This window comes from Setaria italica, chromosome III (assembly GCF_000263155.2).
Source record: "Setaria italica strain Yugu1 chromosome III, Setaria_italica_v2.0, whole genome shotgun sequence".
NCBI lineage: Eukaryota > Viridiplantae > Streptophyta > Magnoliopsida > Poales > Poaceae > Setaria > Setaria italica.
Window position 1 is genome coordinate 18,477,227 of NC_028452.1, and position 134,453 is coordinate 18,611,679.

Consider the following 134,453-nt stretch of genomic DNA (forward strand, 5'->3'; position numbering starts at 1 on the left):
TCCGCGTCATCTGAATCCAGCACCCAGCGAGAGCATGACACAAACTGCACGCAACGCCGAGTAGCGCCCAAAGGAGGAGAAAACATCATGACAGATGCACGCATCACACACACACACACACACACACACACACACACACACACACCGTTCTCAGCTCTCGCTCCCGGGAGGGAGAGAAATAATTGGTGATGGATAGCAGCAGGTGAGGCGGACGAGCTCGTGCCACCCAATCGCAACCGGTCATGATCATCTTGCCATCAGACGCTGCTATCCTGACGCGACCCGGCTCGTTGACGCATCCATCCGACTGGACTGCGCGCGCACAGCGATGTGCTGGCGCAATTCGTCCCTGTCTGCTGGCCGGAGCGCACGGAGATGCGTTTTTTCCCCTGCCCCCTACGGCTAACGACCCACCGGTACCTTGTTGCCACAAAAAAACGCCAACCAGGGATGAGCTCATGCCTAGGAGCCTAGCCTCTCCTAGGTGCGTACTAGATACCCTCGGCGCAGAAGAGGCATCGTCAAACAGTAAAGGTTTGCTGCAGCGTTGGTACAAATCTTGCAGTGCCAAGATCGAGTCTAGAGTAGACAGCAGTAATGTCATGGAGCCATGGATACGCCAACGCGGGTTCTGAAGCTCAGCAGTTGGTCTCTTGTGCATTGCACATGCATGCTCCGATCAAGGGCTGCTGGCACTATGAGAAATTAGAGGGGAGAGCTTTCTGAGCCTGTTCGCTTCAGTTTATTAGTCGACTGAAAAGCTGAAACGGTTAATTTGTTGTGAGAGGAAAATACTGTTTGTTAAGCTGGTTGAATAAGCTAAAGCGAACTGGTGGCTGATAAACTGGCTGAATAAGCTGAAGCGAACAGGCAATCTGTTCAGCTGTATTTGGTATCTGATGGTCGTCGCTCAAGACAGACACAGTACCTGAATGGTGAAGCAGCGTCTCGTGTTGCTATACATGCTCTCCCACATGGTGTGGGCCCGAATTTTGTTGTCATCTATCAGATCGATGCCTAAAACTATCAGCCTGTCAGGTATATATCCTCCTGTGTGTCTTTGTAATAACTTGTAGGCAGTTTGTCATTGACCATGGGATATTGGGATGGTTTTGGTTACTGCTTCATGTTTGCAAAAATACATCTTGTTTAATTTGACGTCACTGCTATACATCTTGTTTAATACGCATGATCAGACAAGCATCGGCTGCAACCATCTGATAAGCACGAGACGTTTACTTCTTGGTGACTAGGCAGGCAGCCGATGCTTGTCAGATCTGTTTCCGGACGCGATGAAGCTTTCGTCAGCAAACATCTGTAAGCGACACGCTGCAGCAGCAAAACCAGTAACCATGTGCAACAAATGCGATCCAATCCAGCCCACGAACTGTCACAGATAGGCTTGCGGCTACGGAGCCTCGGACGGAAAAATCTGCTCCAAGGAGTAGTGGCATGTCGCAGACTCGCTGTCATCCGAAAGCAGGCAACGCTGTTGTCTGTTGACACCACTTTCAGATACAGGCAATTCCACGGTGCACGCAACTCGTATATATGGACGAACTGTTACTAGTTAGCTAGTTGCAGCTGTGTCCATTCGTGCACGGGGGCTGATGGGCATGGAATGACTGAGAGCCCTGAATGGCTGAATCGATCAGATGGCAAGCGGCCAAGCGCATTGGCATCTGCCACAGCCAAGCGACAGACCTCGTGCAACCGCCCGCCGGCCGGCCCCGTCGACAAGAACGACGAATGCAGCAGCTGGACAATGAAGCAAATGGCTTCATCTTGGCATAATTCAGAGCAGGCGGATCACGACACACATCGGCCCGTGGCCCGTGCGCCTTGCAGAGAGAGCGAAATGATCCCGGGACGACTTCGTTTTCCACGAGCGGACGACAGCGCCCGTACGTGCGGACATGACGCCCATCTGGGGCGGTCTCGCTTGCTTCGAGCTGCTAGCCGTCCAAGAACAGGCACGGGAACAGCGGCCGCGACGGGAACCGGAAAACCGACGACATCCTCGACGTTTTCGCGCTCCCGGTCTCGGGATCGCGACCGGAACCGCATGCCTCTCGCCGGGTCCGAAGACTGTGACGGGTGACGCCTCGCCTTCGCCTTGCAGCTGCGCTGCTGCTCGGCGTCGTCGTCTACCAGCGGGACAACGTCTGGTGAGCGGTGATGGTACGGTACGAGGGGGGCGCTGTCCGCTAGCTGCCCCGCTGGGGGCGGCGACGACACCCGCAGTTGACCGCGGAACAGTGCAGGTGGGCTCGCCCGCCGGGCCGGCCGGAGGCATGCGCGCGCGCACCGGCCGCGCGATTCCGGACGTAGGACGTGGTACGCCGCCAACCGCAGCAGCTGCCGGGATCGGACGAGGGTGTCGCCGTCGCGCCGTACGGAGCCGGGCCGCGGGGTCCTGGCTCCTGAGGGGCTGCTGGTCCGGTTACCGTGCAGGGATTTTAGCTGAGGCACCAATTGCTCCCGGGCCGGCGTGTCTATGTGCCTGGCGGTTCCGGAGCATATTACGTATTTTTGCATGATTGGTTGTTTGCCACCAGGGGAAGCCACTGTTAGAAAAGAAGATGCCATCCAAAGTGCCATCAGTCTGCTGACTCGCATATGACATGTTGGAAACCTTTTACACTTCGTGCGGTAAACTTATTTTTTGAAGCCTTAATGCAATGCTCCTTAGGTCGTTTAAGTTTTTTCTTAAGTCAAATTTCTCCTACTTCAACCAAATTAATAAAAAAAATTGTAACATCACAATCCCAAATAAATACATTGTGAAGAAAATTTTTAAGATGGATTTAATAGAACTAACTTTTTTTTCGAATCACACAGTACAGACGCAGACGCTCACATACACACACCTACACTCGTCCCTACGAACATACGCATGTAACCCTACCCTGTAAGCACCTCCGAAAAACTGAGTTGGCAAATCCTCGAAATTGACGAAGTCACCATTAGCGTCTCGCTGTCGACGGGCACGTTGCCTACCACTGAAAGAATAGCGCCGGTTAAATCCTGAAAAATACGAGCATTAAAGTTGAGTCGAGAACTCGAACCCTGTTGGGCCGGTTCCACCGTACCACAAGGAGATGTTGTAGATGCAAGCTCAGTTCGAAATAGAACTAACTTGATGTTGTAGATATTATTGTATTTTTCTATAATTTTGGTTAGAGTTAGAGAAATTTGGCTTATGATTAAACTAAAAAACCTACATTTCGACACGGAAGGAGTAATGTACTAACATGTCTATATAATCAAATAAACTGGACCCTATACTTTCTCCCTTTGCAAATAAAAAACAATGGTTTAGTTATGGACATGATTTTAGATGTAGTATGAGTTTAAAGAAAAAAATAAAAAATGAACATATATACCCCTATTACTTAACATAATACAACCACTTCTCTTTTTATATGACTTAGAAAATGAAAGGAGGGAGTAGAAAATGAAATATGCAAAGGGGTTAGAGCCACTTTTGGAATATATATGGATGAAGTTCTCATACGAATTTTGATCTCTGTAACAGCAACTTCCACGTAACAGCATGCCGCATGCGCACATATACCAGGGGGTTCCTATCTAACTTCCACAAGCCAGATAGGAGCTATGACTTAGAAGCCCATCAAAAACCATCGTACAGCCCACCACGGCCTAACAGTCACACCATGATCCAATTTGTGCACGCCGTGACCTGCATGACAGCATCAGGAGAAGAGTGCATCACCGTATCAACCATGACCTGCAGCCTGTAAGACAGCAGCAGCAGGAGGCCAGTCAGTAGCACGCAAGAGGGTACATGCTTACAGGGTAGGCAACGTGCGATGTTATTTGTTACTTTTGCAAAAGATTTAGTGACTTCATATATTCAAAATATCAAACTAATATACTAAAATTTTTAAATATTAGATTCAACATTCTTTCAAACTAAACTCAACATTTTGAATAAGCTAGTTCAACATTTAATATGAAAAATATTGAAGTAGCATACTTAAAATGTTGAGATAAATCATCCAAAATGTTGTTTTTTAAAAAATAATAAAACATATTTATATTGGATCTCTTTATGTTACATTAATTCTCAGCAATCAAATGGATTCAAAAATGAACTTACGGGAGAAAAATTAATTTAAAGTTTGAAATCCAAAGGAAACACCCACCACCACCAACTAGCAACCGTGCTTGTCGGTCAACCTGCGCTATGCATGCATGCGGGTCTGCTCAAATCCCAATTGATGTGCGGTTGAGAAAGGTTGCACGGATCTCAAATATTGGAAGTCAAATAACTAAAAAAAACTACCGGAAGCCATATAGATTTCACGCATATACCACCCAGTGAGCGCCTTTAAGAGGTGGTGTTATAAGATTTTTTAAGATCGGCAAAGTCACCATAAGTACTTTGCTGTTAATCGACATATCGTTACCACTAAAGAAGCACCCTTAGTCAGAAAATCAAACTCGAGTGAAATTCCATCATAAGAAACCTACCAGAAGAAATACAACACCCTCTAAAATGACTGGACTGGCGCGGCCCAGGAGGCCAGGACTTCTAGGACATCGTGCGTAAGATGGATTTTTTTTAAGTAAATAAGAGCCTGTTTGGTTTCATATGATTATGAATAAGCAGTTTAAAATAAGTAAATAATTTGCTTATGAAATTAATCAACTCTTACTTATGGTGTTGCTTATTTTTAGCACATAAGCAACTTTTAGGTTGCTTATGGTTACTTACGGGGATTAAAAGGTGCATTTTACACCTCTGGCCCTCATTCAATGCACCCTACCTTTCTCTCCCCCCTCCCCCGTTACCACTCACCAGTCCCCTTCCTCCGCGCCACCCGCCGCCGCTCCCAGCCGCCGCCCACCCCCGCGCAGACCCGTCGCCGCTCCCGACCGCCGCCGGCTCTCGGGATCGGACGTGTGCTGGAAGAAGAAGGGTGGAGAGGGTAGCAACACAAGGGGCAAATATGACATTGTCCATCTCATAAGCAAGGGTTTCCAAACAGCTAGATTAAAAATAATCAACTAAGCAACTTTAAGCAACAGTTGCTTATAGCAACTCAAACCAAACAGGCCCCGCCCAGTCCATTATGCGAGACCACTTAAGAAAACACTTCCCGAGGCTCCATGGGCTCCACCCTGACATTCGCCGCCGGCCGGCCGCCGCCGCATCTGCCTCCTGCCGTGACCTCGTCATCTGGGTGCACGGAGCCTCCATTGTGTCCAGTCACGTCGTGCCGCCGCACACAGTATACCAGCTGAACGCCTGAACCGAAACCAACCAAACTCTTCATCTCCGAGCCATCTGCCCACACATCCATGATCCGTCATTAGTGAAGCAGAGCAGAGAAGCATGAAGCCACGAGCTCCGCTCCCATTTCTCCGCCGCACGAACGCAGCGACCTTCGCACCGACACAGTCCACGAAGTCGCTATCCACGTTCGCCTGCTCTGCCCCGCCGGATGACGGCGTCAATCTCCGCGACGCTCCCGGCGCCCGCAAGGCGTTCGACGAAATTTCCAGCCGGGACGCTGCGGCCGGCTCCGACCTTGCCCTCTTCGACTACGCCCGGCGGGGGCTGGTCCACCAGGCGCTGGACCACTTCGTCGATGTGCACCGCCGCCGCGGTGGGCGCGTCGGAGCCGCCGCGCTGTCGTGCGTCCTCAAGGCCTGCGGTTCGGTGCCAGATAGAGCTCTCGGGGAACAGCTGCACGGCCTGTGCGTCAGGTGCGGGCATGATCGGGGCGACGTCAGCGTAGGCACGTCGCTCGTCGACATGTACATGAAGTGCCGCGGCGTCAAGGACGGGAGGAAGGCGTTCGAGGGGATGCCTGAGAGGAACGTCGTCACGTGGACGTCGTTGCTCACTGGGTACATCCAAGCCGGAGCGCATTCGGATGTCATGGCGCTCTTCTTCAAGATGCGCGCCGAGGGGGTCTGGCCCAACCCGTTCACATTCGCGGGCGTTCTCTCTGCGGTGGCCAGCCAGGGAACAGTTGATCTTGGGCGGCGTGTGCATGCTCAATCAGTGAAGTTTGGATGCCGCTCGACTGTGTTTGTCTGCAATTCTCTGATGAACATGTATGCAAAGTGTGGACTGGTTGAAGAAGCCAAGGCTGTGTTTTGTGGGATGGAGACCAGGGACGTGGTGTCGTGGAACACATTGATGGCGGGCCTTTTGTTGAACAGACGCGAACTGGAAGCCCTCCAGCTGTTCCTTGATTCACGACCCAGTATCGCCAAGCTTAGACAGTCGACGTACTCAACATTGATGAAATTATGTGCACATCTCAAACAGCTTGGCTTGGCACGGCAACTCCACGGCAGTATTCTGAAACGTGGATTTCATTCAGATGGCAATGTAATGACAGCCCTCATGGATGTCTACAGCAAATGCGGTGAATTGGATAATTCTTTAAACATATTCTTGTTGATGCCAGGATCTCAGAATGTTGTGTCATGGACTGCTATGATTAATGGTTGCATTAAGAACGATGATATACCTCTTGCAGCTGCTCTTTTTAGCAAAATGAGAGAAGATGGCGTTGCTCCAAATGAGTTCACCTACTCGACAATGCTGATAGCATCAGTGGCCAGCTTGCCTCCCCAAATCCATGCCCAGGTGATCAAGACAAATTATCAGTGTTTGCCAACTGTTGGAACTGCACTTCTGCACTCTTACTCGAAGCTTTGCAGCACTCAAGAAGCCCTTTCTATATTCGAAATGATCGACCAGAAGGATGTTGTTGCGTGGTCTGCAATGTTGACTTGCTATGCCCAAGCTGGTGATTGCGATGGTGCCACAAATGTATTCATCAAGATGTCCATGCATGGCGTGAAGCCAAATGAGTTCACAATCTCTAGCGTCATTGACGCTTGTGCTAGTCCTACAGCTGGTGTTGACCTGGGTAGGCAGTTCCATGCTATTTCAATCAAACACAGATGCCAGGATGCAATCTGTGTCAGCAGTGCACTTATCAGCATGTATGCGAGGAAAGGGAGCATTGAGAGTGCTCAGAGTGTCTTTGAGAGGCAAACGAATAGAGATTTGGTGTCATGGAACTCAATGATGTCAGGGTATGCACAGCATGGTTATAGCCAAAAGGCCCTTGATATATTTCGGCAGATGGAAGCTGAGGGCATTGAGATGGATGGTGTCACATTCCTTGCAGTGATCATTGGATGCACTCATGCTGGTCTTGTTGAAGAAGGCTGGCAATACTTTAATTCGATGGTCAGAGACTATGGGATTACTCCAACCATGGAGCATTATGCATGCATGGTGGATCTCTATAGCCGTGCAGGCAAGCTGGATGAAACAATGAGCCTTATAAGAGACATGCCATTCCCAGCAGGTCCAATGGTATGGCGGACATTGCTAGGTGCTTGTAGAGTTCACAAGAATGTTGAGCTTGGAAAGTTGGCTGCAGAGAAGCTGCTATCACTCGAGCCTCTTGACTCAGCTACATACGTACTTCTCTCCAACATTTATTCGGCTGCCGGGAAGTGGAAAGAGAAGGATGAAGTGAGGAAGCTCATGGACACTAGAAAAGTGAAGAAAGAAGCTGGATGCAGCTGGATTCAGATCAAGAACAAAGTTCATTCCTTTATAGCTTCAGACAAGTCACATCCTTTATCAGAACAGATATATGCAAAGCTCAAGGCAATGACAGCTAGGTTGAAGAAGGAAGGTTATTGTCCTGACACAAGTTTTGTGCTTCATGAAACGGCAGAAGAGCAGAAAGAAGCCATGCTGGCTATGCACAGTGAGCGGCTAGCCCTCGCCTTTGGCTTGATTGCTACCCCACCAGGGACACCCCTTCAAATTGTCAAAAACCTGCGGGTGTGTGGGGACTGCCACACAGTAATGAAAATGGTCTCTGCAATTGAGGATAGGAAGATTATAATGCGAGATTGCAGCAGATTCCACCACTTCAGTTCAGGGATCTGCTCCTGTGGTGATTTCTGGTGAACAGAGTCAGAACAAAATGGCTGTGGATGCAATACTCCAGCGAATTGCCCTTTTGGACATCACTGGTAAGTTGACTCTTGAGAAATGGGTTGTCAGATTGCTACAAGCCTAGAAATGACATCTTGAGGCTTGTAGAGGCACAGGGCAAGAATACGGGTTTGTTGGAATTGCTACTGCATGTAGACATGGTTCAACAGGTGATTAGAGTTGCAATCTCGTTCCTCAGGGACTGCAAGTTGCAACAAGCATTCTACTTGATCTCACTGAAACACCACCAGAGATGGAGATATAAGCTTTCTTGCAACTTTTTTTGTTGTTAGATCTGAATGGGTACTCGAGTGACTCTGCAATCTGCTGTACTTGAACAGGGAACAACAATATTTTGAGACTTGAATTTGGAGCCACTTGAGTGGTGCCTTGATGGCAATATAGCAGAGACTGATGGAGCCTACTCAATAGGGACAGTGCTTTTCCATGAAAATTGCTGCACGGTCTCAGGAAACATGTTTGGCAAACAAGAGATTGGTAATCTCTTGAAAAAACACCTGTTCATTTGCAAGCATTTTGTAGAGAGATAGAATTGGGGGAAACACCACACACCCAATGGGGGGGGGGGTGACCTCTTATATATATAGCCAATGTGGCTTGGAGTACAAGAAACATCCTATACAAGGAATACTATAATTAGCCTAGCTATATACGGCTGTACTAGACATATATGTCTAACACCCGCCCGCAGTCGCAGTGGGAGAGTCTCGGACGCAAAGACTGGACTTAAACTCGTTGAAGAGCTGTACAGGCAAGCCTTTGGTCATGATATCCGCGAATTGGTGGGAAGACGGGACATGAAGCACGCGCACTTGTCCCAAGGCAACCTTCTCGCGGACGAAGTGAATGTCGATCTCGATATGCTTGGTGCGGCGATGATGAACGGGATTGGCGGCCATGTAGACAGCACTGACGTTGTCACAGTAGACGACCGTCGCAGAAGAAATCGAGACATGAAGTTCCTCAAGGAGCTGCCGCAACCAGCAACATTCAGCAACGGCGTGGGCCACGGCCCGGTATTCAGCCTCCGCGCTGGACCGAGAGACCGTGGTCTGTCGCTTGGAGGACCAAGAGATGAGATTGTCACCGAGGTAGACGCAGTAGCCCGAAGTGGAGCGCCGAGAGTCAGGGCAGCCCGCCCAATCCGCATCCGAGTATGCGGTGAGAGACTGAACAGGGCCGACGCCCAGGTGAAGACCGGAGGAAAGGGTGCCCTTCAAATAGCGCAAGATCCGCTTGAGCAAGGCCAGATGGGGCTCGCGCGGGTCATGCATGAAGAGGCACACCTGCTGAACCGCGTATGCCAGATCAGGGCGGGTCAGCGTGATGTACTGGAGAGCACCAGCGATGCTCCTGTACATGGAGGGGTCGGCGACCGGAGCACCATCGGTTTCGGAGATTTTGGCGTGAATGTCAACAGGAGTCGACGTGGAGTGACACTCAGCCATGCCTGCACGCTGAAGGAGCTCGATGGCGTACTGACGCTGGGATAAGAAGATCCCAGCGGAGGAGCGCTCAACGGAGATGTTGAGGAAGTGATGGAGATCCCCAAGATCCGTCATAGCGAACTCGGAGTGGAGCCGGTCGATGATGCGCTGAAGAAGAACTGGCGACGAGGCGGTGAGGATGATGTCGTCGACGTATAGGAGCAAATAGGCCAGGTCCCCACAGGGAGACATCTGAGACGGACGCAGTGAAACCGAGGCGGCGAATATACGTGGCGAACTGCTGGTACCAAGCACGCGGTGCCTGCTTCAGGCCGTAGAGAGAGCGCTGAAGGAGGCAAACATGGTCAGGAGCCGCTGGATCAACGAAGCCAGGCGGCTGCTGGCAGTAGACTGTCTCCTCAAGATGACCGTGAAGAAAAGCGTTCTTCACGTCCAGCTGTCGAATCGGCCAGGAGCGGGAAGCGGCGATGCTCAGAACAGCCCGAATAGTCGGTGGTTTGACCACCGGGCTGAAAGTCTCGTCGTAGTCGATGCCGTACTGCTGAGAGAAGCCGCGGACCACCCAGCGCGCCTTATGGCGAGCAAGAGTACCATCGGAGTGGTACTTATGCTTGAAGATCCACTTGCCGGAAACGACGTTGGCGTTAGGTGGCCGCGGGACAAGGCGCCAGGTGCCGTTGTCGATCAGCGCCTTGTACTCGTCAGCCATGGCCGCCCGCCAGTTGGGGTCTGCCAGCCCACTGCGGTAATTCGCCGGAATTGGCGAAGGAGTTGTAGTAGACAAGTTCCTGTAGAACACACGCTGGATCGTCCCGGTCTGCGTGCGCGTCGCCGGACGGGACGGTGCTGGAGCAGGGGCCGTAGCAGGTGCTATTGAAGGTGATGGCGCAGCAGGGGACTGGGGCACGCGAGTCGGCTGGCGCCTGCTGTAAACCCGAAGAGGCTGGACGGACCGGGAGGCGACCACTGGATCAGGCGCCGGCGTCGGTGGCGGAGCCTCCGACCCAGAGCTGATCGGAGCAGCAGGCCCGGCGTCGTCGATCGATCCTGACGGGGGCACAAGATCACACCCGCCCGGAGCAGTAGCGTCCGAAGCACTGGATGGGGGTACGGAACCACACCCACCAGAGGAGAAGGTGCCGGGTAGGGGCACAGGGCCAAGTCTACCAAGCGAGGAGCCGTCGAGGCTTGGTGGGGGCACTGGACCACGCCCACCAAGGGAAGGTTGCGGGGGCTCACGTAGAGCATCCGCGGGAGAGAAGCCACCAGCTGCATGATCAGTAAAACAAGGTGCAATATCCAAGTCGCGACCAAGAAGAAAATCAAAGGAACTGGCGGGAGTAGGGGAGTTACGGGCGAAAGGAAAACTGAGCTCATCAAAGATAACATGACGGGATATAACAATCCGGCGCGTGGAGAGGTCCAGGCAACGATACCCCTTGTGAGCAGAAGGATATCCTAAGAAGGCACAGGCGGTAGAACGTGGCGCAAGCTTATGCGGAGACGTGGCCTGTAGGTTAGGATAACAGAGACAGCCAAAGACGCGTAAGTGCTCATAGGATGGAGGGTTGTTGTACAAACGGGTGTACGGTACCTCATTGCGGATGGAGGAGGAGGGGCGTCGGTTAAGCAAGTATGTGGCAGTGTCGAGGGCCTCAGCCCAGTACTTGGGCGGCATGGACGCATGAAGAAGCAAGGTACGCACTGAGTTGTTGAGGGTACGAAGAACACGTTCAGCCTTACCATTTTGTGGTGAAGTGTAAGGACAGGAAAGATGAAAGACGATGCCGTGGGCAGTAAGGAGATGATCCATGGCATGGTTAACAAATTCAGTCCCATTATCAGCCTGGAAACATTTAATAGGAGAACTGAACTGTGTGCGAACGTAGGGAATAAAATCAGCAATGTGCTGACGAACTTCAGATTTGTGCTTGAGAGGAAACGTCCAGCTAAAATGAGTGAAGTCATCCAGTAAGACCAAGTAATAGGAATAGCCAGAAATACTAGTAACCGGGGATGTCCAGACATCACAATGAACTATCTCAAAAGGAGAAACAGTACGAGAAGTAGATGAGGTAAAAGGTAGACGAGCATGTTTGCCGAGCTGACAGGCATGACAAAGAGTGCGGTCTACTTTATTACAGGAAATCAACTTGTTCTTCTTGAGATTAGCTAAGGCTGCTGGACCGGGATGACCAAGGCGACGATGCCACACGGAGGACGAGGCTGCAAGGAGGGCGCTGGCAATGGACTGGGCGGCAGGCGAGAGAGTGTAGAGATCGCCCGAGCTATTGCAGCGAAGAATCACGCGCCCCGTCCCGGGTTCCTTGACAGAGAAACCAAAAGCGTCAAATTCGATTGAACCACCATTATCGCGGGTAAACTGACGAACAGATAGTAAATTACGAACAATGGAGGGGGCGACAAGGATGTTGTTCAGGATGAATTTAGCGGAATTAGTATCAAGAATCGAGGAGCCGCGTGTCGTGACAGGGAGACGTGCACCATTGCCTACTATGATCGAAGAATTAGCAACGGGAAGACGAGAGGTAAGTATACCTTTAGAAGAGTGCATATGTGTAGAGGCACCAGTATCCATCACCCAGGTGTCGCCTTGCAGCGACATTTGCTGCAGCGCCGCCATGAGACCCGCCGTGTCGAAGTACTGGGGGCCGCCAGGCTGCTGGTCACTCACCGCTGTGTGGGCCTGTGGGGCGGACCCAAGAAGACCTGGAGCGCCACGCTGCGGGCCACCCGCGCCACCACGCCATGCCGGTCCGCCTCCACCAGAGCTATGGCTGCCGCCGGCCGGTCCAGGCTGCTGGCCCCACGGATTGAAGCATATCCAGGGGCCAGTAGGGTTGGGCGCACGGGGCGGCGGCTGCTGCTGATGGCCACCGCCGCCCTTGCGGAAGTGGGACTTCTTGCGCTTCTGCTGGCCACCGCCGCCCTGCTGCTTCCCCTGCTGCTGCTGGACAAAGAATTGCTGAGGGGACGTCATGCAGGAGGGGCAGGAGGATGCACAGCCGGAGGACGGCGAGGAGGATGTGGAGGAGGCGTGGAGGGCAGTGGAATTGGCCAACTTGGCCTCCTCAGCCAGCCGCAGTTCCTTGAGCGCGAGCATATCAAGGGCGCCGGCGAAGTCCATGGTGGCGTCGCCGGCGATGATGTCGCAGGTGGTGCTGAAGCGGGGATTGGCGCCGCGAAGGAGGTTGAGCACCATGGTGGGGTCGTCAACAGGCCTGCCGACATCACGGAGGCGATCGGCCGCCTTCTTCATCTCTTGGCCGTAGGCCTCGACGGACAGATCGCCCTGAGACAGGGTCATGAAGGCCTGACTCAGGAAGATGGCGCGCGGCGCCTTGTTCGCCTCGAATCGGGCGGTGATGGCAGCCCAATGCTTGCGTGCCGTCGGGTCGGGAGTCATGATGAAGTCGTGGACGGCGTCGGAGATGGTGCTGTAGATCCAGGAACGGACACAGCAGTCCTCCTGCAGCCAAGCCGGCGTGAGGGGGTCGGGAGGCGCCGTTCCGTCGATGTGGGACAGCAGGCCGAAGGTGCCACACAGGGCGTCGAAGCAGGCCTTCCACTTGGAGAAGTTGTCCGCGCGGAGGTCGAGCTTCATAGGGACGTAGGACTGCACAGAGATCGTAGCGTAAGGAAGCGCCATGGGGAGAACGATCTGCGCAGTCGAGACGGCGTCGCCGAGGAGGGAAGAAAATCCGCCCGGATGAATCGGAGTCGCTGTCACCGGCGGAGGAGTCCACGTGGGTGACTGTGGACATGCAAGGGGCCGGCGCAACCGGAGGAGAGGAGAGGCGGCGCAGGATGGTGGTGCCGTGCCCTAGGTCAGGCGGCGGCGTGCCCTAGGTCGGGCGGCGGCGGGTGGTGGGTGGAGAGGCAGCGGAAGGGAAAGAACAGAATCAGAGATACCCCGGACTCGTGATACCATGTAGAGAGATAGAATTGGGGGAAACACCACACACCCAATGGGGGGGGTGACCTCTTATATATATAGCCAATGTGGCTTGGAGTACAAGAAACATCCTATACAAGGAATACTATAATTAGCCTAGCTATATACGGCTGTACTAGACATATATGTCTAACACATTTGGATCCATGTGGTCTGCCTATACTATCTACTTTCACCATTTCAGTTGTCTGGTAATAGGTTTTGTTTGTTCTTCCAATTGCAGGTGCTGAGTGCACTTCAGGTTTAGCATTGTACCCATTACCCAAACATATGTATTTAAGGCCCTCTCGGAAATAATTGAGTATATTCACCTTGAATATTTGTGCTGGTACATCGTGTTGATACAACATACTTACGTATATGGTACTTCCAGGACATTTCTCCAGCTTGTAAGACATTGCTATACACTTTTTAGTATTGAGCTTTTCTTTCCTTGGAGATTATTTTCATTGATCATCAATTATAGCATTGATATGCTGCCATTCTTTTATGGGTAGTCAAATTAAACCAGTGCCTCATAATATGCGATTCTCAACATAGTACCCTTTATCCTCTTGTACAAATCAAACTTTATAGCTTCCATAGGTTAAAGATATATACCATAAAATTAGATTGACTCTGTTTTTGTACTGAGCTGAACTAACAACAGTCTTTCGGCATTATATAGAGAACTAGAGACTGATATGTAGTATTGTTTCCCATTCCCATCTTAGCTTCATCTTCAGACTTTCACAGGTGCATACCAGCATCTTGAACAGAAATGCTGTCTTTAGTGTTCTGCACTTAATTTCGCGCAAAGATGTGCTGTTTTACAGGAAGGGCATATTTAGAATAATTTAATGCATTGGTTTATCTTGACCATTTCCATAACAGTGCCTATATGCAGGTGGATTTAAATTCATTAACTGAACACTTTATAGATATATTTCAGTGACCTTATAGACAATTGAAGATGGTTGCTTCTTATGCAGGTTTAATTTGATAGCTTAGATGGTCAATCAGGGAAAGTAGGTGCAAATGGCAAAATCTAGTCAGTGTTTATTTACTCTGTTTTTAACTGTTTCTGTGTCACTATTTCCACTTTCTAGTTTCAAACCGTTATATTTTAAAAATGTTCAGATATAAAAAAGGAAAAAAATGAAACCTTCATCATGCTCACATTTTAGTAATACAACAATTCTAAAATTAGAACCAAGTGAAAACCAGAACCTTCTAGTTTGCATACCCTCCATATCTATTCCAATACAGTATCTTTTTTTCTCGAACATGCAGGAGAGCTGCATATCATTTCATTAAGAAGAATAAAAGTACAAAGGGCAGAGAAAAGAAGATCGCTACCCTAGACACACAGGTGTATGCCTTTGTCTGTGCACGGTCGCCTGAGCTGAGCTGGGAATTAGCGGCTGCCACTGCAGACCTTAATGTATCCAGCTGTGCACTGGCAGCATTCTTGGAAGACATTGGCGTTGTTAGTTTCAATTGCTGCTTCATCTAAAGGCAAAAGTGGTTTGAGCTGTCTCTCAAGTCTGAAACTCTGAGCACATAATATATATCACAAGCATTCCTAGAGGAGTTTTAGTAACTAGTAAGTGAACACTGTAACCTCTCTTTATATCTTCCAACATATGTCACTGTTTCAATAGTACTTAGAAAAACTAGTTGTGATGGGTTTTGAAGGCCATAGTCAGGAAGCTACTTCTGGTACTATCTATTTTTCAATTTAATGTGAAAATATTTGCTGAACTGGTGTGCAAAAAAGTACTCCGCACATCCAAATTGTCTTTCCTGATTAAGATTATGACAGTTTTCCTTTACATGAATCAAGGGACATTATGCATAGCGGATCCCCTGTTGTCATATGTGATTTGGGGAGGCGACTTTGTAGTTTGTAGTTGTACATTGGGCCCCCTAGCAGATGTGAACTTCTTCCTTAAGTGCCCTTTCTTGGATGCCGGAATTTGAACCACTTCCTTCTGAATTATCCTCGCGCTGAAGTTGCTGATATTGGGCTGCTGCTTCTGTGCTTGCAGCTCTTTCATCGTCCAAAGAACTTTCACTTTATAGTTAACAGCAGGTTAATTTTGATAGGTTCTGTATATCTGCAAAATGATCTACGAAGATTTGTACAGACTTACTTCAATGAGTAGATGATCAAGCCAATGGCCACAACTCCAAATGCTAGATAGTACAGCCAGTTTATCTGTGGATCATGCCTAAAATATGTGAAATTATTGGCAATATCTTAATAATTTCGCACAAGTATTCTGGGTAAGAATTTTTCACCTGTTGACGATAGAATACAACTCGAATGGCAATTGCCCACATGTCAGATGTCAGGAGTGAAAGGTTGAATAATGTTGATCCACTATTCTGCAAAATGGCCGTCAGAATCAAGGCTAAAGTATTGTTGAACTGTGACATAACAATTAGAGGGCCATCTTCTGGCTGATACTAAAAATTGATAATATTGAAACAGCTTTGCTTTATTATTGTTTATTCAAATATCTGAAATGAAAAAACATTCGACATTTCCAACATATGGAAAACACCTTAAGAACATAGGGAGTAACTGTGTAGAACACTGAAAATGCCAATGCGTATACTGCAAACAGACCTATCTGGAAATGGAGAACAAAGAAGACCAAAGCTGGAGTGAGCTTCTAGTTAATCAATTCAGTCAGGTGTGTGGCAGACTGACAGATACAAGAGTTTCATGGTAAAATGTATTTTTCTTACCATTGTTAGAGATCAGGTAATGACTTCTAGGCTCTTCTTTTCAAATATATATCTAAGATTTATCAGGTTAAAGGTGACATGATTTTTTTCTAGAATAATAAATTTACCATATTTTATTCCAGAAACATTTGTGCCGAGAATTTAACTATGTAAGAATGAGAGCAAATCTGCAGATGGCTTTGCCAATGGATCATGCCAGTTTGCTCCACTGGCTGTAACAAGTAATCAACGGAGGGGATACACCTGAACTGTACTAACTAGCAACCCAAAGAATCCAAGCATCGCTACAACTTCAACTTGCTGGTCTTTCTTTTTGATGCAGTATTCCTGTGCATACAAGGAATACAAAGTGCTTCTTAGAAATATGGTTAAATATTGCTGATAGCAGCAGACATATAATCCATAACTAACCTCTCCAACATTGCTAAATGCATAACAAACTGTCCCAGCAATAACAAGAGCATCCCCCAGAAGTGGTATTTTTTCTTGGATCTGCATAAAGTTGATTTTTTTTTCATGCGATATTAAAATTCATCTACTTTTGTGGAAACTACGTAGATTTCAATGCATGATGCTCAAAAAGTCAAGTTGCATTCAATATTGGTTCAATTGCCATCATAGCTACCACTAAATTGGTATCCTGGATTGTTCATATGGCAATGGAGAATTGGAGACACTAAGAACAGTAGTACAACTACCATAAAATTTCCTGTGTAACCAACATTCAAATTTCCATGCTCTTGAAATGATTCCGGTATAGGAGATTCAGAAGTGCTAGCGCCCGGACGTCCGATAATTTTATTTTATCGGACGCTCCGTCGCAACATTGAAAAATAACTATCGAAACATCAAAAATCAACGCTTGCAACACCGAGGATTGCAACACCTTTATGTGCATGAAACATCCCGAATTGCTTCGTGCAACATTCAAAACAGACACATTGCAACAAAAAAAAATATCTCTTACAACATTACAACAACGAAAGAAGAAGAGACGAAACAAAGAAAACAACTATATGCAACATCATGAACAAGTTGGTGCAACACCCGATTGTTGGCAGGTCAGACTGTTGCAAAACAGATCCGGGGCGTTGGGTGCTCCCGGTTGGTTGAGGACGTCGGAGTTGGGGGAGGGGCGCCGCCAGGGTGGGGAACGAGGTTCCCGGAGTGGAGGAGTGCGCCGCCGCCGGGGTGGACGAGGAGGACGCCGTGGTGGGGGAGCGCGTCGCCGTTGGGGTGGGGGACGAGGCCACCGGGAACTTGCTGTGTGTGGAGAGAGAGAGAGCTGTTGGAGGACTATCTTGTTCGGTGAATAAGATCATGGGGATAAATATGTGAAGGGATAAGATTCACGTGGACGGTAAAGAGCCACGTCGCGTCCGATATTTTGCTGGCGTCGGACGTTAGGAGCTTAGCATTACCGTAGGAGATTTGTTCTTGGTACTGCCATTATGTTATAAGTAGTTACCTAATTACCTTGCTCATCTGTAGCTTTTGCATTTGAAAGGAGCACAAGTCCTGCCACACATGTCCCTGCCCCCACAAACTGCCAGAAAGAATATCTTGTGCCCAGAGCGTACCAGGTGAGTATGATGAGTACAATAGTCCAACAGTCCAGCAAAGTTACGCTGGTGATGTACGAGTATTGGTAGGCCTTGACAACAGCATCATAATTTTCAGGATGACAATATGTTTAGATGCTCATCTTCTGCATAGAAAAGCATCTCACTGAAAGTTATCGGTGGCATGGATTCTTTGTAAATGCTGTGATCCTTGTACTCAGTACTCACAAAGATAGTTCCCCTGTACATCGATGAAGGCCAGGGCCAGATACCAATACCAAGCAACCTGCAGGACGAGAGCACTTATAACGGTGAGAGCTATGAATTTAAGCAGCTTCCAAGGTTGATTCTTATGCAATTATGCTTACTTGCAGCTTCCGCCGTCGATACAGGACAATTGGCACATAAACTGAGATCAGCAAAAGGTACGTGAAGAAAGATTGCGTGAGTGGTGCATCAACTCCTGCATAGATATGTTTATGGGAACGAATTGATGCTCTCTATCGACATAATATTGGTTATGAAGGATTCCATCAAACAGAACCAGTAATTCAGCGTATACGGGGTCAGCCCGATGAGAAAATTGAGGAAATCGGGTACCAAGATTAGCAATTAGGGAGGAGCTGAAGCTTGACGCAGCCAAGGTGAAGGCGACAAGCTGGCCGAGGAGTAGCACGAGCAGCAGTCCCCATACATCCTTCCTCTTGACCTCCATGAACCTGAGCAGCGCTGGCCGCTGGGGATTCAGATGCAGAAGCAAGAGGTACAGACACTGTGTAGAACGACGAAGACGGAGCTGAAGAATGGGAGGTGGAGTGCAGGACTGGCAGATGCACGTGTCGCATCAATAAACTAACCCTGGTCAGGTCTGGATCTATCGTTATACAAGCCTCGTACTATCGCAATATCTGTTCGGTTGTGCCGTGTGCAGCTCGCAAGACTGCAGCAGGCCCTGAACTTTGTTCTGGTGTTGCTCGGCAACTGTTACGCATGCTGCAGAGTCATGATCGTTACACCTTCGGAGAACTAAATGCTGACGTGAAAGGCAGGTCGCAGGACAGAAAAAGGAGGGGACGTGATGCAGCAGCCATCAGGAATTCAGGAAAAATGCATCTATCGCTGTATGGTGAGAAGTTTGATGCTTTGTTTGTGGTGGGGCTGATATAATGAATGATGGACTGAAAAGAGTGCGGACAAAGACTTGGCAGCAGAACGTATACTGATACAATGAATGATAGAAAACCTTCGATTGCAGCATACTATGGCCTGGTTTGGTTCACTTGCTTAAATTTAAGCACCCGTCACATCGAATGTTTAGATCCTATGCTGTCCTCAATCTCTTCGAGTTCTATGTTCTCCAAATTTTTAAAGCGTGATGCTACTTGTAAGTCAACATTATGTAATCACCCGAAAGGATAATTTGAGTGTTTCTATCGGTTTCTGTTGCCGCGTATTATGAGCATGGAGGTTGGTGGGTGCCGCCATGGAAAATGGAGCGACGAGGTCGCATTAATGTCCCAATTCAATCGGTCGGTCTGGTAGTGTTGAGTTGAGTGTCTACCTATGTTGATGTCCCAATCCAACCGAACGAGTTTGTTTTGTTTCCATTTATTTTTTTGTACTTATTCGTTTCGAAAGAATAATTTGAGATATTTTTTTATTCCAGTGAAAAAACTGGGGAAGAGTGCAGGTAGGTAATCCCTTTCTTTTCTTATCTTTTTTTTTTGAAACGGGTGTATCCTTTTCTTCGTTTGCTCTTTTTTTGTCATAAGCATAGAATCTCTTTCCATTTCCACAATTCCTTCAATTTCTTGCTGAAAATGCTAGAAGAAGCTTTAGTCCGATTACAAAAAGGTTTTTGAGGCACCCTGATAACAAAAAAATGTTTTTCTGGACCTTTTGGTAAAATGGCTGGCTGTCTTTCTGGCGGAGATTTTCCACGCCAAACCTCCGAGTTCGGTTACATGTGGGTCGTGTAGCCCGTGTTGCGTCCCATACAATCTCACACTCAGCGGTCTGATGGTGCCTCGGTGGATGAGATGAGAGGATGCATCATGGCGACGGCCGACGGGGTTGTTCATCTGCTAGAGCGCGACGCCGCAGGCTAATGGAGCCTCGGTGGGGCGGTTCCCTATTTACTCAGGCTGGCGCGCACGACCTGTTCGACGGAATGACTCCGTGGTGAGTGGGCGTGTGTCTGCCTGGGCACAATAGCCTGAGCTGGCAAATAGGCATCGGCTACTTGACACTTCAAACGAGCGCAGACCGCAATTACCTGGAAGATACAGTGGTGTGTCAGGCTCAGTGACTGTTGCATCCGCTGGCAGAAGAGGCTAGTTGTTTCTGAAGTTTGAACACGAGCATTGTTGAAAGGGGACAAGGGGTACGCAATTACACTTCTTCCTTAATGATTAATACTTCTCTAATTGCCATGAGCTAGCAGTTCTCGGAAGAGTTGTGGTGAGTGATAGGTTATACTGGTACCTCTCTTTATATTTGCACGTATTTTGCTGTTCTGGTACACAAACAAACCAGCTGTGATGGGTCTTAGTCCAAAAGCACGTTTCAATCCCATGTATCTCTTTATATATAATACGAATTGTTTGCTGCACTGGCGTGTAGACAAAAAATATCTTTGATTCCTTTCCATGGCCTGCTTTTTTTGGTAGGTTTTGGATGGTGCTTTTTTTAGGTACTTCTACTTGTTACTCGACTAAAAATGTTGCTGTCTCAGTCGATTTCTGAGTGGTCAGGATGTTTCCATGATCATTTCCGAAGGCCAAGATGTTATCGGTTCAATGATGTAGTTGTTTTTGTTTTTCTTCTTCATTTTGTATTAGGGGGCCGGAAGTTCTTCTGTTTTGTTCATTTGTGTCAGTTTCAGCCCATGTTTATTTATAGTTCCTGTGTTTTGTTTTGGTGGGATTCGTTTGGTAATGCAGCAATGAAACGACCCCGGAAACAATCCCTTACCTTTCAAAAAAAAAGAATAAAAAGGATCCATTAAATGGGAGGTGAAATGTGGTTGTGGCATTTAGCAGAGGTTAACCCAGCGAAATCATGCCATTTTGTTGTGTTTCGAGGGGAGTGAGCGGGTTCTTTAGATTACAGATTGCATTACCGCAAACAATGTGTTTGGTTGTGTTCATGGATCTGGTAGAAAATGGCATCTGATGAATGTAGTGAACAAGCTTAAATTCTTCATAACTATGGGGAATAGTTGCCTTCTTGTAGATCCTTTACAACTTTCTGTACAGTTTTTTTTAACCCTTTTTAATATATTTACCACAGTAGGGGCCTCCCCTACTGTATATACCTAAAAAAAGGGGAATAGTTGCAAATTTACATTATGCACCGGCTATATTGTCCTCTAATGATAGAACAGGTTTTCTATTGTGGTCGAGGCGGTAATTTAGTGTGGTTAATTGTCTCCGAGAGTGTTTAGGTAGTTGATTGCAGTTCAATGAGTGCAATAGTCTCGAGGCTGATGGTTCTGAATTGCATCCTAGTGGACAAATCAGCTGTTTTGTTTTTAGAGGATTTAGTTGTGGTCCTTTGTATTTACTTTTAACTTAAATGGGTTTTGTTTCACCTTGCTTTTTTTTCTTTTTGAAGCTCACAAGAATACATGTCATGTTCTTGTTGGGGCTTAATTTTTGAACAGATTTGAAGTTTCAGTTTCTTGCGATGTTAATGGAAGCTTGTTGGTTTCTTTGACTCGCAAGTTGATTGTTATTGTTATTTGGTTCCTATTAATGGGGTTTTAGTTGGATATCTTTTACACGCTCTGGTTGGTTCTGCCCATATCCAACTGAAAGTGCCCCTTTTTTGCAGCCGTCTTGTTATTGTTTATGTGTCTTTGAAATCTGGCTGAAATTTTGTGTTCCCTCATCCAGATTTTCTCTTCTAGGCTTCATTACATAGCAGAACCCTATTGGATACAAGATATGAGTTATACGTATGGGAAAATTAGCCGAACAATATGTAGTCCCTTTTTTAATTGAGATAATAACATGTTGGCCTACAGATGAAGGGAGCAGCATTTTACTCCGGAGATCTATGTTACCATATTTTTGACTTGGGACAAATCTGTCTATTAACAGGAAGGACTCTTTGTACATTGACCACTAACAAATGTGAACTTCATTACGTGTCCTTTCTTGGCCGCCTTCATTAGACTCCCATCCTGTTGAATTATCCTCACTTTGAAGCTGTTGATATTGTGCTGCTGCTTCTGTACTTGCAGCTGTTTTATCGTCTGAAGAACTTTCACTTCATAGATTACAAGCAAATAAACTTGTTAGCTAGGCTTCTGCAACCAGGAGTAACATATTTGCAAAATGATCTAACGAAGGTTCAAACAAACTTACTTCAACGCGTAGATGATTAATCCAACAGCCACAATTGTGAATGCTAGATAGTACAACCAGTTTATCTGTGCATTGTATCTGAAGTATGTGAGCATATTTGATAATATCTTATAATCTGGGAGAAGTATTCTGGGTTAAAAAAAAGTTCACCTGCTGATGGTAGAATAGAACTCGAATGGCGACTGCCCACATGTCAGATGTTAGCAGTGAAAGGTTGAACAATGTTGCTCCACTCATCTGCAAAAAGGGCATAAGAAAAGAAAAGGCAAAACTATTGGACTTTGAAGTAACAATAAGAGGGCCTTTCTTCTGGCTGGTACTATGTAGTTAGCCAATTTTGTTAAAAACAGCTTTTCTTTATCCTTAGTTATTTAAATAACTCATGACCACTTGACAGGGCCTAAGTTTCTCTTGCTTCATACTTGTGCAGTTTATGTCATCCCTAACATGCAGGAGATCTTAACCTTAAGAACGAAAGGAGTAATTGTGTAGAACATGAAAATTGCCACTGCAAATCCTGCAAAGAGACTTATCTGGAAAAATATAAAAAAATACAAAAGCAGGAGTAAGTTTCCAATTAATAATTCGATAAGGTGTATGGCAGATAAAATAGTTTCATGGTAAAATGTAGTTTTCTTACCATTGTTGGAGACCATGCAACTGTTTCTAGGCTCTTCCTTTCAAATATAAGTCTGTAGTTTATTAGGTTAAAAATTAACATGGATATAGATCATATGGCTAGCAATTTTTGTTCCAGGAAAATACTGGTGCTAAGTTAACTTTGCAAAAAATAGAAAATTTATAATCGCATTCAATGGATCATTGGATCATGCCAGTTTGTTCTAATGGTCTGTAACATGAATATAGAAAATATAGTCAGCATTTTTTTCTTCCAGGAAAATTGTGGTGATAGTTTAACCTTTTTCGCGAGGATATAGCTAACCATTTAAAAGAGAGCTATTTATAGATGGTATTGCCAATGAACCGTGCCAGTTTTGCTATATTGGTCTATAACCTATAATGAATTTTGGAGGATACATCTGAACAATACTGATAAGCAACCCAAAGAGTCCAAGCATTGCGACAACTTCAACTCGATCTTTCTTCTTGACACAGTATTCCTACACATACAAGGAAAATGAAATGCCTATTAGAAATGTGAAACTATTGCTGATAACAGCAGATTCTCTCCTGTGTAGTTCGAGAAAAAAAATAACAGCAGATTCATGTAAGGCTAACTAACCTCCCCAACATTGCTAAACGCAAAGCAAACTGTCCCAGCAATAACAAGGGCATCCCCCAGAAGTGGTATTTTACTTGGGTCTGCAGAAAATTGAAGTTTCCATATGGTGTAAATATTCATGTAGCTCTGCTATGGAAACTAGAAAGTAGATTTCATCATTTATAAGAGATGTAAAACTCCACTTGCTTCTCTTCTTACATGATTGAGCAGTGATCCTGCTTTTCGCTAAAAAAGTTACCATGTAGATTAATTCATAAATTCATGTCTACACTAACACCTGTTTTATTGCCATCTTATTCTTAGCCACCACTAAAATTGCTATGCTGGATTTGTTCTACTAATACCATGAACGTTCCTATATAATTGAAATTCTAATTTCCTGTCTCATGAAATGATTATGTTGATGTTGTAGTTGAATTTTTAATTTGACTGTTAAGATGCTTGAAGTAGCTTACCTTGCTCCTTTGCTGATTGTGCATCTGAAAGGAGCACAAGGGCAAGCCCTGCCACACATGTCCCTGCCCCTAAAAACTGCCAGATAGAATACCTTGTGCCCAGAGCGTACCAGGTGAGTACGATGACCCATACAACAGTCCAACAATCCAACAAAGTTACACTGGTGATGTACGAGTATTGGTATGCCTTCACAACTACAGCATATTGTTTTTAGATGGTTATCAGCTGTAGCAAGAAGAATATCTCTGGACTCAGTGTAACTGAGTGGTGCCTGTACTCACCAAGATAGTTCCCCTGTACATCAATGAACGCCAGGGCTAGGTACCAGTACCAAGCTATCTGCAGAACAAGAGTAATCGAAACAGTGAGAGCTATGAATTGCAACAGTTTCCAGGGTTGACTCTTAGGCAGCCATGCTTACTTGCAGTTTCTGCCGTCGACGCAGGACGATTGGTACATAAACTAAGGTCAACAACAGATATGCGAAGAAAGACTGTGTGAGTGGTGCATCAACTCCTACAAGGACATTTTCATGGTAATGAACACATATTATCACTATACAGATAATAGTTATTAAAGTATTTCATCAAATACACTAATATTTTATATGTTTATACATCAGCCCAGTGAGAAAGATGAAAGATCGAGTACCAAGATTAGCAATGAGGGACGAGGTGAAGCTTGAGGCAGCCATGGAGAAGGCGACGAGCTGGCCGAGGAGCAGCACCAGCAGCAGGCCCCATACGTCCTTCCCCTTGAACTCCATGAGCCCGAGCTCAGAAGCCTCGGATCAGATCAGTTGCTGAAGCAAGATTTATATGCCGGCCAACAAAGAGGAAGACGGAGCAGAAGAGTGGAAGACTGGAAGGTGGAGTGCAGGACTGGCAGATGGACCTTGTGCAATAAACTAGCCAGCGGGTAGTTAGGGGGGCACCATGTGCCCGCTCAATTGATTTCTGCAAACGGTACGGGGTCGTCTGGATCTTGTCGTTAGCTCAGCGTGCTTGTCCCATCGGGATACCATACACGCCTCGTGCTCCACGGCCTGGAATACTCATTGCAAGTTTGCAACTTGCAAGTCGTCATCGTTGGTCATGTGCTCGGTACAGCTGATGACTGTTACAGCTTCTGAAAAGGAAACGCTGGCCTGAATATCAGAGCAGGATGAGAAAGAAGAGGATCTTTCTGATGCAGCAGCCGCCGGTCTGGATGGAGAAAACAGTGGATCTGATGCAGATACAGTTGCTGCTGCGTCCAAGCATGGAGAAAACGGTAGACCAGATTTCAACTACATGTGGACATGTATAGCAACAGGTAACCATATACGGAGTCAGTTTCGATATGAGCACTCAATACCTTTCCCCCATTGTGTTACTGTAGTCCAAATATTCATCGTTTGGAAATTCTGTTCGGACTTCGGAGAGTTGTTCTTTTTCACGAAATTGCCTGAGCACGTTTTTCAGTAGAGTGGTGTTCGGAAAGTTTTGTTTCACTAATAATCCCTACTAAATGTTAATAGTACTCCCTCCGTCCCAAATTACTATTTATTTTGATTTTTCTAGATTCATAACTTTTGCTATGCGCATGGATATATGTTATGTCTAGATACGTAGCAAAAGCTATGTACCTGAAAAAGTCTAATTTGGAATGGGAAGGGAAGTACTCAAAACATGGAAAATATACGGTTGATAGATCCAAATCTTCAAAAAGTGAAACACTAGCTCCTTTTCACGAGGTAATTTCTTCATCATCTTATATCATGGCACTCATCTTTTCTAATACACCAGCACCCCTGTCTTGTGGTGGGTACCAAATCCAGGAGCCAAATTGATGCTTGTGGTGGGTAACATTGATACGATGGATGGACATAATGGAGCACTGAAAAGGACCTTCATAGTTCATACTCGCACAGCAGAATGGAATATGCTCATGATGCAACTGGTGCTGTGGTTGTCATTTTTTCAATCCCATTTCTGCACTATCCTTTTTATTCCAACCTGCTTTTCTGTCAGAATAGTGACGAGTTCGATGCTTTGCATTTAACGAAATATAGTGCTATTTGTAAGAAGAAATTATGCAATCACGTCAGGACAATTTAGGACCTTATTTTTTATAAAGAAATGAAGGAACGATAATACCGAAAAACTCAAAAAGATTTGGTGTCCCTTTCATCCGTATTCTCATCTCTCGTGCTTATCTGGCTGGATGTACTTTCTACTGGCTCATAGGCATAGTTTTCTCAAGAAAATGGCTTATTTCCATTTCCCAAAAATTTTCATCAAGTTCATGATATAATGCCTTAAGCGGATGAAGCATCTTACTCTTGCTCCAGATTATGAAGATTCTTGACTAGCTTAATGGTTTAAATGAAAAGTGCCAGTCAAGTGGTGCCAGATTATGAAGCTCTACGGAAAATGGCAGAAACTCAGGTGGAGAGAGTACCTGGAGTTTAATTTACTTTCTTTTGCTATCTTGAATCTCTGTAACAGGCGGTCGAGGTGACTGTTTTATTGCCATCGGAGTCTTTCCTCTATTTTAATATAGCAGCAGCTACTAGCTTGTTTTAAAAAAAAGAGGTGGTTGTTTCTTAAATTCTGAAATTCCCTTAGTTCGGTTTCAGTACGAACGATAATTTAGTTTCAGTTCGGACGATTTCCCTTTCGGTCAGTTAGTTCCCGACCCTCAACTCCAACGGATCCTTTCTCCCTTTCGCATTCCACTTTTCAGCCATAAAGGGAAGAGGGGAAGATTGATTTTGTCACTGCCAAGTGGGTCCCACATTTTAGGTAAATAGAAAAGGGGAAAATTCTTGTTTCTTGGACTGGGCGTCGCTTGCCGCATCAAAAGCTAGAACGCACCAACGTATGGTGTCTTTGTGAATTTGCTGAGGGAAATGCGAGCAAATCCGTCAAGTCATTTCATAAAGTTAGGAAATGTGACAGAAGAGGAGGAACTGCTGCAGCATGTTGAAATTGTGAAAAGGGAATTCCCCTATAAGGCGGGAGGTTCAATCCGTTGGAGTTTGCTCTGAGTTGCTGGAGCAGTAGCGCTTTAGTTTGTGTTCCTGGTGTCAAACTTTTACGGATTTGTAATTTTTTTTTGAATATACGGATTTGTAATTTAGTTGCTTTCTAAGTAATGAAATCAGAGGCATACCCCTTAACGGAGAAAGCGGTGGTATGGATAAAAATTCCCCCTGATTAGCGAAAACAATACATGCATCAAGGAGAGAGAACGCAAGAGAGAATAGCACAATACATGCGATTCCGCAACGTATTACAGAGGTTAAAAGAAATCATGTGGAAACACTAGCAAAATATATCCAATTTAGGCGGTTCAGAAATCAGAACCAACCCGTACCTAGCCTTTGGTCTCATACAAGCATACAAGGCCGATTTGGCCGGTTTAGAACCAGAGCATGTCCAGGGCTAGATGGGAGGCAAGAAAGTCCAACAGAAGAGGCGGGCAACTGGGCAAGCAACGAAGCCTTTGGCCGCCGTTGGCCATGAATAGCAAAGGACAAGTGACAAGCCATGATAACGGCAAGGTGGGCGGCACAGAAGGAATTCGCATGACGTCTGCCGCGGTACCACAGGCCCGCCAAAATGGCTCTGTGGGACTGTGGCTTCCAGTTCACAAGCTCCAACGCGCGCACCTCCTGTTCGACGGAATGACGCCGTGGTGAGTGGCCGCACATTCTTTTTTGTTTTTACATAACAAGGAGGGGTTTTACCCTCTACTGGTTATATATTAATATGAAAAGTTTACAAGTCAAAGGAAAAAAAATTACAAGATGTTGTGATGCCATTGTGATTGTACAATTTTAAGGAAACATTTCTTCTTGGCCCTGTGGATAACCATGCCAACTCTTTGCAGAACTCCCTCTTGACTGCTTGTACTGAGAAAGGTTGTTGATTGGAGATTGTGCTGTTTCTTATAGTCCAGATACTTCAGGACATAAGGACAATTATTTCAATAAATAAAAGCTCTGATATCTGCTGCTTAAGGCCGCACGCTCTTTGTCTGTGTAGCTGGTCGCATGAACTGGGCTATCGGCTACCTTCCACTCAAGACCTCAGCATTTCCAATAGTGTACAGGCAGTGGTGCCTGGACTCTGGAGAAGACATTGGTGTGTTTACTTCAGTTGGTGTTGCAGTAGGTAGCATGGGCTATCATCTATCATTTCTCATGTCTGAAGACAGAGTCCAAGCGTTCTTGAAGAGAGTTGATGTAACTATCATCGTGGATGTATATACAGGTGCATCATTTGATCATCTGGGTGCAGGCTTCGCTTCTCTGGGGAAGTAGTCGGCAGACTGAACATAAGGTTAACGCTTTAACTTAATTTCGTTTTCCCCTTTAATTCATATCAGTTTCTACTTTTTTCTCATACACTCTTTGTGTGTAGATTTTCTTGCTACGAGACCATTTGATTCTCTTCCCTTTTAGGTTTACAGTTTAACATATATGTATGGGCTCCAGTAATTGATAACTCCGTTTCAGTCACAATCACTGAAACAAACTGATTGCTTTAAAGTGTAAACTCTGTATCCATTAAATGCTTTTAATATTGAAATTGCCAGCCTTTTATTTTGAACAGGACAGCTGTTCAAATAATGGTCTGATCGTTCTACTGAACTTTTTGCACATGCCCATTTACCTCTTAATTCGTAGGGCATGCCAAAAGCTTCTACAGTTATACTTTCCACAGCATTTTACAATAAGCCAATGTATACGTAGGATTCTGAGAGAGATTTTAATTACTTACTACCCCCTACATTACTCAGAAATATATTTTGTCTTGTTCATTGGAAGTCTTACCATTATCTTGATCAATGCTATTCTAATTACCATGGGAGTGGCAATTGTCAAAGTAATTTGGCACTGGGATTTCTCTCTATCTTTTCCCAAATTATTGCTATTCCACTGTTTTTCGGTCCAAAAGCTGTGATGGGTTCTTAAGTTCTTAGTTGAGGAATATTTTGCTTGAGACAAAACAGTACAAGAACGAAAGTTTGAGTACAATATAAAAAAATTGATTAACTTCTGCATCTAAATTGGCTTGATTGATTGAGATAATAACAGTGCTCAATTCATGTGTAGGCAAAACTGTTATTGATACTGTGCTGCTGCTTCTGTACTCGCTCCTTTGTCATCTGAAGAACTCTCACTTTGTAGATTACATGCAACTAGTTCTGTTAGGCTTCTGCAAGCATGAGTGACACATCTACAAATGATCTAGGAAGGTTTGAACAAACTTACTTCAATGAGTAGACGATTAATCCAATGGCCACAACTATGAATGCTATATAGTACAGCCATATCTGTGGGTTGCACCTAAGGTAAATGAGCTTATTGGGTAATGTCATAATCTGGCACAAGTATCTGGGTTCAGACATTTTCACCTTCTGATGGTAGAATAAAATTTGAATAGCGACTGCCCACATGTCAGATATCAAGAGTGAAAGGTTGAACAATGTTGACCCGCTCATCTGCAAAAAGGACATCAGAAAAAAGGCCAAGCTATTGTTGTACTGTGATTCAGTGAAACAACAAGAAGAGGGCCTTTCTTTTTAGCTGATACTTTGTTGTAGCCAGTATTATTGAGACATATTTTCTTTATTCTTTATTTATTCAAATAAATGGCAACCACTTGACAGGACCTAATTAAGAGCATGCCTAACATGTTGGAGATACTTAACTTTAAGAACAAAAGGTGTAACTGAGCAAAATGTAAAATTTCCCCCTGCAAATCCTGCAAACAGACTTATCTGTAAATAAAATAAAAGAAAAGGTGGGAGTGAATTTCCAGTTAATTAATTAAGGTGTATGGCAGATCTCCTGTCAAAACAAAAAAAGAAGGTATGCAACAGATAAAAGAGTTCCCTTTGTAAGAAGTACTTTCTTACCATAATTGATGATCAAGTAACCGCTTCTAGGCTCTTCCTTTCAAATAGAAATCTAAGGTTCATATGGTTAAAAGTAACATAAATATATTTTCAAAATTAGCAGTTTTGTTCCACAACATTTTGGTGATAATTCAACTATGTCAAAGAGAGACCAAATCCATAAATAGCATTGCCAATGAATCATATGCCAGTTTTTTTTACTAGTCTGTAACTATTAATGAATTATGAAGAGGGTACATCTGAACTACACTGAATAGCAACCCAAAGAGTCCAAGCATCGCAACAACTTCAATTCGATCTTTGGTCTGGACACAGTATTCCTGCACATACAAGGAAATAAGAATGCTTATTAAAAATAAGAGAAAATACCAGTTCAAAAAAAATGTGAGAAAATATTGTTGATATGCAATGCATAACTAACACGTCCGACATTATTAAATGCATAACTGCCCCAGCAGTAACAAGGGCACCCCCCCCCAGAAGTGGTATTTTACTGGGATCTGAAGAAAATCAAGACTTTTAAAACACGTTAACAATCATCTAACCTTGCTATGGAAATTGGAATGTAGATTTCAGTGCATGATTTTCATAAAGTCATGTTTACATTTGCATAGGCTCTTGGCATGTTAGATACTAACTTTTTTTTCAGGAAATGCTAACTCAATGTTATATCCTGGATTGTTCATCTGTCATGCTAACGTGAATTTTTCAATGTTACTCAAATTATATATAATTACTTCTTAAAATGATTCAGTATGTTTTTGAGGCTTTCTTATTTAACTGTTTTTTTGAACAAGTAACGGCAGGTGCTCTGCCCATTCATTATAGTAGAAAGCAGTTCAAATGTACATAGTTAGACCAACTGATCTAAAGAAGGGAATAAAAGGAAAATGAAGGAAAAAATTACAGAGATACTATTCTCCTTCTAGCAACATCGCCAGTTTATATGCAGCCAGGTCACTTCAGATGGCAGAGCAGAGGTCAGTAGGCGACAACGCTTTGTTGTCGGAAGACGCGACGGCAACGCTCTTTCCAGATGTTCCAGGCAGTGTAGATTGTCAGTTGCATATGCTCATCCTTTGTAGTTGTGCCTGCCTAGATCATCAGCTCCCACAAATGGAGTAGGCGCTGCACATGGATAGTGTGGGCAACTGAAAATGACTCCATTGGGCCATCAGTTGCCACACCTCTCTAGCATAGTTGCACTTGGCTGTCATATGGAGTTCTTATTTAACTGTCATGATGTTTTAATTTGTCACCTCCTTACCTTGCTCATCTGGAGATTTTGCATCTGAAAGGAGCGCAAGGGCAAGCTCCGCTACACATGCCCCGGCCCTGCACCCACAAACTGCCACAACCTTGTGCCGAGGGCGTACCGGGTGAGTACGACGACCCATATAACATTGAAACAATCCAGAAAGGTTATACTGGCAATGTATGAGTACTGGTATGCCTTCACAACTGCAACAAGATAATGTTTAGTTTAGTTGTTTATTTGAAATGGGCTCAGTATAACTGTATGGTGCCTGAACTCACCAAGGAGGCACCAGTCTCTTGGCGATAGCTCATGTTCATGTCATGAATGACAATACACAATACATGGTAGTGGGATTCTCCTTACAATGCCATGTTGTAGATGAGAACGTTGTTTATCATTAAAATAATAATGTCAATTATTTAAAAATAAATTTTAAATAATACGAGTATATATCAAATAAATCTAGGACTCGAATCCAGTGGCAGATTTTAGGCCTGTTTATTTGAGCTTCCTAGCAGCTTCTTAGCGTGAAAAGCTAAAAGCTCAAACAAATAGTGATCTTTTCATGTAGCTTTTGAAAAGCTGGAAGCTCAAAAGCTGAGTTTATATGGAAAGTTGAAAAGTTCAGTTTTATGAGTTTTTCGTAGATTTTTAAGCTCAAAACGTTAAACACATCTTCTACGAGCTAGTGTTGGCTTTTCATAAAAAAAATCAGCAGCGGCTTCTTAGAAAAGCTCAAAAGTTATAGCTCAAATAAACATGCTCTAAAGCTCAAATAAACATGCTCTAAAGATTGTCCCAGCGAGGACGAAAAGTAGCTAAATAGTTAGCGAAAAAATCATCACAGTTACCAGGGAGGATGCTCGCGGACCACCTGCTCTAACTGAGTTGTAACGTCACAGGGAGAGCAACGTGGTCAGTTAGGGCAGTTCCAATGGGACATTGATGATAGTTTCTATCCCTCTTAATTATTATACTAACTAAGCAATTTGTTGATGTGGCAGTAGATTTATTATGGAGAGAGAGAAACCATTTTTTTAGAGAGGAAACCAAGTCCTCACGTGCACCAATGAGCCAAGAAACCAGTGATTCAGCATTGGGGAGACCCAAGTAATTTCTTCTTAATTACTGCAGGATCCTTTGCGCTTGCACCGCTGCTACCCATCACTCGAGCTCCTTTACATGATGCACAGAGGATCTGGTACTAGATGGGAGAATGATTGGTTGGATTTTTATTTAGACTCTACATAAAAAAGTTGCATTGTGAAGGATGATTTCTTGATACAATATCCTAGACTATGGAAACTAGGTTGGTTTCTCCCATTGGAACTGCCCTTAGAGCAGAACTTGTTCGGAAGATCTAAAACGAACTTGGTGAGCAGCACAGCACTACGTGTAGGGGAGGCTGCAAAATGTGCCGCCGCCAGCAAGTTAGCTGGACGTCGAAGACATTTTTTTTTCAGGCAGCATTCCTGAGCCACATGTCCTCCGGGCTGTATCCATGTTAGCAACCCAATACAACAAATGTGCCCGGCCCGATCGATACACACGCCAACATAAACCCGCTAGCGAAGGGGCCCAACCGACCCAACTTGAGTTCGGGCGCACCACCACGGCACCGCCTGGCGCCCCGCCGCTCCCCGGCGTCTTCCAAAGCCGCTCGCGGACGCGGGTGTTCAAGCCAAAAGCAGCCTTTCCGTTCGTCGCCGCACGTCGTAGTCCGCCACCACTCCTGCCGTCGTGTTTGATCCGTTGGAGAGGGGAACCGGCCGGAAATCAGCCCGGCGGGCGCGGTCCGGTCCGATCCAGCTATCTGAACACGGAAGCTGCCGACGAGTCGTCGAACAACGGTGACCGCACCGCGCACCACCACCGGCGCCGGCTCCCGAGTTTGACGCTGCCCGCTGGTTCACGTCACCGCGCGCGCGCTCATTTCCATGGGTCGTCCACCCACACGCCACACATATGCCACCGCCGCGCACGGTATTGCGACCTCCACTCCGAAAAGAGGCTCGCCATCAGGCTAGAGCAGCCCACTTCTAGGTAGACGATCCCCCCCAGCTGCCCACCTTTTACATGCACACGCTAAACTAGCTAAACCCAGTGGCACTCGTATGTACATGGGGGCGTTCATGTCAAACGAGCTGACTGCATGCTGTTTTGTGGCATGGTGGTTAAATGCTTTTTTGACGAAGTCTATTTATAATGTGGCTACCTAGCTTGTTCTAAGTAAAGTGGTTAAAGTTGCACCTGTGACGACCGACGACTTGAATATCGCGCGCCTTGTCATGATGAAAGATTGGAAGTCCAAGTTCAAAATAGCTTGGATTTTTGGACGAGCTCCATCGAGCAAGGTGATCGATCGATCGGCGACTATGGCTATGGCAGATTAATTCAGTATTTTAGTGGGTCTGGTGTACCGTGTACGTACGACTTGCAACTATTCTTTGGATAAGTGGCATGGTGGTCAAAGGGCTACATAAATATGCTCTCCGCAATCCTACAAGCTAATAAGATGCACTGAGCCAGAAAAACTTTGCGCTGGCGGCTTGAGCTAGCATAAATGTCGTCTCTACTGGTGGGTGCTCAAACCGTTCTCTGCTGGCAAGCGACGTTAGCCACCCGCCAGGAATATATATTTTCCGATTCAATATATTATTTCCGGTGAATTATTTATTATTTTTATTTCCTACCAGTTTTTAGCCGTCAAATTGAAATATGTATCTCCAACCACATAACAACAAACTTGAATAATAAATAATTCACATTATTAAAAACTGCATCGTACATAATATATAATTCACATTATTAAAAATCCAACATTTGGAATAGAGCTGTTCTTTGCCACACTAATATTAAAACTACTACGCCCATCTACGAAGATTTGTGCACTCGTCCACCATCAACACGCCATCTTTATCAAAGAATGCTCCATCCTAATGACAAATCTCGCGTAGGATGAACCTCGCCATGCCCGTACAAATGTTGTCGATTTGTTTATCTTCGATCTTGCTATAGTTACTGTCGATGGTAGGCATCTACAGGTATATAGTAAATGAAGATTAGGATGTATTACCATTAGAAATTTAGCACATGGCAGTGTATAAGAGACTTACATCTTCAGGATTTGTCCGGTACCTCCTATTGTTTCTGATGAAACATGGCAGTGTATAAGAGACTTACATCTTCAGGATTCGTCCGGTACCTCCTATTGTTTCTGATGAACTCGCACATGTAATATCCGCATAGCACAGAGCCGGGAGGTTGCTTGTGGCACTGCAAACAAATAGAAAAATGATGAGTTATTATTAATTACAAGTCTACATTATACGAAAAAACCAAGTTTTTATGTTCTTATGAATCTATGATATATTATTTTCATAGCTTTAATCCTTTTTGGATTGTGGATCCCACCTTTTAGTATGTAAAGCTTGTACGCACTTTGAGGATATAAAGACAAGAGTTAATAATATAACTTAGATGCATAGAATATCAACATGCATTTAAGTACTACCAAGAAATATCTTAATTTTATAATGGCTATGAAATCCTTGTACCTATGAAGGTCATCTTCATCTAGACGCTTGTGAGATCTAGGTCGGCTTGGTTCGTACTCAAGTGGAGTAGAATACGATCCACAATTGTCGTCAAAATCTGAATCCTCCTCGGAGGATTCAAAATTGTTCTCATTATTATCCATCGCTCTTAATATGCAAAATTGTAATACTTGCAATTAAAAATTATTTATGTATTTATACATATCGATATCATCAATTTAAACATATATATTATTCATGAATTTATACATATCAATAAATTTTAATACACCAAACTTTTCCTATCACAGTTTATACATATTTATTATTCATGAATTTATACATATCAATAAATATTAGTACACCAAACTTTTCCTTATAAATATTTATTATTCATGAATTTATACATATCAATAAATATTTGTATACCAAACTTTTCCTATCACAATTTACACATATTTATTATTCATGGATTTATACATATCAATAAATATTGGTACACCAAACTTTTTCTATCACAATTTATAAATATTAGTACACCAAACCTTTTCGGCGAGGATGATGATGGGGATAGATCCCCAGTACCCGCAAGGAAGGAAGAAGTTGGACTCCTACTAGGACTCATACCGAGTACTCCTACAAGGACTCCTCCTTATAATCCGACTAGTTCTCTTACCCCCTGGAGTATATAAAGGAGGGCAGGAGTACCTAGATCAGCAGCTCACCTAAGCTCACAACGAAACAAGTACAACTCTATACAATCTACAAACAGGACGTAGGGTATTACGCGATCTAGCGGCCCGAAACTGTCTAAACCGTGTCCCTTGCGTCACCATCGACTCCTTGATTCTCGATGACACCCACTGCATAAAAGACCACCTAGGGTACCCCCTAGGCGGGTTGCTGGTCTAAAAACACCGACAGCTGGCGCGCCAGGTAGGGGAAGTCCCCGAGTTTCTCCGCACGAGATCGATGGCACCAGTCATCATCAAGCCGGCGTTCACTTTTCAAAGCGGGCGCAACCTTCGCCTTCAGCTCCTAGCTTTGCATTGCTGATGGTGCTGGATCCTTCCAACGCTGCATCATCAATGACTAGGAGAAGAAGTATCTCGATGAAAACTCTCTTCGACAAGAAGCAGAAGATCTTGTCGAGAAAATCAACAATTTCGATCTGTTCAAACACCGAGTTTGACTACAACTTGGACTCAACCACGGCTCGGATTAGTCCGCATGAGCTGGCAATCAAGTCACCACGCAGACCGACTACAACTCCAAGTCGTGTTCATTCGGACTCCGCAATGCAACCGCGGTCCGTCAAGCAATCCCTACTCGAAGTCCAATCCGGACTAGAGTCAGTTGACAACTCAGATACAACTATCCGGTGACAACTTCAATTAATCGTCTCGACTAGTTACTAGTCGAAGACAACTACTCCGACTACATCGTGACGCTCGCCGATGACTACTTCGACAGGTGGCTCGCCAGCGACTACTTCGACAGGCAACTCGTCGGCGACTACTTCGACTACTCGTCTCGACTAGAAAACTAGTCAGGGCAGACTTCGTACCATCGACAACTAGTCGGAATTGACTCCAACTAGCCGGGTTCACCAGCAACTGTCGCGGCTTCGTCGATGACAACTTCGACTCCCCATCTCGACTAGAAAACTAGTTGAGGGCGGGTCTCGCACCCTCGACAACTAGTCGGAATCAACTCCGACTAGTTGGCTTCATCAACGACTGCCACAGTTTTGTCAACAATTGTCCACGAATCAAGCTAAGTCTTTTTTCCAACTATTTTCCAGCTTGATTTCCTCTCGCGCACAACGCTCGCTCTACTCGTTGGAGGATAGCAAACTCTTGCGCACCACACGTGCTCTACTCGTCGAACTCTCACGCACAATACGCGCTCTACTCGCCGGAGGGCAGAAAACTCTTGCGCACAATCACGCTCTTTTTTTATCACAACAGCGACTACTCACATTTGTCTTCTCTTAAGGTCACTACTCTTCTCGTGCAGAATACGCCTTAACTCATGAAAGCCTCAGGCGCATCTGTCACGCCTAAGCCCATACGCGTATACGAGACAAAGATCTCACACACGCAGTGGCAACGGCTACCCGGAGACTGAGAGCCTAAGTGTAACAGGCTAACTACTTGGGAAGAATATGACCGAAACAAGAGCATGACACGCAACTTTTATATTGATCACTGAATAAATTTTAGCAGTTTCAATACCCTAAAAAATACTATATAATGTATGCATCTTTTCTTTCAGATCGAGCTTCGGCGATGACGCTAAGCGTACATCCGAAGGCACAAACTAGTTCCCAGGCTCGAGGGCTAAACGCCAATCACTACTCAGAATATCTCCAATAGCTCAGTTAGCTTCCAAGCTCGGGGGCTAAGTGCCAATAACTACTCGACGAGGCTCCTACGGCTCACCTAGCGCATAAGCTCGGGGGCTGGTCACCGCGAGATTACTCAGATGATGATCCGAGTGAAGATTCAAGATCCTTGAGTTGATTACTCAGTCAATTCAAGGCTCGGGGGCTGATAAGCTATACCCAAGATTTCTTTCAAGACGAAAAAAGAAGATTCAAGATTTTGACCCTCAGCCTGATTCTTCGATTCAACCTAAGGGTCGGGGGCTACTCCATATGGAGTGCAACTTTTGCTGCCCTCTATATATGAAGATTACAATATCAAGATGATCAAAGGCTTTGAGCACACCATAACCTCATGACAACCTTGAAAAACTTTGAAGATTTAGACGAAGTACTCGAAGAGCACCAAGACTACTCGCCGAATATCTTAAGACTACTCGAAGACTTGCTGCATTCGACTATGAAGCGCTCGGGGGCTTGACGGGGATAGATCCCCAGTACCCGTGAGGAAGGAAGAAGTCAGACTCCTACTAGGACTCGTACCGAGTACTCCTACTAGGACTCCTCCTTGTAATCCGACTAGTTCTCCTACCCCTTGGAGTATATAAAGGAGGGCAGGAGTACCTAGATCGGCAGCTCACCTAAGCTCACAACAAAACAAGTACAACTCAATACAATCTACACACAGGACGTAGGGTATTACGCGATCTAGCAGCCCGAACCTATCTAAATCGTGTCCCTTGCGTCACCATCGACTCCTTGATTCTCGACGACACCCACTGCATAAAAGACCACCTAGGGTACCCCCTAGGTGGGTTGCCAGTCTAAAAACACTAACAGATGAGGAGATGTGTTGAATGAGACCTAGCAACTTCAGCATAGGACTTCTTTTTTCTATGGACATGATTCCATCCGGCCTCTTGCATCTGATTCCAGAGCAGTTCTTCTCTCATGTAATCAGGGCCACCATTTCGCCAGAGAGTGAAAAAGATGGCAAACTCTTTGCAAACAAACTTAGCCATACGGTGGATCATGAGTCCAACATGTTTAGAGGCCACAGAAAAATGGAAACACCAAGCATCTTGATGAACAACTTGGAAATAAAGAATTGATCCACCAAGGAGCGACTGTAACACTAGAGCAGTAGAATCCGCGTTGATTCGGAGAGCCGAACAAGAGAAGGACGCAATCAAGAAGAAATCATCAGATGGGTGGCAGCAGGTGATGAGAGTACCCGGACCAAAACGGGAGATGGCCGCTTCATGGAAGGCCCGGCCGGGCTGGAAGTCTAGATCGGAGAGGCTCGACATGATGTTCAACCGGCGAATCAGCAAATGGCGCCATGGAGATCACCGGCAAGGGGAGTCGCCAGTGCAGTCGCCGCCAAGAGCCCCAGGAGAGTCGCCGTTGCCTCCTTTTTGAAAATTGTTCTCTCGAATCACTTTAGAATATTATTATAATGGTGGTGGATAATTTTTTTAGAAAATATAATAGACTAATGTCTATGATTATTAGAGTCTACAGTATTGATGCCCAGATATTTCTAATTTTATGAGAATTTTTAGGATTTATCTTTTTTCCTGCACATCTCATAAGAATTAATGCAAGTCTCCAACTGAATACAAAATAAGGGCACATAGCTAACAGTCAAAACTGTTAACTCTCTCTCTCTCTCTGCCTCTCTTATTTGTTAAATATTCTAACGCAAGACTTATATAAATATATACTTATTATCTTCATCCGATTATGATAGATTTTAGTTAGTAATTACTCTATAATGTTTTCATCCATATTTATAATATCTTTTTTCACTTTACATTGTAGATATACTCTTAATGTTTAGTAGACCCTAAATTTGAGCTATATTCTATATATTTATAAATGGTGACATGCATCATGCTTATATACCTAACTATTATTTTCTATACCAAGAGTGTAGGAAATAGATAATTAGAATTATATATTGGTGTGCCTTGGGGTATATTTTTAATAATGAAATGTGTGAGTAATTTAGATGCAAATTTAATGGGTTACTTTAAATTATTTTTTATAATGTTAGTGGTGGGCAATTTGGAAGCAAATTTAGGAGGGTTATTTTAAATTATTTTTTTATAATGGCATAAGTGGGTAATTTAGATGAAAATTAGGGGGTTACTTTAGTTTATTTTATATAATGATAGAGGTTGGCAATTTAGGGGTTACTTTAAGCTATTTTGATAATGGTAGAGGTGGGTAATTTTATAGAAAATATAATATATTATGTGGCTATGATAATTTGAGTCTACCGAAAAGATGGCTTGATGTTTTATTTTTTTTATAATTTCTAGGATTTCTCTGTTTCAAAAGGATCCTCCAATTAATAATAGTAAGATACATCCGCGTAAAGAGATCTTAGCTTGTGGACCCATAATGTCAATGATCGTAACCAGAAATCTACGTTGAGGGCCTAGAGTGCGCGTTTATGTGATGTACAAAAGTGAGGTTTTACCAAATTCTCGCCCAACCGGCCGGTTTCTGGCAAGGCACACGTTTAATTTTCTCGCAGCTAGCCAGCTAAGCCGCACTCGATTTGACTCTAAAAATCGCCACATTCCCAAAACCTAGTACTTCCCCCCTTGCGGCAAGCCAACCATGCCCCACAACCCGCAGCAGTAGTGAGCAACCACCGCCGGTGCTGTCGTGCTCTAGGCATCAACAGCGGATGCCCAGATTTTGCTGCTCCCGCCGTTCACACGCGGCCACGCGCTCCGCCTGGCGGCCTGGGGGCTTGCTGCTCACCTCGTGCGTGCGTCGACAAGCTGAGCCCTTCCAACCTCCAAAGGGCCGCGCGCCGCACGCCCGAAAAGGGCATCATATAAGGAGAGCAACACCAACGGCGCACCAAACCTCTCCATCTCCCCCTCTCCCGGCAAAAGCTCCCTCGTTTCTTCTCATTCCGGCCGTGACATGCACGCCTTGACATAGACGACTCCAGCGAGCCCTCTCGTTTCTTCTTCTCTACACACACCACACCAAACCCCGTCACACATAGACTCCTCCCCGCAAAGATATAAAGCAGCTAGCTAGCGCGCACTTCTGGCCGAGAGGCGGCATACCGTTCTTGATCTATGGTGTTGAGCGCTTGCGCGATAATGGAGGGCGCGGCGGCGGGTAGTTTCAGCGTGCCGTACTACGAGTGGCTCAAGCCGCGGTCGTCGTCGCCCCCGCTGCCGCCGTCGCCGTCGTCCTCCTCGTCGACGTCCTCGACGCTCTCAACGCCATCGGTCGACCGGTCCGCCGCCGATGATGACCATGGGCGCGATGCCATGATGTGCCTGCCGCTTCTTGGCAGGCTAGAAGGGAGGGCAACGACTCCTGATCGTGGCCAAAACCCTATCAAAGAGGAGCTGATGAGCAATATCTCTACCACCGGCACGCGGGGAGGGGCCGCCGGTGTTGACCTGAACATCGGCCTGCCGGCGATCGGTGGCTATAGCTCCGAAGAGGCGCCCATGGACGAGGAAGACGATGAGGAGGAGGAGGATTTTGAGGAGGAAGGGGAGAAGACAAGGACGCACGACAAGTGCAAGGAGGAGGAAGCGGGAGAGCGAGCGAACAGTGAGATGGCGGTGGAGTCCGTCGAGGGATCGGAGTCGGACTACCTGCGTGTGGGCGGGGAGGAGGGCATCAAGGGCTTCGTCGGCAGCCGCGGCCGGCGGTACTGGATCCCGACGCCGGCGCAGATACTCGTCGGCCCGGTGCAGTTCATCTGCCACGTCTGCAGCAAGACATTCAACAGATACAACAACATGCAGGTGACCCATCGATCTTTGTCTCATCTGACCGATCTCGTATAAATTTGGAGGCACGGCTTTCATTGCTTTCTCTCTTCCCTAGCTATTTCCTCTTCCGCGCAATCAGAATTCAGAATCAATTTCTGTGTTTTAAATTGCTGGGGATGCTTTTCAAGTACGCGTGCTACTACTTGACTTCGTTTAAATTAATCATTCCGTCAGTTAGCACTCTAAAAAACTTAGAACATGCGAGGTGGACATACGGCTTGTTATTTGATTGGTGCCTTGTAAAGTGTGAACTGAACAGAAGTCGCATTAGTCCAGCAGGCATGGCATACACAAATGTCCAGCACCTCTAACTCGGCCTCTTGCATGCACATGCTTTGCTAGCTACCAAGTGTTTCATGTGTACCCGCAAGGAATCAAATGGAAAGGGACGATGGAATTAACTGATTTAACCCCACAAGGCCACAATAACGCTGTGCCGACATGCTAAGCTTCAGTTCACACGCATTTCCCCTTCGTCTTCTCCAACATGATGACAAGGACAAACACGTTCTAGCTAATGTCGCGCAAGAACATATTCCTTGTTTACACTTCACGTCGAATTCTTTTAACACCTTTTACGTTGTTAATTTCTTTTCTGTATACGGAATCTCAACGCCGATGATGTTGGTTGATACATGCATGCATGCATGTTAATTCTCTCTCATTTTGCGTACGTACGTGCAGATGCACATGTGGGGCCACGGCCGCGAGTACCGCAAGGGCCCGGAGTCGCTCAAGGGCACCCAGGCGGCGACGCTGGCGCTCCTCAAGCTGCCGTGCTACTGCTGCGCGCCCGGGTGCCGCAACAACGTGGCGCACCCGCGCGCCCGCCCGCTCAAGGACTTCCGCACGCTGCAGACCCACTACAAGCGCAAGCACGGGGACAAGCACTTCGGCTGCCGCCGCTGCGGGAAGCCCTTCGCCGTCAAGGGCGACTGGCGCACGCACGAGAAGAACTGCGGCAAGCGCTGGTTCTGCGCCTGCGGCTCCGACTTCAAGCACAAGCGCTCCCTCAACGACCACGTCCGCTCCTTCGGCGGCGGCCACCTCCCTGTCGCGCCCGACCAGGCGGCGGCCGTTCCGCCGCTGCTCAAGCACAAGGAGCGGATCATACGCTTCGATCAGGCGGTTGTGGCGCCATGGAATGGAGCCCACGCCGCCCATGCATGACTACTGCAGGTTATTTAACAGCACGTATACGTAGAGGAGTAGAGTTACATCAATTGGAACAGGGTTATGCATCATACTACTCGGAGGCGGCGTACATAGACAATAAGACTACTCTGGAGATCGATCGAGGTTGCTTTGGAGGCTGTGAAGTAGATGAATTTTCTTCCGAAGGAGATGCGAGAGCTTCAGAGACTGGTATATACGGTTAATGTCTCTAGCTAGCTCAATTTGCAAGGGAGAAAATTTCTCAGCTTCACATGCCGATATGTAGGCAACCATGTACCAACACATATCATGCATGCATGATTTAATTTTATGAAATTTAGCACACATGTTAATTAATTAGTTTAACATCTCATGGGTTGAATATTCGGTGGTGTAACTCATAGGCAAACTTATCCTGTATTGGACTTGATTATACATGAATTTCTCATGCACAATTTACCTACCATCATCAATACCTTGGACAACTAAAATTATCATCAATTTAATAGCAAAAAATAAAAGTATATTACATAATTGGCCAGGAAAAGTGTCGTGAAACATTTTAATTAGTGATCAATTAGCTAGATAATTGTGACCCTTCGTGAAGGGGCTAACCCATTGAAGGGGCCACCTCCTGAAGGGACATCTGGCCCATTGGGCATGTCTTTTCACCATGTATAAATATGTAATTAGACCATTCATTCAATCCATGAAGAGAATCGCAGATTCATTTTTTCAGTCTCCTCTGTTCAGAACATGTTAGATGGACGAAGTAAGACATCACTACTGGAAAACTGAGCATTGGTCCTAGCCCTTAGCACCGGTTACTTTTTGGCCTGGTACTAATGTGAGCATTAGTACCGGGTCTAACGGCTAGTTTCCCAGGAGCCCCCGTGACCCCCTTTAGTACTGGTTGGGGGCTCCAACTGGTACTAAAGGTCACCCATTAGTATCGGGTGGTACTAATGTGCCTGAGGGCCTTTAGTACTGGGTGAAACCTCCACCCGGTACTAAAAGGCTCTCTCCGACTCCTCATCGCTCTCCCTTATCTCCCCACCCTACACCTTATCCTTATCTCCCACCTCCCTCTCCCTACCGACCACGTACTATCTCCCCCCCTCCCGGCCAGCACTATCTCTCCTACCTCTCTCCTTCCTCTCCTCTCACTGCCACCACCTCTCAGGGCTGCCACTGCGCCTCTCCTGGCCGTGCTGGAGCCACGTGCCGCCGGCCTCCAGGTCGTCGTTGGCCACGCGCCGTCGCTCTCCATGCCCCTGGCCGTGCTCCCCCAGCCTTCGAGACGCTGGGCGCACACCGACGGCCTCCACTCCGAAGGCCCGCACGCCCCCGCCTTTGGCGAGGAGCCGCCACCAGGTTGCTCGCGTGAGGGGCCGTTGTCTCTATCCCCACCGGGGATCGAGCCGGGGCGCTCGGAGGCCTAGAGGTGTGGTGGCCTGGAGGCGCGGCGGTTGGGCATGGCACGGCGGTGGAACGGCGTGTGACGTGGTAGAAAAGGAAAATGAACAAAAAAGAAAAGGAAAATAAAAAAGGCCTCGGCCACGCGTGATGTGGCAGACAATTTAGTACCGGTTGGGGACCAATCGGTACTAAAGGCTCCCCTTTAGTACCTGTTATTTCACCCGGTACTAAAGGATCCCATTTAGTACCGATATAGCAATACCGGTTGCACAACCGGTACTAAAGGAGGGTTTGGAACCGGTACTAAAGACGCATTCCCCAGCAGTGCATGCTAATGGTGGGATTGCATCATCCTACAGCAACAAGGAATGGCAATTGAGCCATTGAATTGAAGAGTAGGACGACATGGGAACGAAATGGTGCCAAAGGATACATATGGGATGTTGCATCAGCATCAAACCCTACAGCTTGAGTTCTTGGCATTAGCTAGGTGGTATAGCAAGACGTAGCTTGCAGATTGCTAGCTAGCATCGGAGAACTTCTATCTCTAGCGATAAGGAACATTAATCGGGTCATTAATTTAAAGAGTAATAAGGAAAACAAGAGTAAAGTGAGTGTGTGTGCGCGCGTTGGGGGGGGGGGGGGGGGTACTATGGTACTAGGGTTGAATTGTGTACCACTTGTATAGGCCTCCCGCTAGTTTATCCTGTATTTCATGATATACTAGGATGATTATACGTGAGCCTTAGCCACTACCAGCCCTTCGCCCTCTTTTTTCTATCCTTGGCGACTCACCAACAATATGGAGGAGCAAGATCACATTTCTTGTAGATCTACTAGTAGAATTCATTTACCCTCCAATAAAGATATAGTTTGCCAGGGTTCCCCGCTGTGGCCTGTCAGATTTTGTTCACCCACCGTTTCCCCGGCAATGGCTTCATCACGGTGTGGCGATTCCAATGAAGTGCATGGAAGGTTATGCAGGGTTAGAGAACTTCATCATCCCCTTTTGTGGGTTGTTGTTCGAAGTCACCGATGGTTTCATTGTCATTTGCCACTGATGTTTATACTAGATCCAATACATTTATGGAAGGTAATGCCAAATTTGATTATTTACTTCTTTTGGCAAGGAACTATGTTTGTTACGAGTCTCATATGTGTCTTATAATAGTCGATTTTGATGATAATCTGATATGCTTCATTAATCTATCGCGGGTTGAGGTTGAGGCAATGAACGATGGAGGAGATGATATGGTTGCATTTGCCTTTATAATTTTTATACTTTCCAATAAAGATGTCTATGTTGTTTGTGTGTGCGTGTGGGTGGGTGGGTGGCTGGGGAGGGGGGGTAGGTAAATGTAATTAGAATCGTCTATATTCATAAACCCACTCACCGATGCCTGTTTGATCTAGATTGAACGGTGGTTAAGAAGATAACTACGGACTATGCAAGATTTGCAGTTGCTACATTCAGTTAGGCTTTTTTTATGACATGCATGTGTGAACAGAGACCGTACTAACATGAGTAGGGTTAGCATACCTACAGCTTGTTGCTTAATTAATACTAAGCACAATCAACTGATTAGTTGCTAGCTGCTCCACAACCGCTATTAGAATAGCATCATAAAAAAAAACGCACAAAATCTGAATGGAAACTGCAGATCAGGGGTGGTTGTGTAGAATCTTAACTTGTTTGTTTAAGTAAGTTTATACATGTAGTAGGACCCTGGGCTAATTGGCTAGGTGCAGGAGGGAATGTATCTACTAGCAGCTACTTTATTTTCCCTCTCCCTTCCCGTTGGCGCGCACGCTTGTATATTAACGAATAAACTAGTTGCAAGTTTTTCAACGTTGGCAAAGGCACATGTGTCGCAAGCAAGCATGACGACGCAAAGCCAGTCAAGAAAACGACAGAATGCATTGCACGCTCGGGATTAGACAGGTGTGCATATATTAATCAAAGGATAATCCACACAAAGGACTTTGCTCGCTTGATCGATCATCTACAGATAGAACACAGAGCTTGCAGTTTTTGTGCAAGGGAAATTAGTTACTCGGGCAGGATGGCGTGCCTTTTTTTTGCCCTCAAAGTCGTGTGCAGCTGGATACGCCATATGCTAAGAACTTTTTCGACCAAGTCCAACTTTAGGGCTCCTGGGATTGGACGGCTGTGAAACGGATCGATCACACGCCTTGATCTGTTCCAAAACCTTGACGTAGTGTGCATCTAATAAGTGGGGTGGTAGAAAGCACATACAAATGGAGAGAGAAATTAAAGTTTGATCGAGAGACTCGAACGGAGATAATGTAAATTGGTGGGCTTGAATTGGCCTGGCCAGGTGAACTTTCAAAAGAGTACCCGCGGTGTGTATGTGCAAGAACACATACACACCGCGGGTACTCTTTTGATAGGGCTAGCAAAACTAAATTTTTCTCTTTTGATAGTCCTATTTGAGTTGCCATCTCGATTTTAACATAGATGACGGTTGGATTCCCGTGCAAAGTAACTCCTCTCGAAAAATAATTGGTGCATGTATATGATTTCATCGATACCGAGGTGCATGTATATGCATGATAACGAGGAGTACATAATGACATGATTCATAAGATGATAAGTAGAATTCATTTTCCTTGATCATTATGCTAAGGTGAAATAGGTGTATCAAAAGAGAACGCAGGGAGTATATAAATCCTGCATGCTGCCACCACGTCATCATCTGTGCGCACGTTGGTACGACGTCCATCTTGCATGCATGCCTGGCCTTGCACAGCGCATGGTGTGGTGCGGTGCCGCGACGTGTTCGCTGCTGCCGCCGCACACGTACGCCGAGCCCCAAGAATATCCGCGCGGCCGGGCTGCGTGCGTGACAGCGTGAGAGCAAACCAGAGGCAAGCGATAGGCAGATGCGCGCTGCCGGCCGGCCGGCCGGCCGAGAGGGAATGAATCGAAAGCTAGTGGAAGACTTTGGCGAGGGTCTGAACGCTCCGGGCGACGATGCAAGCGGAGGGGAATGTCAAAAAGGCGGCGGCCGGGCCGGCGATTCACGCGCCGCGAGCGCGAGGGACCTGTCGAGACAGCACCCGCCAGCGAGCGCGACGCTTGCGATCGATGTGCCCGCGGTTCGCGGTAAGCGCGCGGCGCGGGGCGGGGGAATATGCACGCGTCATTGCCATCGCCGCGCGCCACCTGCGTTTGTCGGCCGGCACGCCCGGCGGCCGTTTCCCATTTTCAGCTCCCCGTCAGTCGTGGCATTTCGAGATCGCAGACCGACCTGAACCTCATGTGCAGCAACTTGCATCAACGCACATGCATGCACATCGTCACTAATCACTGTGCTTATGTTATGTCAGTATATTATTAATGCTATCTAGAGACTGAGCCAGGTCGGACACGGAACGAGGGAGATGAGATAATTAAGCTTAAGGTAAGCTATCTAGAGACTGAAATCATCAATAATCTCTCAAAGGAAAGAAAGCGAGACAAGGCAAGTCACCGAGTCGTCATGAGCAACTACCATCACCACCGTGCGTGCAATTTCAATTCATCCCAATTCTGCGCTCACACCGGCGGTTGAAGCAAGCAAGCCACCAGCAATGGACGGCCCAGCTTTTCCCAGAGATCGATCACACACTACAGGATCGGAACAGCAGAGACCTCAAAAATTAAACTCCTCGGATAGCTAGATTCCGCCGGTCTGTTTCTCTACAACTTTCTCCCCGATGCAAAGGAAAGCATCTATCTATATAGTATCGTCAAGGCAAAATCCTACGACATCTCACGTACGACGTGCGGCCGCGGCCGGTCGTTGTTTGTCCCGGTCCGGCCGCAGATTCAACGGACGACGCCGGGCGAGCGGCACGCACGCCTCGCTGTCTCTTCCGCGCCTCTCGCGATCCGTCGGGCGTCATCAGCTTCTCCTCCTCCGTTCTCCCACTGCCTGCTGTCCATATGCGCTCCATGTCATGCCAAATGCCCAAATTGCCAGTGTCCCCATCATCGGACGCAAACGTGATTTCGGCAGTGACATTAAACAAAAAAAACCCCGCCGTTCGTCCCGTCCACGGGTGGGAACGTAAGCACACGACCGGGGCGGAAAAAGAAGCAACTGAAAAATATATATATGTGGCCCTGTGCGTCATCAGCAGAGATATATTCAGAGTTTTATAAGCGTCGATCTCGATCCATCATTGCGACTGCCCGGGACGAGCAATTTCTTGGGAAGTCGAGGCGTGTGGTGTGCTCCCTCTGACTGACGCCGACGCCGCCTTATACAGACGCGACGATCACATCCATCGGGCTTACTGTTGTAGCATATATTTTAGCGTTGCACGCTCGGGGTTAGATGATTAATCCCTTATCTAATTAATCAGTCTGTCCATGCCCCCTCGCGTCACGGATCACAAATGATACTGCATGATTAGGCCGCTAACCTCCGAGCTTATCCAGTGTGGACGGCGCCGCAGCGATCGAGATAGCTGCTGATGCCACGGGCCGCCGGGAGTGCATTGACGACCGTCCAGAAATGGACACTGCATCTACGTCCGGTTCTCATCTATAGTCTCGCCAAGATACGCACATATCCGGCCTTCCGGCCTTGATGTGTGCGAAACCTTAACAAAAGGGAGCAGGTGCATCCGTGTATGCGTGTGACGAGACGACCCGTGGACGGCTATTTTGGCACTGACACGCATGTCCTTGCTCCGTCCTGTACGTTCAAGGACCTCGCATTATGTAATGACCAGCGGCGCTAGTAGCTGACGTGCACGCGCGACATGCATGTTCAATTCGCCGCGTTTTTCAGCGTTCAACATTTTCGCCGCAGTTGAGTGTTCAGCACATCATGTCGTATGCGATAAAACATATTGAACAACACATGCCATCTGCTCTTGGGTCTCGGCGGTTGCTGCGATGAGATGCGCACCGGCTAGTGTGTAGCCTTGGCGCGCGTCAGGCTTGACCGAAGAATTGCTGCTGCAGGCGCGTATCCCAAGTTCGAGAAACATGAATTGCTTGCGGTGTTGGTGCGTGCATGTATCTCTGCTGCTGTGACTGTGAGTGCGATAGGCTGGCTACCGCAGCTTGACTGCAACCGGGCCTCGCGAGTCTGCGTGGGACAAAACTGGCTCTCTGTTGGGTTCTGACAGCAGTCTCTCGTGTCCTGCCGCATGACCGTCGGGCTTCCTGATCTGACGGAGCGACATGGACGTCGATCTCTGAATGACTGAATCTGTAAAGCTGCTTGTAGAATCTACAATGGGAATGGAACGGGTAAAGCAGTGTACTGCAATCGTTCCGTTCCGCCTAAATTCTGCAGACTGAAAGAGAGACGAGGTAGGTAGGAACTTGTTTTGTGTCGGTAAGAACTGCAGCGCGGACGAGCAGCGTTACTGAGATGGGCATGTTTGAAGCCACCTTGCAGTTTGCCCCGGTGATAACGTCACGTGCTGGAAACTCTCTTTACTTCCAGATTCAGACGCAGGAATATTATGCATGCATGCTCCTCTGATATTGATAGTCGCATTGAATCGTCTGGATTCTGGAAAAGTTGTGCCAATTGAGAAACAGTTTTTTTTTTTTGAGGGGGAATTGAGAAACAGTTGGCCCTGGGCCGCAAGCTGGACGTAGAAAGATCATTTAATTTCGGCCTTTCTTTGACCCATGGACTACAAGGTCCACTGATGGGGGACCAAGCCAGCAGGCCTAACGCGGGCCACATACAAAAACAAGCTGGCGGCCTATAATGTCTCTGTCTCTCTCAGAAGAAGGTGGACGGGCTGCCACTTTCTGCAATTAGGCCCGTAAATTTTACATGTTTCGTTTAGATGGAACTCCCGGCCTATCGCGGTCTTGGGATCAACAGCCCAGCTCGGAGCCCGTTCAGACCTCTCGGCCTTTTTGGAAGCAAGCCGATAGAGAGAGAGATATCGGAACGAAGGATACGTGGGCCGTGGCATATTTTCACCGCCATTCACGCACAACACACTGTTTAGTTTCTTCCATTCCATGCCCTTCATCAACCTTGGCTGGGTCACCTTTCAAAAAGAAAAACTTGGCTGGGTCACATTTTCCCTCCGAAGGTAAACAAAAAAAAAAGTAACGTTGGGTCACATTCCGTCCTGTTGTGTTCTAGGCTAGCGAGTTTCTTGGTGGTCACACTCACACTTTCTCCATCATCAGGTGCAAAGCGTGCAACATAAAACTATGGCCGCACCAGGCTGCTCCTTTCGACACGTCGCGCACCGTGGTACACCGGAAAAAAGGCTAAACTAGTGGCATCGTCACTGTACCTATCAAAAAGGGCCACAACGTCGTCTGTTCGGGCAAATCCTGCCCCGATCTTACGCGAATTGGATAATGGTTCGTTGGTGCGGCCTGGTCACGCTCTCGGATTGTTTAATTCTCTCTGAACGGAACCGCCTGCAAAACATATCAGCGCTAGCTGCTCAGCACGGCATGTCGACGTCCCACACCTGCTCTCGCTTTTCTTAATCTCCCCCTCTCGCTTTGCACCGAATTTTTCAAAAGCGATAGCCTTTCGTTCAGTTCAAGAGCCAGGGGGATAAGAACAAAAGCAAGTGAAGATGGAGAGCCCATGAGCCATATCCCAACTCCCTCGATCTTACCCCTCTGGCCTACAACCTTTCTGCTCCCTTTCCAAAGTGATGCACTGAATACGGGTTGATGTTCCATTCTCGACGAATATGTTAATCATAGGGCATTAGTATTTAGTACAATCTGTCCCCTCGCCACCACTGACGGCAGAATCTGTGCCCTACCATCGAGCCTTCAGAAGCCGGAAAACTGGCTTTGGTGGTACGGATGGTGGATGGCTTGCTCGGCCGTCCCTGTAGGGCTGACATTCTCTGCTGCCGCGACGAAGCTCCTGCCGATTGCCAAGAGTCAACGCCAAGAACGAAGGGTGACGTGATGAATTGAGTTCATGGGTGAGAAAAGTCAGGTCTTACTCGAGAGGACGGGAAGCCCAGACGGAGCTGAGGGCGCGCAGGCGGCGGTGATACTCGCCGATGGAGAGGAAGCACCGCGCCGTCTGCCGAGTGGTCAGGAGCCGCCGCATGTGGTGCAAGGTCTGCTGCCTCAGGTTGTCCGCCTGCACTCGCGACGCTCACATGAAAAACGAGGTGTTAGGATAACCGGCAATTTCTATTCGTGCATGGATAACCGGCAATTTCAGAGGGAAAGTGACGGGAGCAATCTCTGAACGTCACATTCATGAATCGCAATAATTGGCAGCTGCGACAGACATAGACAGGTTGAAAGCTTCCTGCTGTTGCATGGACTCCATAAATGTCTACTGTCAGTGTTATCATAGTACCTCTTCTAATCATGGACACTATCATGGTTTTCCAACACCTCTGAACTCAAGTCCTTATGATATGCTCGTGCGCGTCTGTTGAAGTGTTGAACTACCAGCAAAATACAAGGGAGACGAGGAGCAAGGCAGATACATTGTTTTATAAGAAGCAAATAATTTAAGATGGCCATCATATTCCTACTTTGGCTTTGAATAGAAAGTGATAGGTGGTCATGTTTACGAGTATACATTTGTTTTTATCTGATTGAAAAGAGCCCTGTTTCTGCTGGACCCTATCATATACCAATTCCTCGAGAAAGCATCAAATAGCTGGTACCACGAACGTAGAAATGGATAGGTGCACATGTACAGATTAATGGTGAATGCTGGAAAATGCTAATGATGTTTATCCGCATATGGAGTTGGAGGGTTAAGCACACAAAGTTGGCCACGTTACATCTTAGGAAATTATATAGCTTTCTGCTGTCCAACAATAAACAACATTTTACAGTGAGAGAGCCCAGATCGATGTTCACATTTAAATATTAGTTGCTCATGATCAAATTTTATCTTCAAATAACAATATGTTTAGCTGTGTTTCTTCTGCACAACATTAGATATATATTCATATATTATCGAACGTGGTTAGTCAGGCTCCATGGATTTAAGGTTGCACGGCCACGTTTCCAAAAAAGAAAAAAAAGTTGCACGACCATGAGAGTAAATACTGACCTGACGATAAAAGCTCTCAAGGGTGTCGAGCCTGTCAAGTGCTAGTGCCATGAGAGCAGTGTAGTTGGCAACATTTGCGCCATCACTGAGAGGACTAGCGCCCACCGCATCCGCCAGCGACTTGTGCAGCTGCTGGAGCCCCTGCACAAGCGCCTCCTCAGTCTGCTCCGATGACCGTTGCAGGTTGCACATCCCTAGTAGCTGCTGCTCCGTAAGTGGATCAAGCTGAGGTATCAGCATCTGATCACAAATCATGGAGAAGAAGGCTCAGCAATTAGCATGGCCCCGATAAAATGTGCTGGTGGTTTGGGTAAAAGTTGGAACTTTTCCCTCAAAATAAAAGAATGCCTTTTGCATTTAACACCTTGAGAATTTCAGAAGGACGGAACCCGCCCATCCAGAGGAAGCATCGCTCAGCCGTCGTTGCCCACAAGCCAGTCATAAGGTGGAACACATCTGATCTTGCAAGCATAGCTCTCAGGTGGAACAGCTCATCATAGTGCCGCATGCACTCTTCAACAATGGTCCCAAGGTTTGCATCGATATTTTGAGCCTGCAGAATGCCCTGAAGCTGTGTCATGTGCTTGCTGTCATCTTCTAACCATCGGGCGTACTCCATGTCAAACATCAGAGCCCCTGCAATAACACATCCAAAGACCTTGAATATGAAATGTTGAGTGGTGAGGGTGGCTTTGTTCTGAGTGGCTGGAGGTGATGGTTACCAGAATTCATATCTCCAGACGCGCTGCCTCCTCCCGGGAACAGGCCCTGAAAACCATTGCAGGTCATGTAAACTCTATGCAAATAAGATCAAATGTTGATGCCCTGAGGCTTCTAGAGAATTTGAACCTGTGAACGTGCCCCCTGTAGTTCTTGCTCGATTTGCTGAAGCCTAATCCGACTTGTTTCTAATTGCTGCACATAGGCCTGCGGAAGACAGACATTTTTGTATATCTTTATTAGGCATGGTTCCAGTTAATACAAACATTTTTTTAATTTAACTTTTCCACCTTTTTTCTCAGCCTGCTCTTTCTTGCAGCTTCTCGGTTCTGAGCCAATCGCCTTTCAGTCTAAAATTTAGAAAAGTTTAAGCAAATATTCGGCAAACCTGAAGGTCCATGCAAGCAATAAGTTGTTATCAAATGCAATCATACCTTTGCGTCTAACAGCTTGCCATCTTTTCTTGTGGATCCTTGCTTCCTCTGCACCAGCACACCGAAAAGGTGACTTAGAACAGTGAGCAATGCTAGTTATACAGTAAGATACCTAGTCAACATCAATAAAGGTAGTATATTGGAGCTAAATCTCCTGTTGGGTGTTACTACTATTGATTTTAGGTAGCAAATATTTACCTGTTTTTCCCTCCATTCCACAGTATATCCATCAGCTCAATGACAAGCCATCAGACGAGCATCTAGAACTATTTTTGTTGTTTTCCCAAGGTACAATTCAAGGAGGTCACAGTGTTACTTCTATGATTCTATCCATCCCAGGTCCCACGGAGGCAGAAGAGTAGTAGTATGCCCCAATTATCATATGGATTCTTTTTTTTTCTTATTTTTCTCCGGGGAAAAAACTTCACCAAAATCAACAATAACAGTACCAATATGCTCTGGTTTTTCATTATAAAGCTTCCTTATTTTCTCCAGAATTTTTAGTAACCCATGAACACGACAAAGCATAGTATCACTATGTCACTATTACCTTGTCCTGGCTTTCTGTATGCTGCTGAAAGATTGGAGCAGTGGTTGCTGCCACTCCAAGGCCTTGCTCGTAGTTGTAGTCATCAACGGTCACCATCAAAACCTCCTGTTGCTGCCCAGAGTCGGCCCTCATGCTCCCTGGGGACACCAACTCGGCCTGCGGCATGGCGTTCTGACCTGAGCTCGATTCAGAGGTGCTCCCTACTGAGTGCGAGTTACCCTGTGCAGCAATTAATCAAGAGGAGCCGACAGACGAAGGCAGTGAGCAGTTAATTAACCAAGAACACCTTTGTCCGATGTGGTCAGCAAGAAACTGTAGGCCACTGTAAATGATGAAACAGAACCAGTGCTTACACTGTATGGCTGCTGTAGATGACTCATTGGCCATGAAGGGAAGATCTCCAGTGTGGGGGGCCTAGCTGCAAGGTATCCTGCTGCTGCATACATACAAATGGAATTAAAGGTCTTTTCAACCGCTCTCTCCCCTCAAAGAGGTTGCAAAATTGGACAGAGATAGAAGGAAGGTGTGAGATGTGGGACACTCCGGCCTGTGGGATCACACAATTTATGCTGTCTCCCAATTGCATCTGGTCATGGCTCGTCTGTGCTTGGCAAGGCAAAAGCCAAGGCATGCTGCCTGTGCTTATCTACGGTGGTGCTCTGGAGGGGGAGGCAAAGAAAGATGTCCTTCTCGGAGGTGGTTAAGGTACGTATTAAAGGATAGGGGTGTAGAGAAAAAGGTAGTCTTACTCTTATTACACTCTGTGTCCACATCACGTCCGATCATGCTAGGATCAATAGAAGTACAAGAGCCATGGATAAGGGCCTCCTCCAACTCACCAAAGTAAGCAGTAGCTGAAGGTTGCAACTCCCTGGACCAAGCAGTAGTGCACAGAGTTCAGCACCAATGGCAACCATATGAGATAGAAGGCAAAGCAGCTAAAAACCAACTTGTCAACAATGTAAAGGCAATGGCTCAAAGTGAGGGTCAGAGGTGTACAGATAAGGATGAGGGCTAAAAGGAGGAGCAGGAAGGTAAGATCACTTATGGGATCAAGGCCTTAGGCATTAAGAAACTATTTGGTTTGTGGGAAGAGGTGTAATCCAATGAGAGGAAGTTCTGGATATATATAGGAGAGTTTGTTATAAAGATAGTTAAAAGGAGGATATGGGAAGCAATAGTTTATAGCAAGTGAAAGATTTGAAAAATGAAAACTAACAGGTGCAAAAAAGAGCTTTATCCGTGTTGTCTTTGCATTTACTAGTAGTAGCAAGAGGGAGAATGAGGTATAGAGTATAGACTAGAGAGGAGAAGCAGCGTACAAGAAGTTGGCAGGTCGCGCAGCAGGAGCATGGCTTTGGATTCCACATGCAAGTGCTTGGCTGAATGGTAGAGCTCTACCATGATCACTTGTCACCCACCACGAACTCTCCTCACCTTGCGCCATGAGAGTGAGCAGAGCTAAGCTGCAAAGAGAGATTAATGAGCTACTGAGATAGGTTCACACATGCATGTTAGCACGCGTCCATGTGTGACATGTTCAAGAAAGGACCAGAGAAGGGGCATATATAAATACCATATGGTAGGCCTTTGCTTCCTTCCTTGTTAGTCTTCTCCGACAGTGGTAAGTCGAATCCCTCTTGTGGTTTCATATACTACTGTGCCCCAAGAAGATCTTGTGTCCTTTTGAGCATGCCCTATGAGACTGTCCTGCCTTCAGTTTTCAGAGGCAAGAGAGAAATGAGGGCCGAGGAGGGATGGGGTGGGAGATGTGGTAGGCCTTTGTCAGGATTTCTGTCCCCCTACTTCTTCCAACCAACTTTCATCCCTCATTGGCTGCCCTCTGACCTCCCCTCTGGGACGAGCAAGTACTCAGTAAATAAGGATCACTGGGGAGATGGAGGTGGGAGGGGAAAAATGGCCCACAATACCATTTTCTAGAAAATAAAAAAATAAAATTGGGGAGTTGCTCTAGACTTTCATCCACATTTCTATCTGGAAATGAAAATCCTTGCAAGAATATTTTGGGAGCCAAGGTTTGTTTGACTTCGGAAATTAAAATCCTTGCAAGAATATTTTGGCTGCAGGAAACAGGGTTTGTTTGACATTATCTATGAGACTGTGACTTCGTGTTGATAGGTCAATATCACTGACTTGTCATGCACCAACACCACAGTATTTTCCCTTGAAGAGAAACTTAGACATTTCCACACTGCCTGGTTTCTCTCTGTTTGGGAATGCTATAGGTCAGGAGAATATATGTTCCAAACAAGTTGCCTGTTATTTAACTTATTAGTGCTTAACCCTTTGGATAAAGTAGGGTCGAGTATATTTGAAAGAAGTATGGTGGGTGAATTGAAGGTGCATTTATACTCGCTGGAAAGCTCCTGAGGTCTGCGGCAGATTTGCTGAATCCTTTGGCTACCTCAAAGCTTTTCCCGTTCTGACTTATGCGGTGCACTATGGAAAAGGAGACTTGTTTATGCTCTTCTCCTGATGCCAAACATTAAGCAAGCTCATGCGGCTTCTGCGAAAAAAAAAATTGAAATGTATCAGAAATCCAGAGTGTCAAATTTCTGGTGGAGAATATTTTTGTATTGAAATTAATATATAATGTAGATGAATATGCATTAAGCGTGCTGGATATTTCAAAATTGAATTTGAATACCTCACCCTAAACCAGTTGGGTGCCATGGGCAGAAAATAAACATGACATCTGCTGGGATGTGTCCCCTTAATTGTGACGGTGATGTTAAGATATGACAAAATATTAGCTTAATGTAACATTTCCGTTTCATTGGTATTGTTGTGTCTTAGAGTACTGTGCCATGCATAAGAGAAATAATAGCAGATAAGTTGGTGATCTCTACTAAACCCAGCTACCAAACAACAAAATTTTAAAAGGTAGCAACATTTCTTCAGGCAAAGAAACGGTGGACAAAGTACATCAGAGAACCACACGGGTCATGTTAGCTTGTTTATGCCAACCAGCAGTTTCATGCTTTTGCATCAGAAACTTTTATACTGGAGAAATCCAGACAAGCTCATTTGTCTCTTAGATTGTGTTATGATTATGAGTTATCTGACTCATACAGGATTTACCTATATTGGCAAAAAAAAATTCGACCGAATAATGGAAAAATTAAAATATGTTACTACCGCTCTAACAACATAAAAATGTTCCTTCTCAAAGTAAGAGACAACATCAAACAATAGTAGACAGAACTTAATAGGTAACAGTGGAAATATGCAGTATTTTGAACAGGAAGAAGTTGATAGACTAAGTCATGTGTGTGATGGGTGTGCTATCTATCTATCTATGTGCCTATGTACACTTTATCTACTTAGATGCTCTTTAGATGTTTTGCTTAGTTTCTAAGCCACCTACCCATATGAAAGGATCTTGATGTCGCCTAGAGGGGGGTGAATAGGCGAGTTGACAACTTCTTCTAATTTCAACCCACTCAAACAGTACTGCCAGGGCTGACCGGTCAGACCGGTCTACCAGACCGGTCAAGTGCTGTGTGGCACACCAAGTGCTGTTAGAGTCCCTCTTCAACTTCTAGCACCAACCAAACTTGGAGAGTAGCTTCTGTAGATAATTTCTGGCAGGACAAAGTAGTAGCTACACACAAGAAAGGCACACCCAAGTAGATCGAAGCGGAAGCACAAATATTATGCTAGAAATTAACGAATGAGGCAAACCAAAGGGAGACACAAGGATTTGTTTCTCCGAAGTTCATATTTACCCCTGTGAATCCTACGTCTCCGTTGAGGACCTTATTGGAATACGAGTCTATTTCAACTCCCTTCCAACAAGCCAGGTCTCTTTCAACCACTTTCCTCGTTTCCACTAGTTGATCTTTTTCCTTGCGGAGGTAAGATCACAGCCCTCATAAACGTGCCGCTACTCACCACACCTTGGGAGCTAACCGGCGACGCTTAGCCGTCTAGGAGGCACACCTCCAAGAGTAACAAATGCTTCAATGCTTTCTTGACGCCAACCACAAGTGCTCAAGCTATGGATTGCTCTTCTTAGCTCACAGTTGCTCTCAATTGGCTTCTCTCTACCACCCAACTCACAAGATCTATCAACGATCACACAACCTCACAAAGAGGGGTTGGGGAGAGCTTTTCTTAGCTTTGGCTTGGCTTAGAATGGGCAAGAAACACTTTAGGAACTCCCAGAATAGCAACCTCCAATACCCCACTGCCCAAAAACTAGCCGTTGGGTCAAAGTTTCGGAATTTTTCGCAAGTTTCTTCGGAAAACTCCGCAACTTCTGGAATATTCCAAAACATCTTCCGAAATAATCTGGAGCTCTTAAGTTAGCACCACCTAGAACACCCTGAGACCGGTCTGACCGGTCTGGCTGAGTCAGTCCCAAATCTCTCAAAACTCACTCTTCATCCACCCATAGGTTGAACCAACTATTGTTAGTTGATATGGAACATTTAGCACACTCAAGGACTTTTATCAAGGTTAAAATCATATAGGTCAACTAAGAGCACTTTCGGGTGTTGTCAGTTAGCTAATGTTGCATCCCTCTTGATAGTACGACATAGCTATACTCAAAAATAAATATAAACACTATATCATCCACTTGAGCTTGTAAATCTTCATTCACACCGTACTTTAATCAATAGTCACTTGAGGGCTTTCAACATAGCTATATCCTCTTGAGCACATCCATCTTGAGATAGTAACTTGGGATTTTCCCTTATTTATGATAAGATGTACTTGAATCCTTAAGCCACTCCATTTTACCAATCATAATATATTAGATGCATTGCATTGCTTCTCTCGGTAAGGCTTGACTTGATACCTCAAAATCCTCAAGAGATAGCCACTTCACCTTAGCAAAGTTCATGGCTCAAGTCACCACTTGACCAAATCTTGCTTAGTACCTCATTGCAAATCCCTTGCTTGATTTCTTCATCCATTCATGCCATTTTGAGTTTAGCTTTGCTTTTGATATCAACAATAAGATCCCATTTGAATTCCACTTCAAATGCTTGTTCTTGATTGATAAAAAAATCTCTTATGAGTTGCAATCTTCCAACAAGACCAATAAGTAATCCAAAGGCTCATGTCCTTTTATTATATGCACATGAAGTCTTGCAACTATCCATTTGTGAATAGTGAATATTACTATTCTTTTCTTGATGATCCCTTTACTTTGTCGAACAAGCTATCATATGATTTGAGATTTATAGATCAACCATCATAGAACATATCCCCAAGTTTCACTTTACTCTTACTTGTCATTGATCTTTTATTTGTATCATGGGATCACACACTAACTTGCTATCTTCATTGCGTGCAGGGAGGAGGAGCGGCTAATTGCGGCCGAGGAGGAGGCAGCAGTGGAGTGGCGCCGGTCATGGCGTGTGGATGCGGCGCGCGAGGAGGAGGAGGAGTAGCGGGTGGAGGCCACGAGGCAAGAGGGCCGGCGGCGCGCTGCGGCGATGCGCAACGCTGAGTTGCGGGAGGCAGCTGCGGCTCGAGCAACACGCACAGTGGCCATGAAGACTGCGGCAGCGCGCGCAACCGTGGCAGCTTGCCTCGCCGACGAGGAGGCACAGGCGACAGTGGCGGTTGGAGACAGACCGGCTGTGCGAGAAGGCGGAGGCGGCGCGTGAGATGGCACGGCGCGACGCGAAGGACCTAAGGCGCGCACCACAGGACGCCAGTGCAGAGATGCAGGATAGTCGTTTCGAGCTGGAAGAGGCGGACCGGTGGCGGAACATGGAGGTGGACCGATGGGTCCAAGACCCGGGTCGAGGCACGAATGGCGAGCGTCCTTAGAGCAGAAGGAGGTCCGTCCACGAGTCCGGCCTCGATTCCGACTATGACTCCGACCTCGACTCCGGGCACCGACCCCCGAAGGTCGTGAAGACCATCATCCGGGAGTCCGTCTGCAGCACGTAGTGGCCGATGTTGACGAAGACCAACTACATGGAGTGGTCCTCGGTGATGAAGGTGAAGCTCCAGGTGCAGGAGATGTGGGACGCAGTCCAGTACGGTGACGTCGACAGCCACGAGGACCAGCGAACACTCAAGGTGTTGCTCACCGTGGTCCCGATGGAGATGGCGGCAAACCTCTCGGGAAAGAGGACTGCCAAGGCCGCCTAGGGCGCTATCATTGCAGCCTGAGTTGGCAGCGACCGCGCCCGTAAGTCCACTCTGCAGAAGCTTCGGCAGGAGTGGGATCATCTAGCTTTCGAGCTGGGCAAGGACATCAACGACTTCGCCCTCCGCCTCTCTAGCCTGATGCAGTGGCTGGAGTGGTACGGCGATGAGATCAATGGGGAGAAAGTCGTTGTACTCACAGCTCGCTATCTCCATCGAGACACTGCTCGACCTCTCAGCGTTGTCGATCGAGGAGTTGACGAGGCAACTCAAGGCGATCGATGACTGCGAGGAGCTGATGTCTGGCGGGCCCATCACCATCGATGGCAAGCTCCACCTCACTGAGGAGCAGTGGCTTGCCCGCCACAGGGAGCGGTAGAAGGGGGAGCCTTCTTCTTCGATAGGTGGCCGCAAGCACGGCAGGCTGCCCAAGGTGCGAGGAGGCACCGAGGGCAGCGCGCGAGGAGGTGCCCAAGGCGGCGCCGCCTGCGAACGCAAGCTAGCACGAGACGACACGTGCCACAACTGTGGCAGGACTGGCCACTGGGCCAGGGAGTGTCACCAGCCGAGGTGCAGCCAGACCCACGTCGCGCAAGGTACGGAGAAGGAGCTGGCTCTGTTCCTGACTCTCGGCAGCATCGAGCTACTTCCAGCAGCATCGCTCGCGACGGCTCTCCTCCACCTCGACGAGCCGTGCGCACACGTCTTCCTCGGCAACGGTACCAGCGACGACAAGATCGACGGCTGGTTCCTTGATAGTGGTACCACGCACCACATGAACGGCCGCAGGGAGTACTTCTCCGACCTGAACGTCGACGTACGCGGCTTCGTCAAGTTTGGCAACTCTTCGACTGTGGACATCAAGGGCATCAACTCCGTTGTTCTCGTTGCCAAGATTGACGAGCACCGACTCCTCACCGAAGTCTTCTATATCCCCATGCTGAGAAACTCGATCATTAGCCTTGCGTAGTTGGATGAGAGTGGCTCACGCGTGAAGATTGACGGCGGAGTGCTCCGCATCTAGGATCGACGACAGCGCCTACTTGCCAAGGTGGAGAGATGGAGCAACCACCTCTACGTCCTCTACGCGGAGGTGGCGTAGCCTATCTGCCTTGCTGCTCGCCGTGACGACGAGGCTTGGCGGTGGCACAAGTGCTTTGGGCACCTCCACTTCGAGGCCCTGAAGCGACTCAGCACCAAGGAAATGGTGCGGGGCATGCCGTGCGTCGACCACGCGGAGCAACTCTGCGACACCTGCATTGTGATGAAGCAAAAGCGACGCCCTTTCCCTCACTAGGCGAGCTTCTGAGCCAAGGAGCAGCTCTAGCTCGTGCACGGCGACCTCTGCGGGCCGGTGACATCGGCTACACCTGGAGGACGGTGCTACTTCCTACTATTCGTTGACGACATCTCCCGGTACATGTGGGTAGTCCTCCTTGACACCAAGGGAGCTACTGCGAACGCCATCAAGCACGTTCAAGCTGTTGCGGAGAACGAGTACGGCCGCAAGCTGCGCGTGCTGTGCACCGACAACGGTGGAGAGTTCATGACGGCTGAGTTCGTGTCGTACTGCGCCGACGAGGGGATCCAGCACCACTACTCCACGTCGTACACCCCACAGCAGAGCGGTGTCATCGAGTGGCGCAACCAGACGGTGGTGGCTATAGCCCGGGCGCTCCTCAAGAAGAGGAGGATGCCAGCCATCTTCTAGGGCAAGGCAGTGCTGACGGCCGTCCACATCCTCAACCGCTTGCCCACCAAGGCCCTCGACGGTATGACACCATACGAGGCTTGGCATGGGCGCAAGCCGGCGGTTGCCCATCTCTGCGTCTTCGGCTGCCTCACGTATGTCAAGGAGCTGAGCCACGTCGACAAGCTCGACGACAGGAGCATCCTAGGGGTGTTCATCGGTTACGCTTAGGGGGTGAAGGCCTACAGCATTCTCGACCCAGAGACACAGCGTGTGCGCATGACGCGCGACGTTGTGTTCGACGAATGGCGAGGTTGGGCGTAGGGCAAGATGGTGGATGACAGCTCGACTCCGACGTACGATGATGGCGAGTACTATTCCGGCTGTGACAAGCTCTCCACCACCACCACCATAGCCAGCCACACCACACTCTCCTGCACCGACAGCTACTTCTTCGGGCACACCTGCACCAGCATCGGCTCACGACGAGCACAGCCCGGTGGAGTTTGCCACTCCGCTCTCTCATGATGAGGACCGCGTCGACGCGTACCATGACGGTGAGCCTCTGAGGTATCGCACCATGGAGGACATTCTCGGCGACCAGCCGGTGCCGAGGCTGGTACCTCGCGACTTGGAGGTGGAGCTGCACCTCGCGTACGATGACGACGAGCCTCGCTCTTTCGCTGAGGCTGAAGGACACGCGACATGGCATGCCGCGATGAAACTGGAGATGGAAGCTGTTGAGAAGAAACAGACTTGGGAGCTAGTTGATCTTCCTCCCGATCACTGCTCGATCACCCTTAAGTGAGTGTACAAGCTGAAGAAGGATGAAGTTGGTGCTATTGTCAAGCACAAGGCTCACATGGTGGCACACGGGTTCGTGCAGCACGAGGGGGTCAATTTCGACGGTGCCTTCGCTCCTGTTGCACGGATGGAGTCCGTGCGTCTCCTCCTCGCTCTGGCAGCCCAGGAGGGCTGGCGCGTCCACCACATGGACGTCAAGTCGGCGTTCCTCAACGGCGACTTGAAGGAGGTCTACGTCCACCAGCCGCCGGGATGACGAATCCCCGGCAAGGAAGACAAGGTGTTGCGCCTGTGCAGGGCCCTCTACGGCTTGTGGCAGCCACCGCAAGCTTGGAATGCCAAGCTGGATTCCACCCTGAAGACTATGGGCTTTGAGCAAAGACCGCACGAGGCGGCCATCTATTGGCAGGGCAACAGAGGCAATGCTCTGCTGGTGGGCATCTACGTTGACGATTTGGTGATCATGGGCACCAAAGACGAGGAGGTGGAGGCATTCAAGGAGGAGATGAAGGCCGCCTTCCAGATGAGTGACCTGGTGCCTCTCTCCTTCTACCTGGGGATTGAGGTGCACCAGGACGAGTCCGGCATCACACTCCGACAGACCGTCTACGCCAAGCGCGTTGTTGAGCTGGGTGGGCTCACCGACTGCAACCCGGCTCTCATTTCGATGGAGGAGAGGCTGAAGCTAAGCCGTGACAGCACGGCTGAGGAGGTGGATGCTACACAGTACTGGCACCTTGTGGGGAGCCTTAGCTACCTCGCTCACACATGGCCAGACTTGGCATTCTCCGTCGGCTACGTCAGTCGGTTCATACAACGATCGACGATGGAGCACCAGCAGGCTGTCAAGAGGATCCTCCGCTACATCGCGGGGACTCTCGACTACGGCCTCCACTACCCGAGGTGTCCTAGGGTGGCACACATCATCGGCTACAGTGATAGCGACCACGCCGGTGACATCGACACCAGCAAGAGTACGAGTGGGATGCTCTTCTTCCTTGGCAAGTGCCTCGTCAGCTGGCAGTCGGTCAAACAGCAGGTGGTGGCCCTATCCAGCTGTGAGGCCAAGTACATCGCTACTTCTTCCGCTTCGACTCAGGCTCTCTGGCTCGCTCGGCTGCTCAGTGATCTCCTGGCAAGGACGCTGAAGCAGTGGAGCTCAGGGTGGATAGCAAGTCCGCTCTGGCTCTAGCGAAGAATCCCGTCTTCCACAAGCGAAGCAAGCACATCAGAGTGAAGTACGACTTCATCCGAGGTTGCTTGGAGGAAGGGAGTGTTAGGGCGAAATATATCAACACCAAGGATCAACTTGCTGACCTCCTCACCAAGTCGCTTGGAAGGATCAAGTTCCAGGAACTTTGCTCTAGGATTGGGATGGTCCAGCTGCTGCTCAAGACACGCAAGATTTAGGGGGAGATTGATAGACTAAGTCATGTGTGTGTTGGGTGTGCTATCTATCTATCTATGTGCCTCTGTGCACTTTATCTACTTAGATGCTCTTTAGATGCTTTGCTTAACTTCTAAGCCACCTACCCATGGTTGGTCTATATGTACCCCAAACTGCCCCTTTGTGGGTGTGGTTAATGTAAAAGATCAATTTGGGCCAACAGAAGTGAACAGTTAGGGAATTCTGGATATCCATTACTATCGCTTATGGTTAAAACATGATACATCCTAGTCAATAAGAAGGTCAACCTTAAACTAAAATGAAAGGTAGTGACAAAAGGTACCAACCAATGAGACAGATATATGGCACAATGAAACAAAACAAGAGAAAATCGAAAAAAAAAAGAAGAACCGACTTGCCTGTCTGTGCTAAATAGCTCGAAGAATCAATTTTATTGAGAACGCATGGCTCACCGAACTACAATGGACAAGAAATTAAAAGACATTCACTGAGGCTGGTGGAGGATTGCTCGAATTGAAATAGCATGTAACCGGACTACAAAAGAATTTAAGCTTGTAAAATGAGGCTTCTAAAATGCAAGTTTCACTGTCACATGGCCAGCTTACCATCATTACAAGCCTCCAATCCAAACAGATATGGTCCAAACTGCTCGTTTGCCACTGTCCAGCAACCCAGTCCAGTTCCAGATACGCTATCAATGGGGGAGCCGATTCATGCATTTTTGTGTTATCTATTTTCATTTTATGGAGGAAGGGGAAGGATCAATGCATGCTGGCTGTGATACAGAAGTCCATGTCAGAACTAAATTCCAAAATGTTTTAGATGTGGAAATGAAACAGCAATAGTTCTTTCCTTCCTGTTCCAGAATATCACAATAGTAACACCCTGCATCATGAATACATGATTATGCTACAACGGACTCAGTATTATGCAGTAGGCACATCCAAAATTCTCAGCTGCAAGATGCAGCTCAGACATCACCGCGCCAACCACGCGATTTCGTTGAATTGAGAGGGTTCCTAAGGGAATTTCGATACTTCACAAACATTTTGAATTTTTGGCCAACTCGTGGACAACTTAATTCATCTACCGCAACACCACGCCTAATTCGTCTCTGAGCTCAAACTTAATTCGGGAAGGTCAGAGACGAAGCGGAGAGGGGATATGCTCAGTTTGAGCTGGGCCATCTCGTTGTGTGGTGGTGCCTAGTCAAAAGGCCCACCCTTGCTTGGCCCAGTCGCGAATGGCCCATTAGCTCCAGTCACGCAACTTTTCCTTTTTTTCCTTTCCCTTTCCCTTTTGCTTTTTCTTTTCTTTTTTCTTTTGGTAATAAAGAAAACAAAATTGGAATACTCGTGTCGTCGCTGGGCTTGGCCACTCCGCCAGCACTCCACCAACTCACCGAGTCGTTGGCTCCGCCCGTTGCGCGTTGCCTACTCGCCGAAAACCTCGCCGAAGCCCCCGGCGCGGCGCAGAAACCCTTCGCCAAAACCCTTGGCGGCCGGATTCCCCACCTCCAGCCTCTATCTGGCCGTCTCCTCTGTAGTCGGGCCGGAGGTTGAGCGGGAGGATCTGCCGACTTTGCCGTCCACGCGGCGGCTCTCCGGTGGCGTCCTGCACGTTCACCAGCACCGCACCCTCTTCATCCAGTGAACAGGTAAAGAAGCGATTTTTGCCAACGACAACTCCATATTGACCCCATTCTCGGTTTAGCCTCTGTGCCTAGCAATTCTTGGTGGAAATCATTTTCCTGGATGAGATTTTGGAGGGGGTTATTCTTGAAACTTTGCCGGCTTGGTGTTTCCCCCAGATTAAACCCTTCTGTGGATAGGGATAATGAACTCCTTGGACCATCCAGTAATCCAGTTGTGTAGGGTAAGGTCGGCCATCGTAAATCGTAATGCATGTCGGCCTCAGTTTGAGAACATAAATCTGCGTATTTTTCCAGATCCATTTCGTGGATATAATAATTTACCTCGATTCCGTTTTGTTTTTGTATATTGTTAGTTCGTGTTTTTCACCCCTCTGAAACTATATCTCATTTTAAAATCCGGAGTTGAAATTAGATTGCTAGTTAGGAAAGTCAGTTGGCTTGCAACCATATGGTAGCCTAATTGTTTGGCCCGAGTTTGCAACCCAAAAGCATCTGAAAGCTAGCCAATATTTTCTGTGTTCTCTTGTAAATTTTGTGTCATTTATAATGAGCAAACAAATACAGCTAGATTCCATTGTTTTGGCTACATTTACGAAAAAACAGAATTGAGCTAATATTCTTGTTTTCTTTTTTTTTGTTGGCTAGTTTCAAGGCAAAAACTCCTCTGGAACTAGTTACCGAGGCATTTGAGGCTACATTCTCTTGTGCAATCAAAACTCTGATTCAGAGTACAGGATGGCAGCGCAGCTAGTCTTTTCCAATGTTTCCAGTTGCCAGTGCCCATTAGGCATTTCACCGAAAAATGTTGGGAACACACTTCTTGGTGAAAGTGCAAGAAATTTTCAGAGAAAGAAGTGGTTTTCTGGTGGTTTCTATCGTTCTTCTCGATTGGAGTGCTCTGCAAACTCCCGTCGAGCTGGGCCACGGCGTACCAAGGATACCTTATATGACCTTCACCCTGAGATCTCCTTGCTTTATGGAGAGGATAATGGTGCAGCTTCTGTATCCAGCAAGGAGCAGGGTATTGACGCTGCAGCTGAAAGACTGGTAGACGCTCCTGCCTCTTACCGCTACAATGAGCCTAGGATTAAAGTCATTGGTGTTGGGGGCGGTGGTTCCAATGCTGTGAACAGGATGATTGAAAGCTCCATGAAGGGCGTAGAATTCTGGATTGTGAACACTGATTTTCAGGCCATGCGGATGTCACCCATTGACCCGGAAAATAGGTTACAGATTGGCCAGGAATTGACACGTGGCCTTGGTGCTGGTGGGAACCCAGAAATTGGCATGAATGCAGCCAAGGAAAGCCAGGAGTTGGTAGAACAGGCAGTTGCTGGTGCTGATATGGTTTTTGTGACGGTAAGTATATGTTACTCTAGCATACTCTTTTCAATTTGTCATCAAATTGTATTTTCATTTGATATAACTACTGATATCTATCATTTCATTGAGAAGAAATATGGTAACCTCGAATTTGATACTCAAATTTATTTTGCAGGCTGGAATGGGAGGTGGGACAGGCACTGGCGGGGCGCCTATTATTGCAGGGATTGCAAAGTCCATGGGTATATTAACTGTTGGAATTGTGACAACCCCATTTTCATTCGAGGGAAGAAGGCGAGCTCTTCAGGCACAAGAAGGAATTGCATCATTGAGAAGCAATGTTGATACACTGATTGTAATTCCAAATGACAAGTTACTGACTGCTGTATCACCAAATACTCCTGTGACAGAAGCATTCAATTTGGCAGATGATATCCTTCGGCAAGGTGTCCGTGGGATCTCAGATATAATCACTGTAAGAGAATATGCTACATGCTATATTATATATCTCACTGTTTCTTAGAATAATTTCATTCGTGTTCCGTCCAAACATTCCTGTATTGAAAATTATATATTATAGACAACTGCGCAATACAAAATTGTTGATACTGTATAAAAATTATGCTAAAGATAGTATTTTTATACATCTTATTGGCCATGTTTTAATTTCATACATTTTTTTATGTTCCCTAATTCCCTTGTGTTTTCCTGATATGGCATATGAAATATGAATGCAAGTCCAGGTAACTGCACTCTAACAGGTTTTCAAACAGAAGCCTTATTATCTATTTGGTTTTATATTGTCCATATATGCATTACTAGCAACAGAGTAAAAGTAGATTGACATTGTCATGCACTTGGTTTTTCCTGAGTAATTTATTTTGTAGAATATGTTGTTGCTTAGCATGCCATTTTGAAAAAGTCCGGAAATTGAAACATTTTTAACATAAGCTTTCTCAAAATATTCATCCGTATGACAATTACATGTGATCTACATGACTACATGGCTAAACATGTCACTCGCTGCTACCTTCTTTGGCTTTCAGGTGCCAGGTTTGGTGAATGTGGACTTCGCTGATGTTCGGTCAGTTATGTCAGATGCAGGTTCATCATTGATGGGTATTGGAACAGCAACAGGTTAAATTTCAGAACTCAGATAACCATTATTTTTTCAGAATCAAATACAACTGTGAGGTTTGTTTGAATTGGTCCTAATAATGTTGAGTTTGCATTAGAGCATTTGGAACCTGCCCCAACCAACACACTGACAACTAACCACTCCTGCCAATCCTGTTGCCTGTTTGCAGGTAAAACACGAGCCAGAGATGCCGCACTTAATGCCATACAGTCTCCTCTACTTGATATTGGTATTGAAAGAGCTACTGGAATTGTATGGAATATCACTGGAGGGAATGATCTAACCTTGACAGAGGTAACATATATTCATACATTTATCACTGAACTGTCAGATGCCTTCTGTAATAGTTACAATACATTCGGTCTGAACCACACTGGCCATCGTTTTCTACAGGTGAACGCAGCAGCTGAAGTAATCTATGATCTTGTTGACCCTGGTGCAAATTTGATTTTTGGCTCTGTTATAGATCCATCATACACTGGACAAGTAAGTTGCGGAATCATAATATTTTTATTGTCTTGAAAATGATTTTATGCATCACAACTTTCACTTAGAGGTCGTTAAGATTCTCAGTTGTAACTAGATCTCATGGCCCGAGTCAATAACATGCTACACTGTTCAGGTTAGCATAACTCTGATTGCAACTGGATTCAAGCGCCAGGAGGAAAGTGAGAATCGATCTTCACAGGCACGTGTTGCATCGTTTGCCTACTTCCGGTCTATTTTGTTTCTTTATTCTCATGAAAACCGTTCATGCTCAGGCTGGAGGAGACAGCAACCGCGGTCACTCGGGTTGGTTTTCTCCCACTTCCCAGGAGGAAGGTCCTGCTTTGCAGATCCCAGAGTTCCTGCAGAGGAAAGGGCGTTCAGGGTTTCCGCGAGTCTGAACACGCACTGTAGTAGTTTGGTTCATTGCTTTTCGTTATCATGGTTTCCCCCCTCTTTTTGCTAGTTTGGTATGTTGCAACTTCCGTTTCTAGGTCTCTTTTGTAGCAAGATATGGATTGCTGGCTGTAGTGTTAGAGCAGATGTTTGAACCCTGACTCTGTGTGCAAACTAAGCCGCCTGAGTAGATTGGCTGGGCTTCTATGCTTCTGGACCTGCAGTGGATCAGGATGTGAGATCACAATTTGAACTCCATAGGAGCTATGAATAAAGTCAGCACAAGAGAGTGAATTATAATGTTCCCGTGTGAAGGATTATCTTCGATTTCCTTTGCTCAATTACGACTTCGCATGGCACGCAACAGATGGACGACCCTTGATTTGCACACGGAGCCTGCAGGCAGAATTTGCAACTTCTTCGCGAACCATTTTGCAAAATGACCGGGAGCACAGCACAACGCCTTGGGCCTTGTTTAGTTGGGGAATTTGGGAGGTGCCAAATTACTGTTACAGCACTGTAGCACACTGTAGCGTTTCGTTTGTATTTGTGAATTATTATCCAAATATTGACTAATTAGGCTCAAAAGATTCGTCTCGCAAAGTACAACAAAACTGTGCAATTAGTTTTTAATTTCATCTACATTTAGTACTCCATGCATGTACCGCAAGTTTGATGTGATGGGGAATCTTCTTTTTGTATAGTGTCAAAGTTGGGAGTTGGGAGTAACTAAACATGGCCGTTCGTGAACCACCAACCCGGAAGGGGAAAGCCCCGAAAGAGGAAGAAGCCAGGAGGAGCGCAACGGAACCGCAAGAAGCGCCACCAACCAAACGAATTTCCCCTCCAAAAAAGGAGCACGAAAGCCACAACGCACGCATTCGCCCCCTCGCGCGCTACCTCGCAGCGCGCCTCGCCCTCCCCCTCCTCGCCGTCTGGAGCCCGCGCGGGCGGCGGGCCGGACCGGATCCCGCTCCATGGCGGAGGGCTTCGGGCGGTGGGAGGCGGATCCGCTCTTCCCCGCCGCCGAGTGCGTGCAGGACTCCGCCGACAGGTACGGCCTCCCGCTCGCCCTGCTTTCCCGCCTTGATCTGCTGCTTGGCGCTGGGTCCCGCGCTCGGTTGGTAGCCGTAGCCTCGCGAGATTCGTGGCCATTTCGGGGAATTCGTTGCCTGGTTCAGGTTCTGGAGCCCCGGGACCTGGTGTAGTTTCTTAGGCACCTCCTTTCTTCTGTACTTTTGAATTGTTTGCGGATTACAATTTTAGACGAATAAGCTAGGCCCGGAATTGTATGCGAGTATGAATAGCCGTTACCTAAACTTTCATGGATGCTCTTCATGAGAAGTTATGGGAATATGCGAGTTTGTTTGCATAAAAGGTGACCTAAGGCCATTCGAAAACTTTGTCATGAACTCATGATTGAGGTGGAGCCGTTCAGGGAGGAGTCGCATGCATCTGTTCTTTCTATCTGTTGGTGAAACCTCGGGCAAATGTTAGCATGATTTTAGCTTGCCCAAGTTTCATTTTAGCCTTGTGTTTTAGCTAAACTAGCTTTGTTGTCAGCGCCTGGCACTCATGTGCCTGAAAGGCTGCAGAAGATGAATAGCAATTTCTCAGTCTTTACAAGCGCTGCAGATTTTGTTCTGACTAGATTTGGAACTTTCAACTACAAACTTATAGCTTTTTGCTTCCTTAAATTAATATGATGCCTTCTGGGGAGCTTACAATTAATGTGTATATGATTTTTACTAGTAGGAACTAGGAAGATATGTGCAGATTATCTGTTTTATCATGATGAAGTACAGCCCGTTGAATGCAAACCTCAAAGTTATTTGTGGTAAATCTTGAATGGCACTCGTACTTGGGCTTTGCACTGCTATGGCTTTTCAAAAGCCTTTTTTGCTAGATTTGGATGGTGTGGGTAGTTAGAGGCATACAAACTGTTTCTGGAATTTGTAAAGATTTCTGCAAAAGGCTATACTCACAGTGCAGGGTGGTGTTACAACCACAAATTAGCTCTAAGCGGTCTACAAAGAATAAGTAATGGGCAGCTTGCTGATGGTACTGATAACGCATCATTTTGGATTGGTGTACAGGATGGAGGGCGTCTACCGCCTGCTCTTGCATGAAAGGAAAGTTATGCAGGATGGTACTTCAGATGCAAAGTTTCATGCTCCGATACAGTATGAGAGAGATGTGATTACTGCTCTTGGAACTACCAAATGGCAGGTTCAAACAGTCAAGCTTTCCATATAAAATATTTTTTTCTTGAATTACGCAGGAGAGCTGCGTGTCATTTCATTAAGGTAGAAAAGAATTAATATCTTCAATCATTCTCAGCCCTGTATGATTTGACTATGTTCTAGAAACATCCATTTGTATCTCTATTTCTTTTAAGGCCTTTATTCTTCTAACATGCAGTTGGAGCAATTTGAGAGGGAGGTGAATGCAGCTGCATTCTCTGACAAGTCAAAGTCGAGAGAAAATGCAATCTTAAAATTTAGACAATTCATTAGAGCTATAGCGGAGCAGATTTCTCAGGTGGAAGGAAGTTTGGAGAATCTTAGCATAGGTTCTAGTAGAACTCCAAAACATTTATACTCAAGTGAATATGATGGAGATGGACTGGCATCCTTTCTTTCTGGTAGCAACAAGGATGACCATGTGTATCATTCCACTGGTACAGATGAAATTGTTGAGCTTAAGCTCGACAATGTACCCTTGGTAAATGGCTATCATTCCACACAAGAACATAGAGCATATGAACACAGGAATTCAGAAAAGGATGTGGAAGGAGCAGGGAAACTTAAATGTTCATGTGGAGGAAATGCATGTGAAGGGGGTCATAATAATAGCAGTATGTATAGTTGTGATGCTGATGATTCTGTAGGTAGGAGGCTTTTTGGCAAAAACAAACTGAGTAGGCACTACCATAGTTTTATAAGAAACTTATGGTTTACAAAGCGGGGTCGTGAAAGCTTTACAAAGAGGAGGAAGGATGGAGAAGATATGGATAGCTTGAGAAATGGAAACACGCTACCTTCCTTCAATCTACATCAACCTAGAAGGGTAGGTCACTCTTCCTTAATCATTTATTTCATTTTCTAATTTTCTGCATACTGTAATCTAGGTATTGTTTTATGCTAAATCTAGAAGTTTGGCGCTTAAAATAAATTTTATATGCACTAATATTCACATGTAATGACTTTATAGTTATAATTCTTGCAGGCTATGTATTTCTGGCCAGAGGTCATCAAGAGGAGATTAAGTAGATCTGAGTATTTTACAGATCGTAATCGTCCTCAAATTCGTTTGGTGATAGCAGTACTAATCGCGCTTGCTGTTCTCTGTGAGTCTCTTTCTTCCATGAGTCATCTGCTCTATTTAAGAATTTAACTCTTATGATTGGTAATACTTTTTTTAGAACAAAAGGCTATTTAATCAAACAAAAAAAATTAAGTCAGCTATTTATACTTTATAGTTGAGCACCTGAAGAAAATCGAAGAATGGAAACCCTATTTCTCTTGGTATTCATCCCTCACAAGTGTATAATACTCCCTCCATCCCAAATTATAGGTCATTTTGGCATTTTAAGGTTCATAGATTTTGTTATGCACCTATACATATTATATATCTAGATGCATAGCAAAAGCAATGAACTTAGAAAAGTCAAAACGACCTATAATTTGGGACGGAGGGAGTATCAATTGGTGGTAACTGATAGCTTTCCTGAAAACTGGTTACTGGAAATGAATGGTCCAATGTTGATAATACTACTGAGATTCATCTTGCGTATGATTCAACAACATACTGTTGATCATTTCTTTGACTAAGACAATATTTAAACAGTAGAGATCAGTGTGAACTCTCTTTGTGATTCTTAAAATGCCATTTTATGCGTTTAATGTTCTTTTACTGTCAAAGGTTAGCAAAGTCTTACTTTGTTACTGATAAGCTATTCTGTAGATTATCTGTTTGAGATCTAACTGGCATCAAGCCAGGATAATTTTTATGAGATCTGCCTTCCTCCCTTTTATCTGATGTGATTGTGTGCATGCTGCAGGCTTGCTGGTATCCCATGTGAGGTGACTGTGAATCCAGTTTTGATTCCTGTTATTTTTATGTATTACCACGGTCCACGGTGTACTCTACCAATCATGCTGTGCTGTGTCATGGTTTCTGATGGAGAAGGATACATTATTCTTTTGAAGCATCTCAATGTTACGCTCCAAATTGTCATGCCGTGCAGACACAGGTTTGAAAACGTCTTTGTGCAGTTGATTGTTGTGGTTGCTTGTGATTAGAGTGACCAGTCATCAACACTTTGAAAATTTTTCAGTAATCCACGTCATTTAGTGAATGGTGCCACACGATCCATTGTAGTTTTTTCCCATCTTTCTAGTATAACTAAAGAATGCCAGATCGAGTGATGATTTTCTGGGAGCAGTTTCCTTGTGCATTATACAATTATGAAAGGGAAGTCCGAATTGAATCGAAATGGTTCAATGTATTGTACCTGGTCTGTTACTTCCCCCACCTGGGATATTGTATTAAATTTGGTTTCTTATGGACCTGGAACTCTCCTATTGTTCCTGTTGGTTTGACTACATCAGGTTCATTGAGCTATGACGGCCTTTCGGGTGTGCTCATTTGCTTCTTGTGTTGTTGCGCCTTTCTGTGAGCGTCAACTCTCGCAATCATACAGTGACATGTATGAGAACAACTACAAGTTTGTCAGTACCAAGAATATCCAAGCTTGGCTTTTCTTCTTTGAACTGAAAGCACTTCCATATCCCCCTGTTTTATTTTCCTTTCTTGGAATAAGACTTGCATCTAGTTCTGACTGCCTGATTGAGCTAGGAAGAATTTTATTTCTAAGAAAGTGGAACTGAGAAAAGAGTGCCAAATAGTTTCGAACTATCCATTATGTTTGATTAGGAAACTAAATAAATTGTGGACGTGGCTGAGAATTCTGTTACCGTCTCTAACTGAATTTGTATTTGAGCCTTATTCAAATATTTTTTTTTTGAAAGAGATTATTATATTAGATTCAAGAAAAGAACACAGGCTCTTAATTTTCCCATTCCATCAATGTTCTGTGAACAAGTACGGTTGTAAACTTGAAGTCCAACATATATAAGACAACTCAACACGTCTATATAATGTAGTTTAAAAAGCAATGTTTCTTGAACTTAAATTCGATATAATTTCTGTGCCTCCAAGCATAGTATAAGTATTGCTATGATCAAGTAGCTGGTCGACTCCAAATGAGCCCACATACTCCAGGTTTGAATAGAAAGCAATTCTGAATTGAGTTCAGGTCAGAGTTTTGATGACCCTGATCCCCCTCTCCCAAGTCCCAAGTCCCAACCTGTCTCACGCCTCACCACTGGGCACTGGCGCGTGGGTCCATCCCGTCAGTAAGGGCACCTGCTCTGGCCCGCCGCGCTGATCCCGTCCCCTGATCCCCACCAAGAGGCGCCTCATCCCGCGAAGCGGGCCGCCCTAATCGCCGCAAACCCCACTATCACGCCGTAAAATAAGCAGCTCCTCGTGGTCGGCTTGGCAAAAATCTTTGGCACCACCACGGCCTTTCGCCCAAGCAGCAAGCCGTGCGCCGACCCCCACGGCCCAGACCAGAGCAGAGGCGTCGCAACCGCAGCCGCGGCCGCGGCCAGTTGGGTTGGGTCGGAGCCAGGCAGCCAGCCGCCGAGCCGGGCGGGGGCAGGCGGGCCAGAGGAAGCCGCCCTTATTAATAAGCCGCCGTGCGCGTACCCTGCCGCATCCACCACCCCAACTACCTCCTCCCCTCGCGATCCAGCCCCCGCCTCCGCCCCGCCCGGAAACCGGCGTCCGCCGCGCCCCGGCCCCGACCGCCGCTGCGTCTCGTCAGGAGGAGGAAGAGGAGGTACGCATCGACCGATCCGTCACCTTGATCGCACGCGCGTAGCCACTGTAGTCGTAGACCGCGTTGTCTGATGTGACGCGACCCTCGTGCTTCCGCCTCGGTCCCGCGTAGCGGGCTAGCGGCAGCAGGTCCGCACTTGCCTGCCTGCCGGATCTGTCACTGTTGCTGCTGGGTTGATTTTCCACTCGTAGCGTAGTAGTGTTGTCACATCGTGGTAGTAAAATGTAAGAATTGGTGATAATTGCAAAGATACTGTACGAATTTCTGCATTTTCATCCGCATTTTCTGTGTTTTCGTATCACTTCGTTATGATCCAGCAGTAGTAATCATCTCTCCTGCACTCTCTCGCCAGTATAATCCAGCGGGATCACCGGGCCAGCAAGATGTCAACTGCCACCGCCCCAAGATTGTCCGTCCCCAAATCCGGGGTGAGCTTCCAGACCGCCGCTCCGGCGGCCAGGGCCCCTTCCTTCGTCGGCTTCACGAGGCAGGCACCCCACGCGTCGGGGCTCCGGCTCTCCAGCAGGTTCGTGGCCTCCGCGGCGGCCGTGCACATGGTGAAGCTGGTCGGGCCGGACGGGGTGGAGCACGAGTTCGAGGCCCCCGAGGACACCTACATCCTCGAGGCCGCCGAGAACGCCGGCGTGGAGCTGCCCTTCTCCTGCCGCGCCGGGTCCTGCTCCACCTGCGCGGGCAAGATGTCGGCCGGCGAGGTCGACCAGTCGGAGGGGTCGTTCCTCGACGACAACCAGATGGCCGAGGGGTACCTCCTCACCTGCATCTCCTACCCCAAGGCGGACTGCGTCATCCACACCCACAAGGAAGAGGAGCTGTACTAGAGTGCTCGTGCGTTCGGTGCTTCAATGGCGGCGCAGTCGCCGAGACCATGCCATACCATGGTAGAGATTGTTGTGGGGAAAGGGCTAGCTGTTGATGTCTACTGATGAACATCTGTTTCATGAGATCTTGCCATATGTGCTGTGACAATAATTGTTGTAACGCGGTTCTGCAATTCAAACTGCAAGTGTTTTTCGAGCAGCAATGGCAAAAACTGCACATTATGATGGAAGTTGCAAAATTGGTGTTTGAAGTTAAATTGCAGATTTCTTTCAGAGTTGTGGCAAAATTTAGTTTGTCCTCTATGTGCTTACTGGTCTGCAAGCTGAATGCGACTCCTGAAGTTCACACTCTATCACAATTATTTTGAAATATGTTTCCTATCGCCATTGTTTGGACACATTGCAGCTCCTTACCTGAAGTGAAATTCTCAGTGTTGAACCTCTGAAAAGTCTGTTCAAACTGTCCACTATTTCCTGCAGCTTCAGGTTTTCAGAAGGTGACTTCAGATCTTCAAAACAGAGATGCAGGACTTGGACCCGCTTACTATCTGTCCTCTGCGATATGCTATTTACCCAGCTAACTGCATGTTGAACTGTTTTATCTGACACCTTGATTCAGGCCACACTGGCCATATGCATTCTCCATTTAAGTTGGAATTGGTCTGATATGAGTTCATACGAATCGTGACAATAATTATTGTAACAAGGTTCTGCAATGCAAACTGCAAATTTTCTTCGAACTGCAATGGCAAAACTTGCATGCTATGGGAAGGGAAGAAATTCGTGTTTAGTCTGCAGATATCTTCTTCCAGAGTACCAGTGGCAAATTTTGGGCAGTCCTCCGTGCATACTGGTCTGCTTGCTGAATGTGAATCCAGAATTTCTGCAATCCAAACTGCAATTTTTTTTTATTGGGAGTGTGGGATGGTTGCGCCCTTGCATCATTTTGATGGATGATAGCTCTTCTTACTCGAAGTCCGAATGTTGAACCTCTGAAAGTCTGAATGCTCATATGCATAACATTCTCTGTTCTGACTGTCCCACTATTTCTCGCAGCTTCGGTTTTTCCGAAGGAAAGCTCAGAACCGCGGAGTCGGAGCTCAGATGCTCATGGATCTGCTTACTCTCTGTCCTGTGCGTTATGTTATTTAGCTCAACTACTATCCTAACTAACTGCATCTGAACTGTTTTTCTCAGTTGGAACTGAATACGAATTGTTTTTCTCGGTTATGCATAACATTCTCTGTTCTGACAGTCCCACTATTTCTCGCAGCTTCGGTTTTTCCGAAGGAAAGCTCAGAGCCGCGGAGTCGGAGCTCAGATGCTCATGGATCTGCTTTCTCTCTGTCCTGTGCGTTATGTTATTTAGCTCAACTACTATCCTAACTAACTGCATCTGAACTGTTTTTCTCAGTTGGAACTGAATACGAATTGTTTTTCTCGGTGAATAGCATTGCAGTATCAGGTGGTGTCTGGATCTTTAGGACCTCCTAAAATTTATGTCACATCGAATATTCGGAGGCTAATTAGGAGAACTAAATATGAGCTAATTATAAAACTAATTACACAGATGGAGGCTAATTCACGAGACGAATCTATTAGCATCACATTGTCAAATCATGAACTAATTAGACTTAATAGATTCGTCTCGCAAATTAGTCTCCATCTGTGCAATTAGTTTTATAATTAGTCTATATTTAATACTCTTAATTAGTATCTAAACATTCGATGTGACAGAAATTTTAGGAGGGATTAAAGAAACAAACACCCCCTCCATATAGCTTCTGCTCCACATCATCGTGATAGTAGATCAGCATTAATGCATCTCCTTTTTGCCGTTTTCATGGTCCGGTGACGCATCTGGTCTTGAACCATTAGCATCGATTGCCGATTTGGTTTGCTCAACTTACCACTGAGCATCTGCTCCCAAACAGAAAAAAGAAAACAATGGGCATGAAAATGCTGGAGATTTCTCTTTTTTTTCCATTCAAATTTTGCAATTCAAATCAAGGTCGCACGTGCCCTTTGGAATTTGGAGCCAGGCGGACTTTTTAACCCTCAAACAATTCAGGAATCGTAGCTTGGATTTGATGAGATATAGAAATGGACTTCTACCTCCCCTCGTGTTGATCGTTGAACGTTCAACATTCGCAGCAGCATTCAGCAACTACGTTCATATGTACGTTATTATCTTTACAAACCCAACGAGCCAAAGAAGAAGAAAAAAAATTCCTGGCAATCATGCTGGCATCTACAAAAAGATCAAGAATCTGAGATCAGACGAGCAAACTTTCAATGTCTAGGTCACGGTCAGGTGCTTTAATATTTGGTCAGCGACCACTACGAACCGGCCTTGCTGTGCGCCGCCGAAACGTCCCGTTTGGTTACCTTTACTTATTTTTAGCACGTGTCACATCAAATGTTTAGATACTAATTAGGAGTATTAACGTAGACTATTTACAAAACCCATTACATAAGTGGAGGCTAAACGGCGAGACGAATCTATTAAGCCTAATTAATCCATCATTAGCAAATATTTACTGTAGCAACACATTGTCAAATCATGGACTAATTAGGTTTAATAGATTCGTCTTGCCGTTTAGCCTCCACTTATGTAATGGGTTTTGTAAATAGTCTATGTTTAATACTTCTAATTAGTATCTAAACATTCGATGTGACGGGTGCTAAAAATAAGCAGAGAAACCAAACCAGGCCAAGCCAACTCGACCAAGCTACGGCCGTTGATGCCACGAAGGGAACACATGAAGGTGAGGCCGCAGCGACCGGCGCTAGAGCTATTCCTAAGCAGGCAAACACCACGCACGTGCGGCAGGCGGCTGGACGAAGGTGCTCCGGCGTGCACGACGGCACGAGGCTCTCGCCGTCCCGTCTCCGTCACGCACCCGTCTCCTTTCCTTTTTTATTTTAGAACTGCTCTCAGGTTTCACGAGAGCATAGGAAATTATATTTAGAATGGATTTGCTAGTGTCCGGACGTCTGATGGGAGGTGTTCCCACGGTGGGTCCACCAACAACATTTTAGCGTAACATCAAAAATCGATATTCGCAACATTGTAAATGCGAACATGTAACATCAGTGATTAATGCTTGCAACATTAAGATTATTCTAAACTGGCTCTATATATCCAATTAATTTAGAGAAAAATTCCACCGAAACATCGTATATATTTCAGGCAACATCGATAAAAAGAATAAAGAAAACGATCATCTCAAAATGTCATATCGCAACATTTATAAACTAAAGCTGCAACACCTCCAAAAGTTGCAACATTAGCTAAAGGGGAAAAACACTCTCGACCAAATCACTCATTGCAACGCCACATATCATCGATCCACATGCAACCACATTACTGTTTGTTGCAACGTTTTAAATCACAAGCTGAAACAAAGCGACAAATATGTTGCAACATGGAAAAACAAAAGAAAATTCCAACGAAATTCTCATGTTGTGGCAATCGAAAAAGCCATTACAACATCATAAATTACCTGTTTGTCAAAACACTTGCTACAACATCAGAAAAAATTATTGCAAAAAATAATATGCTTAGAATGGAGCACAAAGCAGGGGTGCTGCTGCTGCCGGCCTTGCCGCACGCGCCTCGTGCTTGCAACACCTTGTGCTCTAGGGATGGCAGTCGGGCAGGTTTGAACCCGAAACCCGCGAGTTTTAGACTTGATGGGGCGGGTCCATCCCCCTCCCCCGGTGGGTTTGCAGGTTCGGGGACCCGAAACTGGGCGAGGTGGGGGCGGGTTTCTAATCCCCCGTGGGTCACCCACAGGCCCCTGAATTACATTCTAACCAAAAATTAAATGTAGCCTAGCCCAACAAGCAATTGGAAACCCTAGATATATTGGCCTGTTTGGCATGGCTCCACTCCAGAACTCCAGCAACTCCACCAAAAAATCCAGCCAAACACCCCAACTCCAAAACTCCATAAAGCTGTAGTGCAAATGGAACTGGAGTTTTGGAGCATCTCTTTTGCTGCTCCAAAACAACCTCTTTTGAACCTCCTCGTGGAGTTTGTGGGTAATTACCCATCAATACCACTGGTTACACAAAAAAACATTTCGTTCTGTTCCTCCCGAGTCCCACCCGCGCCTCATTTCTCCACCCGCGTGTGCCCAGCCCCGCCGCCCGTCGTCACCGAGCCCCGCCGGCCGCCCAAGCCCTGCCACCGACCACCCCCGTCGCCGCCTCGCCTCGCCGCCCATTGCCAAGCCCCGCCGTCCGCCGCCGTCTTGCTGCCCCTCCCAAGGGCCCCGGCAGTAGCGGGAACGCCAGCAGCGGCAGGAAGGAGGCCGTGGCGCACGGGAACGCTGCGGTGAAGCAGAGGAGCGCTACGAGGGTGGCCGCGATCGCCGCGGACGTCGAGGCGCCCAGGGAGCGGTAGGAACCAGGGGAAGAAGAAGATGGGATAGAGAGGATGACAAGTGGGGCCTGAATTGGGGGGCAACAATGGCAGTCCACACTGAAATCGGTCTCTTTTGGAGCTGAGAGTACCCATCTAGCCAAACACCCCATTTTAGTTCTGGAGTTCTGGAGTGGAGCTGGCTCCACCTGGAGTTTTGGAGTGGAGCAGCTCCACCCGAAGTTGGAGCCATGCCAAACAGGGCCATAACTCTCCCAACCCTATCCTCTTCCACCCACTCCACCGTCTGGCCCTCGCCTGAGCACCGCGACTCCGCGAGCGCCGCACGCGCCCCTCGCTCGCGCGCGCCGGCGCCAAGCGCCATCAGCCGCCTGCGCCTCACCCGCGGCGCCGCTCGCTCCTCGCCTGAGCGTCGCCGGCCGCCCGCGCCCCTCGCCCGAACTTTTGCCTTGCTCGGGTTTAAGGGGCCTCGTTGGGTTTCGGGCACCCACGGGTTTCATGCACCCGCAAATTTCGGGAGCGGGTGCACATTGTCACCCGAAACGAGGTTCAGTTTCGGGATGGATTTTATTCTCGGGTTTCGAGGGTAGGTCCACGGAAGCTCCACCCGACCCCGACCCGTCCCGTTGCCATCCCTACTGTGCCCACGCCTGCTGGATGCCGCCGGCGGCGGCCTCGCCGTCGCGCTCTCGGCCCACCTGCGCCCCTGTGCCTGCCAGCCGCGCGGGCTGCTGGCCTCGACGCTGTGCGCGCCCGTGCCCAGGTCGGCCTCACCAAGCGCTCGCAGGCACCGTGCAGCCCAGAGAGAGATTTGAGTGGTGCCTGGCGCGGATGAATTTCCCCCTGGTGAAAGGATAAGGTAGGAGGGAAAGGATACGGTGGGAGAGGATAAAGTTTTTATGGTACCCACGTCAGAGATTTTCACAGGCAACGAACGCACGAGTTCTAGCGTTATCGTATTTGGAACGTACGTATGAAATTTACTATGAAGTTTGGAAGGCCTGCTTGTATTGGCTAGCCATGAAAGGCAGATCGTATCAGCCACTATCAGGGGCCAGCCCCAGCCTGGGACGAGCGGCCGTCTCTGAAAGCGATGTGCTTCGTCCGTTTTAACTACGTCTTGGACCTTGTAAGGCATGGAAAGTGCTTGTATCTATGTGTGTATATAGCAGAGTACAAGGCGTACGCCGCAGCGACTGCTCTACTATAAAGAGCGGGGACGGGTAGCGGAGAGAAACGCGCGAGTTAATGCGAGCGCGCCCGCATCGCCGCCCTAGGCCCGAGGGACGGAGGAGAGGAAGGAGAGGGAGCCCCAGAAGAGCAGCCATGGCGCCGGCGGAGCTCCGCATCCTGGCCGTGCTCTCCTCCCCGCTTCCGCTCCGTGTCCTGCTGCTACTTTCGCTCCTCTCAGGTACGGGCGATAGGACTAATAGGGGATAGCGCCGAGCTCATTCTCTCTCCGTTCATGGCGTTGCTTTTGCAGTAGATGCGTTCGTCTCGCCCCTTGGTCCTTGCACATGCCTGGACGCCGTCCCTGATCCTCGAATCGCTCGATCGAGATTTCTGGCCCCTTAGTGATTGACGGGCTCCGCCATGCATGCAAACAAATTTGAATTTCGTTTCTCCTTTTTCTTACTACTTGTTTCTTCTCCGTATCCATCCCACCATTAATTTAAAAATAAACGGTTTGGATAGCTCATGTGGTTGTATATACATATGAAAAATCTATGTTGGCATAGAAAAGCTTCAGTTTCTGTGAAGCGCAACATCGCAGTGTCTTTGTTTCGTTTTTCTGAATATTTTTAGCACGGGGATATGAGACCATCATTCATGTGCGGCTGTGCATCATGCAAGACAGCTGCTCTATCCTCTTCTGCAGTGGCCTGATGGAGAGAGCATTGTTGCATCGCGATTCGCGAGGTCGTTTTCGTAGGTTGCTTGAGTTGATTCCAGGCGGCTGGTCCGACGTGTGTTTGACAGAGAAGACAATTAAATTTCCACGTCATACGGGCGATGCCTCGTTGAAATCACGTATGCCTGATTTTGACATTTGTTTGAAAAATTGAATTTTTTCTTCCGGCTGCATGCGCTGCTGATGAATAGCCGATCTCTGCACGTTTTATTCGGAAAATGACGTTCGTCCTACCCATGATTATTGCAAGCCAGTTTATGTGTGAAAGGGAACCGCATTTAATTTCCCCTAATTTTTGTTCTGCAGACGTACTGGTATCTCTTGCTGCCGACCTAATAATCACCCCAAAACCCCAAGAAAAAATTTTTAAAAAAATCCCCCGCGGGTTTTTTTTCCGCATATGGTTTTTCAACCACCGATAATTTTTTTTTCCCCTTTTGGAAGCCCCCGGGAACCCCCCCCCCCCCCCCCCCCCCCCCCCAAATCTGAAACGTTTAATTTTCCGTCCCCGATTGCAGCCGTCGACGTTGTATCGGCGGCGGCGCCGCCACTCAAGTTCGGGATCAACTACGGCCAGATCGCGAACAACCTCCCGCACCCGACGCAGGTGTCGGGCCTCCTGCAGTCGCTCAACGTCAACCGCGTCAAGCTCTACGACGCCGACCCGGCCGTGCTCACGGCCTTCGCCGGCACGGGCGTGGAGTTCATCGTCGGGAACGAGGACCTCCAGAACCTGACCGACGCACGCAAGGCCCGCGCCTGGGTGGCGCAGCACGTGCAGCCGTTCCTCCCCAACACGCGCATCACCTGCATCACCGTCGGCAACGAGGTGCTCTCCGGCAAGGACACGGTCGCCATGCAGAACCTCCTCCCGGCCATGCAGGCCGTGTACCAGGCCGTGGTCGCCCTGGGCCTCGCGTCGCAGGTGAACGTCTCCACGGCGCACTCCGTCAACATCCTCGCCAGCAGCTACCCGCCGTCGTCGGGCGTGTTCCGGGAGGAGCTCGGGCAGTACATCCAGCCCATCCTCAACTTCCACGCCGAGGTCGGCTCGCCGTTCCTCATCAACGCTTACCCGTTCTTCGCCTACAAGGCCAGCCCCGGCAGCGTGTCCCTGCCGTACGTGCTGTTCGAGCCCAACCCCGGCGTGGTCGACCCCAACACCAACCTCACCTACGACAACATGCTCTACGCCCAGATCGACGCCATGTATGCGGCCATGAAGGCCATGGGCCACACGGACCTCACCGTGAGGATCTCCGAGACCGGGTGGCCGTCCAAGGGGGACGAAGACGAGGTGGGCGCCACCGTGGCCAACGCCGCGGCGTACAACGGGAACCTGATGAAGAGGATCGCCATGGGCCAGGGGACGCCGCTCAGACCGGACGTGCCTATCGATGTGTTCGTGTTCGCGCTCTTCAACGAGGACATGAAGCCAGGCCCGGCGTCGGAGAGGAACTACGGGCTGTTTTACCCCAACGGCACGCCAGTGTACAACCTCGGGTTCAACGGAGCGTCCTTCAGTCCGTCGCCGACGCTCTCTTCTTCTTCCAAGCCGACGGTAAGATAATTCCTAGTTTACTATTGACAAAATTCTGAATCCAAATTCACTCGCATAAGCAAAACACACGATTAGATTTTTTTTCAGAAAAAAAAGATTATTTGAAACAACTAAAAAGCACGGCAAATAACATCTCTATAGGAGGAGCTTATTCTTCTATCTTACCCATAGTGTTCACTGCTTGCAGATTACATTTCTGATGGCGGTTGTTGTCCTACTCTCCGGCTTTTTCCTATGACCTACATCAGTTTTGTGGCGATAAGATTTGCTATTTTCTGACTAACCCATTTGTGCTTGCATCGGACATCATACTACCTGCCAGAGCCCATAATCTGACTTTGAGGTAAGCTGATCTTGGTCGTATTCCTGAGACATTTTGATAATTTTTTCTTTCTAAAGCTGTTTTCTCTAGCTAGCCTTTGTACGAAAACTTACAAGTCTTCTTTTCTTGTTATATATGGACGCATCAGTTGCTTGCATTGAAAGCATTTTTACATAACAAATAAAAAATGTATAGTATTTTATATAGAAGCAATGTTTTGGAACAAGTCTACTAGGCCGTGCATTCAGTTGTGTACGTACATCCAATTAAAACAGACGGTGAACAAGGAACTGGGTGGTCCTCTGTACTCGTTAGGCTGCACAATTGGTCGGACTAATTGACTAAGTGGTAATTAAGATTATCCTCACAACATCATACAACTATAAGCTCCTAATCTGGTTCCTGAGAAAAGTTTTAGGCCATGACATCGAGTAGTTTGTCAACCTTTGTCAGACATGATGTTAGGTGGTCGGTCATCCTGCCCTGGAGGCAACATATATGTTTGGCCGTTTTCGCCTCCGGCGCGGCAATGCCACGGATGTCTTCGGTTAGCCTGTTCCTCAGGGAGGCAGACCGGTGGTTGATCGGTTCTCTCGCTGTCGATGCCCTGGGAGCTCTGAACCGACCAACCAAAGAGGACCGCCTTGCTCGCGTCATCTCGAAAAGAATCCAATAAGCATTGGGCACGGAAGAGCACACGCATGAGAGCGTCCTTCCATCTGATGGCTACTTTTCAGAAGCATCCGTTCCTTTGGCAAAACCTGGAGCATGTTGTTGTTGAGCGCCCGCTGTTGTCGCCAAACCTTGAGAACAGGGCGTTTTCTGAGAGTTCCAGACTACCTACCTTTTCAAAATGAACAAGTGTTCCATTTAGTGTACAGCACACGGTTTGGTCAATTAAGGACAAGCACTCAAGCAGGAGTCTGCCCCTCTTTTGTTTACTATATATATGGTCTGTTGATTACTTGATTTGTTCCTCAAAAGGTCCGTTTGAGGCATTGTGGCATGCAACTGGAAAAATTCTAACGTTGTTCTCATTGCTTGTCTATACTTTGTATGCAGGTTAGCAAGATTTTTTGTTACCTTCATCAGTTGATTGGATTGTAAGGTTGTAGTCCTATATATATACCAGTCGAGCCGCTGTGAAATTTTGACAGTATGAGCTGAATTGGGATAGAACTGTGGAAGTGCCAAAGGCTGGTGGTTATACCGCAGCGAGCATGTGACTGAGCTCATAGAGTGGTCGTTTCGTTCCGTTCTTTCACTGTATTATACATTCACCTTCATAGGGGTGTTTGTTTCTTTAGTTCCTCCTAAAATTCTTGTCACATCAAATATTTAGATACTAATTAGGAGTATTAAATATAGACTAATTACAAAACCAATTGCATAGATGGAGACTAATTTGCGAGATGAATCTATTAAGCCTAATTAGTCCATGATTTGACAATGTATTGCTACAGTAAACATATGCTAATGATGGATTAATTAGGCTTAATAGATTCGTCTTGTAAATTAGCCTCCATCTGTGTAATTAATTTTATAATTAGCTCCTGCTTAGTCCTCCTAATTAGCCTCCAAACATTCGATGTGACATGAATTTTAGTCCGGACTAAAGATCCAAACAATCATCGTATAGTTCTTGGTATGGTTTTGTTCAGTTATAGATTTTTGCGGTTGACGGCATGATATTTGTTTTTTCAAATTTCGCGGTAGCTTATTATGAGCACTCTTTTATATCAGCAAATTCCGATTCTCATGTTTTCCCAAATTGTTTCGTCGTAGACACGAAAACTTGAACTGAACGGTACAGAGGTGCATAAACACAATCTCATCCACTAGATCCAATCCGAATGGCCTAAGCGAGAAGTGGGAATTCCCTAATCCTCATGTTCATCTCTTAGCTGGACCAAATCAAATCAGCCTAAGAAGGATAAGGAGAACCTCACCTTACTACTGAAAAACTGAGTATTCGTCCCAAGGCTCAGTACCGGTTACATTTTGATCCAGTACTAATATGAGCATTAGTACCGGGCCTAACGGATAGTTTCTGAGATAGCCCCTGTGTCCCTTTAGTACCGGGTGGGAGCTCCACCCGGTACTAAAGCTCCAACCCGTCGCCTCCGCCCCCCTCCTCTCTCTCTCTCTCTTAGCCGCTTCTTATCCGATCCATCCCCCGCCGCTTCTTATCCTCACACTTCCTCCTCTATCTCCCATCCGTCTCCCCCCCTCCTCTATCTCTCTCGATCTCCTCTTTTTTACCCTCACACTTCCTCTCCTCCTCTGCCTCCCCTCCCCTTCCCCCTTCACTCACCCCTCACCGGCGGTGAGGAGCAACCGTGGGGCGAGGCGGGTGGGTGGGGGCGGCGGGAGCGGCGGCCGCAGGAGGGAGAGGGCGGTGGGACCGGTGGGAGGGAGAGGGCGGTGGGACCGGCGGGAGGATTTTTTTTAATTTTTTAATACCCTTTAGTACCGGTTATTTCAACTAGCTTTTAGTACCGAACTAGTATTATTGGTTGCGAAACCGATACTAAAGGAATGTTCCCAACCGGTATTCATAGCGCATTCCCTAGTGGTGCCTCTTACTCGTACCATTCAGATTGGATCCGATGAATGGCATAATACAACCACCTTAATAAAAATAAAAAAGATCATTTTACTCCCCTCACCTATCTAGTTTGTCCGTTTAACCCCCGAACAAAGTTTTGGCTCACTTTACTCCCCTGAACTATTTCATTTGGTCTAATCTACCCCCTAATTAGATTTCTCTTTTTTATTTCTTCGTGTATGAGTTGAATTTTGAGTTCAAATTTCGTGAGCATATACAAAACATGATGCCTTATGTTAAAAAATATACTAAGAATTTTTCATGGTTATTTTCATAGGTTAGGAATATTTAATACGAAATTAATCTTAGATATACAAAACCGTACGAAAAGTAATCATGAAAGATTCTAATATATTTTTTAACATGGAACATTAACATAAGTCAACGGACAAAATCTGAAATTAAAATTCAATTTGTATGTGAAGAAACAAAAAAGAAAAATCTAATTGGAGTAGTGTTGGCGCAAGAAATCACTGATTGTATTCCCAACGTCAGACACACGACCCGGGAGAATCTGCTTCGCTCCTGTTCGGGTGATCGCTCTGGTACGGTTCGCGCGGCGTGCCAGCCAATCTGACCTGTTGATTGGCAAGGAAATAAACGTATCAGTTCCCAGGGGTTGCGATCGGCTAAGGTTCCGATCTTGAGAAAGCTTATCAGCGAATCGGCCGATTTGCGGTAATGAAGGGAATCGGCTATGAAGCAACCGATTACCAGGTAACGTTTGTAGAGAAAACTATTAGAGTAATCTAAACAACGCTAAGGTAGCAACACTAGGAACAGATCCGATCGGCTATGTGGAAGATGGTAAATTAAGTAACAAGATATAATAAAGCCGAAGGTTCTAATTCCAAGCTGGATAACTGGTGATAAAACTAGAACAACGGGTAAAACCTAGAATTCTAGTAAATATCGATAACTGGTGAATAAATCTAAACGAAACGACAGCGATACGCCCGAAGTTAAAGCTTAGAAATTACTCGATAAACGGAACTTACAAGATCAGCCGGAGATCAAGTTGATGCAGTCCTGCCAATCCGTACGAACTCGTGAAAAAGGAGAAAAAGTGTTGGCGAAGTCGCCTGCTTGAAAGTAAGTATGAGGAAAAAGTAGTTTGTTGTATTGAGTTGATTTTTTTACAGATCCATAAGGGTGGCTATTTATAGCCCTGTACAAACGACTTCTTATCTGACTAGAACTCTATCTCCAAATCTAAACAGAAAACAAATATTTACAAGTACGATTCGTACTATCTTCACGCGCTTCACGGGCTGACCTCCTCTTCATCTTCATAATCCTTTTTAAGCCCACATCGGCCCAATCAACTCTTTAGCAAGGAGGTAACCGATCAGGACCCACACATCAAGGGCTCAAACTCATCCCGACCCTGGGCACTAGGGTCGGACGAGGCGGAGATCCTTCTTTGGAGGGGTCGGGCACATTCGACCCCAAGCCTCAGGGGTCGGGCGAGGCGGAGATCCTCCTTTGGAGGGGTCGGGCGAGGCGGAACTCCAAGGATCAATCGGCCGATCCTCGACTGAAGCATCAAATGGCCGATCCTTGACTGTAGCAGCAATCGGCCGATTTCCAATCGTCGCCCTTGTATCTCACCGCATCTTCCGATCTTTTCTTCTCCTAACGCCGATTTTACACGTGTCAAAATCTGGCGTCCACACATGCCCCCCAGTTTTGGAGTAAAACATAGTCTTTACTTCGAAATTCTTTTTAACTCAACATCCGAAACAGACGCCACGAAATCATCCTTCCGTTTCGCGGTCTCCAACCCGATGATTGCAATCTTTTCGAAACGGGCGCCCACGACAACCACTACTCCCAAAAAACTCGAAATGCCGGCGCGAAACGCCGGGGCGGTAAAAATTCCATTTTTACCCCTTCTTAGACCTTCTTTAAATATCAGCACATCCCGTACTCCTTACGAGCTCACGTCCTTCTTCTCCAGCGCACAGGCTTTCTTCTTCCTCCAATACTTTCCTCAATCCTCCAATTCTCCAGCGCCTCCTTCCCTTCGCATTCTTTCCTACTTTTCCAATGGCAGCACCTTCAGGCACCTCGCAAACGTGCGAAGCTCCAGAAATGGCGCTTTCGGCGGAGATTCCAGTAGCGATAGCGGCGACTCCATTGACGGAAGGAGGAGCTCCATCGGTGAAAGTTGAAGCCTCTTTCGAGATCCCATTGGCGGCTTCATCTTCTGCAGCTGCACCGGCGACTCCGCCGATTACAAGGAGCTTCATTCCGGAGGTTATTTACCGAAACCTTCCCTCATCAGTAGTGCATTTACCTTAGATCTATTTCTTACCTTCGCACCCCCTTTTCCTTTTTAGGTAGTTAGGCATCGCATCACCATTCTCCTTACAGAAAGCCTCGGCCTTATCTGCCTCGGGCCCATGGGGAACCCAGATCCTACCGACCTGATCAACTTGGAAACCCATAGGATCCCCTTCAAATAATCAACCATGGACCTAGATCAATGGTCGGGTACCTTTAGGTCTTGGCCGAACGAAACTCTTGGTTGGAGGGAATGGTACCAGCGGATAGACGCCTCCAAGAAGCTCCAAGGGGACGAGCTCAAAATTGGCCAATGCATCGACCTATCCTTGTCCCAAATGGAACGGAATGAACCGTTAGTGATGACAGCTTCTTACTTTTGGTCTGATGCTCTCAACGCATTCTTGTTTGGACACGGACCCATGACCCCCACATTGGCCGATGTAGTCTTGCTGACCGGCCTGGACATCACTTCCCCGGACACTCCTTTCCGCCTTATAGCCGCAACATCACATCGGCTGGACACAAGGGGAATCGGTGGGTGGAAAGGCTTCATTAGATGCAACAAAAGGGCCGGATCTGTCGAGAACAGAGAGTATACGGCCTTCCTGATGATGTGGCTAGAAAAGCACTTCTTCTGTGGGAGAGCAGCTGGTCCATCTACCAATACCCAAGCTCTGGCTGAAGCACTATCAATAGGGACTTCGGTTCCTCTTGGAAAGCACTTACTGGGAGCAGTCTACCACATGCTTCATCAAATCGGTATCAAGCTATCCCAAGGGGAACCGATTGGAAACCCAGGTGGGCCCTGGTGGTTCATTAACTTGTGGCTGAACTTGTATATGAGCGAGATCTCTCAGCAGCGAGTGGAAAATATGACTTTCCCCAGCGTCGAATCGGAAGAGAACCTTATTGTCCGACGCCGGTGTATGTCCTTTGGTGAAGCGGCATCGGCCTTCCCTGGTTGCTCGTATTCTGCGACCCAGGTGGCCGAATACTTCCGGTGCTTCTACAACGGCTTCAATGAAGATGTAACCGTCTGGTTCCCTTATCGGAGAGATGACTCAATCTTCGAACTCCCTCCTTGTTTCGACTCAACCACCGGCCGATTCGACGAAGATCTCTCAGATGAGTTAATTAAACCAGGGATCTTACCGGCCAACTTCTTCTCAGGAAAAGATGCCCCCACGTATGAATTCTACAATCCTTCTGTTGCAGCACGGCAATTCGGCATGGGCCAACTGCCGATTCAGGCATACTTCATTGGCCGAGCAAAGTTCAGAGATGAGCTCACCAAGGGCCTTGACTACAGTCGGCTATGAGATCGGATACCAGACTCTAGCACCATAGATCTGAATGACTGGATAGTAGCTCCCTTTACTGTCCAACAATTCAAGTTATGGTGGGCCGAATGGAAACAGTACCTGTTCTGCGCCTCCGCATCAACGTACTGCAACCTCTTGGATCCAGCCAACATCGATCCGAACGCCGAGGTATTTTCCCCTAACCGGTCTTCATTCCCTTGTTAATGCATTTGAATATGTATACTAACATCTTGCTGTTATCCCAGTCTGAAACCTGTGTTCCCCCAACACACAGTCGGAGTGGTCGGCCGATAGAGGATCATCACCCCTACACCATTTTCCCTCTTATCGGCTATGATGCCCCTTCCGTGGATGTGATCGTCGGCCGATCGAAGCAGGCGCGGAAGAAGGTTACCAAGAAGACCAGTCGCCGAGTACGAACTCGTATAGAATCGGCCAACCCTCCTATGATCACATCGGCAGAAACCTTGGCCGTATTGCCCCTTCCAGCTGCTGGAGAAGTGGAAATTCAAGTCATCACGCAAGCTAGAGCGGCCGCTGCATCGTTACTGGTGGAAGCTATGCAGGTAAACTTGTTGTCTCATCCTGTTGATTGCCATCCTCATACTGACTCGTCTTCTTTTAGACTGCACAAATCCCTCGTGTGGACTTGCAACAATCGGCAGCAACCCAATCAGTCATCTTTCAGGAGGCCGGCCCGAACACAGCACCAATCACGGTGGAGTCTTCTACTCATGACGAATCAATGGAACTAGCCCCTGAATCGAGGATAACAGCCTCCCGACCGCAACTTGAAGAAATTCGTTTTAAGGAGGTAAGAGACTTCTTTTCCTTACTTGGCCGATTTGCTTCCATCATCGGCTGACTTGTCCTTCTTTTTGGCTTTTTACTTTTCCAAGAACAGGACACTCCCAACAACAGCCTTTTCTCCTTTGCGGTCGCACTCTTCGATGACGAGGAAGTCGCCTCTCGCCAGGTCACCTTGAGCTCTGTCCCTGATGACGTCCGCGCCAAACTCGCAAGCATCCGATCCCTTCTGCAAGAGGACATCGGCCGATTGGTAGAAGACGCCTCGCTGATTCGGCAACTTTTTGGTGACGTCAGCGGGCGAGTACCAGAAGAAGCAGAAGAAGCCTTGGCGCCGGCCGCATATATCGAGTCAATGAGGATTCCGGTCTTTAGGGCCCTGCGCCGTATGGCCGACCGCGCCAAGTTGACCAAAACCCGTGGGGAAGAGGACACGTACAAGCGCCAAGCTCAAGAAGTGCATCAACGGATTCACTTTCTGGAGGACTCTCGCCCGGGGATTGTTGGCACGATAGATCGCCTTAAACGCCGAAGGGCAGAGCTTGCCAAGGAGATGGAGCAGGTGACCAAAGCAATAGATGCCGAAGAGAAGAGGCTTCAAGAACTCCCTTCCGTCATCGCCGATCTGAAATGGGAGAGGCAACATCTGGCTCACGAAGCCCTCAAGCTCCACCGCACCATGTAAGAAGTCCCCGGATCGGCAGAGGATGACCAACGGGTCCTTGACTCTGCCGATCAGATCCGGCGCCGAGCGGTCGCAGCTATCGATGCCCTTCTGGGTGACCTGTAAAAGTACTGACAGCTCTTGTACAATCATTTAATGCCCCTTTTGACCGTCCTTTGCGGCGCACCCTTTATTTATTACCTTTTTTTATTTCCGATGGGACGCATCTTACCAAACATCTACGCCTCCCTTTCTTATAAATACCGGCCTAGGCCCCCGTTTCGAGAGTACCAGTCTAGCTCGGCTTCATCTTCCCAACCTGCTTTCGTCGGTGCACCTTTCAGTCATGTCTTCTTCATCCTCTTCCTCTTCCTCTGTTAACCAGGTGAAAGTTCTGCCTTCATCCTTTTTCTCAGTTTAGATCTTCTGAAGGGAATCACCTTTTTGATCGTCACTTTCTACAGCTACGGCGCCTTAGCCCTGAACTCGAACGAGCCATCGCACTCATGCACTCCGATGAACCGTTGTCGCAAGAGGACAAGGACTTAATCAGGGCTCATCGTGACGAACTCCAAGAGCATGTCCCCGCTGACATCCGACGGATCTGGGATTTTCTGGATGGCAACGCCCGCCGGCGACCTCAAGCCGACAGAAGCCATCTGCTTCCTCAACAAGTCGCCCTTGAAGATGCAGCAGCAGGAACATCACGCCCGGCAATGGACCGGAGCCACCCTCTCCCCCGTCGAGTCGAAGTGGAGGCTGCGATGAAAGAGATAGAAGAAGAGTAGATCCGTCTTCTGATAGAACTAGGTCGGGCTGAGAGAGAGCGTAAGAAAAAGCGTGGTTAATTATTTTTTGTTCTAAGGGCGACTTGTACCTTGTCGGCCGTGTAACCCACCGTCCGTACCGAATGAATCCATCGGCCGATTTGGACGATTACATGTTTTGTCTAGACGAATCCTTTTGTATTGGCTGTGTGCTGTTTATCGTGGTCGATCCTTTATGCTCCGACCCATATACTAGGGTAGTACCTTTTCAAGTATCTTCCGTTCAGAGCCCTAGTAAACTCTTCTCCTTCGATTGTTTCCAGAATATAAGCGTTTCCTGGAGCACATCTGCCGATTTTATACGGCCCTTCCCATGTAGGGGACCACTTTCCGAATTTAGGATCTTTCGACCCAATTGGCAACAATAACTTCCAAACCAGGTCCCCTGGAGAGAATTGTTTGACTTTGACCTTCTTATCATACCATCTGGCCACTTTCTTCTTGTTTTCCTCGATGCTTATCAAAGCTCTCAATCGTTGGCCAGCTAAGTCATCAAGCTCCCTTTTCATGAGTGAGGAGTAGTCGTCGGCCGTCAACTGGTCCTCGAGCGAAGTGCGTCTCGACCCCGCCCTCACTTCCCATGGTAGTACTGCATCATGACTGTACACCAACTGATAAGGGGACAACTTGGTGGACCCATGGCAAGCCATCCTATATGCCCATAGGGCTTCAGTCAGACATAGATGCCACTTTTTCGGCTGCTCCTCTATTTTCCTCTTGATTAACTTTATTATCCCTTTGTTGGAGGATTGGACCTGGCCGTTAGCTTGGGCATAATATGGAGAGGAGTTTAACAATTTGATTCCCATATCGGCCGTGAACTCCTCGAATTCTCCTGATGTGAACATTGTTCCTTGATCGGTTGTGATAGTCTGGGGAATGCCGAATCGGTAGACGATATGATCCCTTACGAAGTCGACCATGGCAGCCGATGTTACGGCCCTTAACGGACTTGCTTCCACCCATTTGGTGAAATAATCAGTGGCCACCAGAATGAATTTGTGTCCTTTGCTTGATGGAGGATAAATTTGGCCGATGAGGTCTATTCCCCATCCTCTGAACGGCCATGGTTTGATAATGGGATTCATGGCCGACGCGGGCGCACGTTGGACATTCCCGAATTTCTGACAATCCTGCTATCCCTTATAATATTTGAAGCAATCCTCGAGGATCGTCGGCCAGTAATACCCATTATTCCTGATCATCCATTTCATCTTATGAGCCGACTGGTGGGCTCCACACACTCCTTCATGGATTTCTCCTATCAGAGTCTTAGCCTTCTCTGTTCCCAGACACTTGAGTAGGACGCCGTCAATTGTTCGGTAGAACAAGTCGTCTTCCAGTAGTATGTCTTTGGTAGCATGGAAACGCACCCGCCGATCCACTTTCTTAGATGGATCTTTCAGGTAATCGGCAATTTCTTGTCGCCAGTCATCGGCCGCGAGCTCCAGAGCCATAGCGCCTTGAATCGGCCGATACCCAGATGCGTGTTGGGCGAGCTTGTTGGCATCCTCGTTGTGATTCCTTGGGATGTGTTCAATAACTGCCGATTTGAACTCCTTCAAGAGCTGCAGGCAATATTCGTAATAAATCCTCAACACATCGTCCTTGCATTCGGACTTCCCTGTTAATTGATCCACAATAAGCATGGAATCTCCAAAAATTTTGACAGAATCGGCCTTGACTTCTCTTAGCAATTGTAACCCCTTCAGTACAGCTCGGTACTCTGCTTGATTGTTGGTGGCGGTCGCTTCTATCGGCAGAGAAAAATCATAGCTTGCCCCCCGAGGCGATCTGAGTACGATGCCAATTCCTGATCCGACCCCACATGACGATCCATCAAAGTATAAAGTCCAAGGTACCGGTTCCACGAAGGTAGCCTCTGGTCCGCAGTGTTGGGCGACGAAATCGGCCATAACCTGACCCTTGACGGCTTTCGCCGATTCATACCGAAGGTCAAACTCTGACAAAGCTAAGATCCATTTGTCGATTCGTCCTTTCAAAATCGGCAGTGACAGCATGTATTTTACCACGTCATCTTTGCACACGACCACACATTCCGCCGATAGCAAATAGTGCCTGAGTTTGGTACATGAGAAGTAAAGGCATAGGCACAACCGCTCCACTGGAGGATACCTTGTTTCGGCGTCAAGAAGTCTTCTACTGACATAATAAATAACTCGTTCCTTTCCCTCGAACTCCTGGACCAGAGCCGACCCAATAGCTTTTTCATCGGCTGATAAATATAGTTTAAACGGCTTACCAGTTTGAGGAGGGACCAATACCGATGGTGAGACCAAGTACTGTTTGATATCTTCTAGTGCCTTGCGTTGCTCTTCCCCCCATATGAACTCCTGGTCAGGCTTCAACTTTAATAGTGGTGTGAAAGCTTGGATTCGCCTAGATAGATTAGATATGAATCTTCTGATGAAATTCACCTTGCCGATTAGAGATTGCAACTCAGTTTTATTCTGCGGGGCCACGACTTTGTTGATGGCCGCTATAGTCTTCTGATTGATTTCTATTCCCCGCTCGTGCACCATGAATCCTAAGAATTGTCCGGCGGATACGCCGAAGGCACACTTATTCGGATTCATCTTCAGCCCATGTTTCTTAGTGCATTCCAACACTTTTCGCAAATCGGCCAGATGCTCCTCGTGTCCTTTTGACTTGACTACGACGTCGTCGATGTAGATTTCTACCAGTATGCCGATGAGTTTGTGAAATATATAGTTCATGGCTCTCTGATACGTAGCGCCGGCGTTTTTTAAACCGAAAGTCATTACCACCCACTCGAATAAACCAAGGTGACCTGGGCATCTGAAGGCCGTTTTGGGTATGTCTTCTTCGGCCATAAGTATCTGATTGTACCCAGCGTTTCCATCCATGAAACTAATAACCTTGTGTCCCGCGGCGGCATCTATCAGCACATCGGCCGTCGGCATGGGGTATCCGTCCATTGGTGTGGTCTGATTAAGGTTCCTGAAATCAACGCACACGCTTAACTTTCCGTTCTTCTTGTATACTGGTACAATGTTGGAGATCCACTCGGCATAATGGCATTGCCGAATAAATTTTGCTTTGATTAGCCGAGTTATTTCGGCTTTTATGTCCGGTAGGATTTTAGGATTGCACCGCCGTGCAGGCTGTTGATACGGCCGATATCCTGGCTTTATGGGTAAACGATGCTCAACAATAGATCGGTCTAATCCAGGCATCTCATGATACTCCCAAGCAAAACAATCCTTAAATTCTCTTAACAAACTTGTCAGTTTACATTTGTATTCCGGATCTAAATTTGCACTAATATATGTCGGCCTTGGTTTGGTGCCATCGCCTAAGTCTATCATCTCTAATGAATCGGCCGACGTGAACCCGTGCCCTAGCTTCCCATCTTCTCGGGCGAACTGATCCATTTAATCTGAGTCTTCGGAGCCGACTGCTCGGATCGGCTGTAGGCAAAAATCGGACACCTTCAAGAAGTCAGTATCCCATACTCTCCCGGATATGCACTTGACGGTTTCGCAGCTCCACTGCTGCGTGTCGGCTGCCGCGATGCTGTATGCGGAATCGGCGCTGACCACCTCGATGTTGTCGCCGACCCATTGTACGAGACATTGATGCATTGTAGATGGAACACAGCAATTTGCATGTATCCAGTCTCGGCCGAGAAGCATGTTGTAGGACCCCTTGCCATTAATAATAAAGAAAGTAGTGGGGAGGGTCTTACTGCCGATGGTGAGGTCGACGCAAAGAGCGCCGCGAGCGGGAGATACGTTGCCCTCGAAGTCCTTGAGCATCATATCTGTCTTGGTCAGGTCATCATCGCTCTTCCCCAGCTTCCGAAGTACGGCGTACGACATGATGTTGACTGCAGCCCCTCCGTCTACCAGTAATCTGGTGAGGGGTCGGCCGTTGACATGCCCTTTAAGAAACAACGCTTTCAGGTGCTGCCGTTTGTCGTCTTCGGGCTTCTCGAATGTGGCCGTCATTGGCTCCAAAGCCAATTGTGCCATCTGTTCTTCCATCGCCGATATGTCCTGTCGGTCGGCAGGAGTCATGAACTCCATCGGCAGTATGAAAACCATGCCGATGTCGGCTGCCGATTCGTCGCCTGCTGAGACTTGGTCAATCCATCGGGACACCACCTGGGGTTCACTGGTTTGGTTCGTGGCCTGGCGCGTTCCCATTCTGGTTCGCGTCCTAAAGGGTTCTCGTCTGACACTCGAGCATCGGTCATCTCTTCAAGCTGACTGTGGATGCTGGCCCTATTTTCTGGCCGGTCATGTCGATCAAATCTGCCCCCCGGCCCATCATGGCGCCTGCCTTCCGACCGGTCATACTGGTCACTTCTGCCCCCCAGCCGATCACGTACGGGAGGGCGCCGGTCGTCTTGGTCGCGCCAGTTCCTGCTGATCGGCTTTGGTCTCCCGTCTCTGGAGCGAGACCTGTTGAACGGCCGATTGTTACGATACGGGCCGTTGCACTCCGGGCAATTATCAGCCGATGGTAACCTGAGGTTGCTTTCCCAACAGTGGATGAAGAATGGGCATCTCCAGTGATCTTCATGTCGCCGCATCGCTTCTTCCCGGGATCTTGAGCGTTCATGTTGCCGCTGATATTTGTTGAGCAGGAATTGGGAAGTAATGCGTGGTTCTTCTGATCCGCCGTCGTCGTCTTCCATCCGTCGCTTCCCCTTGACGTCTTCAAGCGCCGCTTGATTTCTAGGGTCTACGGCGCCACTCTTTTTAGCCGATTCGGATGTTAGTACCTTGGTTTGGAGCGAGTTCTTCCCCGTGTCAACCATGTTGGTGGGGAAGGGGTGCTGATCGATCTTCATCGGCTTGGCTGGTTTTGTTGGCACTTCAAATTTAAGTCTGCCATGTTCAATGGCCGACTGTATTTGCTGCCGGAAGATTTTGCACTCATTAGTGTCATGGGAGGTAGCGTTGTGCCACTTGCAATATTTCATCTTCTTCAGCTGTTCGGCAGAAGGAATAGTATGGTATGGCAAGAGCTTGATCTGTCCTTCCTGTAGGAGGAGGTCGAAGATTTTATCGGCCTTTGATGTGTCAAAGCCGAACGTTTCTGGCTCCTTCTTGCCGAACGGACATGATATCGGTTTCTTCCCTTTAACCCATTCTGCAAGACCAACTTCTGCACCTTCTTCGGCCTCGACCTCTTCTAAGTATGCCACCTTCTTCTGGAAGTTCCTTCGTGGATCGAAAGAACGTACCTCTTGACCAGACAATCGGTGGACGATTTGGCTCAAGCTCTCAAACTCCTGTGAGGCGTACTTTTCTTTGATGGGGGCAGAAGACCTTGAAAGGCTATATCAGCCAGTTGTGCGTCAGTCAGAGCTAGAGAATAGCATTTGTTCCTGATTTCCCGAAACCTCTACACATATGATGATATCGGCTCGTCGCTTCTCTGCCTGAGGCTGGTCAAATCGGACTGCTTCATCTCATGTACCCCGGCATAGAAGTATTTATGAAACTGCCTCTCCAGATCGGCCCATGTAATTATCGAGTTGGGCGGTAAGGTTGTGAACCACTGGAAGGCCGACCCAGACAAGGACGACGAGAAAAGCCGCACCTGTAGAGCATCTTGCGCTGCTGCCTCTCCGCATTGGATGATGAATCTGTTCACGTGTTCTACAGTTGAGGTGTCATCCATCCCCGAAAACTTGGTGAAGTCAGGAACTTTATACCGATGGGGAAACGGCAGTAAGTCGTACGTAGACGGGTACGGTGTCCTGTAGGTGTAAGTCTGCACCTTCGGCTTCAAGCCGAATTGTTCCTGAATCACCTCTGCTATACGTGCCGACCAGTCTGGCTGTTGCTGGTAAACCGTCGGCTGAGGGACTGGTACGTGCTGGTATATCGGCGGCGGGATGACTTGATGCTGAGTGAAAGTATGTAGCATTTGATGTGTTATAGCCGGCTGTGTATTCAGGGTCGGCTATTTGAATGAGCCACTCGTTTCATCATATAGTACGAGCTCTGCTGTTTTACCCATCTCTGGTGCGACAGGCTGGTACGGCGGCATAGTTGGTCGAGTGGTTGCCTGGAAAGACGCCTGGAACTGGGGACTTCCCTGATTGGCCGATTGATCCTGAACGGCCGTCGCTGATGGTGCCCCCCAAGGCGCTGGATTAACCGGAGGAAACTGCGCATAGGACAACTGAACGGGATGTGGCTGGAGGTGTTGTGTGCCAGTAAACCCCATAGGGATCGATGATGAGGAAGCGCCTGAACCCCCAACTGGAAATTGGATCGGCTGAGAAGCCGAATTCGGATAACCCTTGTTTGGTGAAATCGGCGGTGCATATGCCGGTCCCTTGTACCCTTGAGATACTCCGCCAGCCAAGGAGCTGATGACGGCATTGTACACCGTATTCGCAAGCACCGGGGATTGATCGATGAAAGCTTGATAAACGGATTGCTGAACCATCTCGGACATCTTGTCCGAATCCTCGGTGATTGTGATCTGGCCGGGAGTTGGAAACAGAGTCTTTTTGATAGTCTCCCCGCTTCTGGTGCGACTGAAGGACTGCAGGCATGCCTTCCGGTAGTATGCCGTCTGCTTCTCTAGTTCTTCCTTCTGGTCGTCCCTGAGATCTGCCTCTGTCACTTCGATGACGTTATTTTCGGAGACTTCAACAGCTTTCGACATAGTGGCGGTTGTATGTGTCCCACCGGGCGTGCCAAAAGTGTGTTGGCGCTAGAAATCACTGATTGTATTCCCAACGTCAGACACACGACCCGGGAGAATCTGCTTCGCTCCTGTTCGGGTGATCGCCCTGGTACGGTTCGCGCGGCGTGTCAGCCAATCTGACCTGTTGATTGGCAAGGAAATAAATGTATCAGTTCCCAGGGGTTGCGATCGGCTAAGGTTCCGATCTTGAGAAAGCTTATCAGCGAATCGGCCGATTTGCGGTAATGAAGGGAATCGGCTATGAAGCAACCGATTACCAGGTAACGTTTGTAGAGAAAACTACTAGAGTAATCTAAACAACGCTAAGGTAGCAACACTAGGAACAGATCCGATCGGCTATGTGGAAGATGGTAAATTAAGTAACAAGATATAATAAAGCCGAAGGTTCTAATTCCAAGCTGGATAATTGGTGATAAAACTAGAACAACGGGTAAAACCTAGAATTCTAGTAAATATCGATAACTGGTGAATAAATCTAAACGAAACGACAGCGATACGCCCGAAGTTAAAGCTTAGAAATTACTCGATAAACGGAACTTACAAGATCAGCCGGAGATCAAGTTGATGCAGCCCTGCCAATCCGTACGAACTCGTGAAAAAGGAGAAAAAGTGTTGGTGAAGTCGCCTGCTTGAAAGTAAGTACGAGGAAAAAGTAGTTTGTTGTATTGAGTTGATTTTTTTACAGATCCATAAGGGTGGCTATTTATAGCCCCGTACAAACGACTTCTTATCTGACTAGAACTCTATCTCTAACTTTAAACAGAAAAACTTCTTATCCAACTAGAACTCTATCCCCAAATCTAAACAGAAAACGAATATTTACAAGTACGATTCGTACTATCTTCACGCGCTTCACGGGCTGACCTCCTCTTCATCTACATAATCCTTTTTAAGCCCACATCGGCCCAATCAACTCTTTAGCAAGGAGGTAACCGATCAGGACCCACACGTCAAGGGCTCAAACTCATCCCGACCCTGGGCACTAGGGTCGGACGAGGCGGAGATCCTCCTTTGGAGGGGTCGGGCACATCCGACCCCCAGCCTCAGGGGTCGGGCGAGGCGGAGATCCTCCTTTGGAGGGGTCAGGCGCGTCCGACCCCAAGCCTCAGGGGTCGGGCGAGGCGGAACTCCAAGGATCAATCGGCCGATCCTCGACTGAAGCATCAAATGGCCGATCCTTGACTGTAGCAGCAATCGGCTGATTTCCAATCGTCGCCCTTGTATCTCACCGCATCTTCCGATCTTTTCTTCTTCTAACGCCGATTTTACACGTGTCAAAATCTGGCGTCAACAAGTAGATTGGACCAAATAAAATAGTTTGGGGGAGTAAAGTGAGGCTAAATTTTACTTAGGGGGTTAAGTGGACAAAGTAAATAGGTGAGGGGAGTAAAATATATTTTTTTCTAAAAAAAATACTAAAAAAATATGTCATTACCTGGGTGACGTGAGAGGGTGAACTAGATTTGAGCAATATGTTAGTCGAATCGGGGAACGAGGGAGATGCTCTTTGATCCGGTGGCGTGGTTTGGTCCTGAACCAAACAGAGAGAGAGTCTGGCTGGTCGCCGCTATGCATGAATGGACAAGGGCGGGCCACACGCACGCGTGCGAGATCGGGGCTATAGGCCCATCAAGAATCTCTTATAAGCCATCATGTTGGGCCTTCCGGTTCCATATAAATGGCTAGTTTCTGAAACAAAATGGGGCCCATTCGTCTTCCCCCATGACGTCACTCTTTCGTCTGTTTCCGTTACGCTCAGATAAAACATTTCTGTGCTACCGTCGTGACGTAGCTTAAGCCCAGAACAATCGTCGGATTGCAAATGAACGATCACGATCATCTCTGACCAGCGTAGGAATCCCATCTCCGCGTCCAAGGCTGTCAGACAGACCGTAGCAGCCGCGACTCGACGAGTCGCGCCTCTCGCCTCCTCCGGCTGGTCGCCCCCGTGGCCCCGTCCCCACCTCGCCGAGCGAGCCCAACCGGAAGCTCGGGCTCAGCCCCCTTGCAGCCGGCTATGGCGGTGCGCGCGACGGTGTCCCGCTTCCCGGCCACGCCGGAGGCGCTGGAGTCGTGCGCCGTCCAGTGGGGCGTCGCTGTGACGCCCTTCGCCGCCGCCGACGAGCGCGGACAGCCCCCGACCACCGGCGCCGGCGGCGACCGCGTCCCGCGCTGCGAGCACTGCTGGGCCTACTTCAGCAGCCACTGCGATCTGGAGCGCTGGGGCTGGTCCTGCGCGCTCTGCGGCACGCTCAACGGATTCGACGACGACACCGCGCGCCGGTTTCAGCGCCCCGACGCGTGCCCCGAGCTCAACGCCTCTTTCGTCGACCTCGAGATCCCAGGTACTGCTACTTGCAGCTGCCTGCCCGGCTGGTGTGGGATGAAGTTTGACCTTTGGGGATTGAATTCGTGCAGTGGATGAGGCGGAGGGTGGAGGAGATGGCGTGCAGGCGCGGCCTGTTTATGTGGCCGCAGTGGATCTCGCTTGTAAGTCCAGTCCTTTTGCTCAGTCCGTCCCCGATCATGGAATTCTATGCCTCCTTTCCGCCCTTTGCAGTGTTGGGAAGCTACCTTACATGTCAATTCTGGTTCATAACCAAGAAAGGAACCCAACTAGATCGAAAAATGAAATGCAATTTCTGGTTAAGTAGAATATAATAAAATGAATGGATATTTCTCAATTCACATTTTTGTTTCTATTTCAAAACAATAGCAAAACAGCTACATTATGTGCTTACATTTATGGATATGTGATGGCTCACCATGCATAGATCAAACTTTTGTTATGGGTTGGCAAATAGTCTATAGATCTTGTGTTATGAGCTATAGAGTAATCTGTGACTTGATTGTTGCATTGTCTGACCTTCAGGTTCTGAGGAGTTTCTGGAACTCATCAAGAGTTCGCTTCTGGCTGCCCTAGAAGGTATAGAATTCTGAACATTTTGAACTTCCTGAGTTTTGGTTCCTTGAATTATTGTGTTTTGTGAATTCAGTTTGATTCTTCCTCATTCGGGTTTTCACCATACAACAGCTCTTATTCCGGGCTCCCTATTTGGGCTTATGACATTCAGCCACAAGATTGGGGTGTATGATCTCCAAGGGCCGATTCCAGTTGTGAAAAATGTTTTTATTCCACCAGACTTAGAGGAAGATGGTCTGCCTGTTGCCCTTGAAGATGCCATGCCCCTTCTTTCTTTTTTGGCCCCAGTATGTTACAAAATTATCAATTGAACTAAAAAGTGATTCAGACAATCTGAACTGATTGTCTAATGGTAAAATAATTTTATTTTCAGGTTGACACGTGCAAGGATCGAATTGCTGCTGCCCTGGAGATACTGCGACCTACATCTTCATGGGAGCGAGGTGCTGCTTCTGGGCAGGAAGAGGATACTGTTTTGCTTGGCGGACGAGGCTTTGGAACAGCCATGTCTGCTTTAATTGACTATCTAAGTTCAGAATATGGTTCTACTTTTGCTTTGGGTAGGTCAACATACTTAGCATATCTTTTGCATATCTGGTGTTTATGCTGACCAGATAATTTCTTTCATAAGATGTATGTTTGTAGACAATTTAGTACCTACTCCCTCCGTCCCAAATTACTATTCGTTTTGGCTTTTCTAGATACATAGTCTTTGACATGCATCTAGATATATATTATGTCTAGATATATAGCAAAAGTTATGTATCTAAAAAAGCCAAAACGAATAGTAATTTGGGACGGAGGGAGTAGTATTTTTATGCCTAATTTACATTTGTCCATTGTCAAATGGAGAGCAGCTCGGGTGTTTGCTTTTCTATCTGGTGCTCCTGATTATGGAGCTGGTCTGTTAGACACCAGGAGATATGGGGAGCAATATGCTAGTAAAGGGGTAGATGCTGACCTTGCATTGCTCCCTGAACAGATACCTTTCTACAGAGACCTGGTAAGCATGAGTTTAAAAGTTAAGAATTACTTCACTGTCTCTGCCATGTGTTGATCTTTTTGAAAATTTGAAACAGGCAGCTGTTGCTGTTCAAGCAGGAGTATGCATAGACATATTTGCTGTAACTGATGAGTACACCGATTTGGCTTCGCTGAAGTTTTTGAGTATTGAAAGCGGTGGATCGTTATTTCTCTATGCAAATACTGACGATTCAACACTTCCCCAAGACATGTATGCTTGATTGAATGAATGTTTTTGTCGTGTTCTATTCGTAATATTCCACATGCAAATTTCTGAATAAATGTGAATTATCTTTTCTTGCTATTTCCACTAACAGATACCGCTTGCTAAGCCGACCATATGCATTTGGTTGTGTTCTAAGGCTGAGAACATCTTCAGATTTTGAACCAGGCAATTCTGTAAGCAGTCAAGCTATTTATGTTCACTCAAACCCTTCTACACTTGTAGCCAGTTCTAACACATCTGTCATTCTCACAGTATGGACATTTCTTCCCTGACCCTCAATATGAAAATGTGCAACACATCATCTGTTGTGACTCATTTGCGACTTATGCATATGACTTTGACTTTGCTCATAATGACGGTTTCTCCAGGTATAGTATTTGAACTACTCTATGGTTGGTTACTTTCTACTAAATGATGTATTTGTTAAAGGAAGATATTTTATTGTCTCCTTGAAGGCAAAAAGCCCATTGGCTGTCTGAGTTGCAAACAACCTCTGGTCTTCTATATTTCTGTACAAGTGTGCAATTTACTTCATATAGTAATTGGATAACTGTAAAGATTCTTGCAGAACATATTCCAGCACAGGTCCTCCCATTAATGCTGCTGTGGGAACTGGGAAAGAAGCTACCAGAATTAGAATTTTCTCACTGCAGCTAACTTTTTAGTTTGTTGTGTTGTGAAGTTAGATATCCTGGAAGGTTAGCAATGTGATGAAGCAAATTTCTGTGACCATCATAGTATGTCACAGTTGAAATGTTGCTTTTTAGCTGTTTACCCGTAGGAAATGGCAACTATTTGCAAAAGGCACCCCTAGTTTTCCTCAAAACATTGTTAGGCTTTACTTGTATGATAATACGAAAATCTTTTGCTCTTGCTGGACCCTATTAACTTGATTATCTGTTGTACTTGTTAGTGGTGGTTAAATATTGTATTTACACTTACAGGCATACAGATCCCGCTGTTGTACAGATCGCTTTTCAGTACAGTGTGATTGAACCTGTTGAAGAAACATCAGGCAATGAATCACGATCATCTCCAAGGTACATAAGGGACAATAAATTGGTGCTTATGTTTATATTCAGCAGGAAAGATAGCTCGAGCATGAATTTTCTCTAGTTATTGATCAAGCTAAAACCATTAATAATACAATAGCATGGATCAGGGACTATCGAGTATCAACAGTTTCATATCGCTCAATTCACTTCACAGTTCTATTCCCAATTTCCCATTATATATTCAATATAATTTGTTATATGCCTTCACTCTTGTGCTATCAATTAATATTCAGATTTTTCAACTGTTAACTTTCTTTTTTTCTTGCATTTGTCTTGTGCTATCAGATATCGGCATGTATATTTGATTAAACTAATTATCGTATTTACCATAAAGTGACTCAAATTAACCTTATTTAATTTGTTCCCTCTTCCATGTTGATTTTGCTGCTGTCGTGCGTCAGCTTTTTTGTCTTCTTCTAATGTTATATCTTTGCAGTTACAAGTTTTGTTTAAAGAGGCGTTTGAGAATAAGAACATTGCAGTACCGTCCGGCTAGGAATATCAGTGAAATTTATGACAGTGTAGATCCAGAGGTTGTACTGCATATTCTTGTTCATAAGGTAACCTTATTTTTCCCAGTTACATAAAGTAATTGAGCTCTATTTTTTTGTTTGAATCGGGTACATTGTTTCCTCTAGAATTAGTCGAGTGATGAATTGAAATAGAAAAAAAATCAGCTTGTACCAAATGAACAGAAGTGATTAATCGTGGTATATGTTTATAGAATTAGAAGTGATGCAATATCAGGATAATTGAATTAATTTGCATGGGAAAGGGGGAAGATTCTCTTGAGCTGATATGGTTCTATCGCTTCTGTTGGCCATTATATCTTCAGGACGTTTTGTTTTCAAGAAAAGGTGTCAAGTTAAATCGATTAATATAAACCTCTGTACACTAGTGAACACCTTTGATAAAATGCAGGGAAAAATGTTATTTTTTCTTTTTTAAGATTGAGCTGTATCCTTTCATTACTTCACATGGTCATTCACCAATATTTTCTCATACACTTGTCTCCAGGTTATTTTAGAGTCCTTGGATAAAGGGGTTAGAGAAGGCAGACAACAAGTGCATGCTTGGCTAGCCCTCCTTGCAGCCCGGTACAATCAGGCCCTTAGCTCTGATTCTCGAACTCCACTATCGAGCGTCGACATTGACTTCTCGCAGTGCCCACAGTTACAAATGGTACCACAACTCGTGTTCGCACTGTTGAGAAGTCCTCTTCTTCGCTTGCATGAAGAAGGCGTACACCCAGATTACAGGATATATTTACAATGCCTTTTCAGGTTCATAACCTTTTTAAAATTGTTACGCTTGGATTTGCATTCTCTTTCTTGCAATTTTAATTATACTAAACTTGATTAATGTTTGCTCAAATAGTGTTCATTTAGTTAGAATATTATTTGTTATTCTATGAAACAAATATCTAAAACATTTCATGTATTAGAATTCTCACTTAAAGAATAGAATTTTGTAAATTATTCCTGTTGCTACGATTTCTTCTTCCTTGCCATCTATTGATGTAAATAAATATCCTCATTTCAAATTCGTAAATTGATTTTGACTGTTTTTGCAGTGCACTGGAGCCATCTTCTCTTGCTAAGGCTATATATCCAGTTTTGATATCATATTCCTCACCTGACAAGCAAGCATTCCCACGGCACACTTTAAGCCGTGCTGCTCTAATCATGAGCGAGAGCCCAATATTCCTTCTGGACGCTTTTACCAACCTTATTGTTTACTATTCATCAACTGCTGATCCTTCAATTCCTTTTCCTCCACCCCGAGATTGTAAGTCCACCATTTTGCATTTGGTTGGGCATGTTTTAAGTGGTGCTTATATAATGCTATATGATTTACTTTTCTTAAATCCTGAAGCAATATTGTTTGGGGCTGGAGACAGTATAGTGGGTGATTAGAAATTAGGCTCTTAGTGTGGTTATTAAAATGATTTTTTGAGTTTTTCTTATGGGGGAGCATAGAACCACAATACTTGTTTATTCCAACTGCTTTTCTGTCACATACCATGCAGGTCTGTTGAGAACAACGATTAATAAATTGAAGCAGGATAGGTGTATAACACCAAAGCTTACATTCATCCATGGAGCGAAAGATGATTCAACATTGTTTGAGAGCTATCTCATCGAGGAGCAAGATGTTGATGGTTCAGGCTTTACAACTGGTTCAGGGTTTGTAGCCTTCCGTGAGAGCGTCAGGAATGTTGCTGCAGAAATCGTCCAGGAAGAAATTGGAAGCTAGTTTGAGCTTGATTATCCTTCTGGTTCCGCTGCAGATTGTATCGACAGGGTCGCATTGATGCTTTTAACCTTTAATGTTATAGTAGCTAACTGTATGTTACTTGCCAAAACAAAGAAGGAATGTCAAGGAATAATAAAAGGTGGCCACTTTATAGTTACTTCTGTCAGCTCAATGCTTCAGGCATTATTAGTCAGAGAAAACTTCTGTACCAGTTTTTTTGTCACTTAAATTTATCAGCCGCGGATATCTATTGATGCAAAAGAGACTCAAGAATTTTTTTTCGGGGATCTGATTTTTTTTATCACTCCTTTGGAGTGCCGATTACCTGTGTCACTGAGACGTGGGATCTGATTTTTTTTTTGTCACTCCTTTGGTTGCCCAGGTTGACTGATTCCTGGAGCACCAACTTTATTATGCCATCGTGCTAGTGTGGATGTTTTTACGTAGTCCTTCCATTTCAAATTATAGGTCGTTTTAGCATTTTTACATTAACATATTTTGATATGCATCAAGATATACACTTAGATACATAATAAAAGTTAGGAATCTAGGAATCAAGAAATGTCAAAACGACTTTGGAACGGAGGGAGCAGCAAATTAGCTTCATTCACGCAATCTGCCTACTGTATGTTTCTCTTTTGATATGTCGAGATCTTGACAAGTTGAGGTGGTCAGGGCATCAAGCACGCAGGCATGCTTTCACCAGAGCAGAAGCTGATCAGACAACTGACAACCTATATAGGGATTTCTGAATCCATTTCCGTGTTCATCTTCTACGAGAAACTCTACGCGTGCAACAAGACATCTCTTGTATTGCATGGCAGGTACTCCAACACAAACAAAGATTAACACAAGGAGATTCTCCATAAGACATCACATACAATTAAAAACACGAACGCGTTGAAGGGGCAATGGTAAACATTTGGCACTGTCAACAGCCAACAGCAAAATTGCTATCCCAGACTCATATCGATCGATGCCGAATTCAGACCATCATCACTGCGGCCACGCCGGCGGCGGCCAGGAGAGCGGCCGGCCGCACGAACGGCACGGCGGCTGCACCGTCACTGTGCTCCCCTGCCGCAGGAGACGGGGCGGGCACCTCCGCGACCTGAGGTGACGTCGTGCCAGGCGCCGGTGCCGGCCCATGGGAAGGCGTCTCGGCCGGCGCGGCTGCCGCAGCCGTATGGGTGCGGCCTCCGTGGTGCTTCCCCTCCGTGCCGGCCGATGTCACGGTCGGCACGGCCATGGCAGCGACCACCACGGCCAGGAGCAGCAGAGGCATGATCAGCCAACCTCTCGGCAACATTGCCATGGATCGGAGCCGCGGAGCCCTCGGCACCCACGTAGCTTCGACGGAGGTGTGCTTGCTGCAACCAATACAGGATCAGACGACTGGAGACGGCACGGCCCTGCCGCACCGTCGCAGCAGCGTGATGTTTTTATACACAGCTCGATGCGCGGAATGGAAAGCGTTTGATGGTGGCGAGAATATGGAAGGCGCGCAACGCGATTGTGGGGGCTTTGATGATGATTTAATTCCTGATTTCTGGTTTGAGCTGCGTCCTCTAAAATCTGATTGTCTCACTACGCGGAAAAAAAATGAAACGGAGCAGTCATTATTTGCATGATGAGTGTTGTACACTGGCGTGCAGCTGGCGCTGGCTGCTGGCCCAGGGGTCTTTATTCTTCGTTTAAATTTGAATTTGAATTGTTTTTGGGCATCGATTTAGATGGCATGGTTTAGAATGTGTTATTTATCTTAAAATCCAGCGGGGATACAGGAGGCTGGATGACCGGCGGTGGAGGCAGACGGCGGGCGGAGTGGCTGCCGCCGGCAGCAGGCGGAAGAGGACGGTCGGTGGACCGGTTGCCGGGAAAAGGGAAGCTTGATTGGAGCTGTTCGCGCGGCAGGGCGGCGGCAGAGGAGAGAGGACTCGGCGTCGGGATGATGTTGGGGACTTGGCGGGAGAGTGAGCGCCGAAGCGAGCAAACAAGAAGCTGCTGTCAGACGAAGAAAATGAATGTGTTTGCTTGATCACGAGTCACGACTGCTGGACAGCCATCGGGTGGTCAAATCCGATCACCTGAAAATAGGCTAAGATCCAGGCATTACCATTAATGTGAAAATTGCAGCTATGGTTCCGGGTTTACGTTTTGCAAGATGATGTACCTCGACGTTCCCTAACACATGATTTTTAAACATTAAACCTGCCAGGAAGAAGGAAGGAAAATGTAGGATTTGTTAAAAAAATACTTGCTTTCTTCACGAACTATATAAAATTTGACAGCTGTGGGATTTGAACCCACGCCCTTTCGGACCAGAGCCTAAATCTGGCGCCTTAGACCACTCGGCCAAACTGTCTTATACAAATTACCTCTCAAAAGAAAATATATATCCATTAACCTTGAGGAACTTCATGATTGAGCTAGACCAATAAACTTTGGTGCACTTTTATCGACATAGATGTGGTTATTGCAGAATATTTTACTTTAAAACACGTCATACGGACACAAATGCTCACGCACACTTATCCTTGTAAAGTGCACACACTACTTTTATGAGTATTTGTAAGGGACTAGGTTGTCATATCTTATACCAACAAATTCAACACTACCCCGCACATAAGCACCTTCAAATGCTACACTGGCATATATATATATATTAAATATAACCCACTAATGATAGTTATCGTATTTCTCTACAACCACATTGCTCTACATCAGGGACAGGTGCGGCTGGCGTAGTTCGCGCCATGTGGTGCTATCGTCTGGATTATACTTTGTAGCTCTCATTTTATCTATGACTTTGATCCCCTTAATCAAAATTCTTTATCTGTTTCTGTTTAATATTCTTTTTTGAAACGATTCTGTTTAATATTCTTATGTACCTCATATATTTATTGCAATAATGTATGTCATTGTGCAACTTTCTTAAACACATGTGCCCAATTTATTCTCCTTAATCATTTTTTATTTGTTTCTCCTTAAAATTCCACTATACCTCACATACTATATTGCAACTAAAATACATATTTTTTTTGTTGTGTAGATGGCACGCCTTCTTTTTTAATTTGTTCAGTGAGAATTTTTCATGTATTCAATTTGCACTTAGTTTGCATTATAATATTCCTCATGTTTTTTCAACAAATTGGGATCTAATTTGATAGATTCTGATGAAAAAAATATGGGCATATATATAGACCTCACACGTCATACTAAAAATTTTGTTAAGATTTGATAGGGTGATAATAACAAACATCATTGGTACCCCAACACCATTTTGTTCTCTGGGACTGCCAAATATTTGGTTTGGTCATGATAATCCAAATAGTCAAATACCATGTTTCTGGCCGCGTTTTGACCATGCCCGTATTCTTCTTTTTCAATGCCAAATCTGATCTGGCTTGTTCATGTCACGAAACAAACAAAAAGACAGGCCCCAGAGCTTACACAAGAGAGTACGTAAGCCAATGATGACACAACCAGTCCATGGTTCAGGACGTGCAGGTACCAAGACTACTTCGGTCGTGATCCAGGCAAAGCAAGGCCACTGCTGCTAGTAGCATCCTCTCTTTTCCATGTTTCGTCAAGATTCCCAGGGTCAGCCGCTTGACGCATACAACCGCCGGTTGTGTTGTTTCCCCGTTGACGGACGCAGCCGGAGCAGCAGTCTCCGGACAACACGGGAGCCTTTGCCTGCCTGCACGAGACGACGAAACAACGATCTCTTCCGTGGCAGGCAGGGAGTCACATCGAAATCAAATCCAGCTAGCCAGCTGATGGTTTGATTTGGCTCCATACCCAGGCCCCTTCCCCCAACCCACCCAAAATAAAAAAGAGATCGAGGATTTGATTCTGAAATTTTTCATAAGTTGTTTAATAGAGAAGATATTTCTTGGGCACACCTGATGTGGGAGAAATACTATTCTAATGGAAAATTGCCAAATCACGTAAAGAAAGGTTCTTTTTGGTGGAGAGGTGTGTTGAAGTTGCTAGACAAATTCATAATGATGGTTAGATATGTCTACTTTGGAATAATCTATGGAAAGATAGAGTAGGCATATCCTTATCTCTTATTCTTCACCAAAAAGCAACATATCTCAATTCAGAAATCTTAGGATATAATGGAAATACAACAATTGTTCCATCTCCCTCTATTAGCTCAAGCTCTTGATCAACTGGTTCATCTCGCTCACAGTTTGGAAGACCTGGCTTTAAACAATGATCCAAATGTGTGGACATATATTTGGGGAACCTTTCTTTCTCATCATCAAAAGTTTACTGCCATCACTATAGATAGGTCCACCAAGTGTTTAAATAGCTATGGAAGTCACGTCGTCAGAACAAACATATCTTTTTTTGGTTGGTTCTCAAAGATAGGCTCAACACAAAGAATATTCTTAGAAGGAAGAATATATTCCTTCCTTCATATGATTGTGTTCTATGTCAGCATGGAAGCGAGGAAACTTTATTTCATCTGCTGCTTGGTTGCTCTTTTGCACAGGAATGCTGGATTCACCTCGGCCTGTTCATAAATCTTTATGATGAGCCGTATTCAATATTAGAAAGCTTTAGAACTCAATTGCAGGTGCAGTTCTTTATGAAAATTATCAACATCATTGCATGTGCATCATCATGAGTTGGAGCATTTGAATGGCTAGAAATGAATGGATTTTTAAAGGGTCTCTTCCTCATGCAATTATGTTTGATTCGCTTCAAAGTAGTTTTTACTCAGGTTATTCTTAGAGTAAAAGAGGATTGGAAACTCCCTATATCCTTATGACTAGAGCAGACATTGTAATCTTTTTGATTTTCTTCTTTTCGTTTCGTAATTTTTGTTCCCTTTTTAACTTTTAAATATAATATAACCAGTAGGGTTTTTTCCCTCTGCTCTAAAAAAACCGTAGACCGGGTCGCACGCACGAACGCATCATCGGATCGTTAATTACTCGAGGAGTAGCTAGCATAGGCCCGGCGAGACAGCGGCAGCCGGCACCGCCGGAGCGGGGACTGGTGCCACCGTGCCAGCCCGCACGCGCTCGGCCACGGGCCACGGCAACGCACTGCGGCTCCGACAACGGCCGAGTACTTGCGCTTTGCGGTGCCGGCAGGGCGTCGAGCCAGCGCGCGCCGGCGCGCCTCCGATGACGCTGACGCCGTCTAGGGGGGTGAGCTGTTGCCCGCCGGTTATCGGGAGGGGGTGATGATGCGTGTAGGCCGTGCAGGGGCGCGACCCGGGAGAAAAGGACTGCGTACTTTGACTGCGTCGCGCGGTGATCCGGGCGGGGTGTGGTGGGCGTCGTACGCGCTCGGTGGCTGGCTAGCTGGCGCGCCGTGTGGCGAGCGAGGGAGCAGGGGCGGGCACACGACGGGACAGGGGTCGTCGTGCGGCGGGTCCAGGCGACCGCGACGGCAATACCAACTGCAGAATTGGCCCCGTTTGTTTCCGCGGCCACCGCGCGGTGTGGCATTGGGCCGCGAAAATCCCGCCGAACAGGGCGCGGTCACCGTGCGGTGCGCCACCGTCGCGTTCAGTTTTTTAACGGGGAGCCCCGCAACGCCCGCTGCATGCGAATCGGAGTCGCTGCAGCACAGCGCCGCGCGATCCCTCCCCGCAAAAATTAATAGGACCATTGGCTGCTCCTACGATGTAGATTCGAAACTTCCATTAATTAGGCAAGAATAGACAGTTGGAAGATTTGTCTTACTAAAAATACGGTCAACACTATTTTTTTCCTGTTCGTGAAAAAACCAAAATATGCACAAATTTTGACATCCCACAACCACAACTCCCTAACGGCAAACACCCATTTTTTTATAGGCTAAGATGTATGTCTATTGAAATTAACAGGGTACATAAACTGATAATTCATACTAAGACTATTTCTAAGTTTAAAAGGCTATCACTTATTCACTTACTGTAAAATACATATAAAGGTAAAAGGCAAGCACATACTCCGTATAGGAACTGAACTTTGGGTGAGATCTATGAAACATTATTGTTTTTTTGTAGCAACTTAATTATGTATCAGGGTGTAGATTCAACAATAAAAAAACTACTCCATACCTTTCAAATTATAACCACTTTAGTATTGTCTTAAGTCAAACCCATCAAATTTTACAAGTTTACTTAAAAATATCACATTTACAATACCAAATAAATGCACTATCGAGATATATTTTCATGGTGGATTCAATTAAACTAATTTGATATTGTAGATGTTGATATTTTTTCTAAATTAAACTTGGTAAAGTTGGAAAAGTTTTGCCTAACTAAACTGAGCTAATAATGGAGGGAATGGTGTGTGTTAGCAACCAAGAAAACAACTGTGTAGCATATATAAGGGAGGATGTATGTAATTTTCCAACCAAATTTAACACAAAAGATCCCAACGGATGCCAAACTAGCTAACCACAGCCAAAACTTGGGTTTGCCCTAGTGTTTTGGGGAACAGCAACAAGCGCGGTGTCTCCACGTAACCTTGATTTGGATCATCATCCTTATGTCTGACCTGTTAAAACACCGTAACCAGAAAAGAAAGAGAGCAAGAAAGCGAGCCGGTTCGGTTGCCGTAGCGCGTGGACCTTTTTCGGCCCGGAGTTCCAGTTCCATCGACAAAATACATCCAAAGTGCGCAGTTTTACAGAGACCGCACTCACGCGTTTCGTCGATCCGGGCATCTGGTAAACGAGCTGGCCACTGAAGGCTTGTGCTTAGCACACCCTTGGACAAACGGCACCTCGCTTTCAGCGGAACAGTTTCAGTAATTCTGGTTTTTGCTTTGCTGAGAGTAACTTTTGCCTGCTCATCACCACAAGAAAAGTCCAACGCTGAACAGTTTAGAATGGTCGTTCGACACCAAATTTAGAAGAGGGGAGAAAAAGTTCTCCATGGTAAAGCAACCAAACGCAGAAACATGGCAATATGAATTACCATCTGCCACGAGACTTTGAGTAGCTGATCATTTTGCGCAAGTCAATTGGCACCATTTTCTCCGAAAGAATTTGTCAAGATTCCAGTACTCGGACATGAAAAGTAAACAAAGTGCGTTGTTCATCGAATTATCGGTCTCGCTGCGCGGTTAATTCGCACATCCACCTCCGTTAATTTTTTTCTGCCCGCTCTCACATTCGCCCACAAACTAGTAACTAGGAGCAAAGGGTTGTCAATGAGTTGGATCCTTTGCCGTCTCTTTCTGTGATACCAGCACTTAATTCAAACATAATCCGCGTTCTTATTATTAGCAAGATCTCGTTTGATTAGACATCAGATCACATATTGTACTATGAATCATTGAACATGTCAAGATAATAAATAAGCGAGTGGATGTTTTTTTTCAAAGAAGGAGAGCCCTTTCTTTTTTACTACAACCAACAAAAGCAAAAGAAGCATGATTTCTGAGGAGCAGCAACCAATTCATGCGTTGCCACTTTTTTTACTAGGACACTTACATTGATCCATTTGCATCCATTTCAACAAAAGAAAAAAAACTCCCTTTGTCAGCATATCTCTGTAGTAGGAGAAAGTCTTCAAAAGGAGATTTTGGCCTTTTGCTTTCTCTTGCAGTATATATATTGTCAACTGATGCAAAATCAATATCATCTTAAAACTCCGTTGAATACAAATTTATTGACACAACCTTTGTACACTAAGAAAATATATAATTTGACTAATTATGGGCCAAAGTTTACAAGATTTGATTTTTTTTCAAATCTGAATGTCTTGCATTTATGGACAGGAGTACCAAGAAGGTCAGATGAAGCTGAACGTATAGGGTAACATAATACGTTTTCCCTGTTGGAATTACTTGAAATAATCTTAGTCTCTCGTCGAACATTTTAGTACCCAACAAAGAGGATACTATGAACCAATGTTTTCTTAATTATGAGCATTTTAATCTATGATGAGAGGTTGGAATGTTCATGACCGGTTATCGTACGACCAACAAAGAATCTGGGAAAAAATAATCCTAAATATATCGAAACCATCTATTAAATTTTTGTAAATTGACTAAAAATGCATATCATGAAATTCTGAAAAAATTTGAAACTCGGCACATCTATGTATACTTGATGTTATTATATAATTCTTGCAACAAGTTCGAACCGGATGAAGTTTAATACATGTGAAAATGATAAATTTCATATGCATATGTACACTAGATGACCAAAAGCTTTTTGATATGATTGGTGGCTTGTTAATTATATCAATCCATTAGCAGCCACAACGAATCTAAAGGGTGGGTTGCCGAGAGGTTAGGCACTAGCACCCACAGCTACTGCCCCCAGACCCTGCCATGGCTACTCCGTCCACACGCCTATTGTACAATTAATTCCGTTCAATAATGTCTTTTAATTGTTCGTTCCCACATACATATATCCAGTTAATTGTCCTCTCAGGCTCTCAAGATGATGAAAGCAACCGAGTGATCACTAGTACGTAGTAGTTCTTAATACCCAAAGCAGAATGAGGATGAAATAAAAACACACAACTGGCTAACTACACAAAAAAGTGAGCACAGTAGGATAAGAAGACTGACCCAGTCCTCCTCCCCGCCACACAACGCACGTCGCAGTAGCGCACCATGCAACCCCCACTCTTGAGTTTTCCACAGCACGAGAAAGAAAATTCTTCGCGATCAAGCGCGCAACCATCGCCATGTCAACTCTCGGCAACAATAACGCGCATCCAGCGTGCCATCCTATATAACCGGACGCTACCTACCTGTGTGTTCTCACTCGGTTCTTCTCGGAGCCCCACGCCTCGACGAGACCACGAGCGAATCGATCACTCCGCTCCGCCATGACCGATCAGCTGGCCCCCGGGTTCCGCTTCTACCCCACGGAGGAGGAGCTGCTCTGCTTCTACCTCCGGAACAAGCTCGACGGCGTCCGCAGCGGCGACATCGAGCGCGTCATCCCCGTCGCCGACGTCTGCGCCCTCGATCCATGGCAGCTCCCAGGCACGTACCGCGGGGGGAGTGCATTTCCTTGGTTGATTAGTTGGCTAACGATATGCTTCGATTGCATCCATGCAGAGGCGTACCGCGGCGAGTTCTCCGGGAACGGGGAGCCGTGGTTCTACTTCTGCCCGCGGCAGGAGCGCGAGGCGCGGGGCGGCCGGCCGAGCCGGACCACGCCGTCGGGGTACTGGAAGGCCGCGGGCACCCCGGGGTTGGTCTACGCCGCCGACGGCCGCCCCATCGGGACCAAGAAGACCATGGTGTTCTACCGCGGCCGCGCGCCGGCCGGGGCCAAGACCGAGTGGAAGTTAAACGAGTACAAGTCTCTGGAGGAAGAAGACGAGTATGCCGCCGCCGCGCACGCCGCAGTTCCGGCGCCGAGCTTTGCTCTCCAGGTAATTGATGCTCCATCCGTTGCAGCCGCTAGAGTCCAGCACGCTACTTGCGTTAATGCCTTGTCACCTCGCGATCTGTTTACTGTAGTCGACGAGTCTTGAGGGAAGCTGCGAGACTTGCGATAGATGCTGAAAGGTGCATTGCTGTTTCTGTTGGTTTCTGTGCAGACGAGGAGCGAGTTCACCCTGTGCCGGCTCTACACCAAGTCCGGGTGCCCGCGGCAGTTCGACCGCCGGCCCGGCGCTGCAGCCGCGGCCGGCGGTGGCAGCGAGAACCCTGCTGCGGCGGCGTTGGCAAACGGGGAGGAAACGGGTCGGAAGAGGAGAAGGGCTGCGCCGAGCGAGGACACATCGTCGAGCGACGGCGGTGGCGACCCCTCCACGCAGCAGCGGCTCAGACAAAGAGGCGCCGATGAGGGGCCCAACGACGACATGGTCAACTTGTCAGAGTTGCTGGACTACTGGTTTGATACTGAAAATTCATTTTGATGGACGATCGTGCTAAGGGGAAAAAAAAGAACGAGCTCTTTACGGTAATTTTGGAGTTTTCTTTGGAGCAACACGATTTTTAGAATTCGTTTCCCTACTGCAAAATAAATTTGGAGCAGTAGGTGGCTAATTTTAGGAGATTCGTTAATGTAGATTCACCTGTGTAACCCAAGTTTATACGAGCTTAAATTTTGTACCAAAATGTTTTGAAAAAAAGATACCAAAATGGCAGGATGGGAGTGGGACTTCAGATAATGGGAGTGGGACTTCAGATAAGCTAGTCAACTCTTGGGTCTGCTGTACTTGTCCTTGTTGCATCGCAATATGCAAATTGTTTTAAGCAAAAGAGAGTTAGAATGCATGCCACTTGTGTTTTGGCCATGCAAGCACACCAAGAATCTTTTCATTTAAGGCCAGTTTGGTGCGGCTCCAAATGGCTCCAGCTCCCTTTGACATTTTGCTCTGTTCACGCAAACTATTTTTTTCTCTCTTCTCCCTCAAGGAGGAGCCGGTGGAGCCAGTTTTTTGTGGCTCCTCTAACTCTGGCTCCTCTGACGCTACAGTAGTGCGTTAGTGGAGGAGCCAGAGCTGGTGGGAGCTCGACAAAACTGACCCTGTATCGTCATTCCTCTCGGGTCTGTAGTGCCGATTGCAGCGATGGCGACATCTTATAATGTTGGATCGGACCAAACGTGCCCAAAATGATGATGCAATAGCTGGATATCAGTTCTCAAATTGACTATCCGTGGAACTATGCAGAGAAGGAATGTAAAACATATTCCCTGTCCATTTCATCATTGCTGGCAATGCTGTCACGTTGACCAGCATAAAACTGTTACAAACTTTGTTTCCAGGCAATATCAGAACCAAATGAAAACATATTCCCTGTCCATTTCATCTATGATTGATCGTTAAAAAACTTGCTGTGATTGAAAGTGTTCAGAAATGAGAAAACATTATCTAATAGCATTTCCTAAATCATAGTATTTTATTTTCTATAAGACGAACTTGAGATGGAATTAAAGGCGGAAGAATATTGGAGATGGATCGGAACTGTCGAAAAATTAAAGGAACCTACTGGTATCAGTCAACAACTGATAACTCGAATTGGAAATGTTGAACTATAGGACCATAACTTAGTCCACAGCTTTAGGCATTCAATTAACCATGACTACTGAGGCTACATAACATGAGCATATACTTTTTTTAATGAACAGCAGAGAGGCCGAAACTGATTTTTTTAATTAAGTGGAAGAAAGAAATGAAAAATATGTACAGCAAGATTACAATTTACAAGGACCATGGATCCCAAAAGAAGAAAAAAGGTTACGGTGGGTGCAATTTACTCTAATATATTGTCTAATTAGCTCCTTGGCATCATACTAGCTCTGTGTGTAACAAGAGTTAGAAAGACCTTTTTCCCACTGTTCGAGGAAAGAGTTCATCATAAATGATCACAATTTCCATGATAATCGACGATCCGAAACAATGTTTGGCATCTTGCAAGATGTAATTTTTTAAAAACATTCCCATAAACACGCATGCACGATTATCCCTCAGATGTCAGATGTTGGGCCTGAATAAGCTACTGAACTGGGCCTTTTATACTGTCAGATGTTGGGCCTGCAAAAACAAGTCCAACCCAGCGTTGTATTAAAAAAGTTCCAGCCCAGCGCACAAAACATCCTAACCGGCGTAACCACGTCGCAACGCCAACACGCAGCTCCGCAGCGTCACCAGATTTTGATCGTTCAGGATTCAGGGAATCAGAACAATATCCAATGTCCTATGTCTAGTCAAGGAATCAGGTTCCGACCGGCCAAGCCAAATCCAAGCTGGAGCTCACGCGTACGGCGACGAACGGAATCTGCACGACGCGCGCGAACCTTCACCTCACCTCACCTCCGATCCGTATCAAAGCGCGCGCGTACTCGATCCAGCCGACCCTGACGGCCCCCAGCGATCTTTTCAGAGTTTCAGACCGAGCGATCTTCGTCGTGGCGAAGGATAGGCTGGCAATGGCAATGGCATCGATAAAAGGCGGACGGTGATGGAAAAGGGTTGGCACATCTAGTCATCCTCCAGATTCAAAGCAGGGGACGGGGCAGCTGGAGCGGAGAGCCCCGGATCAACGAGTTGTTCCTTATTCGGTTGAGATCAGGAAAACCGGGGACGAACGAGCGAGCGAACGTGAAAGGAAGCTGCCAAGACGGCACCCCCTCTGATTCCTGGGTTCCGCCAGCACAGTAGTACAGGGACGGTGCGCACCTTTCGCCTCGATTTGCAGGCTTCTTTTTCGGCGAGCAACAGATCTATCGGATCTCCGGCGTGACGTGCCAGCACTGCACCCTCGATTTGCACTGCACGGTGCACGCGATCGCGCATGCCTGAAAGAGAAAAGGAATAACACTTGCTCGCCCTAAACAAGTGGCGGCAGCAGCTTCACTGGGCATCGGCATCGGCCGTCAGGCTAAAGCGCAAGCCTCTCTGGATTGGAGAGGAGAAAGAGGGCGGGCGCAAGCTCGCCCCCGCCGGCCATTCGCCCGCCGTCCAGGGCACACCGCCGCACACGTCGGTGTAGGCCCTCCCGACCCCCCAACGCCGATCGAAACGGATAAGCTAAGCATGCGTTTGATTTTCGGACCAGGTGGGTTGGGTCCCTACAACTCATTTTTTTTATTCAACCCATCTCGTGTTTGGTTAATAAGGATAGGTTCAACCCAGTTTCTTATTTGGTTATAATAGTTACGTGAGATAGGATGGATGTCATCTTAACACCGTTAGCTACAATAGATTGTGAAGCCCGCATGTCAGCAGTGGGCTCACTTGTCATTCTCTTGTATTTTTTTCTTCTATCTTATATTCTTCCTCATCCTCGAGACCTCCACCCGCCTCTGCTCCATCCACCTCAACTCCCCGCTAGCCCTACCTCAACTCCCATCGGCTGTCGCCACCGCCACCGCCACCGCCGGCTCCGCCGCGGCTTCCCCGCCGACTGTCACCACTGCTCCCCGCCAGCCCCGCCTCGTCTTCCCCGCCGCCGCCTCCATGCCGCACCCACGCGGCCCTGCTCCATGGCTGATGCAGCCCCGCGGGGCCTTCTTCGCCACCCCGTCCAGTGCCCCCCAAACTGGAGCTGCCTCACGCCACCCTCCCTTGCGCAGAGACAACGGAGGATGACGTCGTTCATCTGGGTTGGATGGATTTCTTCATTTTGAGCGGACCGAATGAACCCGGATATTGGGGGAATATTACCTTTTCAACCAAATACTTGCTCAACTGGATCTGATCCATCCCAACCTACTTTAACCCTCAAACTAAACACATAGTAAGGGTGTATTTGGTTAGGCTGTGTCTTTTGAAAAAGCTGCTGGGAGCTGTGGGTTGTGGAAAAGCAGCTGTGGGAAAAGCAGAAGACCGTTTGGTTAGAGCAGTTGTGGCTTTTGAATAAACTGTTGAGTGGAGCCTACATGTCATCCACAGTCCACCTCACTCAACTCTCTACCTCTCTCACTGACGAGCGGACCCTACTCGTTAGCATCTTCTTCTTCCTCTCTCTTCCCTCTCGCGTCTCGCATCTTGCCTGCACAACAGAGATGCAGCTCTAGGATCTGCCAGCACATCGAACTGAAGCACACACACGAGTAGGAGTTGGCCATCAACAACCGGCACATCATCCAGATAAAAATCAAGCCGTCGCTCTGCTCCTCATCCTTTTCCTCTCGAACAGCAAGAGCTAGGTGAGGAAGTGACAGGAAGGAAGCTAGGGAGGTTGGGGAGGTCCTGGCGCAGTTGATTTGGGAGTGGTGGAGGAGGCGCAACGGATTTGGCCGGTGAATAGGCGCTTGGCGCCAGCGGTCGCGGACGCGCCCTGGGCTCAGCGCGTGGGAGGCGCCGGCCCAGTACGCACGGCGGCGGTGCCCGCGCCCGGCTTCTCTCATGCGCGACACAAATCAAAGAAAAAACCGAACCGTTATGTTCATAACCAGTGATAGGTCGGTAATTTTTTTACCCCAAAAGCACTTGAGAGTAGAGGAAGGTGCTTTTGATTTTCTACTAGAGCAAAAGCAGTTTTTGATAAAAACACCTGTGACTTGCCCTTTAATTAGCTTTTGGTTTTTACAAAACCAAAAAGCAAAAGCAGGTCCAACCAAACACAGCTTAGTGCGGCGGGCGGGACGGGCGTACGTGCGCGTGCCGCGAATCAGGAGCCAAGGAGGAAAAAAAGGATCGGGACTCGTTTCACCCGGATCGCAAACGAGATGACGGGAGTTTATCAACTAACAAAAGCGGGCGCCTTTGCTAATCCCGGCTGATGGCTGATGACACTGATGATGAGCGTGACGTGACAAATGGAAATGCTGTGGTGCCCCGATTATATAATGGGCTGCGATCTTATCCGCGCGGTACGGTGCCTTGGCCCGCGAGGCCCACGGCCGCCGACTTGGGGACTGGGGGATAGGCGGGCCCGGTCCGAGCGTCAGCCGAATCCCCGAACGTGGGCGGCGTGTGCAGCCGACCGTCCACTTGTTTCCCTCGAGCACGTGGTCCTTCCAGACCTTTTCTTTTTTTTGTCAGCAATTGGAATTAGAATGTTCCGAAGGCCTGCAAATGAAATTGCCATGAAGGCGATCAAGCTTAAGCGCCATGACTGAAAGAAAAAGAGAAATGATTAGCCGTGAAGACATGCTGTACTTCATTCGCATAAAAGAAAAGTAACACGTTGCAATAGTATTTGGGATCTCCTTCCATGGTGAAAAATTGGCGCGCCGCTGTTTGTTTCCGACCGAGGGATCGGCATGCCGCACTCGCTTAGATGTCTTGTCCATGCTTCTCCGTTGTACTGTATCCATCGTCAAGGTTTGTAGCAATATTTGGCAAACAGTCCAGCCCGCCATAACATGCGGCCTAGCAGTCTTTCGTCTTGGGACGGCAGCATCCAAACATGACCAAACGTTAATTCCAATTTTGGAGTATGCACATTTCACTTGTATGGCACCACCACCAAAGCGCAGTGCTATTTATCGCTAAACAATCCTGGCGCTATCCGTCCTTTCACCGTGGCAGTGCGTGCGCATCCACCTCCGAAAGCAGCTAGGCTTGTGCTTTCAGGCTCCAGCCTCGCGGACAGGTCAGGCAGAGCGAGAGCGTCACCCGTCAGCCAACGCGCGTGCCGGCCGCGGGATGCCCCAGTTCTCATCCGGTCTCCAGTCCTCCCGTCGCCACCAGCCTACCACCACCCACCCATCCATCCATCCGGGGAATCTATTACCGAGCGGGACATCGCCGAGCCAATCCGCAAGGCACTGTTGGTTTGGCTGCGGCCGTGGCCCCGTTCCGGCGCCACCCGAATCAGGAATCCGTCCAAAAGCCGCGCGCCTACTCGGTCCGCACCGCGACAAAGCGTCTTTTCGGGCGTCCTCGCCAAGCCCTTTCCACTCGAGATCGCGAATCATTGGCACACGGCAGGGGACAAGCACAGTCCCCTCGCCGACATGGCAGCCCAGGCCTAGCCTAGGGGAACCTGTGGCCGCCGGCGGCATCTGTGCTAAAGATATCTGCAGGCTCTACGGCAGTACCCCGGAACGTGATGAAATTCGAGGGGGCGGCGTCTTTTTTTTCTGAAATTCGAAGAAATATTGGTTAACCAAGGAAAGCTAGCCTGATCAGAGAAAGGCACGGGCTCTATCGCCACATGCCTTGCGGCTACGGTCCCTCCAAAATGTAGTGCTAACGAGCGTGCTCAATTAAACAAGTATAACAAAAATCTTTCCAGCTAGGACTATCCACTTCTACATGTCCTGCTGCTAACGTCATGTTTAATCGTTATAATCTTAGTGGCCACTGCCGCTTTTGAATTCAGAACCTTTATGCTTCTACGTAGAAAAGTGTCTCTATGAATCCATGATCATCAGAACGCACTCGTACTTCGCGAATCGCCGATGCAGCATGCAGGTGAACGGCATCATTATCCACAGCAAGGGGCACAAATTCAAGGCAAGCGCCTTAGATCATACTGTGTCCAAAGCTAACAAAAGTTTACATTATCCTGGCCATGTCTCCTGGACCCCTGCTCGATCTCACAGCAGAGAATTCTCACGCCCTCCACGAAAAGCGACAAGACGACCCCTGGTGGCCTGCACTACACCTGCACATGAGCACTGGCAATCTGGATAAACATAAGCACAGCGAGAAAGCCCCGTGCTGAAATCTCCACTCTGCTGGGAGGAGGACGGCGGCTCTCCTCGGGCCCACCTCGGTGACTGAGGCCCGGAACACATGTGGGCCACCGTTGGAGCTGAGCGTGTGGTGGTGGATCGGTGGTCAAACCGTCGCCTGCCACACAGCACGCCGCCGATCGAGCAACCTTCTTCGTGGTGTTCTTAAGCTTGGATCTGGGCAACAGAGGGCGCGAAAACGACAGATCAGTAGGTGCATATCGCTTTCGCGGTGTAAAAACACATGATCAGCGACTCCCCCCGGTCCTGGATCCATCCAGAGCGTGTTTGAAATCCGGCGGGCTGGTGCGCATCGAATCTTTTAAATCCATGTCATATCTACCGACTGCCGTTCGACGGAATCTCTCGAGTTACATTGTACAAGAGCGGCACGCAATTTGGATGCACCTCAAATTTAAGTGAAACTCCGTTCTCTCTCATAAAAGTGTCGGTACCTGGACCACAGATATCCAACTTAGAAAAAAAAAATCCATTCCTTAGAGTGAGTGTGTGCACGCGTATACGAAGCATTTGTCAGGTCGAGCTAGGCTGAAAAGTTCGAAAAATTTCGGGCATAAAATTTGTTGCTCAATGCTGTCCCTAGGGCAAATTAGGGCTGATTTTTCAGGCTAGGCTCGATCAAGCTCGAACCTTTCATTCTTTTTTAATTGTAAATAATTAAATTAAATTGTCAGGATTTTAATTTTAATTTTTGTTTTCCATAAGGAAAGATCGCCGCCGTCTGGTTTTCTCTACGAATCTTAGCCTTACAACAGGCGTGGACGGGTCAAAATTTAGTGGGCTCAACACGGGTCAAAACTCAGTGGGCTCAACCTAAAATGCTCAGATCTAGTCTATACTAAATTTCGAAAAACAAAACATCCATCCCCTTACAGAGCTCAATATGCATAAGCATCACGCCGGGAGTTTGCTAACATCCTAACATGGCAAAATTGAGTTAGTACAGCAATAGAGAGAAAAAAAAAGTGTCCTACACTTCCTATTGCATAGGGCATCTACCCTATGTGTCACACTTTAGTGATAAATGGATACATTGTGGTGCACACACAGAATAAAACAACTCATGATGTTATCCTAAGAAGTCCTCACAAACGGCTCTTTTTGTAAGAGCTAATGCTCCTTACTTATGCCGTTGGTGGGATGTGTGTGGGCTTATAAACTCTCATCCTCCTCCTTAATGAAATCAAACCCACAAAAAATTTTCAGTATCAATTACAAACTTGAGAAAGAAAATGCCCAACAACACACAAACTGAAATAACAGCAGCATAACTAGTGATAAAAAAAGTCAAAGCGCATGCCCAAATGCCACTTTCAGCTTTGGTTCAACGTCAGTCCGCAGTGCGTGTACCAAAAGAGGAAACTCAACAACCCAACAACTACTGAAACAAACTCCAACCAGATTCCTCCCTCCTAGCTCCCTGCTTTACACACTGCCATTCCATCAAGGCATTAGCGAGACAGTGACGCATCTACCTCGCTCCTCCTCAGAGCAGGTTTAATAAGATTGTACATTAGCCAAAGTTCATGTAATCTAGAGATATGTTTGGCTCTAAAAAAAAGTACAAAGGCCTGCCTTGCTGGTAGCAAGAGAAAAAAAAATCAAGACACTGTGAAGTATTTGTGTGCTTGCCACATTCAGGCCAATTGACAATCGCACAAAGAAACCAAACATGGTGCGGACAAAGTTCAAGCAAATCTAACAATAGTAACGCTCACTAGTCAAACATGATTGCCATCACTAGTAATCCACAAACGATTCCCTTCACCTGCACCTCTATCCTAAGCCACCAATTAATGAGTGCACTTAATCACTAATATGGCGTGGCGGGCGGCGCTTGCCACGCGTACGCTTATCCTCTGCCACGCCATGGCTTCTCTCACGCCCAAAACATGTGCCCGGCGCACAGAGTGGCATCGCGCCCCGCCCGCCCGCCCCCCGCTCCAAATCTATAAAAGGCGCCCTTCCCCTCAGTTCTGAGCCAAGACCCAACAACCAAAGCGCGAGCGCAAGCAAGCAGACGCCTCCGCTTAGCCCGGTGACTTGTAACGCCCGCCCCCGGCCTCTCTCTCTCTCACTCGAGCGAAACGCGCGCAGCAATGGCCTTCTACTACGGCGTGAGCGGGCAGTCGTCGTCGCCTGCGGCGGCGGCGTGGGGGGCGCCGCCGACGCCGAGCAGTAGGCCGTGGACCAAGGCGGAGGACAAGGTGTTCGAGGGCGCGCTGGTGACGTTCCCGGAGCACGTGCCGAACCGGTGGGTGCTGGTGGCGTCGCAGCTGCCGGGGCGCACCGCGCAGGAGGCCTGGGATCACTACCAGGCGCTGCTGACCGACGTCGACCTCATCGAGCGCGGCATGGTCGAGGCTCCGGGCTCCTGGGACCACGACGACGCGGCCGCCGGCCGCGGCCGCGGCCGCGGGGCCGGGAGCGGTGACGAGCGCCGCCGCGGCGTGCCCTGGACCGAGGAGGAGCACAGGTACGATGCGCGCCGCCATCCGCCGTCAGAATCCGATGGTCCTCTTTCTTTTTTCTTTCTTGTTACTCGACGTCGTGTCTTCTCCGGGTCCCATCTTCCCACGTCGGATCTCCTCCTGGCCCACCAGATCTATCTCAATTCTCACAGTCACAGGCAGGCAGGTATGTGGTAGGCCCGGCTGAATTTTTGTGTGTCTCTCTGCAGGCTGTTTCTGGAGGGGCTTGAGAAGTACGGGCGCGGCGACTGGCGCAACATCTCGCGGTGGTCGGTGAAGACGCGCACGCCGACGCAGGTGGCCAGCCACGCGCAGAAGTACTTCATCCGCCAGGCCAGCGCCGGCAGCCGCGGCGACACCAAGCGCAAGAGCATCCACGACATCACCACCCCGTGATCGTTCGTGGTCGTGGAGCACACAAGCGCAGGCAGCAAGATCCGGCCCAAGCTATCTATGTGCCTGCATTTACCGTAGCTTCTACCTTTGCGAGACGGAAAAAAACAGCCGTCCCTGTGGTTGTAGAGATGTGGGCAAAATTAAGCTAGTGGTTGGAATCTGGCATCTGGAACTTGTATTAAGCAGTACTACTATATAGTGGAATAAATTGTGCTTGTGTGTATTTTGAATCAGCTGGCTGTTTATAGCAAATTTACCTGCCTCTGTTCCATCTTGTCTTGCAATCTAATCCAAGTCAATAAAAAAACATAATGGAAACTTTTATCTTAACTTCGTTTTAATGGGTTGTCTAGATGGAGTTGGAGTTGCAAAAAAAAAGTTTGCACGATGGATGATCTTACACTTTCCTAGGATTTGCCACACTTGTTCTTGATTTGGCGTGATTTGATGGATCAGGCATCACTACAATGCCTACACTCTTCACTCTAAAAAATTTGGTATGATTGGAATGTGCCACAATCCCACGTCTTATGACATGCCAACATATGTTCAAGGTAGCCTAATGATGTGGTGCATCGTTGGATCACAACTATATATAAACTTACACGACTAGTAGACTTATATACATGCTTGAACAGCACGTAGTTAGAATCTGCAAAGGCATGCTATGTCAAAAATAGCATTGACACAAGCCTCCTAATTTTGTGCACCCTTTTTAGCACCGAAAGTTGCATTCGCTCGTGGGAAACACCACAACCTAGCTCACGCAATTATTTGTTTTGTCGTGTCCTATGCCGAAAACAAGCCGTGGTCATCTGGCCAATATAGCTTGGACCTATAGATCGAACCAAATACTCTTGATAAGTTTGTCATGTCATTTATATAGTCAATGACATGGTGCATTGTAGGATCATAGTCATGCATGGATAAACTTGTGGGAGTATGTTTTGCAAGGCCTGTCACATGGCTTAGAAACCCACTAAGTAATCACGAATCAGACAAAAACCATATTTCAGCCACACAATTTGGTGTGCCTGCTCACTGCATTCAAAGTTGCATAATCTTTCTAACAATCTATAAAATAAAGAATTGGTACAAGCTCACATGGTTGTCTTTTTGGCATGTCTATTGATAGAACTGAAACTTGTTGTGACCGATAAGTGCAACCTGCATATTGGATTCGTTGAATGCTAATGGCAATCTTATCTAGGTCTTTACTGAATCTCTATCTTGAAATCTTATTTGAGTTAGTGAAGAGTTTTATTGACAAGACCACATTGCTATGGACCTTGTTTAGTGATTATATAAGTGGAGTAGGAGTAACAATCGGTAAAATTATGCTTTTAATTTAGTGACCGAGGGCTTTATACTTAGAATAGATGTGACATACTTGTTCTTTGTTTCATAGGCATGAATGTTACCGTGTCTAGATTCATAGCGTTGGCATCATGAATAGATGCTACATACAATATAATCCCGCAACATATGTGAGCAAATATAAAAGCCCCAATGGCCGGAGCATCATATTTATTAGTCATAGATAAAACTTGACGGGCTAGTAGACTATGCAAGCCTACTTGAACTATGTGGTTTATAGAACTTGCCAAGGCACATTCCTTATCAAGTTAACCCCACTGACTATAGATCTACCCTACCATACTACAACCAATATCCAAACTCATGTATACTTGCCACTATCTAATCTAGGAAACATTGCAAGATCACATTCACATGTCCTATGTGGAAAAATGTCATTATCATATGATCAGTTAAGGCTTAGAATATTGGATTAGTCTAGGTATAATGATAATGAACAACAAGTTTACCTCTTGTGTGTTAGGAAGTTATTCCTCTTACCTAAGGGTGGTAAAGGGCCCTCTAATTTAGCCTAGCAAATTTAAGGATTGGACTCAATAAGGGTCGGGCCATAAATTAATATGATTTTGAACTAAAAATAGGTAGGGCTAAGTTGGATTGTGAAGGAGGCATAAGGGCCATGATCCATTACCACCCCTACTCTTACCTTGTGTGTAGGAAGTTATTCTTCTTAATTACAGATTCCAAATTAGGAAGTTATTCTAATTTGGCACACTCTTTCTAGCACCAAAAGCCACCTTACCTTGTGTGTTGTCTATCTAGGAAACAACACTGCTAGCTTGAGCAATCATATATTTTGTTTTGGCATGTCCTATATATGCTAGAAGAAAGTCATGGTGGTTTGGTAAATGCGGCTTGGACCGTTAATCATGTCAAATCCTCTTGGTAAAATTTTCATGTGATTCATGTGATAGATGGCATGGTGCATCGTAGGATCATAGTCGTGAACAAACTTATGAGAATATGTTGTGGATGCCATTCACATCATGGCTTGGAATTGAATCTGTTGTGCGATCACCCATCATATCAACACTGTCACACATTGTCACCACATAGAGTATGTGGTACTACATAAATATAATCTCATGACATATGGTCAAATAAAAACAGCCCCAAAACTAGTAGATGATACAATACTAGTCATAAATTAACTTGAGGGGCTAGTAGACTTTGCAAGCATGCTTGAATTGTGTAGCTAATATCTATGACCCTATCAGATTACCCCCAGAAACTTTCTACTTTTGTATACTCTGTCCAGTGTGCAAATTCATACAAACTTGCTTATCATTTAGATGCAAGCACATTTACTCTTTTTTCCTATCATGGAAACAAAAAAGCATGTGAATAGGTGTACCTTGGAAAGTTGGATCAAACTCGACTTCATAGAAAGTTTGTGTAATATTCCAAAAATTTGTAATATTTATGTGAGTGAAATTTCCAAAAATTTAAAACCTTTTTGTTTGAATTGTGTGCTTGTTTAAAAACGAAAGTCAAATTCTCTTCTCAACCCAAAGTTCCATTTCAAAACTTGTGTGGATTTATTTGGATCTTTTTGAATTTCTAGTTGGATCTCATGTTTGAGTGTGTGTTTGAATTTTGAATCTAATTCAACATTCAATCTAAATATAAATTTAAACCTATATCTAAATAAAAACAAACATATCTAACCAGCTAACAACCATGTCGGCTGCAGCCCACCGGCCTAGCCCGCTAACACCACCACCGCTTCGACCTAGCCAGCCGGCCTGGCCCACCAACTGCCACCTCACCTGCGCAGCCCAGCGACCAGACCAGCTAGCCCAGACAGGTCGCGCCGCCAGCCCAGCTCGCGCGCTGCCCGGGCCTTGCTCTCCCAATCTTTCCCTCACCGATGCGCTGGCCTGCCTGTCGACACCCCTGTTCACCCGTCTTCAACCTCCAGGCCGTACGCTCACGCGCTGCAAGCGTGCGCGCCAAATGGGATGCGCCTGCCCCGTTGTCCGTGCTGGCGCGCACTACCGTGCTTGCCCACACGCCCATGACCTTGCCCGTGCCCTCGCTTTTGCGCTGGCGGCCTCGGATGGCCGCCACGCCACCCGCGTCGTGCGCTGTCGCATCCCGGTCATCCACGCCGCCACGTCGCGCCCCCTTGAACCCTAGAGCGCTACCGCACCCTCTCCGAAACCCTAGCCACCCTTGCCACTATATATAGGACCAGCCGGAGCCCGTCCTCGCCATCCATTCGGGGCTCCGCCCTTGCGCCGCCAGCCACCCGAGAGGGAGAAGGGGGAAGGAGTAGAGGAGAAGGAAGAAGGAGAAGAGGAAGAGAGAAGGGAAGGAGGAGAAGAGAGAAGGAAGTTAAGGAAGGGAAGAAAGAGGAGGCTGCCCGTGGGAAAGCCAGAGTTGCCACCCGCCGCCATCCGCGAGAGCGCCGCCGCCGCCCGCCTTCGCCATCTCCCCGCTGTGAGCCTTGCCGCCCCTCTCTTTCTGCTCACTGCTTCGTCGTGTGACCGGCCTTCTAGCCGCTAGTAGGGAGCTCCGCTGCATGCCTCGCCGCGGGCTTGGGACATCGGGACCCCGCGCGTGCCACGGCCGGGGGCGAGCCCGTGACCGCACACACCGCACCGTGCTCGCGTCTTACGATCCGCACCCGCGCCGCGCGCTGGCCGCACCGCGCCACGACATCGTGGGCACGGTCACCACCACACCTCACCGTTCTGCCGCCACGCCGCGCCGCCGCCGCGTGCCACGTGGCTACCACGTGGCAGAGCCACGTAGGTAAAGTGCACCACGTGGCTGCCATGTGGCGCTGACATGTCCAAGGCTCGGGCCCATGGTGGGGCCCACTAGCAGGGCCCACTGGTAGGGTCCACTGACCTGTGAGGCCCACCACTGACCGGTGGGACCCAGTTGATGGGTCAACGTTATCGGATTTAGTAGCCCGACAGTCCATCAAGGGGTTACCCAAGTGGTTGATTTGTAGGCAGGGAGGATTGCGAGACCAAGAACTTGAAGGTTATTGCGAGAACACGAAGGTTTAGACAGGTCCGGGCGTCCGGAGAATAATACCCTACGTCCTATATTTTGGTGGATTGTATTTCTTGGGAGTTGAGATATGTTGTGTTGACGTGGTTGCCCTCGGGAGGCGCCCTTGGCCGCCTTATATAGGTTGATGACCTAGGGTTACAAGTTGGTTTGAATTTAATCTAGTCGGTTGCTACATGGAAGGTAATATGAGTCAGTTTACAACTAGTATCCCGCAATATCCGGGCTGATTTGAATCACCCGACCTCCTTTACTTGCGCTCCAAGTATCTTCACATCCTTGGCCTGCATGTTCTGGTCGGGCGAGCTACTTGTCAGGATCGGCTAGTATCCTGGTCGGTGGGGACCCATGGGGTACCTGAAGAGGTCTTGTGATGCCAAGAGGGGGGTGGTGAATAGGCACACTTTAATTTTTTTTCCTGAAAAACTCGCAGCGGTATTAGAACTATCGGAACTTCTCACGCAGTGCCGGAATTTCCGACGCGTCGGAACTTCCGGTACTGTGCCGGAACTTCCGACAAGATATAAGGAGTAGAGTGAAATTCAAAATGAAAGCCGATTCTGCCAATTCTATTTGAATCAAAGTATTGTAAATAACGTGTAGAGGCTACTCCAGGTGATGAGCAACCTAGGAACTATACAAATAAGGAGATTGGATACAAACAAGCTTCTAGGGCACAAGATAGTAAAGAATTCAACAACAAGTGAGACAAAGGTTTGTTACCGGAGTTCACTCTCACTAAGAGAGCTACGTCTCCGTTGAGGAGCTCACAAAGAGCCGGGTCCTCACTAACCCTTTACCTCCCTCAATCAATCACAAAGGAAGATTGAGTCACTTACTATTGAATCCACAAAGGATTGGGTAATACAAACGCTCCCGGGCGCACCACACAAAGAGGGCACTCTACGGGCGATGCCTAGCTGTCTAGAAGCAAGCTTCAAGAGTAAAGATCATGAATCGGAGCCAGAGATGCTGGAGATGCTTCTTGAGATGAACTTCTCGGACTTCAACTCAACCCTCAAGTCACACACCTTCTCAGTCTCACTCTCACTCAAACCCTAGCTCAAGGATTCAAGGATTTGGCTCAAAAGGGAGTGAGGATGTGAGGAATCAATGTTATGGGGTGTTTGTCTCAAGTTAGATCAGCAGCAAATGAAGGAGGGGGTAGAGGGGTATTTATACCCAGCCCCCAAAAACTAGCCGTTACTGTGCTGGTTATGTACCTGTCAGAACTTCTGACACAGTGTCAGAACTTCCGATAGGGACACCCCAGCAGGACAGAGAACTCCCGTTGGGAGTTTCTAGAAACTCCCGACCCCCTGTCAGAACTTCCAACAGTGTCGGAACGTCCGACAGGGATCAACTAGGCAGACAGAGAGTCCCTGTCGGGACTTTCTGCAAACTTCCGACGCCTGTCAGAACTTCCAACAGGGACTGGAAATTTGAGGTTAAGGGTTATGTCCGTGAGTACTTTGTGTCACTCAAGGTTTTGGTTAGCATCTCATTAAAACACCTTTGCATCCCTAAGCAATCCATCCGCATCCCTCTTTATAGTACAACATTCCTAAACTCAAATTCAAAATAGAAAAGATGAATTAAAACTTCTTTTGAGCTCAACGCCTTCTTGGCTTTGTATGTTGTGCTTCTTTTAGAATTTTTTTGTATGCCTTTGCCTTCTCTTGACCTTGAAACCTTTTAGACACTCAATAAGCGTGTTAGTCCCCTAATTGTGCGCATCATCAACACCAAAACCCACTTAGGGGGGCCAAATGCACTTTCAATCTCTCCCTTTTTGGTGATTGATGACAACACAATTAGAGCTCATAAGAGATACAAAACACTTTTTTTATTGCAACTATATAGGTGAGCTCCCCCTTAAGATGTGCATAAGTGTATCAATGGCCTCAATTGCTAAAATGTACAAATTAAGCGGGCTCCCCCCTATATCTTTGCAATCGTGGGGTGTAAAGATGTGATAAACATAGAACCGTGATACATATGACAATATGGGGCACTTCAAATAAAGGTAAGAAAATAATACACCATCAAAGCCATAGATAAGCAACACACATGGAGTCTAAACCACACTATCTATTATACCAAATAAGTCTTACAAAGTTAAAGTTTTCACTTGGCATACCAAAACATTACACCACACACAAATGTCTTAAGTCCACAAGCCACACTAGGAAGAATAAATATAAGCTAAGATACATCCATCCACCACATCTCCATTTCATCCATGGTGAGCGTCACTCCCCCTTTGGCATCAAGCGCCAAAAAGGGGAGGCCCTGCCATGGGTCTTCACTCGTCGGCGTCGCCATCATCATCTTCCTCTTGCTCATCTTCATCATCTTCATCCCCTTCACCCCTTCGGGGGTATAGGCAGCAGGGACATCATCCTCTTCTTCTTCTCCTTCTCCTCCTCCTCCAAGGATATCTTGTTCAACCCCATATCCACCTTGGGAAGAATCAAAGAAGACAAAAGGCTGCCCAAACTCCTCCCAAGGATTATTGAACACTGGTGGTGGAGGGAAGTCAAGAGGATCACGAACCGGAGAATGTGGAAGATCACTTTTAGCCATAAGCTCCTTTTGCCTCTTCTCTATCTTCAAGAGTTCTTCATCCATGTATTTCTTATGGGCATATATTTCATCCGCATTGTGCTTTATCACATTGAAGCACGCAAATAAGCCTTGTGAGATGAAGCTTAGAATATCTTTCTTCTTAGGTGCATGAGAAGGACCCCTAGAAGTGGATGGCCTAGACGATGAGGGCTCCAAGGAAGGACCTTGAGAAGAGGAAGGTCCTTGAGCTTGAGTAGGTTCCAATGCCGGAGGACCTTGTGAAGAGCTTGGCGGAGGATGAATCGCATGAGAACCAATACGGAGGAGTCTCACAAGTTGACCCTTCTTTGGCTAATAGATTGGATGAGCCTTGTCAGTCAAGATATCCAAATGTGTCACCTCTTTAATCATAGAAAATATGTAAGGGGCATAGTGACAACTCTTCCTTAGTGAGTAGGAGCAAACAATTATCTCTTCCCAAATAAAATCAAACACATTGAACTCTCCTTTACTCGGATGCATCCATGCAAGTATGTTCTTCGACATGTTAGAGATGTTGTCCGAGTCTCCAATCTTGGGGCAAATAGTGTACCGGAACAGCTGATTTAGCAAGCAATAATACGGTATCACCCCCTTTGTGGTGCCATTCTCAATGGGGCCAAAATCAGCATCATACATGAATGCCATCTCTCCATCCTCTAAGATATTTTCATCATGAATCTTAGGACCATTGAGATGAGGTCCTCCATAGCCTAGAATTTGAGCAAATCTCTCATATGAGATAGACAAAGGCTTCTCTTGGAGAGTCCAATGTATCACTTTGTTTGCCCTATCAATATAGAGAGTGGCGTAGAACTGAGCCACAACTTCTTCATTCCAATCTTGATTGAATTCCATGATCCTCCAAAGAAATTTATTGTTGCAAGCATTACTCACTTGACCAACCACTTCCAAATCCACATCAAAGAAGTAATCCCAATCCATTGACTTTATTTCTGTTGTAGGGTGTGGCTTAGTAAAGATCACGGTCTCATACCAATCCGCATGGAAACAAAGCCAAAAACGCACATCCCCATAGAATTCCTTTTGGTACTTGGAGGGGTCATCATACCTTAACTTTAGCACATTATGCCTCCCTTTAAGATAATCTACGGGATGGAGGGGAGTGTAACCAGGTGCCTCTTGACGAATGGGCTTGTTAATCCTAAGGATCATGGACTGAAGGGTATCCAAATTGATATCTTCATTGTCATCCAGGTGAGTGCCCGGAGCCGAAGCTTGCTTCATGTGAGGGCGAGGAGCTTGGCTTGATCCAGCAGCTGTGCTTGGCTTGCCTCTTCCTCTAGCTCGAGCGGGAACCTTTGGCACGGCCTTGCGCTTTCCTCCCCTTTGAGCAATCAGCATGTTGTCTGAGTCAGTTTTGGAGTCCGACTCAATCTCCGGGATGTCCTCCTGCCTCTTGCTCCGCCTTTCATGAACCATCTAGTGGAAAGAATGAATAATGTCCGAATGATTAGAAAGAATGACAAGGATTTGCAGAGTTGACTGACTCATGTTGGAACTTTCAATATAGTATCGGAACTTCCGACACGTCGGAAGTTCCAATACTCTATCGGAAGTTGCGATAGAGACCGAACGAACCCAAAATCCAGGGAACTTGAGATATAACCATCCAACTTTTGAGATATCTAGGGAACAACATCTAAGATCAACCTAGAGATGATTCCTAAGAGATGAGACTCTAATTCCTACGACATTGAGAGATCGACCAACGGGATTTTTAAAAGTGTTACCTTGGATATTTCGTGGTGGCTTTTCAGAATCGGAGCCCGACTACGACTTCGACAACGACGGATGGGAAGACTAGGGATGGTTCTTCGCTCGAGTCACCTCTAGAGATGGAGTTCGCCATAGCTTATGTTTCTGCCGCGTTGATGTTTTACCTTCCTTGATTTAGTCTTTATGGACTTGTACCAGCATGTGCCGAAGAGATGTACTCGTTACTTATGATATTTATGATATTGTACTCTGTTGTTGCTTTATATTTCTATGTTGGTATGGATTTGTGCTCTCTGAGATAGGGGTTCACACGTGATAGCCTTTCTGGGACTATCACGGAGGTGCGTAGGCTTGAATTCTCTGAAATGGGAATTCGGATTTGTTTTGCCATGCAATTTTGTCCAAAGCAATGGATATTGTATTTTGGATAATTATCAGTAATTATTCTTACTTTTTTCAAATGGGTGGTCCGTAGACAAAATCGAGAGGAGCCTTGCTGAACAGGCTCTTTGAAGGAGGAAAATATACATATATTCTTTTTTATTTTGATAGGGTATACATCACAATACAAACACAACTAATGTAAACAATGCCACACGTGTGCATCTCCTGCGAGCACCAGGCAAGATAGGAGCTCACCGTACCCATGCACAGCACATGCATGCAGCCACACACGTGTATCCCGACATGGCTAAAAAAACTAGAGTATATTTGAGGCCTCACCATGCACACCACATGCACGAGCACATGTGACATCCCAGCTCGTGGGCTGAGACAGGCCGAATTGTTATTGGGCCAGTTGGGCCGGACCAGTCTCGCGGGTACTGTTGCTCGTGGGTACTGTAGCGAGAGCTAGACCAGCTTAGGGGCGTTTTGTTACTCGATCTAAAGTTTAGTCCGTGTCACATCGAATATTCGAAGACTAATTAGGAGAACTAAATATGAGTTAATTATAAAACTAATTCCACAGATGGAGGCTAAATGGCGAGACGAATCTATTATCTCCGCGGCCGAG

The 134,453-nt window shown here is 46.9% G+C and overlaps 13 protein-coding genes, 1 long non-coding RNA gene, 1 other non-coding gene and 1 pseudogene across 27 annotated transcripts; 10 read left to right on the forward strand and 6 right to left on the reverse strand.

Moving 5' to 3' along the window:
* The first annotated feature begins 5,117 nt into the window (after window positions 1-5,117).
* LOC101780503 (pentatricopeptide repeat-containing protein At2g27610) lies at window positions 5,118-8,371 on the forward strand. The gene has a single exon (XM_022825411.1). It carries the CDS (start codon window positions 5,363-5,365, stop codon window positions 7,979-7,981), a length of 2,619 nt encoding a protein of 872 aa, XP_022681146.1. The 5' UTR covers window positions 5,118-5,362; the 3' UTR covers window positions 7,982-8,371.
* Window positions 8,372-8,703: 332 nt separating this feature from the next.
* LOC111256744 (uncharacterized mitochondrial protein AtMg00810-like) lies at window positions 8,704-9,477 on the reverse strand. Its single transcript, XM_022825241.1, has one exon. The coding sequence runs from the start codon at window positions 9,475-9,477 to the stop codon at window positions 8,704-8,706; it is 774 nt and encodes a 257-aa protein (XP_022680976.1).
* Window positions 9,478-15,342: 5,865 nt separating this feature from the next.
* On the reverse strand, window positions 15,343-18,730 carry LOC101780907 (solute carrier family 35 member F1). Of its 4 annotated transcripts, XR_002677059.1 has the most exons (5): window positions 18,120-18,729; window positions 16,601-18,037; window positions 15,737-16,516; window positions 15,589-15,653; window positions 15,343-15,509 (listed from the first exon to the last, which is right to left on the reverse strand). XR_002677059.1 is itself a non-coding variant. In XM_012844396.3 (3 exons), the coding sequence occupies exons 1-3, from the start codon at window positions 18,464-18,466 to the stop codon at window positions 17,969-17,971; spliced, it is 279 nt and encodes a 92-aa protein (XP_012699850.1). In that variant the 5' UTR covers window positions 18,467-18,710; the 3' UTR covers window positions 17,032-17,968. The 4 variants fall into 4 exon arrangements, 1 of the variants encoding a protein (XP_012699850.1); XR_002677060.1 differs by having other exon boundaries at window positions 15,589-15,666; window positions 15,737-18,037; window positions 18,120-18,730; XR_002677058.1 differs by having other exon boundaries at window positions 15,737-18,037.
* Window positions 18,731-21,703: 2,973 nt separating this feature from the next.
* On the reverse strand, window positions 21,704-24,799 carry LOC101781313 (solute carrier family 35 member F2). Its single transcript, XM_004961867.4, has 11 exons — window positions 24,472-24,799; window positions 24,242-24,336; window positions 24,102-24,159; window positions 23,820-24,014; window positions 23,365-23,444; window positions 23,160-23,242; window positions 22,762-22,813; window positions 22,586-22,654; window positions 22,272-22,358; window positions 22,122-22,186; window positions 21,704-22,023 (listed from the first exon to the last, which is right to left on the reverse strand). Exons 1-11 carry the CDS (start codon window positions 24,584-24,586, stop codon window positions 21,879-21,881), a joined length of 1,044 nt encoding a protein of 347 aa, XP_004961924.1. The 5' UTR covers window positions 24,587-24,799; the 3' UTR covers window positions 21,704-21,878.
* Window positions 24,800-27,094: 2,295 nt separating this feature from the next.
* LOC111256821 lies at window positions 27,095-28,590 on the forward strand. 2 transcript variants are annotated; one of them, XR_002677102.1, is made up of 3 exons: window positions 27,095-27,501; window positions 27,852-28,148; window positions 28,230-28,590. It is a non-coding gene; the product is annotated as an uncharacterized LOC111256821 (long non-coding RNA). The 2 variants fall into 2 exon arrangements; XR_002677101.1 differs by having other exon boundaries at window positions 27,852-27,980; window positions 28,080-28,590.
* A 77-nt stretch (window positions 28,591-28,667) lies between these two features.
* Window positions 28,668-34,688, reverse strand: LOC101784564 (annotated as a pseudogene).
* Window positions 34,689-39,783: 5,095 nt separating this feature from the next.
* LOC101781710 (protein TRANSPARENT TESTA 1) lies at window positions 39,784-42,352 on the forward strand. Its single transcript, XM_004961868.2, has 2 exons — window positions 39,784-40,704; window positions 41,416-42,352. Exons 1-2 carry the CDS (start codon window positions 40,018-40,020, stop codon window positions 41,899-41,901), a joined length of 1,173 nt encoding a protein of 390 aa, XP_004961925.1. The 5' UTR covers window positions 39,784-40,017; the 3' UTR covers window positions 41,902-42,352.
* A 7,605-nt stretch (window positions 42,353-49,957) lies between these two features.
* LOC101782105 (transcription factor TGAL5) lies at window positions 49,958-54,864 on the reverse strand. 6 transcript variants are annotated; one of them, XM_022824900.1, is made up of 13 exons: window positions 54,631-54,864; window positions 54,377-54,520; window positions 53,804-53,925; window positions 53,408-53,487; window positions 53,055-53,273; window positions 52,505-52,552; window positions 52,361-52,420; window positions 52,200-52,277; window positions 52,073-52,118; window positions 51,715-51,986; window positions 51,351-51,590; window positions 50,272-50,414; window positions 49,958-50,189 (listed from the first exon to the last, which is right to left on the reverse strand). In XM_022824900.1, exons 2-13 carry the CDS (start codon window positions 54,499-54,501, stop codon window positions 50,093-50,095), a joined length of 1,530 nt encoding a protein of 509 aa, XP_022680635.1. In that variant the 5' UTR covers window positions 54,502-54,520; window positions 54,631-54,864; the 3' UTR covers window positions 49,958-50,092. The 6 variants fall into 6 exon arrangements, with proteins under 6 accessions (XP_022680635.1, XP_004961926.1, XP_012699864.1 ...); XM_004961869.3 differs by having other exon boundaries at window positions 53,408-53,490; XM_012844410.2 differs by having other exon boundaries at window positions 53,408-53,490; window positions 53,894-53,925; window positions 54,631-54,863.
* Window positions 54,865-64,461: 9,597 nt separating this feature from the next.
* On the forward strand, window positions 64,462-68,385 carry LOC101782513 (cell division protein FtsZ homolog 2-2, chloroplastic). 2 transcript variants are annotated; one of them, XM_004961870.3, is made up of 8 exons: window positions 64,462-64,745; window positions 65,388-66,101; window positions 66,241-66,540; window positions 67,112-67,202; window positions 67,373-67,497; window positions 67,597-67,689; window positions 67,826-67,891; window positions 67,965-68,385. In XM_004961870.3, the coding sequence occupies exons 2-8, from the start codon at window positions 65,478-65,480 to the stop codon at window positions 68,088-68,090; spliced, it is 1,425 nt and encodes a 474-aa protein (XP_004961927.1). In that variant the 5' UTR covers window positions 64,462-64,745; window positions 65,388-65,477; the 3' UTR covers window positions 68,091-68,385. The 2 variants fall into 2 exon arrangements, with proteins under 2 accessions (XP_004961927.1, XP_012699768.1); XM_012844314.2 differs by having other exon boundaries at window positions 67,373-67,689.
* Window positions 68,386-68,865: 480 nt separating this feature from the next.
* LOC101782929 lies at window positions 68,866-72,729 on the forward strand. Of its 2 annotated transcripts, XM_004961871.3 has the most exons (5): window positions 68,866-69,139; window positions 70,182-70,314; window positions 70,507-71,154; window positions 71,314-71,434; window positions 72,149-72,729. In XM_004961871.3, exons 1-5 carry the CDS (start codon window positions 69,063-69,065, stop codon window positions 72,172-72,174), a joined length of 1,005 nt encoding a protein of 334 aa, XP_004961928.1. In that variant the 5' UTR covers window positions 68,866-69,062; the 3' UTR covers window positions 72,175-72,729. The 2 variants fall into 2 exon arrangements, with proteins under 2 accessions (XP_004961928.1, XP_012699725.1); XM_012844271.2 differs by lacking the exon at window positions 68,866-69,139 and having other exon boundaries at window positions 70,182-70,391.
* Window positions 72,730-73,680: 951 nt separating this feature from the next.
* LOC101783336 (ferredoxin-6, chloroplastic) lies at window positions 73,681-75,119 on the forward strand. Its single transcript, XM_004961872.4, has 2 exons — window positions 73,681-73,993; window positions 74,346-75,119. The coding sequence occupies exon 2, from the start codon at window positions 74,377-74,379 to the stop codon at window positions 74,830-74,832; it is 456 nt and encodes a 151-aa protein (XP_004961929.1). The 5' UTR covers window positions 73,681-73,993; window positions 74,346-74,376; the 3' UTR covers window positions 74,833-75,119.
* Window positions 75,120-80,419: 5,300 nt separating this feature from the next.
* LOC101783740 (glucan endo-1,3-beta-glucosidase 14) lies at window positions 80,420-84,345 on the forward strand. 2 transcript variants are annotated; one of them, XR_002677041.1, is made up of 4 exons: window positions 80,420-80,633; window positions 81,653-82,695; window positions 82,883-83,038; window positions 84,080-84,345. XR_002677041.1 is itself a non-coding variant. In XM_022825384.1 (3 exons), exons 1-3 carry the CDS (start codon window positions 80,471-80,473, stop codon window positions 82,931-82,933), a joined length of 1,257 nt encoding a protein of 418 aa, XP_022681119.1. In that variant the 5' UTR covers window positions 80,420-80,470; the 3' UTR covers window positions 82,934-83,981. The 2 variants fall into 2 exon arrangements, 1 of the variants encoding a protein (XP_022681119.1); XM_022825384.1 differs by lacking the exon at window positions 84,080-84,345 and having other exon boundaries at window positions 82,883-83,981.
* A 15,806-nt stretch (window positions 84,346-100,151) lies between these two features.
* LOC101784151 (protein transport protein sec24) lies at window positions 100,152-106,016 on the forward strand. Its single transcript, XM_004961874.4, has 14 exons — window positions 100,152-100,596; window positions 100,670-100,741; window positions 101,124-101,177; window positions 101,286-101,461; window positions 101,548-101,734; window positions 102,032-102,177; window positions 102,254-102,408; window positions 102,515-102,596; window positions 102,676-102,791; window positions 103,368-103,463; window positions 103,915-104,038; window positions 104,496-104,761; window positions 105,052-105,266; window positions 105,508-106,016. The coding sequence occupies exons 1-14, from the start codon at window positions 100,269-100,271 to the stop codon at window positions 105,732-105,734; spliced, it is 2,244 nt and encodes a 747-aa protein (XP_004961931.1). The 5' UTR covers window positions 100,152-100,268; the 3' UTR covers window positions 105,735-106,016.
* Window positions 106,017-108,019: 2,003 nt separating this feature from the next.
* Window positions 108,020-108,099, reverse strand: TRNAL-UAG. Its single transcript has one exon. It is a non-coding gene; the product is annotated as a tRNA-Leu (tRNA).
* A 6,224-nt stretch (window positions 108,100-114,323) lies between these two features.
* LOC101784553 (NAC domain-containing protein 90) lies at window positions 114,324-115,975 on the forward strand. The gene is made up of 3 exons (XM_004961875.3): window positions 114,324-114,700; window positions 114,776-115,095; window positions 115,264-115,975. The coding sequence occupies exons 1-3, from the start codon at window positions 114,541-114,543 to the stop codon at window positions 115,582-115,584; spliced, it is 801 nt and encodes a 266-aa protein (XP_004961932.1). The 5' UTR covers window positions 114,324-114,540; the 3' UTR covers window positions 115,585-115,975.
* Window positions 115,976-123,812: 7,837 nt separating this feature from the next.
* On the forward strand, window positions 123,813-124,923 carry LOC101784952 (transcription factor DIVARICATA). Its single transcript, XM_004961876.2, has 2 exons — window positions 123,813-124,299; window positions 124,504-124,923. Exons 1-2 carry the CDS (start codon window positions 123,923-123,925, stop codon window positions 124,688-124,690), a joined length of 564 nt encoding a protein of 187 aa, XP_004961933.1. The 5' UTR covers window positions 123,813-123,922; the 3' UTR covers window positions 124,691-124,923.
* The last annotated feature ends 9,530 nt before the right edge of the window (window positions 124,924-134,453 follow it).

Bases quoted from the DNA above. Each gene is read 5' to 3' on its own strand.
- LOC101782929 (XM_004961871.3), top strand. From the start codon at position 69,063: ATGGCGGAGGGCTTCGGGCGGTGGGAGGCGGATCCGCTCTTCCCCGCC. The intron at 71,155-71,313 runs GTAGGTCACTCT...TAATTCTTGCAG, and splicing joins ATCTACATCAACCTAGAAGG to GCTATGTATTTCTGGCCAGA. The intron at 71,435-72,148 runs GTGAGTCTCTTT...TGCATGCTGCAG, and splicing joins AATCGCGCTTGCTGTTCTCT to GCTTGCTGGTATCCCATGTG.
- LOC101780907 (XM_012844396.3), bottom strand. From the start codon at position 18,466: ATGGAGGTCAAGAGGAAGGATGTATGGGGACTGCTGCTCGTGCTACTC. The intron at 18,215-18,351 runs GTACCCGATTTC...ATATCTATGCAG, and splicing joins CTCCCTAATTGCTAATCTTG to GAGTTGATGCACCACTCACG. The intron at 18,038-18,119 runs GTAAGCATAATT...CTCGTCCTGCAG, and splicing joins ATCGACGGCGGAAGCTGCAA to GTTGCTTGGTATTGGTATCT.
- LOC101781313 (XM_004961867.4), bottom strand. From the start codon at position 24,586: ATGGAGTTCAAGGGGAAGGACGTATGGGGCCTGCTGCTGGTGCTGCTC. The intron at 24,015-24,101 runs GTGAGTACAGGC...AATATGCTGTAG, and splicing joins TGTACAGGGGAACTATCTTG to TTGTGAAGGCATACCAATAC. The intron at 22,814-23,159 runs GTATCCTCCAAA...AATAAACTACAG, and splicing joins CTTATCAGTATTGTTCAGAT to ACTTATATTTGAAAGGAAGA.
- LOC101782513 (XM_012844314.2), top strand. From the start codon at position 65,478: ATGGCAGCGCAGCTAGTCTTTTCCAATGTTTCCAGTTGCCAGTGCCCA. The intron at 67,690-67,825 runs GTAAGTTGCGGA...TACACTGTTCAG, and splicing joins ATCCATCATACACTGGACAA to GTTAGCATAACTCTGATTGC. The intron at 67,892-67,964 runs GCACGTGTTGCA...GTTCATGCTCAG, and splicing joins GTGAGAATCGATCTTCACAG to GCTGGAGGAGACAGCAACCG.
- LOC101784553 (XM_004961875.3), top strand. From the start codon at position 114,541: ATGACCGATCAGCTGGCCCCCGGGTTCCGCTTCTACCCCACGGAGGAG. The intron at 114,701-114,775 runs GCACGTACCGCG...GCATCCATGCAG, and splicing joins CGATCCATGGCAGCTCCCAG to AGGCGTACCGCGGCGAGTTC. The intron at 115,096-115,263 runs GTAATTGATGCT...GTTTCTGTGCAG, and splicing joins CGCCGAGCTTTGCTCTCCAG to ACGAGGAGCGAGTTCACCCT.
- LOC101784151 (XM_004961874.4), top strand. From the start codon at position 100,269: ATGGCGGTGCGCGCGACGGTGTCCCGCTTCCCGGCCACGCCGGAGGCG. The intron at 101,178-101,285 runs GTATAGAATTCT...ACCATACAACAG, and splicing joins GCTTCTGGCTGCCCTAGAAG to CTCTTATTCCGGGCTCCCTA. The intron at 102,178-102,253 runs GTAAGCATGAGT...AATTTGAAACAG, and splicing joins TACCTTTCTACAGAGACCTG to GCAGCTGTTGCTGTTCAAGC.
- LOC101783336 (XM_004961872.4), top strand. From the start codon at position 74,377: ATGTCAACTGCCACCGCCCCAAGATTGTCCGTCCCCAAATCCGGGGTG.
- LOC111256744 (XM_022825241.1), bottom strand. From the start codon at position 9,477: ATGGCTGAGTGTCACTCCACGTCGACTCCTGTTGACATTCACGCCAAA.
- LOC101782105 (XM_004961869.3), bottom strand. From the start codon at position 54,501: ATGGCGCAAGGTGAGGAGAGTTCGTGGTGGGTGACAAGTGATCATGGT. The intron at 53,491-53,803 runs GTAAGACTACCT...GTATGTATGCAG, and splicing joins GGACACAGAGTGTAATAAGA to CAGCAGGATACCTTGCAGCT. The intron at 51,591-51,714 runs GTGTTAAATGCA...ATTTGTGATCAG, and splicing joins GTCCTTCTGAAATTCTCAAG to ATGCTGATACCTCAGCTTGA.
- LOC101780503 (XM_022825411.1), top strand. From the start codon at position 5,363: ATGAAGCCACGAGCTCCGCTCCCATTTCTCCGCCGCACGAACGCAGCG.
- LOC101784952 (XM_004961876.2), top strand. From the start codon at position 123,923: ATGGCCTTCTACTACGGCGTGAGCGGGCAGTCGTCGTCGCCTGCGGCG. The intron at 124,300-124,503 runs GTACGATGCGCG...GTCTCTCTGCAG, and splicing joins TGGACCGAGGAGGAGCACAG to GCTGTTTCTGGAGGGGCTTG.
- LOC101783740 (XM_022825384.1), top strand. From the start codon at position 80,471: ATGCGAGCGCGCCCGCATCGCCGCCCTAGGCCCGAGGGACGGAGGAGA. The intron at 80,634-81,652 runs GTACGGGCGATA...CCCCGATTGCAG, and splicing joins GCTACTTTCGCTCCTCTCAG to CCGTCGACGTTGTATCGGCG. The intron at 82,696-82,882 runs GTAAGATAATTC...CACTGCTTGCAG, and splicing joins CTTCTTCTTCCAAGCCGACG to ATTACATTTCTGATGGCGGT.
- LOC101781710 (XM_004961868.2), top strand. From the start codon at position 40,018: ATGGTGTTGAGCGCTTGCGCGATAATGGAGGGCGCGGCGGCGGGTAGT. The intron at 40,705-41,415 runs GTGACCCATCGA...ACGTACGTGCAG, and splicing joins ACAGATACAACAACATGCAG to ATGCACATGTGGGGCCACGG.